The following is a 128,266-nucleotide window of genomic DNA, read 5'->3' as shown; positions in this document are numbered from 1 at the left end:
ACTTCTAGTTTGCAGTATTCAGAGCCAATTGGCAAGTCTCCGTTTCTTCAGGATTCTCACATTAAATATGGTTTCAAAGTAGACTGACTTAGGCAAGCAGCATATAGGTGAGATAACTAGATTGTTCTCGTTATCTTATCACTTTTTCCTGGAATTACATGTTTACTAATATCCCTGTGATGCCACCTTAATGAATCATATTCTGAATTCAACTTCTTTGTGGATAATTATCAAAAATAATTATGATATTATTAACATTCGCTAATCCGTGGACCTGCTGTGAAAATCACACATATTTGTGAAAATTCAAACACATTTTCATCTACTTATGGGCATCATATCTTTTTATTTTTACAAAAATTTCCATCAAAAATTCAGAAATAGCAGAAGTAAAACAAATGAATCACAAGTGATATGACATGAAATAAATCACACTCCCAGAATTTCTGTTTTCTCATAACTAATTAACTTACAAGATAATACTGAGGTGTTTAAGTATGATTTTATAAAGTTTTAAAATATTATATAAATTCAGAAGTGGTTATTAATATCTTGCATGAAGTGACTGTCTTTGATTTACTGACCATTTACTATCCTAACTATGTAATATGTAGAATGAATAGCTTCTTCCCCCCTTCACACAGTCACTTATCAGACACAGATCAAATATTTGATAAACATTTAGATGAAGTGATAAGTTTTTTCAGAAATGTTTTAAAAGGACAAGACACTTTCTGTCATCTTTTGAGGTTGTAGTCTAATAAGAGAAGAGACACACATATCAGTAAGTAGGTTAAATTCAGAGTAAATGGATAAATAGGAAGAGGAAATACTTGCTTGAAATGGGTGATTATAGTTAGCTTTATGGGAGAAATGAGAGCAAGACCAGAGGGCTAGGAAGGACTGCAGCAGGCATGCATACAAAGAACCTGAGCCTTGATTAAGACCTGAGCTTGCATAAAACCAACATGCAGAAAAGAGAGTATAGTATCATCTAAGGACATACTAGAAATTCTGCTTAAAGCTTAAGGCACCAGAAAGCAGTAGTATGAAATAAGACTCCATCTACAAACCAAGTTATAAGGACCAAGGAGCTTTCCAGTGCTCAAGCCTGTATTTATATGGATATGGATATTTCATAGATTTGGATCTTTGTTCTCCGTCAGACCAAATGTTCTCTCAAAGTGGCTGGTAATATCTCAGTTAAAAATAAGAAAGCACACAGACTTTTCTCCCTTAAAGATCAAAAGGACACCTTTGACCTTCTCAGGCACAAGTTTCAGCAAGCATTTATTGAGCACTAATTCTATACTAAGTCCAGAAGGCACCAAAAAGAACAAGACAAAGTTCCTGCCCTGAAGGAGCCACTTATATAGTGGAAGAAAATAATGCACAGGTGCAATAAAAAAAATCACAAAGAGGCAGTGACATCACTCTTCTGTATTACTAACCCATCTGGGAGGTTAGGGTAGGATTCACTAGGAGGTGATAGCTAGGCAGAGTTCTCTGTCAAGTGTCATGGGTGAGATAGATTTTCTTGATAGAAGAAGCTGCACCAGAAGAAACTTGGAGATGCCCTACACTTGCATTCAGTCGCATTTTAAAATGACTTAGTGAATGAAGTAGGAATAAGGCTAGAGAGGGTGGCAAGAACTATAATACAAAGGGCTGTAGGTCATGCAAAAGAAGTTTATCTCTTAACGTGATAGGGAGTATTTTAGATGGATAATATGGATCAGATTTGCTGGAGGAAACAGCCTGGGGCACTCCTAATGTGAAGATGCATACAGAGGCAGTGCAGGTAGTTAGGAGACTGCTGTTAATAGAGCATGTTCCTCCTAATTGTATGCCAAACTAAATAAGTGTTTCTGAAATGTGTAAACCGTCATGTAGCCTTCCAGCTCAAAAACCAGTTATGATTTATCTCAGCTTGTAGGGAAAAGACCACAATGAAACTATCTCATTCAGAACTCTGCATGTCCTGCCTCTGCTGATTTAATCTGCCATTTCTCAACCACAGACATAGCTGAGGGTTTTCATTTTCTGCTTTTTTTCCCCCTGATTTATACTTGTAACTACTTCTAAAGTGAGTTCCACATTAGAAGAATAATCTCAGAGACATAGATGGAAGAGTTATGCCTTTTCATTGAGTGCTTGCTTGACTTTGTCATATGGAACTCTTCACTTTTAAATTTTATTTTCCCAGTGAAAGTAAATTTGTAAGTTGTGTTTTATTATGATTATTTCTAAGGAAATTTTATGGTTGATATCTTTTCCACAATAAAAATAAATGGCCATATGACCCCTGCATTTTTTTTTTTTTTTTGGATCCATGGCAAGTTTTACCAAATACCTCTAATTAAGCTTAAGGTTTTGTATAAATCTTGTTAAGTATTTTCAAATAAGAGCCCTCATCATTTGGGAGTGAGTGATTGTGTATCTTTGAAGCTGTGAAGATATATATAGGTGTATATACATATATATGTATGTGTATATATAGATACACATACATAAATATATATGTAAAAAATGTCAACTTGTTTTAAAATGTTGATATGATAATTAGAGTGAAGTTTAATCTGATAAAACAGAAAGAGGAGGGCCTCCATGGCAGCACAAGGGGTTAAGACGCAACCTATGAAGCTATCCGCAGCCACTGTAGCACGAGTTTGATCCCCAGCCAGGGAGCTACCCACATGGCGCAGCAGACCTCTCCTGTCTTGCCCGATGCTCCCCTCAGCAGTGTATTTCAGTCAGTCTGCCTGTTCTGTTCTCTACTTTGTCTCTGGTGAATCTTCTCACCCCCACCAGCACACACACCTCTGGCCTGTACTCCGGTTCTTGTATGCATAAATAAATAAATCTTAAAAAAAAAAAAAAAAAACAGAAAGAGGAAATGGTGGTTTGTTGCTGTAATTTTTGTCTACATGAAAACTTACATATCTACTGCAAATGTTCTATTCTGATTTAGCACAGCTGGTAAGGCCAAGGTCACCCTTACCCAGTTTTCAGAGATATTTAATCTTCCACCATAGTACTTCATTTTAATAGTTTCCTAAGCAGTTCAGTTACTTCTGAAGCCTCTAATGAATGTCATCTCATGCTAATAATGAAATGTAATTTTTCAGGTTGTTTTTTGGCTCTCCTTCCATTTCCCCATTCCCCATTTTTTTCCCACTTTGATAATTTATTATTATAATGAATGGATTGCTTCAATGCTTCTGAATTTTTTCTTTTTCTTTAAAATTTCTTGTATATGAATGACATCTCCTTTCATTTCTGAAAGTAAGCAAACATCAGCATGGTACTATTTTCTGTTGAGACAACCATAGAACTTACCTAATTCAAAAAATTTTTAATTGGTCATGAACACTTTATCCTACATTTTTCTTCCTAATATCAAGTGTATTTACTTAAAATAGCTAATTTGAGATGATAGACTAGACTAAATAGTCTATTATTTCAAAAAACAAACAAGATAGTAGGTTCCACTTCATTAGGAAAGAAAATTGGTATCAATTTGAAGTATTCTGAGCTTTCTTCAGTTAGCTTCTTGGTGAAACTGGCAACAGTATCCAGGAACTTCCTTCTCCAAAAAACTCTTTTTCCCTCTTAACTACAGTGATATTTAAAGCCTTTGTCTCGTAAGTGTCATATATTAAAGACTGGACAGATTCTTTTTAAAGGGGAATAATGCAATGGGGGGGGCAGCTAAAACAGGTATTGGATATCCTTTGGTTTGGATTAAAATCTATGGGGAAGACAAACAACACAAATTGCAAGAAAAAGGAACAAGGTATCAATTAGATAACAGAAGAAACCTTGTGAAATCAAATAAAATGTGTTCATTTGGAGAATTAGAACAGTCTGTCTGAAATAGCTTGTAGGTTAACATAAATCCATGTAAAATAATGCTCTGAATTTTTAAGTATTCTCTAGTGAAGAGCTGATTTGCCTACTTTGAATTAATTTGAAAGCCAGATTATGCAAGAAATGAGAATTAAGACCTCTTCTCTGAAGTCAATGGAAGTGTAGCATTTGTATGTATACAAGCAATAACACACACTAGTTGATGACAATGTAGGCATTGTAAGACTGGGCAAGAGTTGACACTGCCTTCTAAGGTATCCTTTTCTCAAGATCCCCTTGAGTATTGAATCTGAACGACAATTTAATAGCAGTTTTTTGTCAGACTGATTGTGCAGCAAATGTTTTATTCAGTGTCCTTCTGAAAAATGCAGTGATGCTGTTGTTATCCCATCAACCTCACTGCACTGAACTTTTGTCTATAGTCAGTGGAGTACCTTGTAATCTTCCAAGTGTTAGCTGGTGGTTCTGAAAGCTAAAACTTAGTGGAATGACCCACTCCCATTAACTTGGCATATTCTGAGAAAAGCTTATCATCTTCTGACCTGTCTAACCCTGACTCATTTATTCTCTCTGCCTAGAATATTTTCTCCCTGCCTTTCTATTTTGCAGTCCTTACTCATTCCTCAAGGTTTAGTTTAAGCATTACCTTTACTTTTTCTATGAAAACTTTCCTTGTTGACCCCCTTGCTTCCTCCACCCAAAATAACCCAGCACATCTTCATCTTATGCTTCATTGTTGTTTTTTTTTTTTTTAATTTTAATTCCTGTTTTGGGATTGTGACTGTGAGATATATTTTGGCCTTACATCTCTGGTTCAGATGTCCATAGAGTGATGTAGATGTCATTCCCAGCTGACCATAAGGATGGGGTCTGCATCTGCCTGCTGTCTGTCCAGGGCTGAAGTTCAGCTGACCCTGGTTCCATCTTCTCTCTTCCTACCTCTTAGCTACTGGAGGGTTTTGTCCTTACAGAGCCAATACTTCCCTCCTCAACCCTCCCCACATCATTAGCAAGTTATATTTTCTGCAGCATTATTCCCTGCTTGATCTCATTTTATCACCCCAACTACATTTAGGTGATGAACAAGTTACGAAACATAAGCATAAGTAGCACTAGTTTTTAGCAGCATGCTGTCACTGGAACCCCTCTCTCTATTTTCTCTTACTGTGTTGTCATTATACTGCAACACAAATCCTCTCACACTACCATTCTTAAGTAACTGCTTTGAATGATTAGCATTTTTACTTTGTATGTATGTTATAGGAGGTAGTCTCACTCTGTCGTTTTTGTATATGACATCCAGTTTTTCCTGTATCATTTGTTGAAAAGACTCTTTTTTTAAAAAGCATGCAAGAACTGGGGTACAGGCCAGAGGTGCAGGGAGTGAGAGGATTCACCAGAGTCAGACTGGAAAACAGAACAGGCAGATTGACTGAAATACACTGGTGAGAGGAGCAGCGGGCAACACAGGAGAGGTCTGCTGTGCCATGTGAGCTCACTGGCCAAGGATCGAACTCATGCTGCAGTGGCTGCCGATAGCTTCATAGTGCTGAGACTTAACCCCTTGCACCACCAAGAGGGGCCCCTGAAAAGACTCTTCTTCCCCCAGATCAATTTTCTTAACATCCTTGTCAAAAAATCAATTGGCCATAAATGTGAGAGTTTACTTCTGGACCCCCAGTTCTCTTCTAATGATCTGTATTGATCTTTTGCCATGCAGGTAACACGCTATCTTAATTATTGTAGCTTTTTAGGACGTTTGAAAGCAGAATGAGACCTCCAACTTTGTTCTTGTTTCAAGAATTTTTTTTAGTTACCTGCTGATTTTTCAGGAGTACAGCAATTTTTAGAGTACAAAGAAAGACAAATATCAGCAGTAACTCTTTTACTATATAGATAATCTTTTAATAATGTCTACTTTTCAGGTGATAATCTGGGCAGATGGTGTCTGAATCAATGTGGGCTTTAACTTTTTTCTTGCGTTTAGAGACAAAATCAACTAAATGCCCCTCCTAGGTGCCTAATAGCTTCTAAAAATTTAGAATCAGTAATTTCTATATCCCTCCTTCTGTAATTGTGTGTGGAAGTAAAATATCAGAGAGGAGGGGAATTTCATGGTGAGTTGGTATTAATGAAGCTACCGTGTTGTACAATTAGCAGTAAGTTTTCGAATGAAAGGCTAAAATGTTTGTGAGTGCTATGATGAATGCATGAGCTTTGATGATCTTAAAACTTCAATAAATCCTTTTTCACTAACAATTGTTTACTTTTTGTGTTTGAAATTAGGCTCAATCAAACATTTTAAATTAGATTAAGTTTAATTGCCCAAAAACAATTTTAAAGACATTTATATACTGTAAAAGAGTCTCTCAGTACAAATGAAGCATATTTTCTATGACAGTGAGTGAGGTATTAAACCTGATTGGAATATATGGATATTTATATTTCTCATGAAATATAATAACATATAATTTTACCATATTTCTTGTAACAAGCATTCTTCCTTCTAGGTTCTCTGTAACCTACTAAAATATACAGTAGTTTTTTCTGCTGTTGTAATTTGAGAACATAACATGGTAGACCCATTGACATTCTGGGTACTGATGACATTTATGTCCTTAGAATAAAAGCAGAAAAATTACTATGAATTTATATGTACAGAAAGAGTAGAAAAAGCAAAGGTGCCTTTTTCCATGACCAGATGGTTTTTTAAAATAGCATGTGTATATGGTTTTCTTTATTACCTCTTTCTGGTAAGATAACTCAAGATCTCTAGGTTTCAACATCACTTAGTTACTTAATTTTATTAAAGTGTCTAGTTTAGAGTTTATGGTCATGTGATTAGTTGATAGATTTCTTACACCATTACTCTATATTTTCTGTTTATACTCTTGATGTGCATTAAACAATTTTTATGATTTAGTTATTTAAAACCTCATCATAGGGGGGCTGCAATTGTATGGGGAATATAACAATAAAATTTATAAAAAAAAAAATAAAAAAAAATAAAACCTCATCATAGGCAATTATTTATATTTAAAAATTTTTTCAAAAGACAATTACAAGCATTTTTCACATATGAAATCCAATGTGTTCTATCTGCTGTTACCTTGGAAAAGTAGCACAAATTCTTTTATTTCTACTTCGAAAACTTAGTCATTGGCACAGAAGAACTCACATTACGTATTTCAAATAGATGTCTTAATTACAATGTCCAAAACTATTTATTTTTCATGAATATGCTTCTACCTTCCCTTCAGAATGTATTCCTCTTCTTGGCTTTCTGATGTGTTAATGACTACTCTTCCCACCCTGGTGTTGCTTGTGGTCCTTCAAGTTCTTATTTCCTCTTGTCTGTTACCCTTAAACCCTACCCCCAGAGTGAGAGCAGCCTACCCATACATTACATTGGGATCCTCAGGCTGTCAGGGCTAGAGCAGCTGGGTGAAGGGTAGAGACTGCTAATCCAAGATCTGACCACCATCCTCTCTTTTTTGAGTTCTCACTCAGATCGAAAGCGAGAGAAGGAAGATGAAAGGAGGAAGAGCAGGCAGAGGGAGGGAAGTGAGGAAACACTTGGACTCTATGTAGTTGTGCCCCCCCGAGATCCTGTTCTGGCGTCCATCCAGGCTGTTATAAGGGTGTATCAGTTTCCTACTGCCCAAGCCTTCTGGCTCCCACATTGTGCAAAATAGAATCCAGTTGTGCAAAAACTTCATCCTTTCCATCATGTCTCACTATACTTAATTGAAATCTCACTTTTACTCTTCCTCCTTTTAAAAAGATTTTTTTGTCTCCTTTCCTGAATCAGAAGGGATTATGTATCTTCCAAAGATGGAGAGATCTGCATGTGGCTAGAGCTCATTGTTAAAACAAAATTTATATATTACTGTTCTTAAATGCCAGAGAGTGGGCAATGGGACTTTATTTCCTTGAAATGTTAAGTTTTTTTCTATTATTCACCAATTCCCCTCTTCGTTTTCTTGTGTACTGATGATTCCTCTCTGGTGGTCCCCATAGCAACACTGGGTCATGCTAATGAAACTGCAGCATCTTCAGCTCTCCCACAGAGCATGTCTGTTGAAATAGCCATGAAATACAATTGCATCTTTTATTTTCTTTCCTTAAAAGAAATGGATATTTTGGAATCTTTCCCATTAGGACTTCCTAAACTGTCTAACTAGAATTGAAGCTTCTAATTTAAAGAAGCTTTTTTGAAGGTGCTAAACCACAATTGGTATCCCACCTCCTCCTTCACATTCACACCCCGTGTTTGTATGACAGTGGTTCTCAAATCTGGTTCCCTAACAGTGTCAGCATCACCTGGGAACTTGTTTGAAATACAGATTCACATGCCACGCCCCAGACCTCCTGAATCAGCAACTTGAGATGAAACCCAATTTTCTGTGGTTGTGTTTTTTTATTTTAATTTAAAATGGGTGCATTTATTTTACAGTTATATGAATTTTGACCAATGTCTACACCTGTGTAACCACAAACACAACCAAGAGAAAGACCATTTTCTAGTACCCTAAAAGATTCCTTTGTGCCCCTTTCTAGTCAATCCGCACATCCTACTCCCACTGCTCTACCTTACATTACTATAGACTAGAATCGTTTGTCCTAGAATTTTGTAAAAATGGAAACACAGTACATGTACATTTTTGGCTTATTTTGCTACCCCTAATATGTTGGTGATTCATTCATGTTGTGTGTGGATCAGTATTCCTTTTTTTTTTTTTTTAAAGATTTATTTATTTATACAAGCACTGAGCACAGTCAGAAGTGCGGGAGGGTGAGAGAATTCACCAGAGCCAGAGCGGAGAGCAGAGCAGGCAGAAGGACTGAAGTACACTGCTGAGGGGAGCAGCGGGCAGCAGGAGAGTTCTGCGCGCCATGTGGGACCCTCCTCCTGTGGCCGGGGAGCAGCCGGGGATAGAACCCGGGCTGCAGAAGCTGCGGGCAGCTTCACAACCCAGCGCTCAACCGCTGCGCCACCGGGGAGGCCCTCCTTTATTTTTTTTAATCACGGGGTGCTATTCCATTATAATCACATACAACAATTGTTTGAACATACATGTTTTGACAAGTCTTCCAGTGTATTTGGATGTGCACTACAGTTTGAGAAACACTGATATACGGGATGGTGCTCTGATAAGCAACATCCCATCCTGCTTTGTGTGAGTTCTTGGATTCTGTTCATAGGATAGAAAATTATTTTCCTGTTGGTTTTTATGTCACCTGAATTTATTTACACTTGGAAATATTAGCAAAATGCTAATTTGTGTTAAAATATGACAGTGGAGCATGTCTGATTGATTTTAGTGACTGAAAAGAAATGTTGCCTAATCCTGATGTATCCATTCCTAACAAGTATAAAAAGGCAAATAATTGCCATTGAGTCTATTGAAACAGGTAATGACTCAGATTATAAAAGCATGTGAATGTTTTTCTGTTTATTATGTTTTGGTGTGTGGATGCTGGCTTGTATCCACATTTTTTAAAATGAGTATTTTAAATAGTATCTTTTCTGTTTGTAGTAAGCCATTCATTATCTCCTGAAATATATCAAAAGCATGCAGTAGCAGGGATCCTTTGGAGGCCATGATTAGAGAACAAAAAAATAGGAAGCAGATGTAATCAAGAATTGCAAAAAAAATTAAAAGGCAAGTTTAACCCGTCTTATAAAGTTTTAAAAGGTAGTAGGCCTGGGAACTTGAAGATCCAGGCAGAAATTTAGGCTGGAAAGAGATGGTCTAAAAGTTGAGTTATTTAAAATTGCAGGTCACCCCAAAAAGAGAATCATCTGTACACCAGGATATTGGAACAGAACGAAAGGAAGGTAGACTTGTTGGTGGTCAGGTCCTACCTGAAAGCCAGGCTGTCAAGCATTGTGAAAAATCAGCCAAAGTTCTGAATCCAGACACGTGAGATTCATCTGGTCTGCAGTCCACAGTTCGGTTAGTCCAGAGAAACAATAGAGCAGAGGAGTAGGCATGCAGATTCTGATTTCCCCAGTAAGCCTGGTTAGCACCTGACATTTACTCTTTCCTCTTGGTCATCACTGCCCTAGTTCAGACCCTTTCTCTATGCCTTCTGAACGCCTCTTCCTTCTTTATTGGGATCAGATCCCTAAATGCTAGTAATATTCATATTTTCCCAAATACTCTCTCTCAGCCTTTCGGACATATTGATTTAAAAATGCCCTTGGCTGCCCTGCCCTCCCTCTCTTTGCTCCTCTCATACGCTCATATTGGCCCTTAAGTCTGAGTTCAGTTTATTACCTAAGATTTTGATTGGCAGACTTAGGTGCTCTTTCTTACCCTTAATTTCCCCTATACCTCGCACATATCAATCTTTATAGCAAATGCCAAGTGTTGTAATTGCTTGTGTCTCTTGCCTGTGCTTGGGGAGCACAAGCCATATCTCTCTCTATTCCTTTCTCCTAACTTAGTACCTACCACACTGTAGATTTTCAATACATATTTTTTAAGTGAATGGATAAGAGGTTTTACATATTATAGATATGATAGATTATGGATTTTTTTAAATAATTCTGATTTTAAATATTTTGTCTTTTTCTTAAGCTATCAGTTACTTCAGCTTTTTCAGTGCCCCAAATTTATTTCCTAAATATTTTATATACAGATATAATAAAAATCCTTTAAAGTTAACATATATTAGGAATCTGGAAAGAAGAAGGCTATCTCTTCCTTTGGGGGAAGGATCTGTTAGCCATTTTAATAAAAATCTCTAGGAAAGTTTTTGCTCATTAGTGAAGTTTAAAAATAGGGGATGGGCCAGGATATTTCTGTGCTTGTTTAAGATATTAAATCTTGGACTGACTTATTCAGACTTTACAGAAAATCTCTTCTATTCTCTTCTCTCTTTGCATTTCCTGGCATTCAAAATTCAGAATAGAATTTTGGGGAAAATAGAATTTTGGGGAAAGAATTGGATGTTTTTTTTAATTCTACATTCTTTCCATGGAGTAATGAATTATAATACCCTTTAGTTTATTTGCCAACATCTCAGAAAATAATATGATGTTTTTTATGAGAACCATACAGATTTCTGGAGATCATTTGAGTAGTTAATTTTCAAAGGAATTACATATATCATTGACTATAGCATCATGTGCTGGTGACTGTCATACATAATCAACACATTTTGCCTGCTGATTTCAAATCAAAAATTCATAATTTTCCCCTTTTTTTGACTTACATCATTGTTCTTGTTCCCCATTCTTTATGTTCTTTCATTTATTAGTCAAACAAATATAGACCCAGCTTCTACTGTTTGCTGGGCAAAGAGCTGGCTGCTAGAACCAGAAGAATGTATGGATAAGCTTCCTGCCTTCATCAAGCTAAAAAACTAGTAGAGAAATGGACTTGTAGCAACATTTCATCTTTTTCCATATCATAATTTTTGATTTTAGATCTATGAGAACTGGTATAAAATGAATGTATATATCAATAGTAGAACCTAGGTTGTATACTCAGCGCCTACAAGGGATCTTTCATCTCACAGAAGAGATGAAAGAAGTAGAATGAAAAATGCAATTAGATGATCTCTAATAACATCAGATGTTAGACTTCATCTAAGAATTACCACTCGAATGAATGCTATCACAGGCTTGATTTGGAGTAATAGGGAATGGTGAGGACATAGCAGGTGGAAGCATACCAGCCCTGTGTGAGAAAGTAGTCACCTAGATCTAGATTGTTGATACTGGGGAATGGGCTCTCAGTGTTCTAAGAATATGGATTTTTTTTTAATGTCTACTCTTTCAATTTTAATAATGTTATCTGGTTGACATTAAAAGACTGTACATGTTTTGCATGAGGGTGACAATTTGTAGACTCTGAGAGACTGAGCTCCCTATGATGTTATTAAGTGTGTGAGTTTTAGCATCTGTTTTCTCTTTTTTCCCAATTATTCTTATTTTATATATTTTTACATCATTTTTCATTTTTGCACAATGTATGCATTTTCATCATGGTTATAGTCCCCATACAATTCCCACCCCCCTTGTTTTCATCCTACTCCCTCTTCCCACCCCTGTATTGTGTCTCTGGTTTATAGTTGCTTATTGATTTTGATTTTCACTTTGTTATAATCAGTTTTTCCTGGTCCCTGATTTAGGTTTTTTTAAATTCCTGCTATGAGTGAGACCACCGGTGTTTTTTTTCTTTCTTTCTGGCTTATTTTGCTGAGTATCATCCCTTCCAGTTCCATCCATGTTGCTGCAAATTGCATGAGTTTATCGTTTTTCATTGCTCAGTAATATTCCATTGTGTGCATGTACCACATCTTCTTGAGCCAGTCATCTATTTTTGGGCATTTGGGTTGTTTCCATAGCTTAGCTATTATAAATAGTGCTGCTATAAACATAGGGGTGCAGGTGCCCTTTTGAATAAATGTTTCCATGTCCTTTGGGTAAATACCCAAGAGTGGGATTGCTGGATCATATGGCAGCTCCATCTTTAGCAGGTTGAGGAATTTTCAGCTTTCCATAGTGGTTGGACCAGTTTGCACTCCCACCAGGAGTGCGGGAGAGTTCCTTTTCTCCACATCCTCTCCAAGATTTATTGTTGCTAGTTTTTTTTAATATGTTTAGCATCTATTTTAAATACAGGGGAGCTTTCTGTGCTTCTTACTCATTAGGATTGCCAGATTAAGTAAATGAAAATAAAGGATAAGGCCCAGTTAAATTTGAATTTCAGATACACAACTAATTTTTTTTTGGTTTTTGTTTTTGCACAGGATACACTTACACAATACCTGTAGTACCTTTTTTACCTGAAATTCAAATTTAACTGGGCATCCTGTGTTTTATCTGGCAACCCTGTACTTAGTATTGTGCTATTATTTTGGAGTTGTTTGCAAAATAAGTAGCCTATGAGTAAATGAAGTATTTAATCATTTTTCCACTTACTAATATGAATAATTAGTTTGAAATAATTAAACTTTAATTTTCATAAGTGATGGCTGTATGCCAAGCTAGATAAATCTTTAAATTGAAAGTCTAAAAAAAAAAAAATCTGGCAATGGGGAAATCTTATTTACTTATAATGTTCTAAACTCCCAATTTTGGCACAAAAAGTATTCTTTCTGTGGTTCAGATGGTCATTTCTATCTCTGTATGTGTTCCTATGCTACCGACTGGTCTTTGTGGCAGTAAATATGTGTGTGTGTGTGTGTGTGTGTGTGTGTGTGTGTTTATAAATGTCCTCATTTCCATTTTAGCACATTGATTAGTCAAAATCAAAGTTCTTTAGTGCTTTGTTTCAAATAGTATTCTCCCTGATGTCCCTGTCACTATTCAATTGTTTTTGTACTTTTTGAAATTCTCTTATTTTTCCTCCTCATATTAACCATCTGTATTAATGAGATAATAAACCAGGCTTGTTGCTAATGAATTGATTCATTCAACTGCTAGATTTAATTAGAAAGACATTTAACATGCCAACAGATGTTCTGATTTTGTTTCATTATCCCCAAATAAAATAAAATACAATGCGTTTCTATATTTCTGCATAAATTAAGATAAATCAAGATGGTACTCTACCTTGGGTGATTAAAGGCTAACTCATTTTGTTACCTGTGTTCTTCTCCTTCTTAAAACACTCACCTAACTCTAACTGCCTTAAGAGTAAAGTTCCAGGAATGAATCTCAAATCTCTAGAAAGGAAACTAAGCTGCTTATGCATCCCAAAGAGTTGGTGTTTTTTTGTTTTTTTAGTACCTTGATAGAAGGTGCATTTTCTAATTTAATAGCCACTAAAAAAAAATTACTGAAGAATGTATTTCCAAAGGCTCTCAAGTGAGTTTGTTTTTTCAATTGTTTGTTCATGGCTTCACTTGCAGAATCCAGAGGGCATTTTAATTTAAAAAAGAGAGAAATAAAAAGGCTAAATTTAGGGGTAAGGTTAATATTCAAAGGTTTTTAATTAGAAAAATTGGGAGGGAAAGTTTTATATGTGTGTACATACTTAAAAGTAATAGTTCAGACAAACTAAGCAGCCCTCATGTGGACCTGCAATCTCTAGCTTTTGCGTCCTAGAAATAAAATAAAATATGTCCCAGATACCAACTCAGTGGGTGATCTGAATTAAATAATACACAGATAATTAAACAAATTACGAATACATCAGGGGGGAAAGATGTTCTCAAAAAATGACCAGATGTGTAACTTCATCTATCCTGAGTAAATGTCAACCTCTATGGGCATATAATCTAGAGTAGCTAAAGATAAAAAGGAGGAAGAAGACAAAAGTAATTTCTTTCTCACTCCAGTTTAGCTTGTTTTGTTTTATTCCTTTTATTTATCAATGTTACATTTTTAAAAAATACAAATTACGGTATTAATTTCTCAAAGCATTGTTAATGCTTTAATTTTGCATTTAATGAATTTCTAAAATTCATTTAATCATTCTCTTGTTGGAAATTGGGTCCTTTTTTCTATCATTAAGTTAATAGTAGTAGATAATCTTGAATAAACACCTCAGTCTTGTTTTTATAGGGCAGTTTTTATAGGGAAAGGGTCAATTTAGTTACCAATTGAACTTTAATTTCAAAGTATAAGGAATGCATCATTTCTCTAAGACTAGGTAAGAAGAGGCTGTCTGGAGGGGAAGCGAGGCAGAGAGCAGAGGTGACGGAAACAGAAAGTTGTGCCTACTCTCAGCTAGGGCCTGAGCCATCTTCCCCAGCTTCAGCAAGAAGCAGTGATAGCTTAGAGCACATTGTTTTCATCTGCGGTTCACTTTTTACAAATTTGAGTTATTTTCTTTTAGGCTTAACAGTTTTTTCAGGAAATGGTAGAGTTATTGATGCCGTTCATATCCATTCACACAAAAAAAGTATATGAAAAGCAGATTTATCAATAGTATGTGGGTATAGGCCTAGATAACGCCTACTAACAATCTAAGTAGAACTTGCCTTAGTGGTTCTCCTACTTCTGGGTTTACTCAGAGACCTTAGGAAGATTCCAATCACCATAAAAGCTTCAGGTGCTAGGTAGCTTTAAAAATTTTATAAATGGACATTGAATTATTCTTTGAATTCTGTTCCAGGCTTCCCCTATACATACATAGGCTGTCTGTGTCATCAGTTTCCACCAAATATGCTGTTGTCCATATTTAGCTTGGGTGATTAGAATGAAGTTTCAGCTCTGTTGTTTTCCTTCAAAACTAGTAATAAAATACCTGGAGACTGACTGTGTCTCATTTCACCATTTTTAAAGTATATCTTATCTAACATCCAACAATTTGGATTTTTTGCCTATAAAAATGAAAGATGCAAAAGAAATTTGCTAAATCCCATAAATAGCAAATGGATGGAAATTCATATGCTTTACACTGTCTACTTTCTGGTTGTGTTTTTGATTTTCAGAAAAGAAAGATGATTGCTTCATTTAAGCTCATGTTGATAACCATTTGTATTTCTTCTGGGAGAACATAGTTAACTCTGTATTGAAGATGGAGACAAAATCACATTTTTTAGTGTTAACCTCTCCCCTAATTTATTTTTCATGCTTCTTTTGTGACTATTACCATATGTAACATTTTGCCCCAAATCTTTATATTCTTCATGGTCCCTGTAGAATTGTCTGGTTTTTTTTTGAGCTTCTTCATAATCTTCTCTCCATTAAAAAACACCAGTGCTCATTTGTTTAATCCGCTTGAATATCAAAGGCTCTAGTCATAGCTTTTGTGTCTGCTTGCTTTTACTTGAATATTCTGTAATAGAAAATTTAAAGCAAGGTGACCTGAACTACTCTTTATTTCAAGTAAAGTTATTGATAGTTATTTGGTTTTTAAATAACTTCCTTTGACTTACACCAAGACAATAAACATCTTAGAATTTGGTTTCATTTTTTAAGCACTGTGCTAAAAATTTAGACTATTATCCTCTATTTATTCTGTTCAGTGTCTTGTAGCATATGAGTACCAAGGGTGTGCTCATTTTCTTTAGAATTTGGTGTTCCCTAACTCATTACTTTATATTTCTCTACAATGAGTTCTGTACACTGCTCTCAGCCTGCCTGTATTTAATAGCTCTCCTCCTTCCTGCAATCTGCACTTCTGGTTTTGCAGCCTCAATAGATTTAATTTCCCTTCACGTTCTATCTTCCAAATTACTGGGACTTTTAAAAAGCAATAAAATAAAAAAGGATTTTTATTGGGCCGTGTATATATACTCTTACCCAAATTTATGAATCTTAAAATGGCCAACCTGCTGGCCAAGAATTTTCAGCTTTGTATTAAAGCTCAGAGAAAGCCAAGGGAGTGCATTGGAAAGGAGTATTGTCATTTTAGAGAGAATTTTGGACTTAAGTTTCCATGCAGATGATATTTTTGGTTTCAATTTTTTTAGAGATTATTTGTCTATTTTCCTTAACATTTTTATTTGTGAAAAAATAACTTTTTTTAAGATTGATTTATTTATGTATACAAGAACTGCGATACAGACCAGAGGTGTGGGGGTGAGAGGATCACCAGAGACAGAGCGGGGAACAGAACAGGAAGATTGACTGAAATATACTGCTGAGGGGAGCAGCAAGTGAGACAGGAGAGGTCTGCTGTGCCCTGTGGGTCAGCTCCTTGGCAGGAATTGAACTCATGCTGCAGTGGCTGTGAATAGCTCCATAGTGCTGTGTCTTAACCCCTTGCGCCACCAGCGAGGCCCCCTATTTTTATTTTTAATAAAATATGTTTATTTTCTGTTTTAAAACATAAAAGCTAATAAGCTAATTATATCTGTGAAGGTAATTTAATGACAGGAAAAATTTTTTCTTGGATTACCGTAGGGTTATTTCTCATAATGTTTCATAAACAATATAGAGGATTATGTATATTTTTAAATATATGTTGTCTTACTAATACAAAATATGCTGTTGTCCATATTTACAAAGCTTAGCATTTAAGAGGTTATAATGTTTTAAAAATATTTCAATTACATGAAAATTTTTTTAATGTCAGTATTTCATTTTTGACATTAGCTCAGAGTATCACACGTATGACTACCACGCCTTCTCCCACCCTCAGTTCTCTGGGAGTCGGTCAGTATTAGATGAATTTGCTCTTTTCGAAGACCTGCGTGAAGGGGCTAGGGGTTGGTGGGGTTTGAACCGCCCACCTGAGCTGCTGTCTCAGCAGGTGTCTGTTCCACAGGTAGGGGTGAGGCTGGGAGACACTGAGCAGGAGCTTCTGTAATTATTTTGGTGTTAGCTCAGTGTGGGGCATTCAGGACTTCTCAGCCAGCCAGAGAGACAGGAAGCCAGCACCCTGGCCACCTTCTGGTTTTCTGCTGCTCCTGAGGCTTCAAGCCCCACCTGCATCTTGGCCACCTTCCTCCTCCTGCCCCTCCATGCACTGGGTGGCAGGAGGGCGGGCTTGTCCCTGGACACAGGTGATGTGCATATAAAAGAGAACCAGCTTCTGCTGGTGGTAAGAATGGAGTGCTGTCCTGAGGACCAGGGCAGTGCACAGGTTTACTTTAAAATGTACAGATTCTTCTCATTAAGGTCATGATAGAGGTTTTTTTTTATTATTGAAAATAAGTTTATAATACAAAAGAAAATTTCAATTATAGGTGTCAGTACTCTTGCTTATAAAATTTGATGAATAATGCTGCTTAATTGGGATTTAGTTATTCACAATATCCATTTTAAAAAAAAAAACCTTAAAATTGCAAAGGAGCAATAATAAATTGCCATATACTGTATTTTAAAAATAACATTCCTATGGTCAAGAAAGGGGAGGGGAACCAAGGTCTTCATCATTACTGAAATGTTAAGATATTTGCTCAGGGAGAATATAATAATTCAGAGTTTGGGCTTTGGAGTCACACAGCTTGGAACTTCAATCCTCTGGATTTCTTACTAGCTGTGTAACACTGTATAACACTTTGGTCAAGGAAAAGGTAACTACTCAGTATCTGAAAGGAAAGGATTTGCTCTGCTGGGACAATGGAGGCCTATACTTGTAAGGAATAGTCTTTCTGAACAAAGCAAACTGCTAATTTTGTTTTGGGACTCATAATGGTCAGGAACTGGTAGACTCTCAGAAGCAGAAATTCAGGGAGCAGTAGACCTTTCGCTGTGGCAGCATCGTCACTGAGTGAAGCTGTTGCCAGTTAAGTGACTTTCAAACATGTGATGATGAAGTTGAGTTGTCACAGACTCAGTGGCATGAATTTGAAACTCTGATTCTTACTCAACAGTAACAAAGCTGCCTTCCTCGTAGCATGATCATGAAATCAGAGATTGTTTATGAATTTTTGCTAAGAAACCAGTCACCATCTTCATCAGTCTGGCTTTGAAGAGAATAAAGCCTCTAAACTATGAAAGCCCCAGTTTTTAGAGCATTACCTTATCACATCAGGGCAGTATAGCACCTCAGACTTGTCACACTTCTCTGTGTTATATAGTGCATGCTATTCATTTTCACTTATGTGTGCTTAATACACAGCTCTACGATGTCAGCATTTTATGTAGTGTTTATCTCACTTTTAAACACAAATTATTTGTTTCGTAGACCATTTCTGGGCTTGTGTGGGTTTGATTTTGTTTTGAAGCTTTTTTGAGCATCACAGATCTCTTTGAGAACCTGGAAAAAAATCTGAAATCTTCTGAGAGGTGTATATGTGCATATCTATTTTTGTATACAATTTCTTGAGTGCTCAAGAATCCTCAGACTTTGTGAAGGTTTAACCCCAATCTCAGACTTACCTCTATAAAAATCTTTACCTCTAGGGCCTCCCTGGGGGCGCAAGGGGTTAAGACACAAGCTCTGAAGCTGTCCGCAGCCTCTGCAACTCAAGTTCAATACCCATCCCCCCATCTCCCCTCCCCCCAGCCACGGAGCAACCCACATAGCACAGCAGACCTTTCCTGACTCTCCTGCTACTTTGGTCAATCTGCCTGTTCTGTTCCCTACTCTGTCTCTGGTAAATCCTCTCACCACCCCCTCCACACCTCTGGCCTGTACCCCAGCTCTTGTATGCATAAATAAATAAATCTTTTTTTAAAAAATCTTTACCTCTAGAAGCAAAGGTTTCATAGGGGTTATGCTAATAAATGTAAACCTTTAAGGCAGAAAATATAAGATGTATCTTGAAAGTTGAGGGTAAAGGTTGAATGGATTAGACAGGAAGGTACCAGGTCCTTGATACCACAGTGGTCTTTTCTAGACAGTGGCATAGGCCGGAACAGCAGGTTTTAAACCAGCCCCACCTAGGGATCCTATTCCAGACCTTACCCCCAGAATTTGATTAATCCAGCCTGGGGATTCTAGTCTTAGCCACTCTTAGAGGAAAACTCAATTTCTTTATAAAATCCACATATTATTAAGACAAAGCAGGTTTTCCCTGGCTTCATACATGTTAGATTTTAAAGAACTCATCCTTGAAGTTTTCTAATAATATTTTAATGGACCAAAAAGTGTATTTATCTTTTAATAAATAGGAATGGTCTCTTTGCTGTTCATAAGCTTTCTGTTCTTTATACTTTTTTGAGTAAGGGTTTGTTCACCCCAGTGGCTTTCACCTAGAAAATGGCATATGAATTTTCACAGATTATCAGAGCAGTATCCTCTTCTCCCACTGTCATAGTTTAGAACACAGCAGAAATGCCAGCTGGCAGTAAGATTCAGAATACCGCATCTTTCTACTCTGCAAGATTTTTTTTGACCACCACTGTATCCTTTAGTCTTAAGTATTGACTGTGTCTTAAGTGTAGTCTTAAATGTATTAACTGTGTTAAATGGAAGTGTCCCATTACCTTATTTTATACAACTAAAATAAGTCATTTTACATTCCCGTGTTTTATTTAGCTATTACACATTTTTAATAGTCAACATTCATTGGAAACCTGGTGTCTTTGGATGGTGATCTCATATCTTCAGTGTTGTTATATCATACATGTCCCTCATTATGTCTTAACTTTCAGATCTTACTTAAAATGATTATATCCTGTCAGAAAGTCTTACTTCTTAAATACGTTAATGCTGTATAGACTCAGAGCTAAGGATTAAAGACCTTGGGGAATAAAAAGAAAAAAGAGGAAGGGCAATGAACAACCCTATTAATAATTGCTGACATTTGATTAGCTTTGCTGAGTTCCCCCTGCCCCCTTACCTGCTTCTAAAATCCCCCTTTCCTGTTTTTGCATTCTTTTTTGTTAGGTAAAATCTGCTGACTGAAAGAGGACTAGGAGGTTTGAGGCACTAGACATTAAGAGGCTTAGAGGGAAACAGGGTTTTCTCTGCTGTTGACATCTCACTCCACAAAGGTTCTGAACCCACTACATGTTCAACATTGCAGTGGTGGCAACATGCCCCAGCAGAGACCTTCCCTCAGTGCTCCCATGGATGATTGAAATTCTCAAGCATTAGGAACTCAGCCTCTCCTTTCATAAGGAAAGCTAATAAGCATTTTTGTTAACTCAGACTCATGCAGTGATTCTGAATGGCTTGCCTTCCATTTCTGGAAAGTCAGAGGTAGTACATCATGACAATTTGACATGAGTGCAGATTTATCTATATGTTCCTTAAGGATTTGTAATGCATTGCTTTTTTGCATTTATGTGTTCTGTTTGTACAGAACTTTATCCCATGTAGGATCATATGGTGAACACTAGAACTTTGAATGACTGTATAACGCAAGAAGAATCGTTTATAAATCATTATTTCTGGATATATTTTTTTGCATGTCCCAAAATAAAATTCAAAGAGAAAAGATTTTCTGGAATCATATTAACTATATTTAGATCAAAGCAAAACATACCAAAACTGTGGATGGGTTATTGTTGTTTCATCAGCGCATATAATCTTTCCTTAGCTTTTTTTATTTACTCTCAATCTTTTTAAGATAATTACTTAACTATGTGAGTTTTATATAAATATATGGATAGGTTTATTGATTGCTACTTAGTAAGTTCAAATAAGCATTGACTTAATAAGCATTTTGTTTTAAACTAAATTTCTTGAGGGGGTTCTTCACTTTTAAGATTCTTTACATCTCTTCGATATCTCTACCATCTCTTTATTTTTAGTACTTAAATTTTTTAAGAGTACATTTAGGTTGACAACAAAATTGAGAGGGAGGTGCAGAGGTTTCCCATATATCCTCCACCCACACATGAATAGCCTCTTCCATTATCAGCATCATTCACCCAAATAGTACATTTTTTACCAAAGATAATCCTACAATGACACATCATAGTGACTGTAAATGCATAGGGTTTACTCTTGGTATGGTTACGTCTAATGAAGTTTAGTTTATACATTATTTCTTTCTTGTGCCTCTAGTGTTAGATCTATAAACATCATCAAGGTTTTCTACTATGTTATCTTCTAGGAGTTTTGTAATTTTGTGTATTACATTTTTGGTCTATAATCTATTTTGAGTTAATATTTTGTGAAGGATATAAGTCTGTATCTAATTTTATTTTATTTTATTTTTGCTTACAAATCTCCAGTTGTTCCAACACCATTTGTTGAAGGGATTATGTTTGTCAGTCAGGTGTTTTTTAAACACAAGAAGAAATGCCTTTGCTGCTTTTTTATCTCCATTCTCAGCTTCCTTGAATAGCCTAGTATATAATATGTGTGTGTTTGTATGATCCTTACTTCCTATAAAGAAGGACTTACCTAGAATTTTTAAGAGTTTTGTTAAACTTCTCTATATATTGCTTAGGTTTTCTTTAAATAATTAGCTTCCCCTTACTGCCTCAAGTGTTTATTTTACAGAGAAAAAAATGCATACAAACTAATACCACTTCTATGTTATGCTGACATTATTCTTATCAAATGTATATCAACAAACTCATTAAAAACATCAACGAAGTCTTTAATTTTTCACATTTGATAAAGTCCTTTCTCTTTTTAATTAGCTAAGTACCTACAAAATGTAAAATTTTATCTATCATAAAATAGTCCTTCTAAAATCTTTCAGAGGAAGTTGTTCCCAAATCCAGAAACCATTTTTTTCTCTTCCCCCATAAAATTTATCTTTTTACTTATCCTAAATTACAAAGGCATTCAATTGATTATATCAGGTTTTCCTTAAAGTAGTAGTTTGTGGCACTATATAAAATGTGCCCCAGTCACCACAGAGTAATTACACTGGTAGTATCTGTGGATAAGCTTGTTTCATAAATTCTCTTAGATTCATATGTACTGTCAGGTATGTAAACCGCTGCTTGAAAATAAAAATAAATGTGGATAAGCTTGTTTCATAAATTCTCTTAGATTCATATGTACTGTCAGGTATGTAAACCGCTGCTTGAAAATAAAAATAAATGTAGTCATTATGATGTCATTTTTAGGAAAGTTGCATCAAACATTCCAATGAAGCCAGTGCTAGTCAGAGTAACTGCTGGCAAAATCAGTGCTTGCTGTGTAAGTAATTTACAACATGTACCATTCATGTTAACTGACTTCCACCTACTTTAGAGATACAACATTTATATCACTTTTTGGGTTTATTTTTGTAATTGTGATGTAACACATAAGAAATTTAATACTATATCTGAAAGGCTAAGACTAAAGTCTGTGTGCACTTCCTTGTTCAACATGATTTCACTCCCCCATCCTTCATATTTAAGTCTAGTGATTTTTATGATTGGTCACATAATATGCAGGTTATATCATGGAGATGGAATTTATAATACTTAATTTCACTGAAGATACAAAAAAGTTTGTAGATAAGTTAGAAAATTACATATTTCTAAATATTCTGAAAACATGACTGAATCTCAAGTGTTTTGCAGTACTACTTTTAACTCTGTCCTTATAAAAGCAGCCCAAATTCTTGCAGCTCCAATAACTTAAGGAAGAGGATTTATCAAATGCCTCAAAGTCAGGCCAAATTATTTACTAGCACAGTCTGGAAATGAATCTACTGCTCTAAACTAAGGTATGTGTTTAGGATTCAGATCGACCCTGATGGGTGGTATAACTTATTCTGCATTCCCATTGCCACGTGTTCCTCATTTACTGGACTATCTTTATATGAAAAAAAATTTAAGCAAAAATTTAAGCAAAAATTTAAGATTTTAAAAAAATCTCTAAGTATAACATGCTTTGATTTCCTTAATAATATTTATTATCTTAGAATTCAATGTAATTTTTACTTCATCATTTATTAATTACCCAGTGACCCATTATACCAGTGCCCCCAGCACTAAATATCTGGCTGTTATTATAGTTGGACTTCTCTCAATCTTGGGCAAAGAAAATTTCCCTAAAAGCCACAGGAATTCCCTGAGATAAAACTTCCCTAGAAACTGAGTTAAAGGTGTAACTCTGTTGGTAAGTACCTTTGGTCCAATATTCATTCTTTCACTTCTCCATTCAGTTTGTCAAATTGAATTTATCAAATACCAACTATATTTCAGGCAATGTATAGACTACACTAGAGATAAGAAAATAAGGAAGACTTAGACCTTGATCTAGAGTTGTTCACAGACACCACAATAGCAGAGATACGCAAATAAATAATTATATACAACAGGTATTTGCTCTGTTGAGTATGGCTTGGGTCAGACCCACAGGAGGGCCTGGAGAAGAGCTGGGAAACAATAACACAGATACATCTCCTGAAATACCAGTCACTGCTGCCCTTGTCCACCAGCCATGACCAGAACATCTAACTTCTAAGCAGATCAGCTAAGCTTGTTTAAAACATTGTCCTTTCCTTTCACAAAACAAAAACTTACTTCTCCACATGTGTTCCTAGATTAGTAACTGGTACCCCCATTTGTACAGTCTCCCCACCTAGAAACCATGGAGGTTTCCTAATTTCTTTCTCCTTCACACACCATGGCCAACCAGTAACTGGGAATTGTTGTAGCCTCCTCTCTGTCCCTTCCTTCTCAGCACTGCTAATGTTGCTGCAAAACACAACATTACTTTATTTCACATAAATAAAGTTACTTTATTTCACATAAATAAAGTTACTTTATTTCACTAAAATAAAGACTTTTTACTTACCCTAAATTACAAAGGCATACAATTGATTATATCAGGTTTTCTAAAAATAGTAGTTTGTGGCATCATATAAAATATGCACCAGTCACCACAGAGTAAGCTTGTGCTTCACACAAGCCCTCCTATTTGGATATTTGCAATAAACTGTTCGTTTTACCCAACTTGAGACTTGCCTCATTCCAACACACTCTCCCCATATCAAATTAAAAATTGAAGTGACTCTATTTCCTGTAGGAAAAGGTCTGAACTCCTTAGTGTTATATTTATGTTGAGGGTGCTAATGTTTAAGCCAACCTGGTTGGATCCAAATCCTGGTTTTGCTGCTTACTAAGGTAGTTATTTAAGCTCTCAGACCAGTTTTAACCATAAAATTGGGAAAGAAATATAATCTGTGTCCTAAGGTTATTATGTGTTAAGACTGTGCATATAAAATGGTTAATGGGCCTCCCTGGTGGCTCAAGGGGTTAAGACGCAACCTATGAAGCTGTCCGCAGCCTCTGCAGCACAAGTTCGATCCCTAGCCAGTGAGCTACCAACATGGCGCAGCAGACCTCTCCTGATTCGCCCGCTGCTCCCCTCAGCAGTGTATTTCGGTCATTCCACCTGTTCTGCCCCACACTCTGTCTCTGATGAATCCTCTCACCCCCCACACTTCTGGCCTGTACCCCAGTTCTTGTATGCAAAAATAAATAAATCTTTATAAAAAATAATAAAATGGTTCATAATGTCTGGCACAAAATAAACACAATGGTGGTGGTAGTCACGGTGGGATAGTGTGAAGTAGTGTCCCAGGTAAGTATGGACAGGCAGGACTCGTGTTGCCTTCTAGGGACTGTCGTTGTATAAATGATAAATGCTGTTACAATTTTAACATGATGCTAAATGATCAGGGAGTCTGAGAAAAAACTATAAAATCTTGTTTTCAAATGTCTTATTAAAACTTTAGTTGTGGAGGGTAGAGGGTAACTCAAGTTCTAAAATACAACTTAGTACCTCCCAAACCACAAGCATGAAAATTGCAAAATATTCATGATTTTGTTCCTGTGTACCTTTACCGTAACCACAAGCAATTTGGTTATAGTATATGTAAACATTTAGGAATTCTCCTAGGAATAATTTGGAGAGAAACAAAAAGAAGGAACTAGACATTGACCAGACAAAAGGGAAGAGAAAGTAGGAAACTACAATAAAGTAGTAGAGTGCTTGCAGTAAAGCTTAGGAAAGAGGAAAGATGACGGAGATAAACAATGACTTGTGGAGGATAAGGGCTACTAAGATTTAAGAGTTGCTGGTGAAAGTAGAGTAAGGGCCCTATAGTGCAGGGCCGTACAGAATACATATAAATTCAAAGTGACCAGTAAATACATATAAATTCAAACCAGTGTTAAACACATATTAAAAAAGAAACAGTTGAGGAAATGCCTTTTAGCACCAAGCACAGAATATGTAGAATTTCAATTTAGGCTCCACATACTGTGTTTAGACCACTGCTAACACAGTGACTTTAGAACGAAAATTAATTGACTTTTCTCAATTCTGTCATCTCCAAGATGGGGATATAATAGTACTAACCACATAGAATAGGTAGGATTAATTGAGAAAGTAGCCTCAAGGACTTTGCTGATAATTTGTAAATAGCAAACAAGCACAATAGTAATGTGAGCTCTTCCTGTTGGTGGTAATTAAAACACTATGTTTGTTTTCTACAATATTTTACAAATATCTCAATTAAATTTGGGGAGAAGGGTGTAATACAGTGACTTGTTTTTTCCTACATGACAGTTAATGTTTGCTAATGTCTGTTATTTAGAATATTAGCTTTTGTTCTCCTATTCTAGCGAAAGGAAAATATTCTAGAGCTTCCTAAATGTGTTGCTTGTCTCTCTTTCTCCACTCTGTTTTTCACATGTGGATTAAGTTCCTACAGAATTTGATCTACAACTGAAGAATGTAATCTGCAGCTGAAAAACTAGAGAATTTCCTAACTCCTTACCAAATTTAATGAATACAATAATTGTTATAATGCTTGTATGTCTTAATTAGTCTCCCTATTGTCATGTATACCCTATTTCTGGTATTAAATAAGTTCATCTTTTCTGGTACAAAGTAATTTTATGGATCTAAACCAGCTTGATTTTCATACTTTAATACAACAGTATTATTATTAGTGCTGTGTTGGAGAACATCTCCTATGGGACCTCTCTCTCCAGCTCAGTTAGGTGACTCCCCAAACCCTGTGCTCCCACAAACTCTGTCATTTCTATCTCTTTCTTTTTAACTTATTTGTAACTTCAAATAAATTGTGAACACATTAGCCTTAATGGTAAGAATCATGTCATGCAATGTAGAACAGGACTTGGTGGATACTCAGATGATTTTTGTTAAGTCAATGAATGCTACCCCCTGTATCACTTATCCAATACTTAGACCGTGGTTAGTAGTACACAATAACTGGTCAAATGAATTAATCAGTTAAGAAGACCATTAAAAATAAGATAAAGTAGGTAAAAGTAAGATTAAAAATGTAACCCCAAAATTATAATTTTAAAAAAAGATATAAAATGTAACTGTAGAATTAATAGTAACCTAATTCCAAAGACTGTGGTTCTCTGTCTGGCTTCTTGCCCTTCCTCAGATGCCAAATGCCTTACCCTAGTTGCCTGCTTGCTAACGACTCAGTAGCCTTCATGAGTGACAGGTCTAGCCTTCTACCCTGGAAGACTGAAGAGGGCACCTGACACCAGTGACTGCTGTTTGGGGCTGAAGAGCTCTAGGCCTTAACTCTTAAGAGTACGATAGGTGATACTGGAAAAGTCGTAGTATACGCAGGAAACTTGTTTACCATGAATGTCTGTAATTGAGCTTTCATCTCTTCGTTCACAGGAACTTGACTTATGATACGTAATTACATAGTAAGCAAATAGTAGACATAAATCAACATTGAAAATTGCCACCTGGACCAACAGCACATGCTGTGTCAACCTAATGTGAGAGCTAGTTTCTTCTCGGCACATGACAAATAATCAGAGGCGAGTTTGCAGGTGCTGTAAGAAACAGCTTAAAAGACTATCCTGGCATCCATCGGTAGCCTCAATGTATACCACTAATTGCCCATAGTGTGATGATTCTAAGCCATGGGCTTGCTTGGACCTTAGAACCTTAACCCAGTGTGTTGCAGCCTTCCCCCTCCAAGTACCCCTAGAATTACTGCCATTGGCAGGTGTCCAAGAAGAAGGCTTGAACAGCTGCCTTGATAAATGGGTTTCCCCCATTCAGGCTTGCAAATGGGGAGTTTGAACTGCTTTGCAGTACTCCCTGCCTCTGGATTATAGAAGCTGCTTACAATGATAATCAAGTATCCTGCTCACTGGTACTGTGTATTTTTCGTTTTGGAGATATGTAAATATTTTTAGGGTCCTTTAATGAAAGGGATAAGAAATCTCTCTAAAGAGAGTTGGTTTCAGCTTTTCTCTTTTTTTCCTTTTCTTTTTGTCTCTCAGACAGTAGGGATTGTATCCTGGAGCCGCTTTCCCTGCCAGAAAGTCCAGGTGGCACCACCACTTTAGAAGGTTCTCCATCTGTGCCTTGTATTTTTTGTGAAGAACATTTTCCTATGACTGAACAGGACACACTTCTGAAGCACATGATTATTGAACATAAGATTGTTATAGCTGATGTCAAGTTGGTTGCTGATTTCCAAAGGTAAATTTTTGTTTGGTCCATAAAAGAATTCAATGTATTTATTCCTTAGAGGAATGGCATAACATATATAAAATTTTTTCCTGTACGGATTTAAAAATTCATGTTCTCCTTCAGACCTCTTCCTTGTCTTTTTTTTTTTTAATCTTTGCACTCATTTGCCTTCCTTATTGTATAAATTGTATCTGAGAATGTTACATAATGTTGTATTGCCTACATATTCAAGAACTGACCAACTTTCCAAAGAGCGGGTAATAGACCCTTTACCACAGTCCTTGGGATTGTTGGCATCCTGATCTCTCTCAGACTGATGTTCTTTTCATGTTTCAGACCTTACAACCTAGAGAGTCCTTCCACAAAATCCAGATACACTTGGTAAAAGGCCAACTAAAGGGCAGTTTGGGGGAATAGAGGTCCTCTTGGCATCTTTAAAACCAAAGGGTATTGTTCAAACTACTGTCAGCTTACCTGCTAAGATAAGGTTGAAAAACCAGGAGAAAAAATGAGTCATGCCATGAGCAGAGGGAGAATAAGAGTAGACTATTGCTAAGGTCAATGACTGAGGTACTGAGAGAAAGAGGATGAAGAAAATGAAGAGTGGATAGAGGTTGAGTGGTTGAGGAACTGCCAACACTGGAAATACAGAAACCTGACCTGTACAGCCAAGGTCCAAAGAGAGTTAGACTAGAACTTATAAGTGCCTGTCTTAAAATGATCCTTATCAACAGACAAATAATGGAGGCAATTATTTTTTCCCCAATTCACAATATATAGATGTAATTGACCAAGAGAAATGCCTTCTCTTAAGAAGTTACAGCGGAGTAGTTGTGTTCATGACATTATTAAGGGCACCTGCTAAGATCTGAGACATCTTTTATACCCAATTAATGGTAGCCAAAAATTAGTTTTCTGCAACTATAGCTTGAGTTTTCCATAGGCATTTATCATTCGTGAACTTTAACTTTTGAGAACATTTCAGTTAGCATTCCAAACTGCCGGAATAATTTTTTAAGTTGGAATCGCCAAAATAGTCATACAGATAATATCACCTATTCTCTAGTCCTTCATTCCCTTCCCAGCTACCTAGTACCAATAACTAAATGTTTGCTGTGTGCCTTCTTGGTGTGGGCCTTTACATTTACTCAGCATTGCTGAGTCAGTTTTGGTGCTGCCTAGTCAGGGGTAGAGGTAAAACAAAGTAGGGGAGGCCAGTTATATGAATGATGTATGCCAGCAACTGGTATAATAAAGTTTTATTTTCAGAGGAAGTGTTCTCTGCTTCTCATTCTCATGCATTATTGTGCGTGTGTTTTCTGGGAGAAAACACATATATGATATGTAATTATGTAGTCTTCATATATGACATGTAATTATATCTAGTCACGTCTATTGATTTTTGAACACTTAGTGGGCTACAGATCTTCAAATTCCTTTCTTAATCAAACCCATTGACAGGGTTATCAAATAGTTTCTCCCAGAGGTTAACTAGTAATTTGAAGTTTGAAGCCAAATTTTTTCTATCCATTGTCCTCCTACCTAAATTAATTTTCACTCTCAGGAAGTAAAAATGTGATAAATTCAAACTGACCAAGAATATACATGAATAAATTCTGTTGTTTTTCAATATCTTTTAATCTAATCACCTTTAGATCATACCCTCCTACTATTTAGGGAAACTAAAAATACTACTCCATAGCAATATAGTCATTGATGATTTGTGATCAGGATTAACTTGGAGATGGTTCCTTTCCTCAGTTCAAAAAAATGGTATGATGGAGAAGCGTGTGGAGGAGAAAGCGAGGATTCACTTGGTGTGAATTAATTCACTCAGAGTTTCTGTACAACTTGAATAATCTTATATGTACATATAAAACTTCTCAGAGAGTAAAGCTACTGCCAAGTACAATAAGTAATAAAGATGGTAAATAAAGATAAGAGATGGTCTTACCTTGTGCTTTTCAAGAAATAAGCTATAAGTTTTCATGTTAAATTTATTTGACATTTTCTTTATTGAAACAAAGTAACAATAAAACTCTCTGAGGCAGAGGGAATAAGATGAAAATAAAAGTCTTTCCTTTGAGTCATTTAACATAGTTATTTATACTGAATTGTTAGCTTTATTCAGTAATAAGATTTCCAGAAGATAAATGTTAACTCCTTAATTCTTCCCCTTTTCTATATTAAATCCCACTCGTTCAGTGCTACTTAATTAGCAATCATATCTCAAATCTTTATGCCTCTGTCAATAAGCACACTAGTTACAGTGGGAGGGTGGGCAGGCAAGATATTACTACAAGCACTTTTTGTGAGATAATTCTGTGAAGGGTGACTAAAGTTCTTTTTAAAAAAGTATTTGCTGGGGCCTCCCTGGTGATGCAAGGGGTTAAGCACTGCATTATGAAGCAATCCACAGCCTCTGCAGCATGAGTTCAATCCCCAGTCTGCCACATGGTGAGGCAGACCTCTCCTGTCTCCCCCGCTGCTCCCCTCAGCAGTGTATTTCGGTAGTCTGCCTGTTCTGTTCCCCATTCTGTCTCTGGTGGGTCCTCTCACCTCCTGCATCTTGGCCTGTACCCCAGCTCTTGTATGCATAAATAAATCTTTTTTAAAAAAAAAAAAGTATTTGCTAAAGACCTTTGTTGTTCTTTCCACCCAATATTCTTTCAGGAAAAGGACTCTGAAACAAAAACTTTGCCTTATATGACTGACCCATTAGCTACTTTTTCCTCCTTTTCTCAGGAGCTGCCTAATATCTCAGAGATGTAGCTAGAAATGGTATCTGCAGAATATGCTCTCCAAAATTCACACCAACTTTTCATGGAACAATAAATAACTTTTCATTAAGTGTAAAAACTGGTAGACTGTGGGCATAAAGCATTGTCTTCTCTCCCATGGTCCCTGAAAAACCTTCCCTAATATTTGAGGAAGGTAACTGAGGTTCTTCTAGACAAATCTTCCCATGATTATTAAGTCATTTGATATAAGTACTTGCTTCCCTTGTGCTACAACCTTGAAATAAACTCCCTTCCAAAATAAGTATGTGATGAGAATCCTTTTCTTCAAATATCCGTGACAATACCCAAACTTGGAAATCCTTGGAGACTAAGACCCATTAACTATTGGAATCAGGATCTTGTTACCTCTGTGGGAGCACTTCTTTGCACCTCTGGCCTCCTTAAGCAGTTCCAAAACAACAGCCCCCAACAACTGGTGTCAACTTTCAGTATTTGGGCAGTAAGTTAGGAGCACTTCAGATCAAGGGCCACTTTAGGTAATGCTTTTCAGAAAGGGGGCATATTCTGTAGCTCAGTTTTGTCTTCTCAAAATCATTCTCCTTTGTCCCTAAGAGGAAAAGGTGCTTCAAGTGCTGTTACAACTGTAATTTTAGGGGCTATTTCCCGTCCCTTTATTCTGCAGTTTTTGTGTAGAGTGGTTCTCACTTAACACTTAGAGGCACTGTGTTGTAGGAAACTAGTTTGGATTTAGAGCCAGAGAGACCAAGTTCAGATCCCAATTCTGACATTCTAACTGTGACCTTGGGTAGGTAAAGTCTTAGTAACCAGTAGCAGCTAATAATTGGCATCCTTATTATCATCATCACTCTGCTTATCTTCCACCACCTTAGCCACATGTATATGCCCACAGATGCTATTAATAAAACTATTTTGACCTGCTTAAAATGTTTAATGAAATGACATCATTATTGTTTCGTTGTTAGTCACCAGTTTTTCTCTGGAATAAACCTTATAATTTACTACTTTTTTTCTTTACTACTTTATCTAAATATTTACATTTTTCTTATAATAACTCCCATTGTTAAACACTCAGGACATTGACATGTATCATTCTATTTAAGTATCAAATGAGTCAACTGAGTTTCAAAAGGTTAAAAATGTTTAATTCACATTCATATGTCTGAATGCATAGTCCCCGTTCCTCTATTTAGTATTGCCTGCAGGATTGATGGAGGCAGTTATTAAAACATCAACTCTGAGCATTTAACCACAGTCTTAATTAAAAAAAAAATTTTCTAGCTCAAGATCCAAGCAGATAAGAGACTCTTGTTGTGTTGACTGGCTCTTCATTATAAAGTAAATTGATGACAGTTCAAGTAACAGTCTGGTCACTAGTTTCAACTCTGGCCTTACCTGCTTCGTGTTGTTTCACACCGATTACTAAATCTGAAAATTTTTCAAATACAAGCAGCCTGCATATCCAAGGAACTATCACTGCCTTCTAACAAATGTAGCCCCATAATGGGACCAATATTACGAAGGGCTGTCTGCTATTCTTGGTTTATCTGGAAGACATCAGATGGTCCTCAGAGGAGCTATGGACAGGAGTGACGAGAGCCCCTCGTTGTACTGGTAGCCATGCAGCCACTCTGGATTGAATTTGACTCTCCTGTTTTTTTCAGTTCAGTTATTTCAGCATCTGGTTGGTTGGTCATGGAAATTGGTCATAAAAATCTCCGTATTCCAATTTGGAAAGAACAGTCTATCTCCTATTTCTGACATCTCTAATAGAGGTTGTCCTATGTTCCTTCATCCCTGTCACCACTTTGTAATAGAAAATATGCTGATAAGATAATGAAAACAATGACTGGAAATATCATGTTCTCTTAATTCTTCTCTTGCTTTTGCTTTTTCCCTTTTTTCTTTTTCCTCCAGGGGAAATAAAAGCACCCGGCAGGAGAGGGGGGAGATGAAAAAAGGAAAATTAGAGTTTTGTAGGATACTGAGGATTGCAGGGTGCTGAAGCAATCCCAGAGTGGCCAAGGAAATGTTTCAGCCTTTTCCTCTTTTTGTGTGGATTTAATATGCACTGCCTTCTGCTTCTGATACTTCTAACGTGGACGCCTGCGAGCAAGCCATAGAAACATGATACATCATTTATGGTATTTATGATTTGAAGCTAAGCTAGAGCCTAAAATATGTCATTCTCAGATCTCTTTAAGACAAGGTCTATCACTGCTCTATAAGGATAGAGTTCTCCCTTTACTTACCAATCAATTGATAGTGTGTCTGTGTATAAGAAGAAAGGAAAACATATGGTTCTCTGGAATATAGAAAAACCAAACAAAGGATCAGACAAAGACAAATGTTAAAACTGACCCTTAAAAGCTGACCATAGATCTGAGGCACCCAGGAGGGAAGAAGGAATCAGGACAGTAGAAGGAGAAAAAACAGTGTGGGGGAGAGCACATTGGACTATGGTGGAGGACTCTCTCTGCTTTGGTGGTGGGAGAACTATGATTGACCACGCCTGAAGGGAGAAATCCTATACTATCAAAATATTAACAAGTGTGTAAAACAATGGTACTTGACTAAAATACATATATATTATAAAACCATATGGTTCTGTTTTTATACATTCTGCTCTTCTTTTCCTTTTATGTTCTATACTCAGCATTCTCATCCATTTAGATTTATTTTAGCTCATGTGACAGTTTTCTCTTTCTCTTAGACCTTCCTGCCAGCACATGTTTTTCCTAATATGTGTGTGCATGAATGCCCCTTCTGTAGTGGGCATTTTCTCAATCATGGGGTTGGGAAATTGTGAAGAACAAAAAGCAGGTAAGAATAAAAGGAGACAAAATACTGGAAGCTGGAGGCTACTAAAGGCAAATTCAGCAATCTTTAAATGCTCTTATCCCTCTTTAAAAGGTATAGTGGACTTACCATGTAAAACACAGCTAGGTGCTGCATCAGACCATTTAAATACCTAAACTCCTCTTTCTGTAAACTTCATCTGTACTTCAACTGTTTCACTAAGTCCCATCACTTCAACTATAGACAGCCTTTCTATTTCCTTTCTCTCCATGAAGGAAACCACAATCTCTCTTGTTACCATTTGATAAATGAAATTGCAATTGCCAATATAAATCTTGTTAGACAAATGAGAAGATGAGCAGCTTGTTGAATCCTATCATCTTACTCCCTCTTTCATCAACTATTGAGGCTTGAGTGGTATGCTCTGCTTTTAAATTTAGCCAATGTGCTTCTTTATAACTCTGCCTATTAGATACAAGAATTATAACCTTGGTGATTTTTCCAAAGGCTAAATTTGTCTCATTTCAGGCACAGTGTGGACATTCAGATAAAGAATTTAGACTGACTTCTCATTGCATTATTATTATGACTCCTATTCTTTTGATGTATAAGATAACCAACCAAGTTTCAATTTATTGGAAAAATGTATGATAAAGCTTATTTAATCGTTGTTGCATTTCAAATTCACATGAACTTAGATGTGATTTCAGAAAAACTTCATTATCACAAAGAAAATAATTCATTTTAGCTTTCCCATATGTCTGTTTATTAAATTTGGGAATAGTAAAGTTTAATCATTTCCATGCCTTTACAGGGTAATTTCATTTCATTAAATATTTATTATTTCTACAATTCTCTACTGCCTTTGTATTTACAAATTTTCTAGCAGTTCTCAGTCAACATTTGATTTGTTGCTTTGGAATGATAAAATGTTCTTATAAAATCCAATCATACTGAATAAAGGAATATATTGAGTCTTCTCACCATCTTTTCTTTTTTATTGTTCTAAGGTACATTTTATATTGGAGGAAAAGGTTCACTGAACAGCCCATTACCGATTTTTGTAGTGTGATAAGAATTAATTCCACAGCTCCTGTTGGTAAGTGAACATCTTGGCTACCATTCTTTCTATATAATCCAAAAATTGTAAGGAGTAGTCTGTCTTAAATTAGAAATCGCTCACTTTAATAATTTCTAAAGCTTAATTGCTGTGTTTATGTTATCTAACTTCAGTAAAACTGAAACAGACCCATGTAACAGAAGGGAGATCCTAATAGATATATGTGTAGACGTGTCTATAGATGATAGAGGATTGGTTGGTTGGTTGGTTAATTGGTAGGTAGGCCCATAGGTAGGTAGGTAGATAGCTAGAAGGATAGATACATATTTTTGCTGAAAGGACAAGAGTTCTTCTGGGAAAAAATGGTAGGTATTGTTTCTCATTTATTTTCCTAATCTCTCAACAGAAGAGCAAGACAATTATTTTTTGTTATGTGATGTTTTACCGGAAGATAGAGTACTTAGAGAAGAGCTTCAGAAACAGAGACTGGTAAGAATTATTTTAAAGGATGAACAATGTGTAGGAAATACATACATAATATTTTTTTTAAGTTTTTATTCTGGAAATTGTCAAACATACACAAAGAGGAAATAATACATAAAGATCTTAAAACATAGAAAAGCATACACTTGATTGAAGATTGAAGCATTTCATGTTAAAAATGCGGAGAGAATTTTTGGCTTTGTTTTGCTTCCTGGATTATCTAAAATAACAACAAAGCTTACACATTTTAGTATAATTTTAGCTGCCTGACACATGCTAGGGTTCAGCAGTCGTGGAAAAATGCCCCCAGCTAAATTGAGTTGAATTGATTAACTTATTTTCTCCTCTTCACTGGAATGTGCTATGCACTAGCACTTCTTTTATTCCCCTTTATGAATTAAGCATATAGTTTGATCAACAGAGTAGCCTTTCTCATTTTCATCCTTAACTAGAACAAAGCTAATTTGAAAACCTCAGCATCTTTAAAAAAAAGAGCATAGGGCCTCCCCGGTGGCATAGCAGGTTGAGCGCAGCACTGTGAGGCTGTCCGCACCCTCTGCAGTGCAGATTTGATTCCTGGACAGCCAGGGAGATATCCACATGGTGCGGCAGACCTCTCCTGCTCGCCCGCTGCTCCCCTCAGCGTTGCTTTCAGTCCATCTGCCTGTTCTGTTTCCCGCTCTGTCTCTGGTGAATGCTCTCACCCTCCCGCGCTTCTGGCCTGTACTCCAGTTCTTATATAAATAAATCTTTAAAAAATAAAAAGAGCATATATAAATGTGAAAATTTTCATATGTTGAAGAGTAATTTCTTAAAGTCATTAATTTTGTTTAAAAATATGCAGTTTCCCATTACTTTTGATTTAGCCTCAACTATTCTTTGAATTGATTTACTCTTCCCTTTGTGGTTTAAGTGTTCTTTTTATCTTCTGACATGGCTAGATAAGTTATGAGAAAGAACTGTCATTTCAATATTTCTGCTAAATCCTCAAGAGATTTAGGAGGAAAATAAATCCTATGTATACTACACCCATATGATTTGAGAAAATCCCCTGAAGCAAATTTTATTTTGTAAACATCCCAATGATTACTTCCTCCCACAGGGAGAGATAATATTGCTGAATACTGATTTATAAGTAAGAAAAATTCTGCTTTTCCTATAGCAGTAAGTCCAGTAAAGAATTGGCACTTCCTTTCTCTTTTTTTACCTACAGTGATTTCTTAGGAAAGCCCATAACAAGGATGATTTTTTTTTTTTTACTGTCATATTTTATGAATTTTGGTTCGGTGAACTCATTCATAATTTTTAATTTTAATTTCCATGAATTTTTTTCCATTCTTGTTCACAATGACCTTAATCAAAACCAGTCAGATTGTCATCATCCCTCCCAAAAATTTCTTTGTAAAATCTCAAACCTTACTACTTAACTACTGCTATTTCTCAGTAAACACAATCCTTGCTATATATCTGCATATAGACTTGAGTCCCCAGTGTTAACATGGAACCAAGGGGTTTCCAGGGACACCTAACTATTAAGGAGGGTTAAAGTAAGAGGTTTGTCTGGATGATCCTCCTTTGGAAGTTGGCAGTAAGGACAGATTATCTCATGTGTAATGAGTTCTGCAAATCAGTAGCAGGCATTTCCAGAATGAAGTCTACATGACCAAAGAAATAACTTCCAACAAAAGTCATAATATACCTTTTTCTTCTATTAAGTTAGTAAGATTTGAAAATAATGCTACTAAATAGTGGCATGAATGTTAGAAGACAGGAACTTTTTTCCAGCACTTGTAAGAATGTGGTGTACCATTCCTGAAAGGCATTTTGTCATCATGTATTGGAACTTGAAGATGTTGATGCTTTTGCTCCATATTCTCCCTCTAAGAACTCATCCTAGGAAAATCACGTAACCAGAGGATTATGAAATCAACTATTCTGCCAAGGTTTAGTTGTTTCTCCTTATTTTGTTATTAATGATACTTTATCAAACAATTCCTCTTCATTAGTTTTCATCTAGCTTCTGGAAATTGTAGTTTATACCAATTAAACTGCTTGGCGGTGGTTATATAATTGACTGTATTTTTGAGTAAACCCATCTCATTGTCAGGAGACTTTCAAATCCATGAGGGGGAACCTTCTAATGAGAGTACTACTGGGCTTTTGCTCTTCTGAGATCTGCATTAATGATTAATTGCATACATATCAGCCTTTGATATTTTGTCTCTCATTTGGAACTCTAAGTAAAGCATTTAAATACCTTTGTATATTTGTTCTTAGTTCAAAATGACTATAACTACTTTAAGGACAAGAATTATGTCTTATTTTTAAATATCCTTCAGTGGCATTTACTATACTACTACTGAGTTCGCATTGGTATTTTTCCAAACCCCACTTTCTAAAAGAAAAAAATTCGTATTTCTTCATAAGTGGCTGGAGACATAGAGACGTTAAGTGAGCCACTTACTGTGGCAGATTAAGACTAGAACCATATTTCTTTTACATTTCATAGGTTCCTTGACATTTGTGAGATTTGTGTTTTTCCCCACTTTTTTGACGGAACAGATTTTTTTATTGAATTTTTTCATCTGTATTCTGAGGAGAGCTTTAGAAATAGGAAAGATTTTTGAGGATTTTCATAGTTTATACCCCTTTTCTTTCCTTTAAGAAATTTCCCTTCTCATCATAAGACCTTAATTTCCTCTATTGGTTCTTTACCGTCTTTTTTTTACTAAATGGATGTATTTAAGTTTCCCAAGATTTTGTCCTCCAGCCAGTGTGTGCACTCTCACCACTACTACTGCTGTGCTGAAAATGTGATGCTCTGCAGAGTAGGCAGTCAGTTGAGTTCATCCACAGCTTATCCTTGGTTCATTGCTGAACCCCAGTTCTAACCTCCCCTATGTTAGACTTCTCATATTAAACTCAATCAACTTCTTGAGTTTAATATGCCTAAAACTGAACTGATTATTTTTTCTGTACCAAAACATGATTTTCTTGCTTTCGTTTTCTTACATGATGGTACCACCATTCTCCTGGTCACTCATTTTGGAAATTTCTGGAATGATATTTCACTCATTCCTTTTCCTCATCTCCTTACTTGAGTCATTTGTCAATTTCTGTTAGTTCCATCTGAGTCCCATAGCCACACCCTTCTTTGCAGTCCTCGTGGTTTTTACCTTTTCTGTGGACTCGCCTTTCAATCAATTTTAAAATATGCAACAGAACATTTTGTTCTCTTCTTCTAAAACCTGCAGTGGTCTTTATCACCTATATTTCTTTTTTTTCAATTTTTTTAAAATCTTTTGTCTTTTTTTAAAGATTTATTTATTTATTTATACAAGCACTAGTACAGTCAGAAGCACCGGAGGGTGAGAGAATTCACCAGAGACAGAGTGGGGAACAGAACAGGCAGTCTGATGAAGTACACTGCTGAGGGGAGGAGCGTGGCAGGAGAGGTCTGCACGCCATGTGGGACCATTGCTGGCAGCTGGGGATCGAACCGTTGCTGCAGAGGCTGTGGGCAGCTTCGCAGCCCAGCACTCAACCGCTGCACCACCAGGGAGGCCCTGTCACTTATATTTCTTTAAGGTTTTCTAGGCTAACACTGCTTTTCCGGGCCTTTCCCCATTCTTTCAGTTACCTAGTGTATAATTCATTCATTGATCCAATAAATACTTATACCAGACATTATTCTAAATGTTGCTGATATGGCAATTGATGAAATGAGCAACCACTCCCTGCCCTTTTAGAGATTACATGACAATGAAAATACTAGCCACATTCACTCAAGTTTGTTAAGTACTTTCAGGACTCAGCTTCATCAACTAGGAACGCCAGCCCCACCTTTCTACCTATGTTCATAATATGCCCCAGAAGACATTGCTCAACTGTCCCATTTTCCACAAAAGCTTCCCACGTGCTACCTGTTGGAATTAATAACCTCTACTAAGCTCTGTTAACACATTATTTTATTTGGCTTTTCAATTACAATTAGTTGTTTAAAAATCTGTCTTCCTTACTAAACGACCTCTTAAGGGTTGGAACTGTCATGTTCTTTTCTTTGTGTCGTCTCTGAGCCATGTACACAAAGCATTAATTTAAATTTAATCCTGAAGTAATGACTTGGTATTTCTATAAAAATGTGCAGTCAAATCACCCTGATCTAAACAAGAGATATAAAATAGCCAAGTCTGGCATTTTTAATCACTGGGTTACACTTTTCACTAAAGCATTAAAAAAATACTATTTTTTTGAGTTGCCTACAGCAGAAGATACACAGCATTCATAAGCTCTGTGTAGCAAGATGTAACTTTTAATTAAATTGGGAAGAGAGGAAACATTCATTTAAATGCATGGAAGTTGGTTTTATTTTTTAGTCACTTATAAACATCAGCCTGAGAGTCATTCATAAAAATTATAAATATTTTATTAAAAAATATTAATCTCTATAGCAATTTAATCCTCTGGAGAGAAACTGTTTTTTGTTTGTTTGCTTTTAATACTATTTCATATATCCCATTTCCCCTCATAATAAAAAACAGTAAAATGCAATTACTTATCTCCCACTAGGAAAATTTTTCTTCCTCATGCTGCTTCTCTTTATAGATTTTAAAGATTTTTAGTAAAGGATCAAATTATTTTTAATCAGTGACCTCAAAGTAAAAAGTCAATGTGCGTTCATACCTTTCTTGCATGATTCCTAACTTTGTAGCACAAGTTCTCGGATTGTATCTAGAGCAGCTTTCCCAAACGTGACATCTCCCTTTGAATATAACTTCATTATTAACAATGCAACAGAGATCATGTTAGCTGCAGTGGCCATAGAGTGATTTTAACACTCAGGTTACTATTTTAGAAAAGAACTCAAGGGCCTCCCTGGTGGCGCAGCGGTTGAACGCTGAGTTGCGAAGCTGCCCGCAGTCTCTGCAGCACCAGTTCGATCCCCGGCCACCGGGTGGGGGGTCCCACATGGCATGCAGACCTCTCCTGCCGCCCACTGCTCCCCTCAGCTGTGTATTTCGTCAGTCTGCCTGCTCTGCTCTCCCCTCTGGCTCTGGTGAATTCTCTCACCCTCCCGTGCTTCTGACTGTACCCAGTGCTTGTATAAATAAATAAATAAATCTTCAAAAAAAAAAAGAAAGAAAGAAAACAACTCAAAGCCCTCAAACAATACTAAATTGAATTCAAACATTTATCACTTTGAACTCCATAAGAACTTTAAATTTACATGGCATTTTTTATGTACATTGAGTCTGTGAGATCAATAAGGCAATATTATCTCTGTTTAGATAAAAAAGCAGGGTCACAGATTTAGGAGAAATGTACCAGGCCATGGTTATCTACTGTATTAAAGGGAGATAAGCAATTCAAACTCCTATTTCCAAACCCAAGCTCCATTCTCTTTCCAATTATTATAGGATCCTTTGTCAAATTTATCTTCTTTCTGCTAGAGTGAAACATTTTCTAGATTGACATTTGTTAGAATTCCTAAAAATAGGTGAGCAGGACATAATTATGTATGTAAATAAATAGTAGTGTTTTGTTTCCATTGCTCAAAATTTTTTCTAAGAAAATCAGTTCTTATCCTCTTAGTTCAGTGGTACATAGGGAGATCTTATTTGGGGGGCCTAAGCAGTTTATATTTTCTTTGAAAAATTGAAAATAGTGTGTTTTCAGAGCTTCTTCTATCTTTAGAGAAACATAGCTGCATCTGACCTTGAGTTTATCCAGGAAAATACATCCTCAGTCAGGTAATACTTAATCTATTATAAGATGCTCTTCTTTATGGTAAAAAAAAAAGGTTCTTTTGCAATCTACCTTTATCACCTTTCAGATTTTAAGTCTTCCACTTCCTACCTAGGCTAGATTCCCTTATATCTTTAATTTAATACAAATAGAATAGACTTTTCTTATTTATCATGTGCTTAACTCTTGCATATTTTTTTTTTTTGGTTCTGTACATCTACATTTCTTTTTTTCATTGAGAGTTATTCCATGTAAATGGTTACATTTATATATTTTTTCTCTACTAACTGATTTTCTTTACATATTCCGTCTATTCTGTTCTTTCCTAACTTTTCAAAAGCCACTTCAGTGAGACTCAAAGTAGGAGAAAAATACTATCTTTCTGTCCTGTGTACAAGCAGATGGTGGCTGCCTTTATCGTTGCAGCTTCCGAAAGGGTGGGAGGTACTGATGTCTTTCAAGAAGGTGAGATATTAGTCAGATCAAATCTCGTGAATTTGGGGGAGTAGATCATCATCCAGTTAAGAAATTTCTCTCTGACTTTTTTGTGTTACTTTCTTTCCTTAATTATTGGCATGTCTCCTGAAACTTGATCCTTTTTTGTGTTATTGGGTTAACTTGGTCCCTGTTTGTTTCCTTCCAGTTGAAAACCTAATCAACTGGGATGAAGTGGGAGTTGCAGGGTAAATGTGAGGCCAGGTAAAGCACCTGTGGGTGCCTAAGCTAGAAAACCTCAGAGTCCTGCCAATACCCGACTTATAAATCCCCAGCCAGTCAGTACCTTACCTGCTACCCCACCCTTATAATCAATCCCATAAAGCCAGGACCCTTTCCCCCTACATCAACCCAGAAGTGTGGCTCAGGGAGCGTATGTTACCCATCTACTTTTGTGTGATCCACAGTAAACCTTCCTTAACTGAAGCATGTAACTGACCTTATCATATTTGTGGGGGATTAATTGATGGAAGCAGAACAAAACCCCTTAAGAATTAGTAACATTTTCTCATGTATTTATTAAGATTCTTAATATTGTTACAAAGTTAACTTTCTATTATCTCTTATAAATGCTGACAAAAGTGGATTTTATTGATATTTTTAAAAAACTATCTTGAGTCATTGATAATCCTTCTTTTAATACAGTTATTGTTGCCTTTAAATGCAGAGGTGTATTTTTTAAGTATATTGTATGGGTATATTGCTAACATAAATTCAACTGCTCAATTCATCAGATTCTGGAAAAACAGATTATATTTTTAGGACTACCTAACATTTTTTTGATGCTTAAAAGGGAATTGTTTGAGAGAAAAGTAGCTTTGTCCTTACTCTGTCAGAAGACTTCTGAAATATTTAAGTTGCAGGCAGATTCTATTCTGAAAGTAGTTAAAGCTGTATATCAGTATCTGTTCACAAAATGTATTCATATTTTCATCTTAATGATAATCAAAACTAATGTTAAAATTAGTAGAAATTTCTGAGTTTTTCATGAGTTAATTTCCTTCTATTTAGTATTACATCAGATAGATTATAGGGTTTGATAGAAAATATAGGCCCTCAACACAACTGTAAGTGAGGTTAAAATGAAAATACTGTGCTTACTATCAAAAGATATAAGAAGTGTCAGAGAAAACAAGTTTATGTTATTTTTAATCCTGCCTTAGTTTGAAACTTTGAAGGTCATTTCAGTATTTTATAAAATGTTCACCCTTTCAATTAATGTAGTTGTAGTAATTAAAAAATCTCCAATACTTTCAAATTTATTTAGAATAAAACCCAGACTTCTTACCAAAATCTTAGGGGGCCCAGGACTTTCTTGCCCATACTTTGCTTGCTACATCCAGCCACACTGCCCACATCTCTATTCCTCAAACAGCAAGCTCTTTCCAGTGTCAGGGGCTTTGCATTTGGTGTTTGAACTGCTCGGAATGCTCTTCTCCAAATTCTCATGACATTCCTAAGAATATTGGAAGAGCTTTTAGAGAAGGTGATAGCTGTGGTGAACCTATAGAATGATGCTGCAAGCAAATAGTTTGGAAATGCTTCTTGAAGATTAAGACACTTGGACTCATTTGAACAGTTGGCCTAAGTGATATAGAAAAAATTTCCTTCTGTGGAAGATTAAGTTTAGGTGAGCTGTCATCTACAAAATGGACACGCAGAATTTATATTAGTGTTTCATTCATTGGAAAATCATTTCTCTGTGGGTAAGGAAAATTTAAACCTACTCTGAATTTGAGATTGTAGCAAAAAAGAAATGATAGGTGGCAGCATCTGGTGTAATACCAAATCTTTAATTAACCTTGGGAAAATTTTCATTCTGCCAAATGAATGGCGTTTATTTTAACCCATAGGAGTGCCCAGTTCATCAGTATTCACCAAAAATCAAACAAACTTAAAACCTATTATATTGATATTTTATATTATATTCATGCACTCCTGTGTGTGGTGGAAGGAATGAAGAAAGTGGACAACAAACTAATCTCCTGGTCCCTTTCTTTTTTATAGCCAATGATAGCTGATACATTATTCTCTGCCTACATGTGAATTCCTCAAAAGAAAGCCAGTCCAGAATCTCCAGTTCTTGTACTTACAGGCTATTGATGTTCACACTCTCAAAGAGAAAAGGCTCATCAGTGCTCCATATGTGTTAAGGGTTTTGCCATTTGGTAAGCAGTCTGGGTTCTGATACTGTAAACAACGAATTTTAAGAGAAGCTAGTACTTTGTGATTCATTTGTATCAGCAGTACAGACCTTTTTCTGTGTCTGACTAATGAAAATTGTAACTTTTATTTCCTTTGAAGCTTCTATTTTGTTGACTATCTACCCTTTCATTTTCACCCTGAACTTTTTATTGGTAGTTGAAAAAATTTAAGAAAATCCTAAATTCTAAACTGTTTTCAAGACTGATACATCTTCAAGGTTTCTTCCTCCTCTAAAATTACTGAATGCTTATGTTTTTATCCATTTTCTTAAGAGGATCTTTTGTAATCCCCACATGTGAGCAAAAAGAATTGATAGATGTGCTCTCAACCTTTGCTGGTCCCTGGATATAATAGAAAGAACAGAAGGACCAAGATGTGGTGTAGTCCATCTCCTCAGTCTGCCCATTCCCTGCTATTATCCCATGAGGTTGTGGCCACATCTACCCCATCTTTTAAAAAGACAAACCATCATTTAATAAATGTTAAGTATTTTAAATGTTTATTTTTTTAATATTTAAATTCTCCAACACCAAAATACATGCCTATAACTTTCTTGAGTGTCCTAAGGAAATGCACTGTAGAACTTGCCTTAAAAAGCTGCAAGTTAGGGTCTTCCAGACTTGTCTTTACATCCAGTTCTTGTATCACAAAGCACTAAGACACACTCAGAAAAGAACTTAGGAATAATATTTTATTTCTCACTATTCTGCCCCTCCCCTAGAAGTAGCAGATCTCTGCTTTATATCGCTGAAAAGAGAGAGAGAGAGTGAGAGAGAGAGAGAGAAAAGAGGCCCAAAATGGAGTCACACATCACCAAACTGGGATTTACTACCTAACCTAATTGCAGTTGCAGCCTCCCCCAGGGGTGAAAGTCTTAAACCAGTTAATCTGGAATTTCCTGGTCAGGTGCAATAACTTGCCTAATAAGCCCTTTTTGTCCCCATGGAGAGTGACCTTTCCAGAAACTTTATTGTTTCCCTATCTCACTCCTTCCTGTCTAAGAAAATCTTTTATTTTTTACAGCTCTTCAGAGCTTCTTTCTGTCACAAGAGATATTGCCTGATTCATGAATCATTGAATAAAGCCAGTAAGATATGTAAAATTTACTCCGTTGAATTTTGCTTTTTAACAGATTTGGTGTAGGATTTGGGTTCTTCCCCTACCAGTTTATTACTTTGCTTTGTGTGCTAAAGAATGATACCAAGAGAAGCAAAGGTCTTTAGGGTCTGGTCACAATCTAAGACCTTGTTCATATGAACATATGACTTTGCCCTACTCCCAGTCCTTCTGAGAACTTGGAAGAAACATGGGAAAGAACTGAAGCCTTTGTGTTTGGGCTCCCAGAAAATTAGCCTTTAAAAAACTCTTTAAAATTTCACCTATTGTTTTCCTACTTGCCTTTTCTCCCATGCTCTGCCAAAAGTGAAATAACTGACATGTCTGTCTTTGTCCTCAGGTTTATCACTTTTTAGTGTTCAGTTTGTCTGGTTGCCATGTGACCACTACTAACTAGTTGTCATAAATAAATTCTAAAACCTATTATTGTTCACTGACTATTCTTGGCTTTTTAGCTGAGTTATCAATGATAATTATATCAGTAAGCTACCACATTTATTTCCTGAAGTATACAATTTGGTTTTTTTTTTTTAAGATTTATTTATTTTTATACAAGAACTGGGGTACAGTCCAGAGGTGTGGGAGGGTAAGAGGATTCACCAGAGACAGAGAGGGGCACAGAACAGGCAGACTGACGAAATACACTGCTGAGGGGAGCAGCGGGCAAGACAGGAGAGGTCTGCTGAGCCATGTGGGACCCTCACTGGCTGGCCGGGATCAAACCGGTGCTGCAGTGGCTGCGGACAGCTTCACAGTGCAGCGCTCAACCACCTGGGGAGGCCCTGGTATACAATTTGCCAGAAGTTTATCTGTGGAAGATAGAGCAGCAAATTATGTCACTCATAGCCAGGCATTCATTGGATAATTCTCTGAAAATACCTGTCCAGTCAGGGTGAAGCATCTGGTGACACTTGACTTAAAATTTAATCTATTTTTAAAAGTGCAGTCATGAAAAAATGAAGTACAACTTTGAAGGCCACCATCGCTGTGCTGGTCCGCGGCAGCCAATAGTTGGTTTTGAAAAACTAAAATCGGGATTAGAAACTATTTTTAGGGAATTATTTTGTCTATAAACCTATTCTTTTGACTCACGTTTGGCAAAAAATTAAATGACTTCCATGCAAGCTCCAGACCATGTTTAGGAATATAGATTTTATAAGAGAGTATCAATCCAAATGTCTCTAATAAAACCTATATGTGAGCACTTAGAAAAGCGACATTCCAAGTTACTTGGCTGGAAGTTAAGATTATTACTAACCAATATTTGTAAAAACCACATTCAAGGAAGATTGGTTCAAGTTCACAGTTTTTTAGGATGGTCTTAAACTTTCAATCTCTAATCAGGAGGAAGTGATGTCCATATTGTATCACAACATTCCATAGCCCACCCCTCTTTGCTGTTTTTCCTGAGTTTGCAATGTGCTTTGGATTGTCAGCTTGTTTTGAGGGTCAGCATAGAAGCAGTCCATGTTCTTTGGTCTCTTTAACTTCAGTATATTTTCTATGATCTCACATGGTGTCCTAATTATCAATGACTTCTAGCTACCCCAACTTAAGACACAATTCAAAAGGCATATCCCTCCAAAAAACCTCTCTTCAAACACTAGCCACACATTTGGAGCTCTCTAGGTCACCGTCACTTCTGACCAACCTGTTACAAACCTATGCAGATTCAAGGGTTCCCACTAGCCCCTCAAGTTCATGCATTTGCTACAGTAATTCAGAGAACTCAGGAAAGCACTATACTTATGAATACTGAGAATCAGAGAAATATGCAGGGTAGGGTCTTGGAAAGTCTTTAAACACGAAGCTTTCATTGTCCCCTGCTGCCCTCTTGGCAAACAGATGTATGACAAAGTGCAATACAAAGTGTATTGCCAGCCAGGAAAGTTTACCTGATCTTTATTGTCCGGAGTTTTTCCTGAGACTTCAGTAAGTAGACTTGACTGAATCATTGGCCATGTAACTGAACTCAGTCTCCATTTTCCCTCTCTGATAGCATGTGAATCAACGCCCCAGCCCACTAATCAAATGATCAGTCTTTTTGACAGGCATTTCTCATCTTGAGTTACTCATTAGTATGAATTATCAGGTGCAGTCAGAGAACCCAGCCAGAATAACAAAGATACTCAAAAAATTCCAAGAGTTTAGAGGCTACCTCTCAGGAACAGGGACCAAAGAGCCAAATTCCTTATTATATAGAGCCCCTATCTGATCAGTTTCCCTTTTCTGAGAAAACTGATAACCAAAATGGAGGATCACTTTTAGGTTTGAATTAGTGTGCATGTACCTTTGTGTATGTATTGGAAGTGTAAATGAAATATTCCCAAATACTTAAGAGATTATTGGTGGTTTTGGAAATAGAAAACAAGGGAATAGGTTCTGTTGCCTTCCTATGGAGTCTTTGGGTCTCTACTCTAACTTTATTTACAGAAATCTATTGTTTTCTCTACTGAAGGAGTGCCCCTGGCTCCAAGACTTGAGAATTCCTAATGTGTTCTGCCATGCTGCTGCCTTTAGCTGCAATCTTAGGAGTGTGTTCTTCCTCTCTTATCCACTCTTTACAGCCATTTAGCCAGGAAGTTCTATTGTGTGTCCTATACATCGGTATCAAGAAGATGTTTTTGAGACCGGTATAAGCCTTGGTTTTAATTCCATATGTTTATATAAGCTATTTCCATTGGATTTGTCATTCTAAGCCTTAGTTTTTGTTTTACTTCCCTGTTTATGCTTACCTAAATTGATATTTTCTAAATGGCTTTTTCTTAAATTGACTTAATTTTTATAATTTTTGGCCTAACTCACATTTTCATTTTCTACCTATATGACAATCCCCTATGACTGTGTTGAGTACCATCTGTTATAGCTGCTGTTTCATTAATGTTCCCTCTGCTCTCAGCTTATGAATAAAGATGAAGACTATGCACTGACCCCTTTGCTACCATACTTGACATTTTAAACCAATTAGACAAACATACAGCTTGTTATTATGACTCTTTGCCTAATACTTAAGCTGATCTTTTATTGTTACAATTGTGGTTTTTGTCCAAGTCTCATTTTATAATGAAAATTTTATCTGTTGCTTTGAGAAGTTCAGTATATAACATCTGTGGCATTCTCTTCATCTCGCTATTCTATAAATTCATGAGTAAAATGTAGTCTATCTACCCAGCGTGAGATTTTTTTTTTAAAGAAAAATTAGACCAAAAAGCTCATGGGGCTTTGATTTGCACATCTTTGCAGTGCTTTTTATGGATTATCTCCTAATATTATATATTCATAAATGATTTCAAACATATGCTACAACTAATTATATCAGATTCCAAGCTTTATAAAAGAATAAAGAAAAGAAGGAAGTAGGAGAGAAGAAAGAGAAGAGAAAGAAAGAAAAAATATTTTTTTCCCAGTGTTTCCTTAACACTTTCTTTGTCAATAATGTCTGATGAACAGCTGTTAACATGTATGCTGCAAAAGAAAGAAGCACAGAACCAATAAAGCCAAGTCTTGTTTCCTGACATCATAGCACGTTGACAGCAGTGGGACTAAGGGTGTTGGAACATAGTGATGGTTCTCTTCTACTGAGAATCCTCCTAATCAAGGGATTTGAGAAAGTAGAGATCATAGAAAACAGAGCACCTCCATTTGACAGTTACTATGTACCCCTATTTGTGAGTCACAGTGGGGGCCTACAAAGATGAATAGAGCAGTTTTCTCATGCATATGTTATTATCTAATGGGTCCAATTTGAGTCGATTACATGAAAATAGTAGCATTAACAAGGTTCTCACACCATGTATTTTAGAAGACCATTAATCAAGTTTGGAAATACTCCCTTTTCACACATCAGAGCCTAAGCTCCAGGCTTCTGGTGAGTTATTTTTTGGCTTAAGATTTAGAGACAAACTATCTAACAACCAAATGAAAGTGTGAGCCTAGGGTGGTTTTGGTGGGAGCTGGAGAGGGGAGGAGCATTAAGAAGTGTTCTTGGGACAAAATTGAAGATTTTAAGTATTGCCTTGATGCATACTATTTTGGAATTTTTTTTAAGATTTATTTATTTATGCATACAAGAGCTAGAGTATTGGCCAGAGGTGGAGGGGATGAGAAGATTCACCAGAGACAGAGTGGGGAGGAGAACAGGCGGATCTACCAAAATACACTGCTGAAGGGAGCAGCGGGCAAGTCAGGAGAGGTCTGCTGCACCATGTGGGTTGTTCCCTGGCTGGCCAGGAATTGAACTCGTGCTGCAGTGGCTGCTGATAGCTTCATAGGTTGCATCTTAACCCTTGAGCCACCAGGGAGTCCCTATTTTGGAATTATTGTCAACTTTCTTAGATGTGATGATAATGCACTGTGGTTGGCCTTATTCTTGGAGAATCGTGCTGCACTCAGTATTTAGGAATGAAGTGTCATGATGTCTGCAACTTATTTTAGCAAAATAAAAGCTGGGTAGTACATAAATATATATGTTGTGATAATGTGTGTGTGTTTGTGTGGGTGAGGGTGTGTGTGCATGCATGTGTGTAGAGAGAAATTAACAAAAAGGTTAATAATTATTGCATATAGAATAGGACTGTTCCTTGTGCTGTTTTTTCAGCTTTTCTGCATTTGTGAAATTTTTTATAATAAAAATGGCAAGAAAAGAAAAGAAACAGTGAGAGATAGATGACTTAAAATAGCTTCCAGGTTTACTAATTCATTCACACATCATGACATGACTGTGTCAGCAATGCCAGCTTTTACAAGTAAAGAAGAACTTCCTAACTGAACTGTAGCTCAGAAATGGTTGCATGGCAGAAATGGAAATCAGATGGATCTTAAAGAACAAGTAAGATTTGTAAGAGTGAAAAGTTAAAGAGAAATAAAATTACCTCAAGGAAAGATAATATGTGGAACCTTTCTTGTTACAGAATGTTACCAAAATGTATTTAAAATTATTTGTATTGGAGAAAAACAGGGTAATTGTGCCTGAAAACAATATTTGAGAAAAGTTTGTCTAGAAGAAAAGAAAAGGTGAATATGATGGGAAAATTATTGAAATCATGAAACCCTTTAGGAGACGTCCTTTGGGAATCCCATAAGACATTAAAAACTGGACTCGAAGTGACAACATTGTGAATGAAGGAGAGAAGTAATATGAAAGATAGTTGAAGTGGAAAATTGATCAGAACATTATTGCAAATTTAACTGAGAATTGTAGAAAGGAACAAGTCAAAGATAACACCACATTTTTATTGTTGAAGAGAGTGAGGATGTACGACAATTAATGAAGACAAGAGGGAGAGATGGGGTAGGAAGGGATGATGAGACCATGTTGACTTTGAATTTCCTACACAGTTATCCAAATGGAATGTCATGTAGATTGTTAACAGTAGATCTAGACTTGGAGTTTTAATCAAGGACAGGAATGGAGAAATTTGAAATGTTGTCAGCATTAATGGACTCCCTTTGTGCCTCCCCCCTAATTTCTTCCCTTTTAAGCTGTGACATTTTTCATCAGTTAATTGGGCATTTATCAAAATAATATCATGTATCTGTTTCTACTTTACAGAAAGAAATTCTGGAACAACAGCAAAAAGAAAGAGATGATAACAATTTTCATGGCATTTGTATGTTTTGCAATGAGGAATTCCTCGGAAACAGGTTTGCCACTACACATGTCCTTAAATGTTTCTGTTTTTCAACTGAAAACTTACTGGTTTTCTATAACCATCCATAATGGTTATATGAGTTAAGTTCTATGGGATGCCTCAAGATGCTTTCATATATTGGCAGTACATTTTTTTCCTTTCAATATGAGTAACATCAAACATGTACTGTATTTGCTATAAGCAACTATATAGAAAAATAATTTTTTTTGCCAAAAATAAATTTATATTTAATATTGTAGGACTTTTTAAACCAGCTGACAGGCAAGATCATGTGCAGCAGACTACACAAATTCATCCTTCTATATTAACTTGTAAGCTCTAAACCTCATTTCTCAGTAGCAGTTTTTATTGTTTTACTCTTTAATATTAAAAATAATAAAGATCTAAGGGGGAAAAAAGTCTGAGGGATTGATCATTCTGTCACTAACCCCTTTGCTTGATAAATCACTATATCAAGGGCTGTTTGTGATGAATTTTCTCTTGTTACTTTCAAGATTCTGTCTTTGAATTTCAACAGCTTGTGGTTGGATGGATTTCTTTGATTCATTCTACTTTAAGTCTGTTGGGCTTCTTAGATGTTTTGGATTAATGTTTTTCATCAGATTTGGGGGGTTTGGGCCATGATTTTCTCAAATATTCTTTCTGCCCCTTTCTCTCCTCATGTTTTGATAATCCTGTATTATTCATATATGGATAGACATGGTGATCGCTGAGGCATTTATTTTTCCTCATTGTGTTTTTCTTCTGTTTCTCAGATTAGAGAATCTCAAATGACCAATCGTCTAGGTTCACTGGTCCTTTGTTCTCTCAGCTCCTAGTGAGTTTTTCATTTCAGCTATTGTACTTTTCCATTCCAGATTTTGGGGGTATTTTTCCCCTCTTTTTATATTTCTTTTTAGTGAGCTATCATTCTCATATTTTCTTTTGATTCTTTACACATAACCATGTGTAATGTCCTTTGTTCTTTGAACATATTCATATTAGCTGATCCAAAGTCTCTGCCCAACATTTTGGCTTCCCTGGGGACAATTTCTATTGACTTTTTTTCACATGAATGGCCTATATTTCTTGTTCCTTTGTTTGACAAATAATTTTTGTTGAAAACACATTCATAGTAACATAATGTGGTAACTCTAGAAATTATATTTGTCCCCCTCCCAGCGAGGGTTTTTATTGTTGCTGCTTGTATATTTAGTAACTTTCCTGAACTAATTCTCGGATATATTCTTAGGTATGTGTAGCTACTGAGTTGTCTTAGCTACTGAGTTGTCTTTTCAATGAGCTTAGTTCATCTAATGATAAGATAGAATTGAACTTAAATACCTGCAACTAATATATCTTCATGTCTGCCAAGATACTCTGTGTATAGGGTGAGACATACTTTCAACTGTCCATCAGTTTACAACTCTGCCCTAGCTTTCACTTCCAGGTTATGTAGAGTCTCAAGAGTCAGTCATTTTGAATAGGGTTTTCCCAGGTCCTTCCTGGGCATGCACACAGTCCAGCACATGTGTGTGTCTTCTAGATCCATGGGACTATGTTAGAGCATTTCAAATTCCCCTGTAGACATCTCATTCCCCAGATTTTGATTTTTTGGCAAGCATTTTGTTTAATACAACAATGAGTTTCTCAGTCAATTACAGTACTAAACCATATAGGTAAACCTTTATTTCTACAGTGTAAACAAGGGGAAATATTTAAGACGGGAAAGTACACTAAGTAGCTTCAATTTCCTAATGTATAACCCTACATTTCAGGTCATTAGGCTGCAGAGAGATTGAGAGCAGAACTAGTCTCTCATGAGTATATTCAGTGTGATTCTTAAAGCCACAAGACCTTGATGCAACATAGCCAGGTGGTAGGATGATGGAAACTTCCCAAACCACCCTTATCCTTGAGTCAGCTGCTATATCTGACCCTTTCCAGGCACAGTCTAGACTCTGGATCGTTATCCAGGAAATTCAGGGCAGATAGAACTTTGCTTAGCCACTCTAGGGAGAGCCTCCCCAGATCTAGAGGCACTGTATTCTCTATCCCAAGAGAGTCTTGAGGGCAGGGAAAAGTTTTTAACTTTCTGCCTAACACTGCCAAATACCCACTCTGCCCCCTTTAGGAGCCTCCCAGCTCCATCTCCACCTGGTACCCACTCACAGTCTGGGTCTCAGGCCTAAATCTCCTAGGGAAACCCACCTCTTCTCGAGACATAATGAATCAACAGAATTGTCATTGTATATCAAAGTTACCATAACTCTTGCAAGTTTCAGATGTGCTGTGGGAGTCAGGTCTCTGTCCAGTGATGAGTTGACTAAATGTCTGTGATCCCAGGTCATATTTCTCTTGGGCATTATCTCTTTTTCTTCCCCTTGGTAAATTGAAAAGAAGCAAAAAACCATTTTTTTAAGAACAGAAACCTGACTTACCTATAGAGAACAACCTTGGCCAGTGACACATAGTAGAACAAACTTGGACTCCCTTTGAAGGACTGATATGATTATATGTGTATTTACATATGATTACACATGTTGATTATATGTCTCCTTACATGCTTTATGTCTCTCTTTCATAGCCCAGTTGTGTGTTTCAGTGTTTGACACTAGCTTGTACTTCTAATTAGTATTATCATTGTACAAATGCTATTCCTGGCTTGATTTGCACCTCGATGATTTATAAATAATACAAATTGCTCAAATTTCTTCCTAGGTCAATTCTTTTGAACCATATGGCCAGAGACCATGCTTTCAACATTGGGTTGCCAGACAACATTGTAAACTGCAATGAATTTCTATGTACATTACAGAAAAGACTTGACAAGTAAGTACTTTTTAATGAAATATAATCCAAAATTATTTTAACCTGTTATGAATTTTTTAATTAATTTGATAGCCAGAAGTAATTAAAGAAATGGAATTTCCTCATTTCTCATGTTGAAGGAGTTCTCATTTTGTGTGACTGCTATTTTACCTAACTCATATTGCTTTATGATTTTTTTTTTAAATTCATTTATTTATGCATACAAGAACTGGGGTACATGCCGGAGGTGGGGGGGGCGGGGTGAAAGGATTCATCAGAGACAGAGTGGGGAACAGAACAGGCAGAATGACTGAAATACACTGCTGAGGGGAGGAGCGGAAGAGTTAGGAGAGGTCTGCTGTGCCATGTGGGTCACCTCCCTGGCCAGGGATCGAACTCATGCTGTAGTGGCTGTGGATAGCTTCATAGGTTGCATCTTAACCCCTCACACCACCAGGGAGGCCCTGCCTTTCATGAATTTTTAAATAAAACTTGTCTTATATATCAAACAATGTATGTCCTACATAAGAGACAGTATGCTCTATAGGATATAACGAATACACTCAATACTCAGCCTCAGAAATAAACATTATTAATTCCTTTGACTCTCCCAATATGTCCTTCCTCATTAGTATTTCCCCAGAAACCACTATTTTTAGTTTTGGACTTTATAATCCCTTTACTGTTCACTATCCTTTATCTACAAGTTTAGTAAATAGTCAAGTTGTATGTTATTCAGCTTTATGTGAAGTGTAACATACTATTTGCATTCTTTCACTGGTTAGTTTGTATTCACATTTTCTCCTAGGTCATATTCTGGCAATTTGGGGTATCTAGAGCTTTGCTTATAGAAATAAGAAAGGAAATTCTCTTCACCAAAATGACTTTCAAAAATCAGTCTACTTTTCTTATTATATTTAAATATAATTCTAAGGAATGTCATTTCTCAGCTCAAACTATCTGGAGCAGTAATACTTAAAAAAGAAGTATCAAGGAAATATCAAGTGATACAGATAATTATTAAAACTTCCAAATTCAGATTTTGGTATCAGCACCGTGTTTAAACAAGGTCCTTCACACTTTCATTAAATGATCCTTTATTTGTAAAATAAGACCAGATGTGCCTTCTACTAAGAGTATCAGTAATGAATATCCCTAATCAGCTTGTCACCCATACACTGTTTACAATAAAATAATGTAGTTTATTCCCCTGGCATAAGAAATAGTTGAAAGGTGTTTAATAGAGATGAAAAATTTGAAAATGAAGCAACCACTAAAAAGATTACACTTACTTGTGTGAGTCCAAAAAAGTGGAATTCTAGTGAATGTTGGCTAGAAGTTACAGGCAGTATCAACTCTTATGAAAAAGACTTTTTTTTTTAAATCTGTTTAAAACTAGTTGGTAATCACTACCCCATTAGGCTAGTCAGTGGAGATATTAGCGCAGAAGGTACATAAGAATAAGATAGTGGGCCTTCCTGGTGGCACAGGTGGTTGAACACCACACTGTGAAGCTGTCTGCAGCCTCTGCAGCATGGGTTCGATCCCGGTCAGCCAGGGAGAAACCCACATGGCACAGCAGGCCTCTCCCATCTCGCCCGCTGCTCCCCTCAGCAGTGTATTTCAGTCTGTCTGCCTCTTCTGTTCCCAGCTCTGTCTTTGGTGAATCCTCTCAACCTCCTGTGCATCTGGCCTGTACCCCAGTTCTTGCATAAATGAATAAATCTTTTAAAAAGAAAAAAAAGAAGTTAGTAATAACAGCTACTATTTATTGATCATTTCTGTGATAGAATTTTATTCATATATACATAATTGCACATCTATTCACATGTATAAGTTATATATGTATATGTGTAAGTTATTACTAAAATTCCTTTAAATATAGGTATTCTTTCATTTCGAGATCAGAAAATGAATGGTAACAGAACAAGTAACTTGACCAAGTCCACAGCTAACTCCTTGAGCTAGGAACCAAACCCTGCAAGGCAGCTCACAGAATATATCAAACCATGGACTAATTAATCATTATACTTAATGAAAGCCACCAATTTTAGTTATTATAATTTTTGTAGATGATATCTACATTTTCATTTTTAGAATAGATAATTTGATAAGTAAAGCACCAGGTTAATTTTTGGATATTAGCTGTCTTTGTCTTAATTTTAACTGAACAACCAGATTAGCCAACTACAAAATAAACCACAGCATGCATTCTATAAAGCCAAATGAATAAAATAAGAGGGATTATTTTTTTTAATTTTTATTTTCCCCATACAATTGCAACTCCCACCTTTCCCCAACACCCCCCCGCCCCCGCCATAGGGTGTCTCTGGTTCATAGTTTTTTGTTGATTTTGATTTTTCTTTCTTATTGTTTAAAATAAGAGGGATAATGAGAAAGATTTCAAAACTCACTTGAAGAGTCTATTATGACCTAAGATGAATAAATATAAGACTTAGGATAATAAAAGACTATTGTAGCAGCTTTCCAAGAGATATTTAATTTATCAGTGTTTATATATTTCTTTTAGCTTGCAGTGCTTATACTGTGAGAAGACCTTTCGGGACAAAAATACACTTAAGGATCACATGAGAAAAAAACAGCATCGTCGGATCAACCCTAAGAACAGAGACTATGACCGATTTTATGTCATCAATTACTTGGTAAGATTTTCTTTTCATCTTTTTATGGCCATCTAATATTTTTAAAGCAGTTAGTATGTAGGTTAAGATGTAATTGAGGGATACTTCCAATCAGTGAATAACTTTAAAATGATTGGTTTACAAAGCATAACTTGATTTGGTTTGTCTTTAATTTGCCAGATGTTCATATACTAAAAGTCTCTAGAACTCAAAGTGATCTTGACAAAAATTTAAAAAAAAAAACAAAAACAGAAAGTCTTTGCCTATCCCCCTCACTCTCTCTGACTTATTGTATTATCTTTTACCTTGAGGCCAAACACTTATATAGTATTCAAAAACGCTTGTTGAGCCCTGGATGTCCTACTTGCTAGATTATTCTTTAAAAAACAATCTCTTGGCTCTCTTCCTCCATCACCATTAAAAATAAATCCTCCCCTTCCTCACAAAAACTTTATCATTCTATTTAGCCAACCTATTTTTAATGGTAATCTTAAAGAAACTAAGTCAATTTGCTGGGCAAGAAGACTTTTATTTGTTTGGCTAATAGGATGGAATAAGGGTTTACTATGTCAAGAGTTTAAAATATATTGAAAACTCTCCTTGCACAGGAACTTCATTCCACCTGCTGGCCTCTGTAGATTACAGTCTCTTTTTATTAAGAAGAGGTATTCATTTGGAGGTAAATGTCACAAGGAGACATTTGGAAATTTAAGAGATAATTTTTCATTGACACAGCGACTGTGGAATACCAATGACCCTACCTCCAGTCTACAAGGAGGGAAACTACTTGTGTAAAGAGAGGGATTCAATAACTCTCCAGTGAGATTACATGTGAAGAGCTCTGTTTCTGTGTATTTTAAACAAATGAAAATTGTTTCTCCCTTAATATGAATGAATTAGAATCCAAACCCACTGACCACAGAAGGCTAATTGAATATAGTCAAACATTTTATCTATTGGGCAGAAATAAGCATCTCCTGGCTCGTTTTAGAAATTTCTGATGTAGGGTAGAATGTTTGTCTGTTCTAACTAATCCTTATAATGTTAAAATAAAATTCTCCTTGAGAAGCAAGTTTAACATGTGTCTGAAGATTGAGTCTGAGAGGTTGCCATGGTTTACTACAAATGTTTTACAACTAGCTAAAGGCAAAGGCAGCCTTTAAGCTCTTCAATCTTTCTTGAAATCACTCAGTCATTAATTCCTTGAGCAAATGCTGCTTCAGGGCCCAGCCCAATCCAATAGGGAAAGGGCTTCAGTGTTAACTCTAAGAAATATTCAACTACTGAAGAAAGCAATGGAAGCAATTTAACAGAACTTCCTTCTGGGGCTCTTAAGCTAATATTCAAGATCTGGGACTAGTGTAACATATATTGCTAGAGGAACATTATATAGCTCCTCTTTTAGAGGATACTTCAAATGGACTGCTCACAACTGGCATCATGTAGTATGACTGTCAAAACTGAAATCATCTCTGAGGGCTAGCTGTCTGTGAAGGCCAGCTGTCTCTAGATGAGAATGCTAGATTATACTGCCCACTGAGTGCCCGGATTTGATGTGGCATGAATCATGACTGGAAAGAAGTGTTCAAGAAAATTAAAAGCTTCAGTGACATATAATATGAAAATGATATCCTTTAGGATAATACTGATAGAAGTATTTTTTAACTAGCAGCATTTGAGTACTTGCCACATGCAAGGCATTTATATTAAATCATTTAATCTTAACCACGTACCTGTGACACAGATTTTAGCATTGTCCTGTTTTATAGGTTATGAGATTAAGGTCTGAGAAGTTGAGTAATTTTTCCAGCTTAGGGGCCTTCCTGGTGGCACAACGGGTTAAGCACCACACTATGAAGCAATCCACAGCCTCTGCAGCACGAGTTTGATCCCCGGCCAGCTAGGAAGCAACCCACATGGCACAGCAGACCTCTCTTGACTCGCCCACTGCTCCCTTCAGCAGTGTATTTCAGCCAGTCTGCCTGTTCTGTTCCCCACTCTGTCTCTGGTGAATCCTCTCACCCACTGCACCTCTGGCCCGTACCCCAGCTCTTGTATGCATAAATAAATAAATAAATCTTTTTTAAAAATTTTTTTTCCAGTTTACCTAATGTCTTACTTTCCTTCCTTTTTCCCTCAGGTTTACAGTTGAAATAATAATGATATCTGCATGTTAACTTTACATTGAGATTTTTGGTCAAGCAATAGTGATGAAATCATGTTGATCAATTCACTCTCTCTTGTCTAGTCTCTCATAACAAACCAGAAAAGAGCTGACTTTAACAGCTCCTTAAGGGCTCTAAGCTTGGCCTTCTTAGTTCTGTATGCTTTCATCCTGGGGCAAAAAGCCAACAACATTAAAAAATTTTTAAACCTGAAATGCGTGGTGGTGCCTTAGCATTTTGGAAATGATGTAAATTTATCTTTAGAAAGGATTGAAGAAGCTAATGAAGACTCTAAAGATGTATACGTGTCCTAAAGTAAAGAGTACCCACAAGAGGCATCACTCTTAGTAGCATTCTAGATTGTTGTAAATAAAGGGCTTAATAACATATAGAATGAGTGTATAAAAGACTTTCCAGATACTAATAGTGGGCAGTTAGAGAAAAATAGTGGGCAGTTAGAGGGCCAAAGGTTTCTCAGCGTTCTTTTAGTTGTCTTCTAGCCCCCGTTAATAAAAAATACTTCATGTGATGACTAGGTTCTGCAAGTTTACCTAAGCAATAAATAATAATGACACTGCATTAATTTTTTAAAGACAAAAAAAAATTTTAAATGATGAGTGAGACATTCACTTAATTTCTTTCTCTGAGGGAAAGGGCTGGCAGCAGTGCATGAATGTGGGCAAGAAATGAAAGAACTGTATTAGTCAATGTCTGGACATCCATTGCTCACATTCTCTTCCCCTCAGAAGCAATTTCATTGGCTTCATATATTCTACCAACCTTGAAATGCCTTCCGAGGACAAGATGCTGGTGGAACAGAAAGAAACCAGCAGGCAAACTGGTTGATTTAGTCACCTTGCAAAGAGTTTAAGAGTGTGGTAGGAGAAACACACCTGTAAGCAGTGTAATTTCAACACCTTGTCATGATTTCTACAAAGTTTTTATTTTGACCTTTCCTCCTATAGCAAATATATGCAGTAATTGACCTCTGTTTCAGAGAGAATCTCCAGCGGTGACGGAAGCATCCAGGGTATTCCTAACAGGGTGCACTCAAAGTGCATAAAAGCTGGGACAGCCAAGGGACAAAGACGTCCTTTTTGGCTATCCCCTCAGTTTTGAAATTGATAGGTTCCTTTTTCCTTTGGTGAGATAATTTCCATATTTAATATTTCAGTATCGGTTTTGAGTAACAACACATTTGAAAATACGCTAAAGGTCTTTGCATAGTCTAGATTATCCACTTCAAGTTTTGCTTTATTTTCACACAAACAGAAGGGCTCAGTGCAGTGATGGGGTGGCTAAGGTCCCAGGAGGTTCTTGTGCTCAGATTCCTCTACCTCAGAAGACAACAGCCTGCTGGCCATCATCAACACTTCAGCTGCATATTCCTAAGGTGCTAATGTTTCCACCTCTGAGTTTTCTAAAGGGAACTTATTTCTGCAGTGGTTTTACCATTCTTTGATTTAAACTTTTTTATTCTTAAAATATATAAAGCCATTTGTAGGCAAACTGTTTTTCAGAGTTTTGTTGTAGTTCACGTTAATGAAAGAATTTATATTTAAAAACTTCTCTTTCCCTATTTCTATTTTTTTGTGTAAGCATATGTAAGAATGTGTGTTTTGGGGCACAAGGATGCTGGGTCTTTTTTTTTTTCCATGTTTTTTTCCACCCTCTCATTGATCATAAACCATCTGATGCAGGGGTTTGTGGGGGCGTTCTGAACATCTTTACTGACATGCCTTCCAAAATTTGTTTTTCTTGCATGCTTTGCTTTCGTGATATGATTCATTAGCAAGCACTGTGTCTTAATTTGAGAGTTAGATGCTTTTTTTTCTCTGTGTCTTGAACCCTATGTCATATATTTAACAATACAAGGCAGAGGGCCCTAGGAAAATGTGGGCCACTGTCACATGTCCGTTACTTTTTTCCTGATATCGTAATAAACACAGAATTCCCTTTTCCTCTCAAGTGGCAAATGCTTAGTGCTGTATTGCCTAGATAAATCCCTACATGTTGCTCCTAAGTACTGAGAAAGTTGTAAATAATACTTTTGAGTTTGGAAGTTAGACACTGAAAGAAAGCTTTTGTCACTTTTGACTCAAAACATTTATTGATAAGCAACATCTGTCCATATCATTGAGAATGATAATATCACAAATGGCCCATCCTTTAGTAATATCTTACATCCAGAGAGGCCAAATAATGAATTAAAAATTTATTTCATCACCAGCTAACAAGTATCCTGTTGGCAATGTTGAGCACATTCTCAGGTCCATAATGAGGTTCCCATACTTCATGATCACTATGGGAAGGACATTATAGAGCCCAAATTAACTGTCTCCACTGACATTATGGTAAATCCTGCTTGTCTGAGTTTATACATCATTTAGCTGATAGATAATGACAGCTTCAAAAACGTCTCATTAAGTTGATGAGTGATAGATTTTTTTCCCCGTAAATCTTTTTTTTTTTTTAAGATTTATTTATTTATTTATTTATACAGGCACTGGGTACAGTCAGAAGTGCGGGAGGGTGAGAGAATTCACCAGAGCCAGAGAGCAGGGAACAGAACAGGCAGACTAATGAAGTACACTGCTGAGGGGAGCAACGGGCACGGCAGGAGAGGTCTGCGTGCCATGTGGGACCCTCGCCCGCGGCCAGGGATCAAACCGGAGCTGCAGAGGCTGTGGGCAGCTTCATAGCCCAGCGCTCAACCACTGCACCACTGGGGAGGCCCCCCTAAATCTTAATGGCACTCATAGTTCTTTGTTTTCAGTTAAATGGATACCTCCCTTGAGAAAAAAATGTTCACAAATGTTCACAAAAAAATGTTCACACAAAATTCACAAATGAATTTTGGATATGTTCTTCCAAAAGGTTATCTGCTTTTTTCCTTTTTTTGTAAATGACAAAAAAATTTTTGTGACATTGGTTTACAACTCTGTACATAAGTCAGAGGCATAGGATCACACCTCATCAGATTTATGTCAACACACCACACCTAACACCCACAGTTCTCCACCAGGGTCTACTGTGGCCCTTCTCACTTTGCTCTCCTCCCTCCTTTACCTCCTCTCCCTCAGGTAGTCTTTTTTTTTTTTTTTAATTTTAATTTTTATATTCCCCATACAATTACAACCCCCTTATTTTTACCCCAAGCCCTCCTTTCCCCGCCCCCCACCCCCCCATAGAGTGTCTCTTGTTCATAGTTATTTGTTGATTTTGATATTTTCTTTCTTATAGTTATTCTTTTTCCTGGTCCCTTATTTAAGTTTTCTAGATTCCTGCTATGAGTGAGACCATCCGGTATTTCTCTTTTTCTTTCTGGCTTATTTCGCTGAGCATGATCCCTTCCAGCGCCCAACTCAAAATGGATTAAAGAACTAGACATAAGACCTGAAACCATAAAATACACAGAAGGAAATATAGGCGAAACACTCCATGATATGCACATCAAAGACATCTTTACAGACACATCACCCAAAGCAGTGATAGTGAAGGCAAAGATAAACAGCTGGGACTACATCAAATTAAAGAGCTTCTGTACAGCAAAAGAGACAATAACAAAAACAAAGAGAAACCCCACCGACTGGGAGAACATTTTTGCACACAACACTAATGATAAAGGACTGATCACAAAAATCTGCAAAGAGCTGATGAGACTCAACAACAACAAAGAAAATAATCCAGTCAAAAAATGGGCAGAAGAGCTAAAAAGAAATTTCTCTGAAGAGGAAATGCAAATGGCCAACAGGCATATGAAAAAATGTTCAACATCACTTGTAATCAGGGAAATGCAAATCAAAACTACCATGTGATACCATCTTACACCAGTGAGAATGGCACATAGTAAAAAAACTAGCAACAACAAATGTTGGTGAGGTTGTGGAGAAAAAGGAACTCTCCTGCACTGTTGGTGGGAGTGCAAACTGGTCCAACCACTGTGGAGAGCTGTGTGGAGATTTCTTGACCTACTAAACATAGAGCTTCCATATGATCCAGCAATCCCTCAGGTAGTCTTAATTCTACAGTCAGATCGCTAGGGTTTGTTACAGGTTTGGTTTTGTCTGACTTTTGTTTCATTTCTCTGTATTTCACATGTAAGTGAAACCATCCAGTATTTGTCTTCTCCTCGTTTATTTCACTTAGCATTATATCCTCCAATTCCTCCATCCATGTTATCATAAATGGGAAAAGTTTATTTATTTATTTTTTTTTTTGGTAACTGAATAGTATTTCATTATACACACACACACCACATCTTCCTAATCCACTCATCTGCTCTTAGGCACTTAGGTTGTTTGCAGTTTCCATAACATAACTGTTTTAAGTGATGCTGCAATGAGCATAGGCATGCATAAATTTCTTCACATTAGTGTTTTTGCATTCTTCGGTAAGTGCTTAGGAATTGAATTGCTAGATCCTATGGTAGATCTATTTTTAATATTTTGAGAAATCTCCATATTGTTTTCCACAGAGGTTGGGCCTCTCTACATTTCCACCACTAGTGTATGAGGGCTCATTTTTCTCCACATTCTTCCCAGCACTTGTTTCTGGTCTTTTTAATATGGACCCTTTTCACTGGTGTGAAATGGTATCTCATTGTGTTGTTTTTTTAAAAAGATTTATTCATTTATGCTGGGGTACAGGCCAGAGGTCTGGGCGGTGAGAGGATTCACCAGAGACAGAGTGAGGAACAGAACAGGCAGATTGACCAAAGTACACTGCTGAGGGGAGCAACAGGCGAGTCAGGAGAGATCTGCTGCACCATGTGGGTTGCTCCTTGGCCGGCTAGGGGATCGGACTCGTGACGCAGAGGCTGCAGACACAGCTTCATAGGTTGCGTCTTAACCCCTTGCACCACCAGGAAGGCCCCTCATTGTGGTTTTGATGTTGGTAAATGTTAATGAAAAATTGCTCATTAAGTGCCTGTTGGCCATTAGTATGTATTTGAACAAATGTCTATTTAGCTCTTCTGCCCACTTTTTGATTGATTTATTTGTTTCCTTTTGTTGAGTTGTATGTTCTTTATGTATCTTGGGTGTCATTCCCTTTTCAGATATATTGTGTTCAAATATTTTCTTACATTTGGTAGGGTGTCTTGTTGCTATGCAGAAGCTTTTTAGTTTCATGTAGTTCCATTTTATATATATTTTTTTTTTTCCCCTTGCTGTTAGAGACAAATCCACAAAGACCACGATATCTGTATTTATAGCAGATCAGAGTGGGTCTAATGATAATCATAGTTTTGCTACTTAAAAAGCTGTCCATTAATATCCCTGCATCCTTCTTTAGTACTCTGTCTGCTTTTGCATTAGAAAGATTGAGTGAAGAGAGGAGAGGAAAGGAAGGACAAATGACTCAATAGAGAAAATAGAAGTGGGTGGGCCAAAAGAATCATTCCTGTTCATTACTCCATAAAGTTTCGCTGAAACTAAATTTGCCAGACATGATCCTGAAATAGTAGAACTTCTCCATAAACTGTTAAGAGGTAAAAGGAATTTGAGTAGATACTTCAGTACCTGCTATTGCCTGGTACCATGCTTACCTTACAAAAACCTTTTGAGGAGGATCTAGATTGGCACTGCCTACCTAACTCTGGAAATGTAACAATGAACAAAGGCCGTATCCTCACAGACATTCTGTGGGGATGGATAGCAAATAAGAAAACAGATAAGGGGAATGTTTTCAGATCATCAGTGCTATGAAGGAAAATAAAATATCATGGAATAAAAAGTAACTTGGAAAGGGATATTGTTTTGGGCAGATTAATTAGAAAAAGAATGGTTGCATCTAAGCAAAAACCAGAATATCTAAGGCATGCAGATATGTGAAGCAGCACTGTTTCACACAGATGAAGTGTAATAGAGTGGGGTGGGGGGGATTGGGACTGGGGGAGGAAGGGACGGGAGAGGACCTTGTAGTGTTCAAGGAACAGCAGAAAGACTAGTGTGGCCTCAGCAAACTGAGCAAAAGGAAAAGCTGTGAGACATAAGAGATGATGAGGGACCAGGGTAGACCCAAAAACCATGTCAGGGACAATGAAATTTGTACTAAATGTGATGCAAAGCCATTGGATGTGGCTGCTTTACAGATTTCAGTGTGACTGCTGTCTGGGAAACAGACTGTAAGGACCTCCAGTAGAAAACAGACTCCAGCTGGGAGGGTCTCTACCAAGGATATTTCTGGCTTTTGAGAAAAGATTCTCAAGAGATTCTAATGTGCATTCAGAGTTAGGAAATGCTGGTTTACATTCAAGAGAAAAGAATTTGATTTAAAACATCATGTTGCTTCTCCAAAAAGAAAAGCCTATTAAAAGCAAAAGCATTTTTGGATATGTCCTTTCTTATCACTGAAGTAACAATTTTAATATATCTTGTGTGAATTTTTTTAAAACCCTTGGGTTTCTTGATTTGGGGTTGTTTGTTTTTAATTTCTGTATTTGTTTTCTCTCTCCTTCACCAACCCCCTAATCCTTCTGTTATTCCTACACAGGAACTTGGAAAATCCTGGGAAGAAATTCAATTGGAAGATGATCGGGAGTTGCTCGATCAGCAGGAAGAGTAAGACCTATTATTGCTGCTAATTAAGTATAATGTTTTAAGAACAAGAAAACAGCTCTTTAGTTAGGTTTAAAATTATCATTCTGAAGAGATAGAATAAAAAGAAAGAAGGCCTTCTCTCTAAGCCATGAATCCTTACATGTACAAAAAACTCAAATTCAAAAATTGACATTGACATAAAAATCACAAAAGCAATTGTTATTCCATCTAAAGTGTCTTGTGATAAAGCTATTAATTGAACACACAGGTAATATAGAATTCAGAGAAAAATACAATCCCTAGTGCTTTGCTTAATAACTTGTTCCCCACACCTTGAAATGATGCCATCTTTGGACTCTGCATGTGGCTTTTCATTGTATGAGAGGATATAACTGAAGTTAACCTTCTGTTCATTCCATTGATGACTAACTTAAAACATTCATGACTACTTTTCTTGAAATTATAAATCTGAGAAGTATTCTTTTTAGTCTAAAAATTTCCCTGTTCTCCACTCTTCATTCAAAGCTGTTCGGACTTTTTTTTTTCTTCTGGTATTTTGATTTTTCTGGTATAGGAATGACAAGAAATTCACAATATGTACATGTACATATACATATATATATATATATATATATATATATATATATATATATATATATATGCAAGAAGGGGAGAAAACAGTAAAAAGGATCTTACATGCTTTCTGGAGTCTGTCTACCATCAGATTTAACAATTGCCCCATTTAAAATGATCAGTATTTCCTACATGAGAGATATATATATATATACAATTTGCCATTTTAAGATATACCATTTGTCATGCAGAAACATACTCCCAGTATCACACCTCACAGCATGTGTGCTTACTGGTTGTGGTTAATGAGAGAGCGCATCACATTTCCTGATATGTTTCCTTGCAAATTAAAACTAGTTGTCTCTGAAAGACATTGCACTGATTTTATGGTGAAAGAGCTGCTCAGAACAGGCAAATATGAGAAAATGAAGCAGCACCTGTTCACTGTTTATATTAATTTCATGGTGCTGCTTTGAATTTCAAAAACTGTATCAAAAAGTCATAATAGAATGTGACAATCTTTACAAAAATGTCAAGAGTTAAAAGAGATTGGCAGGGTTTCCTAGAGAAAAAAAAGTTAATACCAAGTCACTATGTAGTACACCCTCTTGATGAAGGCAATTGCCATACTTCCTATTTCATTTTTAACATAGTGACTGGTCTGATTGGGAAGAACACCCTGTCTCTGCTGTCTGCCTTTTTTGTGAAAAGCAAGAAGAAACAATGGAGAAATTATGTGTGCACATGGAGGTGAGATACTTTTTATTCATTTGAATTTTGTTTTGTTCTTTAAAGGGAAGCTGATACCTTTATTTTCTCAATCATTATGCCCTTCTTAAAAGTACTATAAACTAAACAGAGGTCCATGAAGGAGAACCAGAACTCAGAGTAATTTAGTTCATGCAATCAACTAGATGTACATGAGCTTTAGTGTTAAATTTTGCAGGCCATTGGTACCATCCCACTTTTAAGATGCTTATAAGACAATTGTAGTTTAGAATGTGGGACTTGCAACCACTGTTAACGATGCCCAGATAATGAACAGGCTCTTAGTCTTTTTCCTTTACTTCTGTGCTGATGAGTGAGGTGAGCAAGAAGAGAGAAATCTGGCATTCACAAAGCCCTTGGTGGGTATTAGGGGAGATGGAGGCAGAGGCAGTGTAGGGTTTGGTCTTGCAGCCCTTCTCCCCAGTCTGTGTGAGAGGTTACACACTCCCTATACCTCTGATCCTCATCTGGGTGGTAGAGGTATGGAAGGGGGAAGATCTAATGATGCATGACAATATTGCAGCTTGGGGGTACAGAAGTGATTATAATAGAAAAATGTTACTCGGTGTTTCTAATATGCTCTCCCTGCCAATAGTATAACTGACTCTTTTGTCCACCTTTCCTTCAATCTCATTCAGAAACAGTCTTCTTAGTTGAGTAAAATAAGAATCCAGAAAGTATTAAAAAGGTCGTGCTCATTTGCTCTCATGAAAGCAGAGAATCAGTGTCTCTAAAACAGATTACCAGCAGTATGTGTGTGTAGTTTCCACTGTTTACATTCAATTCATAATACCCTAAATCTTTGCACTGAAAAGAACATTAGTACCCCACCCCTGTGAAGGGATTCCCCTTGCAGCATCCTTGATTGGTGTCCTCAGCTTATGCTCAGTCGTGTTCAGTAGTAATTTGCGGTGGAATTCCTAACTGTCCTAACTGTGGACTACACGAGCTGCCTTTGCAAGTACTTAGATGGTCTTTATTCTCTGTAAGGCTTTTAAATTAATACATTTACTCAAATGGACAATTGCAATACTAGAACAGAAAAAAAAAGAAGTCTGAATTGTAAAACTCAAAAGAAATGTGATTTATGGGAAAATGTGAATGAGAGAAACTTGTACATTTAAACAGTATATGTGACAGTGTAAAATGAAAAGCAGAATTTATAAAATTACCTATCTGCTTATGGAAAAGGAGACCTATATCCCTAATTCTGGTCCAGACACACGATAGAGCAGGGCCACATCTTACCTAGGGCCTGAAGATACTTTAGTCAGACTGCAGAATGCATATAATAGATTATAAAAATTATGGATACAAGCTGTGAATAATTCAAATGTTTTAACTGATTTGACTTGTTTGGACTGTGTTAAGAGGCAATTGGATATAAAGGGAAGTAGTTAGATTTTGAAAACTTCGAAGACAGAAAATGATGAAATGAGATTTAATTTCTACAGTGTTCAAATTTCTGTGGAGTTTGTAACTTTAGCCTGAAGCATTAAATAATTTATATGTTCACAGATATATTCATTCCTCTTTTTAGGATGCACACGAATTTGATCTCCTCAAAATAAAGTCAGAACTTGGTAAGTTTGACTTGGCGGTGTTTTTCCATGCTGCGGTGTTCTTTACATACCACCCTGAAAGTGGTACTACGTTCTGCAGTTGCAATTGGGGAGCACACAGCCAAAATGCTTCTCTCCACAGATGGTCTTCACAGAGAGGCCCAAAACAGTAGCTTGTAATCATCTCGAACTGTAATATTCAAATATGTTTTTTTATTTCATAGTCTTTCCTCCTCTTGCTATATATACAAAAGCTTCAATTAAAATTCCAGTTAATGGCTAATATCTATTTTTAAGTGGTGGGAGCTTGAGGGAAAAGTGTGGGTTTTGACATCAGATGAGAGCCATTATCACAGCTCCAGCGCCCACTGTGTGACCTTGGGCCTCAGGTCAGCAGAATGGTAGCAGGAGGGGAGAATGTATGTAAAACACCTCTGCACAGCGTGGCAGTGTAGCTAGCTTATTTATTATAGATGCACTCAATTGCATCATTCTCTGTGTCATTATAATAGATTGGGTGCAGCAAGATGTAAAATACTGGCTTACTAATGGATCCAAGACAGTAAAAAGCTCACTTCCTACACCTCACCTCACTACACTTTGCTGCTTTTATAGACACGTATATGTATGTTTTGTACATAATTTGCTTAGTAGTCAACAGCATGGGCTCTGATGCCAACAGCCTGGTGTCAGAACCTGGCTCTTCCACTTACTAGTCATGCCACCTTGGGCAGTTTCCCAGTATTTAATGTGGATAATGTGGGTTTTGTGAGGATTAAAGGTATTAATACATGGAAGTTGATTAGAACTGTGCAAGCACAGATGCCCTATGTAAGTATTGGCTGTTATTATTTGGCATTCTCTCATTATGCATTTTAATTATACTACCTCTTTCAGGTTGGTTAATAAAGAAAATAGGCCATTATTTAAAAAAAATATTTAGCAGCACAAAAATGAATCTTATCAGTTATCTAATAATTCCATTAACTCTCGCTTTCAGAATTAAATTTCTATCAGCAAGTAAAGCTGGTCAATTTCATTCGAAGGCAGATTCACCAATGTAGATGTTATGGCTGCCATGTGAAGTTCAAATCCAAAAGAGACTTAAGGATTCACATGGAAGAAGCCAAACATACATCGCTGCTTCCTGAAAGACAGACTTGGGATCAGCCACAGTGAGTTCTACTCAACCAGACATCCTTTCTTTGCCCCATCTGCTTTATTTTGAACCTTTATTTGATTTGTCTAAAGCTTGAATAAAAAAGAAGTGCATATTTATCATAAAAAGTAAAAATCTTCAAAAACCTTATTTTTAAAGTAATACCCCTCTTATAAATGTTAACAACTATTTCAGATTTTGTGGTGCGGAGACAGATGTAATAGATATAAAAATATAGATTTTTTAATTAATGTTTCAACAAAATATTGTGAGCATCTATCCATATCCAGCACATATTTTTGCATTTTTAATGGCTGCCAAGTAGCCCAATGGTACAGATAAATCCTAATTTGTTAGATATTTAGGTTGTTTCTTATTTTCTGCTCTTACAAATGATGTAGTAACTATTCATTTGCCTTCAAATTTGCACACATATCTAATTGTTTCATTTAGATAAACTCCTAAAAATGAAATTGTTGTGTCAAGTATGCAACTGTTGGGGCTCTCAGTATTTCTTTCACATCTGAGCACTTTACAGAAATTTTGCAGGTGCTCAGTGGTATGTAAATGTGAAGTCTTGTCAGACTCCTAGGTATCCTTTGCCAGTCCAGCCTTAGCTGGACTGGTTCTCACATAGCTCTGGATAACCTCAGTTGAAGGAACCTCAAAAAGGCTAAAGTCTAATGGCCCAGAGATTCCTTAGAAAATCCCAGATTTGTGAGAGATCAAATCAGCCCTGTATTGACCTGATACCCTGTTCCTATAATTCTTTGTCCAGAAAAGGAACCAGAAAAAAACAGACTTAAAATTCAGTAGATGGCATGAGTTTATCTTTTTTGATTGCTGCACGGATGGAGCTGGAAGGGATCATGCTCAGGGAAATAAGCCAGAAAGAAAGAAAAAAAATACTAATTATAATAAAGTGAAAATCAAAATCAACAGGCAACTATAAACCAGACACACACGACAGGAGGGCGAGAAGGGAGCAGGATCAAAACAAGGGGGTAAGAATTTTACAGGGACGATAACCAAGATGTAAATGCATACATTGTACAAAAATGAAAAATGATGTAAGAAATATATAAAATAAACTTTAAAAATTCAGTAGATGTTTAAAATTTTGACCACCCAGAATGAAGAAACCAGTAATGATCAGGTTGGAAAACCAAACACGAGAGAAAACAATTATTTTATTTTTTTTAATATTTTATTTTATATAAATCTTACATCATTTTTCATCTTTGCACAATGTATGCATTTTCATTTTGGTTATATTCCCCATACAATTGCAACACCCCCCCCCCTTATTTTGACTCTAATCCTTCCTCTCCCCACTGCTCACTCCCCCCCAACCCTGTAGTGTCTCTCTGGTTTATAGTTGCTTGTTGATATTGATTTTTACTTTGTATTGATTAGTCTTTTTCCTAGTCTCTTATTTAGGTTTTCTAAATTCCTGCTATGAGTGAGACCATGCGGTATTTTTCTTTTTCTTTCTGACTTATTTCTCTGAGCATGATCCCTTCTAGCTCCATCCATGTTGCTGCAAACTGCATGTGTTTATCTTTTTTGATTGCCGAGTAATATTCCATGGTGTATATGTACCACATCTTCTTGATCCAGTCATCTATTTTTCAGCATTTGGGCTGTTTCCATAGCTTAGCTATTGTAAATAGTGCTGCTATAAACATAGGCGTGCAGGTGCCCTTTGGAATTAATGAAAACAATTATTTTAAAACAATAATTTTCATCAGGTATTTGAAGATTAGTGTATGAAAGAGTATCTGTATTTGAACACTGTAACTTATGAAGCAGAACTGGAGCGAGCCTATGAGAAAAAAATGAAAGGAATGTCATTTCATTAATGACCAACTAGGAAGGATACTAGAATTCACTAAAACTGATATTAGCCAATAGAGACCAAAATAAAAATAAAGCAGAAATCTCATTCCTTCTAGACTTTGCAAAATATTGTTGAAATTTTCAGTAAAGAAACCAGCAAAATTATGATAATGTGTACAATTCAGCTGCCTAGAAATTTTCTGGAAAATTTATTAGTTTGGTAATTCAGTATGTCTGTGATTGTTTTCAGGTATTATTTTCCAACCTATGAAAATGACACTCTCCTGTGTACCCTGTCTGATAGTGAAAGTGATCTGACAGCACAGGAACAAAATGGAAATATTGCCATCATCAGTGAAGACACATCTAAACTGTGTGCTTTGAAACAAAGCAGTATTTTGAATCGGTTGCTTCTACATGAGCGCTTAAAAAACTAGAAGGAACTGACACAGAACCAACTTGCCTCGCTTTTCTCCTATGAGGCAGACATGAATGAAGTATAGTTTAAATCTAAACATCAGCAAAGTCCTTGGTGCAGTGAACTTTTTCAAAAAATGAATGTTATTTTCAAAAAATTAAGTAGAAAAATAAAATGTGACTTTGTATTTTGACTCTAAAGTTTTATTATGAAATCATTGTACTTGAGCTCTTTTCATTATATTCATAATTATCTATAATAAGGACAATGCTCAAATCACAAGAAATGAAATGTTCAAATCATTCAGAAACCTAATTTTATCCAGTGGTTTCAGTCTCTTCCTACATACTTTTCCATCTAACAAATCACAAAATTTGACCTATAAGTGCCTTCTCTAGTACATGGTAAGCTATGCATGTAATGACCAAAAGTGGAACCACGGAAGAGAGGAAAAATTATTTGAGATCTATATAATGCACAGATTCAACCCCATTTCAGAGTAATCAAGATTGGCTGTATTCTCACGACTGCCTGGAGTTAGCAAACTCCCTGGAAATAGACATCAGGCCAGATAACTATTTCTTCTACAACGTATTTATCACTAACACATAAGCATCTTTTTAAAAAACATAACCTCAATACCATTATGACACCTAACAAAATTAACAATAACTTCTTAATATCCTATGTTTTCATTCTTCCTTAGTTGTCCCCAAAAATGTCTTTTTTGTAATTTTTATCGGCTGTAAGACAAGTATTGTATACTTCCTGATAAGACATAATAAGGAGGACAAAATATCACTTTTAGTAATGTATATAACTTGTATAATGTGAATATAATGAAGAAATATCATTCATACCCAAACTGAGAAACCCCTACTCTTCAGAAATCAAGACATAAAGACTGAAATATTGTTCCAGATTAAAGAAGACTAAAGAGAATTCAAAAATATCAAATGCTGGATTGAATCCTAGACCAAGGAAAAATTTTTTTCTTTTGCTATAAAAGAATTAGTTGAATAATTGACAGAAATTTTTTTTTTTTGTTTTTGTTTTTTTTTGGTGGGACCCTCGCCGGTGGCCGGGGAACGAACCCGCGCTGCAGAGGCTGCGGGCAGCCTCGCAGCCCAGCGCTCAACCGCAGTGCCACCAGGGGAGGCCCAATTGGCAGAATTTTAATAACTTCTGTTATTGGTGTTAGTTTCTGGGTTTTGATTGGTCTTAGTTTCTGGGTTTTGATAATTGTACTGCAGTTAGGTATGAGAATATCCTATCTTTAGAAAATGCACAATGAAGTGTTTAGGAGTCATGAAAATTTGTTTGCAACTTACTCTGAAGAAACTTACATGGCTATAGGGAGAGAAAATGATAAAGCCAATGTTATAAGATGTTAGTATTTGAAGCATCAAGGTGAAGGGTATGTGAGAATTCTTAATACTGTGGCAACTTTTCTGTAATTCTAAAATTGTTTCAAAATAAAAAGATTTTTAAGATGACTTTTTGCAATTGGTTTGTTTAAATCAGATTTCGAATGAGATCCATATATTGCATGTGGTTCCTGTGGTCCTTAAAAATCTAAAAATTTATAATAGTTCATGCTCCCTCTTTGTAAAATGACACTTATTTGTTAAAGAAGCTGGGTGGTTTGGATGCCTCTTAGAGTCATTTAACATGTTCTACAATCACCTACTTTTCATGCAAATGACAGACCTAGAAGCTCCTTTAAATTTATGGTCAAAGAAATTTTTACAAGAATAATTCACAAGAGCTACTATGTGGTTCCTGTTGCATCACATCAGGCACATATTTCTTGTGCCACTTTTAGGGATGTGAGACGGATTCATGTATTCAGATATTGTCAATCTGCTGCATCAATATAGTTTCCCATCAGTATTTCATCTAACCATTTTCATAGCCATTGGTCATTGTTACCTATATCTATTTTTTAGGGCTTACCAAATGATTTCCTTATGCGATCACTTCTTTACAAGTGGATTCTTTATACAACCTGTGTACTGGAGTCCTGGACTGTTCTAGTTTTCAGTTGTGAAAGACAGTATGTAGGTGGTGCCCAAGACCAATCTTGAAGTGATAATTCCTGTCCAGAGTCTCAGCAGTAATCTCCAATCACAGGATCCAAAGTCAACTAGATTTGTCAACTATGTAAACTCTCATCGTAGCTTTAGATTTCTAAGCCTCTGTTTGTACAGTCTTACAAGGCCTTTCTTGAAAATCAAGCAAAGAAACGGGGGCCCATTTGTAATGAAAAATGCCTAAGTTAAAGACAATTAAGTTAAAATTTTTTTAAAACTTAAGATTAAGTTGTCTAGAATTCTCTGTCACTAGGAAACAGATTTGTTGGGGAAATCAAGGAATGTTTGGAGTATTTTCTAGAATTTGCTTCAGTCTTTGAACTAAAGCAATGAAAGGAAAGAATAGACTTTTTAAAACAACTTTATGAAGGAGAAAGAGGGTGGCTGGGTATACACCTTTGCAAGGAGAATTTATGATCTTGTTTTCAGGTAGATAGGGCAGAGAACTCATATCTGTTTTTTCTCAATTGCCTTCAGCTCCAAAGTAATCTTTAGACTAGAATGGCATATTTTGGAGAGGCATATCCTGATCTCCTACAGTCTCATATGTCACCCTGAGGGAAGATCTGTTGATTCTTCCCACAGGAATGGTAAAACATCTTGTCAACATTCACTTCTTGAGGGAAATTCCTCCCAGTCGAGTTTAACTTCATAGATCAAGGAATTCAGATAACTTACACAGATGGCCTAGCATCCTGGTGTAGCTGAAATCAAGACTCACTGAGTTTCTGTTATGGAAGTTCCAGCTTTCTGGGAGTATCATTTGTCTTGATAACTACTTGAAGATCTTGGTATTGATTTTTCTTTTGTTAAATTTTGTTAGTGTTAAGTGTTTTGATGATATACTTTAAAAAGACATAAACCAGAAATTTGGTGTTCAACGTCTGAGAAGGCCCTCACACAAAGATGGAGGAGGCTGTAATGCTAAAGGATCCTGATAGTGACTGCTACAACTATAGAGGTTATAGTAACACAAAAGAGAAGGTGTCCTGTAAAGCTTAGCAGTCCCCTGCACATTGTTTAAAGTACATATCATCTCACTTGACACTTTAAAGAATGTTGTGAAATATCTGGACAGGAATATGTATCGTCATCAAGGGTAAAGAAAGGATCAGAGAAACAAGATCAGAGGGATAGGCGACTAAGAGAAAAAAGCACAACAAAATCATATATGACAAAATAATATATGGGAAATTTAAATGAGAAAAAATCAAGTCCTGAACTTTTTTAATGAATGGAGGAATGCCTTTTATTTTTTTGCAAAATCAAACTTGAAAGAACAAGAATGAATTTTTAATATAAGTGCTTAGCTAAATTTGCATACAGAATTAACATATCAGTCCACTTATATAAAAGATTATCAAATTGTATCTATTATTTGCTTATTCTACAAAAGTAGCCATCCTATATTCTTTAAGATTAATTCAACTATTTCAATGAGGTTTAGATGATGAATAGCAGGAGGAATAAACCAGGAACTGAAGTTCAACTTTTATGTCTTATAATTGATATTTTGAAAAGCTAAACCATGTTCAATTCCTGATGACAGCAATTTGCAAGATTGAATGGCATTGCAGGCATGTTAATTCAAAGTGAAAGCATTCAGCTAAATTAATGTTAATTTCGCAATGTTCTAAAATTCAAGTGAAGCTGTGTCCTTTCTCACTTATAAAATTAGAGTACAAAAAAAAGATTTTTGAGGATATTCTCAGCTGATTTGGATGCAGAATGAGCAGTAAATAAACTCTTATAAAGTGAGATATTGTGATTTTGGTGTTTTCATCATTTGGAAAACATTAAAAGAGCAAAAGAATGCATTAGAGTATACTGTAAAAACTAAAAAAGAAGGGCCTCCCCAATGGCACAGCAGGTTGAGCACTGCTCTGTGAAGCTGTCTGCAGCCTCTGCAGCATGGGTCCAATTCCCGGCGGGCCAGGGAGAAACCCACATGACACAGCCGACCTCTCCTGCCTCACCTGCTGCTCCCCTCAGCATTATCTTTGGTCCATCTACCTGTTCTGTTCCCCGCTCTGTCTCTGGTGAATTCTCTCACCCTCCAGCATCTCTGACCTGTACCCTAGTTCTTATATAAGTAAATCTTTAAAAAACTAAAAAAGAAAATTTAAGGGGGTGTAGACAGTGAAAAACAGGAATGATTAATCTCTTAGTCTCATAAGAGGGCGCCCATTCCAACGTTTCCATCATTGTCTACACAGATAAAGTCCAAAGCTTGGCATTTGAGACTTTCATAGTCTCGACACCCAGACTACCTCCCACATCAGCCAATCCATCAGTAAGTCTAGCCAATTGTCTTCAAAGTACTTCTAAGCCTCTACCATCACTGAGCTACTGCAATTGTCTCCTAAATAGCCTCCTTCTTCCTTGCTGACCCCGCCTATCCTCATAGCAGCTAGGATGATCTTCAAAAATCTTTTCGATGCTATAATGAATTTTCCCTGTTTATTTATTTATCATTCACTTCCCCTTTCTTCCTGTGCTAATAGCTTCCAATTTGTTTGGAGAGGAGACTGGGGAACCATTCTATCCTCACTAAAAACAGCCTTGCCATTTGAGATTGACTCCAGCCTCACCTTATGGGTAAGGATTGGGGAAACTGACAAATAAGAACTTTCCGGAGAGATTGGGTTATGCAATCCCTGCTCCCTGTGACAAGCTGATCCAGTCAGAATGAACATAAGAGTCTGAAATGGCTTAGGGAAGGAGATTCTCCCTTTCCTTGTGAAAAAGAAACTAGCCCAGGGACTCTCAGAGCAAAGTCAAGAGAATTTCTGAGAAATGAAGTCAGAGCCCTCACCTCAAGGAAGTCCTCCCCTGGACTTATTGTTGAGTCAAGTCATATACCCTCTTTATTTGTGTAAGCCCTTTAAGTGGGGTTTTCTATTACAAGCAGTGAAGCTTCCTGACAAATAGACAAGGTTTCCCATTGAACATGGCATCAGCTCTAGACTTCCTACATGACTCACAGATCCCTCACGAATGGCCCCAGCTATATCCCCAAACTTGTCCCCCTGTGTAGGTTGATAATGGTCCACAGGTGGATCCCTTTCTGGACATTGGATTTGGCCAAAAGGAGCTTCGTTGTACAAATTATGGAAACTCTGCAAGAAATGCAACCAGAAGGAGGGAGTGAAGAACAGAGAAGGCAATCTAAGAGTTTTTATTGGAGTTAGCAACACAGTCATTGACAACTTTAGCAGGAGTTCAAATAAAGGGGCAAGATCTGGATTAGAGGGGATGGAAGCCCCAGGGAGGCCAGGAGGGCTGAGTCTTGAAGAAGGAGTGGAAGTAGGGCAATGGAAGACCTTCCAGGCAGGGAAAAGGTAGGAGCCAGAGAATACAGGTTGGTGATGTCATCAGTTTAAATGGAGGTTAAGGGGAATGTGGGAGGGGTAGGCAGTACCCAGCCTTACTGTCTTAAGTGGTGGCCTGTAACGTTTAAGCAGAATTAGCACCAGGCTGTCTCCATACCGGGGTTTGAGTTTGTTGGGTTCAGGTTACTAATCTCTAGTGGGAACTAGATATTTTATCTCCAGGATATAAATCTGAGCATCCCCACCAGGGGCTGTTTTGACCATGGTTCCGTGGAGTCCATGTTTATGAATGTAAACATGATACATTTTCTGAAGTGTTAAACAAGTTTAATTCCTTAATCAATTTCCTGTTCTGTCTTATAACCTTGTCTCTAATAACTTTTACTTATTTATTTTGATTTTGTTAGAATTATTTTCAAATAATTTTTCTGCTTTGTGTAAATCATACAGTAAGTACTTCATACATCTATGAAACTATCCATTGTAAGTTCTGACATTGTTAATTTTCTTTTGTGATCATTTTTTTAATCAAATACAATTTCCCTAGACAACCATTTACAAATCTACATTTTATCAAGACAACTTGATCCTTTTTTTAAATCTCCAACAAAATGTACAGTGTGATATGTTAACTATTACCAGTTCATTTGAGGAGATGCTTCCTGTTAATAAAATTCATTATGACTACAAAAAAATTTCTCGATAAAAATACATTGTCAAGTTTTGAGGAATTGGATCTGTGTTCTTTTTGGATGCACCAGGCGGAGGCAGACCGCAAGACACGTTCTAAGTAGTCCTGTTGCAACTGGATAAACACAAACCACAGTGAAACTCAAGTGTCTTGTTTCAGCAATGAAATTCCAAAGCTCTAAGAAAGTGTTCTTTTTTGCCTCTCTGAGCCCCTACCTTACAATCAATGAATGGTTTCAGTTCTCAGAGACTGGATTATCAATTTACAAGCTACCTTTCATCTTTGCACACTACTCTTTTACTCAGACAGTGACAACATACTTATTTTAAATCCCCCCTGAAGCCAATGACAATATTAACCATAGTTTTTAAATGACTGGGTTAGTGAAATTCTTTCTTTCCACAGCATGGTATTACCCCAGCCACCGCAATAACCCAGGATGTTATTAAAACAAGCTCTTACGGTGGTACACAGTAAGCAGACTTATGATTCGATTGATCCTTGTTAGAGAGTCCTCTATTTTTAGCATTTGGAACCTACAAAAATGGCAACTTCAGTACTAGAGACTGAAGTGGTGTAGGCAGACTGTAGTCCCCACAGGAGGTGTGCCCTCTCCCCAAGGGCGCACCGCTCCACTCAAGCCATTTTCCCTAAGCAGCCCCTGCCAATTGCTATGGCAGAAACCCACGTCCATGTGGCCAAAACTACTATTATTCAAAAAAAATCAGAAATCTACATTTCCTTCTTTTTTTTAAAGATGTATTTATGCAAACATGCATTCAAGAACTGGGGTGTAGGCCAGAGGTGTGGGGGGTGAGAGGACTGACCAGAAACAGAGTGGGGAGCAGAACAGGCAGACTGACTGAAATACACTGCTGAGGGGAGCAGCGGGCAAGACAGGAGGGGTCTGCTGCACCATGTGGGTTAGCTCCCTGGCTGGGGATCAAACTCATGCCACAGTGGCTGGCAATAGCTTGATGGCACTGAGACTTTAACCCCTGTGCCACTAGGGAAGCTCCAGAAATCTCTATTTTCATATGAAATTCCTGATTTTTAACTTTTGCCTGAGCGCTAATTCCAGTTTATGATTCTTGGTAGAGATGACATGATAAAATAAGACAAGTTCACATTTATTGATTAGAGATCAGTGTTTGCACAAGAGGGTTGGAGTACATACACTAGGGGGTACTTTCTAATTTTGTGTATATTTGTGATTTATATAATACATTAGAACAATAGCATCTATGTATTAAATTTAAAGATTAATTTATAAAATATAGGTATAGTTTGGAAAGAGAATGCAAAGAAAATTAATTTAGAACATTGTACAACAAAGATTTGATTTTTAAAAATTCAGGTTTGGGTGGAAACCAACTCAACAGTAAATCTCAATGCCATGGTCCCTTTAGCACATGGTGAAGACTATGGACATTTTTGCAAATAATATTTTTCAAAAATAAAATTAACTACAACAGAAACTCAATATGTTAAATGAAGTTATAAATGTAAAAAGTGTGACCCAGTAATCTACATGCATATTTATTAATGCATTCAATGAGATCCAGTTGTGGGTCCAGGAACTATTGAATTGGTAATGAGTGTAAATGATATTTTGAGGTGCCTGTAACAGCTGAATGTGATATGAATACATCTGTGGTTTCTATCATCAAGAGTATTCCATGATTTGTTGCCTACATTTATAGTAGAAGGAAATACTGAATTTTAATTTACGGTTAGTGAAAATAAAATCTTTTACCTTGTTCCTAGAATCATCTGCTTTGATTTGTGGAGTATCTTGAGTTGGGATTGGCCCAGGACTCAGGACAGGGCCTGGTCAACTAGATTATTCCCTTGGAAAGATTGCAGTTGACCTGGAAACACCCACTCTGATTGCTCTGACAATCAAATCAGGATTGTGGGCTAGGACGGTGGAAGCTCTGAGAGAGATTGCCAGGCTAGGGCCAGGAATGAGGCTTACACCTAATTCATGTTGGTGTCACCAGCAACTCCCCCAGGGGTTCCCACATGGTAGGAGCTCAAGACAGGGTGCCTAAAATTCACTGTCCTTCTGCAAATTACACGTAATATTAGTCAGAGCCATCCTTCAGGAAATGTGATTAGAGACGTTCATGGGAATAAAGACTTAAAAACTTTTTTATTAAGGAAAATTTCAAATATATTCATAAGTAAAGAGTATATTGAGTGCCCATGTCTGTGATTTTTATATAGATGAAATCAAGTTAAAAAGAACATCAAAGGGGAGCTTTGAAGAGGAAAAGAATTTGACAAAGAATAGATGAGGAAGGATGTGATAAGAGGGGCCAGGTAGGACAAAGACTCTTTACAAGTGAATGACAAGGTGGTGAAGGGGGCAGCTCTCCTTCCTCTGAGAGCATTTCTGATGCCTCCCACTGGATTTAGGAATAAATCAATCATAACTGGTCCTTGGGGTGCTGTGGCCATGGCATCCTTGTTTCTCTGAGCACAGATCTAAAATAATGGAGCACCTCTAAGACTAGACTTGAAGTCTCTGATTGAAAGTGGCTAATTAGCAGCTCTCCACCACCTCAGATGACACCTTCCACCCCCAAATGGAGGGCCTTTTTTCTAACTCACAGCAGTCATATTTACTTTAAAACTTGATAAGAAAATTAACAGAACATTTTGGAACTTTCTTTATGGATGGAAGAATGTCCCACCCCAACATTTTCTTTGCAGCCTGGTATATTATTTCAGACCCTAAATGGTGAACAAAGCCTTTTGAACATTGTTCAACAATAAGAGGTCTGACAGCCTCTGTGGTGTGCTGTGAGCTGTTGCTAAGGGCACCGCATTTGTGTGCCAGCTGGGAGCGGCTCGCCTTCTCTTCCAGTGGGCTGGGCACTTGAAGTCAAAATAGCTGAGTGGGTTCTCTCTCTACCACTTCCGAGCTGCACGCCCTGGGGAGCCACTTAGGCTTCCAAGCCTCAGCTATTCATCTCAATGAGGTTGGTGTGGGGTTTAGAGGAATGTAAAAGGCCCAGCCCAATGGCTAGCATGTAATAAGGACTCAGTCATCTGTTATTTTTGTTGTTTCCACACTCTTTGGTACCAGTGAGCCGAGGGGCTGCGGGCCTGCAAACCGGGCATTTGGAAGAATATAGGAAAGGTTCCACCTTGTTATTACTTAATTTTTACAGGAATGTCTCCATTAGAAAGTCACTCTTTGGATTAATCACTTTTTTAAAAAAAGATTTATTTATTTATGCATACAAGAGCTGGGGTGCAGGCCAGAGATGCAGGAGGATGAGAAGATTCACCAGAGACAGAGTGGGGAACAGAACAGGCAGACTGACTGAAATACACTGCTGAGGGGAGCAGCAGGCGAGACAGGAGAGGTCTGCTTCGCCGTGTGGGTTGCTCTCTGGCCGGCCAGGGATCGAACTCATGCTGCAGAGGCTGCGCATTGCTTCATAATGTGGTGCTTTAACCCCTTGCGCCACCAGGGAGGCCTGGATTAATCACTTTTTAAAAACACAAATAAATCTTGGGAGCATTCTTTATTAATGTATTAGCACTCCTGTGCTAAGGAAGAGAGAGAGGAGGGGCTTTGTAGTCAGCGAATCAGGTGGTTCTCTACTAGGTGGGAGTGAACTCTGTAGGTCCACCTTTATTTTTTATTTTTTGTTAAAGATTTATTTATTTATGCATACAAGAACTGGGGTGTAGGCCAGAGGTGTGGGGGTGAGAGGATTCACCAGAGACAGAGTGGAGAGCAGAAGAGGCAGATGTACTGAAATACACTGCTGAGGGGAGCAGCGGGCGAGGCAGGAAAGGTCTGGCGCACCATGTGGGTTTAGCTGTGTGACCTGAGGAGAAAGAGTGCTTTGGAGAAGCACTAAAATGAGAAAACCTGGAGCATTTACAGTTCAGGAAGAAAGGTGGTGAGAGAGGGGGAGACAAGGAACTGTGAAGAGCTACTGTGCGTGGTTGACATAATCCTTGATCCAGGCTGGGTTCTCTAACAGCAGACGCTAAAACGGAGTTTGGGTAGCGAAATGTTTTGTAGTGACCACACCTGGGCAGGGAAGTGGCTAGAAGCCAAGGCACAACAGGCCTGCTAACGTTCAGGCAAGCAGATGCGGGGCTTTGGAGCAAGTACTGACCCAGACGCCCACAGGCTGACTCTGCTGATCCCGTAGCTGGAGGCGGTCGCTGACTGTGCCTGCATTTTATTTTTTTTTTATTTTTTATTTTTTATTTATGCAATAGCTGGGGCATTTTAAACAGGGGCGTGAGGCATGTCTCCACCTTATTCCTTTCCAGCAGGGCCCTAGCCACATTTCTGAAGCCATTTTCACCGCATTCCTCTTGTTCAATAGGCCTCTCTTCCTCAAGTGAGAGCTTGATGAGGGAGGGGAGTGACCAAACTGCTCTTCATTGTCTCTCTCCTTCACTGTCCAGTCTGAGTTCCCCTCCCCCACCCACCCTCAGCTGCCATTTCTGCTGGCCTGAGCAGCCTACCCCATGCCAGTGACCCAGGCGTGTGTTTGTGACAGCTGCCTCTTTGCCATGCACGTAAGATGATGATAATGATGCGGGTTTTGGAGTGCTGGGTCCTTGGGTTCACTCTGGGAAAGGTTTCACCAGAACTCCCGTCTCGGTGGCACAGGGCGAGTTTCTCCACCCGGCAGAGATGGTAGTTATATTTAAAGGGCAGTTTTAGGGCCTCCCTGGTGGCACAGGAGGTTGAGCCCAGCACTGTGAAGTTGTCCACAGCCTCTGCAGCGCCAGTTTGATCCCCGCCGCCTGCAGAGCAACCCACATGGTGTGGCAGACCTCTCCTGTCTCGTCTGCTGCTCCCCTCGTGAGTGTATTTCAGTCAGTCTGCCTGTTCTGTTCCCCGCTCTGTCTCTGGTGAATCCTCTCAGTGCCCCCTCCACTCACCTCTGGCCTGTACCCCAGTTCTTGCATAAATAAAATAAAAATAAATCTTTAAAAAATAAATAAAGACAAGGTTTATTAGGAAAAGGGATGGAAAAGTAGAAGACACTTGCATAGACACCATTGGACAGGAAGAGCTGCCCCAAAAGGGACAGGTTTGCTGAGAGAGGCCTGCAGCATTGCAGGCAGGCACCCTTGAGGAGAGCTGCCTCTGCTGAGGGAGGTTAGTGAAGAGAAGTCCTGGCATGGTACAGGTCATGGGCAGGCAGGAGGCTGCTGCCCTGCAAAGGAGAAAGTTGGTGAAAAGAAGCACCTGCATAGTCACAGGTGGGCAGTGGGAGTGCTGCGCCGAGCCTGTGCAGAGACTGCATTGATCTAGTCCTTTTCTCTTTGGGAGGGGTCACTTCTCCATGGAGTGGCCTGTTTGTTGCTGATTTTGAGTAACAGGCAAAACTAGAAAGGGACCAGAGAGTCCAGGCTGGGTCCAATCTCCATATCTTTACCTTCAGGTCTCCACTCCCTGTAGCATCTGATCCTGCTTGGGTCTTATGCCTTATGATAAGGCACTGGTGCCTAAGGGTCTGACCTCTACAGCTGGGTTAATGGTCATGTTATTTTCCTCCACCCCCACCTCCTTGTGTGAGTCAGGTGTTAGTCTTGTGAAGCCTCCTTTCCAATTTTTTTCACTCTTGTCCTCCAGCAATAACACCTGGTTTTGAGAAAAGAAAAAAGTTTATTACAGATTGACCAGCAAGGAGGCAAGAAGGAAAACAAATTTGTCTCCACATGTAGGTAGGGGAAGGGATTTCTATAGGTAGGAAAGTAAGGGAAGAAAGGGGAATAAGAAAACCCAGGAGTTAGACTTGACATAGCTTTCAAGATTACCTTTGGGTTAAAAAACAGAGTAAGCACAAGAGTGAATGAGACCACAGAGCAATTGGCACCCTCATATATTGTTGACGGTGTTATGGCAGAATCCATCAGGGAAGCAGGCATTGCTAGAGAGTAGGAAATCTCTTTATTTATAGACTGTGAGCTTTAAACCACATGGCCCAGGGAAATCGCTCTCCAAAGTCTGAGCCACGAGCAACTAGGTTACAGAGTATTTATTTATTTTTTTTTAGATTTATTTATTTGTGCATACAAGAACTGGGGTACAGGCCAGAGGTGTGAGTGGGGGGTGAGAGGATTCACCAGAGACAGAATGGGGAACAGAACAGGCAGAATGACTGAAATACTCTGCTGAGGGGAGCAACGGGCAAGACAGAAGAGGTCTGCTGTGCCATGTGGGTAACTCCCTGGCCAGCAGGGGGATCGAACTCAACAAAAGTAAGGAGTACTGTCATCTGGGAATGTATGAATCAGGGTGCGTGTGGCCTTGGCTTATCAGTTGTTCCCTAAAACTTTCAGTTTATAGGCTGTGTCCCAACTTCAGCTAATCAGTAGGTCACCCTGACATTTTCCACTTCAATGGAAATGTAAAATGGTATTGCTGCTTTAGAAAATAACATAGCAGGGCCTTCCCGGTGGCGCAGCGGTTGAGCACTGGGTTGCAAAGCTGCCCACAGCCTCTGCAGCACCGGTTCGATCCCCGGTGACTGCCCACTGCTCCCCTCAGCAGTGTATTTCGTCAGTCTGCCTGTTCTGTTCCCCGCTCTGGCTCTGGTGAATTCTCTCACCCTCCCGCGCTTCTGACTGTACCCAGTGCTTATATAAATAAATAAATAAATCTTAAAAAAAAAAAAAAAGGAAATAACCTAGCAGGTCTTGGAAAGGTAAGACACAGAGTTACCAAATAACCCAGCAATTTTACCCCTAGTGATATATGCAAGAGAAATTAAATCATGTCCACACAAAAACTTGTGCATGCATGTTTATAGCAACATTATTAATAATAGCCAAAAAGTGAAAATAACCCAAATGTCAGCAATTAATACATAAACAAAATGTGATTTATTCATGCAGTAAAATATTATTTGACAATACTACAATGTGAATAAACATGCTGCCACATGGATGAACATTGAAAATATTATGCTAAGTAAAATAAGCCAGACATAAAAGACAAATTGTATGATTCTACTTATATGAACTGTCTAGACTAGGGACTCTATAGAAACAGAAAGGAGATTTGTGGTTTCCAGGAGCTGGGGAAAGGACAAATGGGAAGGGCTACTAATGGTTAGAGAGGTTCTTTTTGGGATGATGAAAATGTTCTAAAAATCATTATGGTAGTCATTCAGTTCTTTGAATAATTAAAATCCACTGAATTGTATACTTTGTATGGGTAAATAATATGGTATATGAATTCTCAATAAAGCTGTTAGAATAATAAAGGATTTCAAGCAAAAAAAAAAGATTGCTTTTTATTATAGAGTATACATGTTCTATTACTTTCTAGGTTGGGATTTCTAAGATTTCTCTTCCAATATTTGGAATTTCTTTTAGGTAAACTAGTAATTTGAGCAAACATTGTGGAGAGGTTAATGGTGCCTGAGAGATGTTTGTGGCTGTGGCATTGGCAGTAGAACTTCCCATGGATATGAGGAAACTTTCCTGTTTATTGTAGCCAAGAAATGTGCAGCTTCCTAATACCACAGATGCATGAGCTAATCCACCCACATGGCCAGCCAGCCAGCCGACCAGCCACCCAACCAACCACCTACCACCCATCCACCCATTCATCCATCCATCCATCCATCCATCCATCCATCCATCCATCCATTCAGTTAACACTCACCAGTATCTACTGTGTGTTAGATTCTGTGTAATTACTGGAAAACAACAATCACTGTCCCTATCTTTAAGGGTAGAGAATATAGTGGTGCAATGATCAAATAAAAAGATGATTGCAGCACAATACAATTCATGTGCTTGGAGAGGTGAGCATAGAGGTTATGGATGAATATAGGTCCAACTTTTGTAAGTCAATTCTGTCAGTGCTTGCCTCATCCAATCATTTTTAAATGTAGATGATCTTCAGTTTTCTTTCTTCTTCTTGCCCCCTAGGAGCCATTTTTGCCGTACGCAGTTAATTTTAAAAGATATCCCTTTAGTGAGTAATCAGAGTATCTTACTCTTATTCCATATAAAGTGTTTTTTTAAAGATTTATTTATTTAGGCAAGAATTAGGGTACAGGCCAGATGAGCGGGAGGGTGAGAGGATTCACCAGAGACAGAGTGGGGAACAGAACAGGCAGACTAATGAAAAACACTGCTGAGGGGAACAGCAGGTGAGACAGCAGAGGTCTGCCACACCATGTGGGTTTCTCCCTGGCCGGCCGGGATCGAACCCACGCTGAAGAGGCTGCAGACAGCTTCATAGCAAGGCTCTTAACGGCCTGCAACACCAGGGAGACCCACTATATAAAGTGTTTTAATAAAGTACTCTTGGGATATTATAATTTTGTATCAGATTCTTGATGCTATATTCTAAATACATAACCATACTGTCAAGGTCACAGTCATGTGCAAGTTCTAGGGGCACTGTAGCAAGAAGCTCAAATTCATTGAAATAATTGGATTAATTGACTTCTGAGACTTGGGATTTTTCTCTCCCTAGTAACTCTCTTTAGAGAAAGTTTTATTGCCTACCCCTATGTATCTGTCTCCATCTGTCTTTAATGGCTTGTTCATGTTTGCCTGTGTGCTTTTAGCAGTTCTGGGAAATGGTTTGCCATTCTTCTTAGGTTCTGCTTTGCTTCAAGATACTTTGAAAAAAGAGTGGTTTGTTGCTGACTGCATTATGTTGACCACATCCTCACCTGTGTCAATTTAGAGTTCCCTTTTTAACCACATTTTCAATCTCTGTAAAACAGTTGTGTTTCTAAGTATTATAGATTTTTTTTATAATTCATTTTATTTTGACTTAGTCCCAATTTATTTCTTTTAATTTTTTTAAAAGGTCTTTTTTTTTTTTAAGATTGGTTTATTTCTGATTACAAGAACTGGGGTACAGGCCAGCTCTCCAGTCTCAGTGGCACAGGGCGAGTTTCTCCACCCAGCGGAGACGGTACTTGTATTTAAAGAGCAGGTTTAGGACCTCCCTGGTGACGCAAGGGGTTAAGCACCGCACTATGAAGCAATCTGCAGCCTCTGCAGCATGAGTTCGATCTCCGGCCAGCCAGGGAGCAACCCACATGGCGCAGCAGAGCTCTCCTGTCTTGCCTGCTGCTCCCCTCAGCAGTGTATTTCGTCGGTCTGCCTGTTCTGCTCCCCGCTCTGTCTCTGGTGAATCCTCTCACCCTCTTGTGCATCTGGCCTGTACCCCAGTTCTTGTATAAAAATAAATTTAAAAATCTTAAAAAAAAAAATGAAGAGTGAGACACAAAAGAATGTGGGTGTCCTTAACACTTGAAAGTGATTGATATGCTAAGTTGTATGTTATGTATACTTTACCAGTTCAAAAACAAATTCTTAAAAAGAAAAAGTGAGGCAGATCTATGTATCCTAGTCTGTAGTGAATATCAAGAAGTTAAAGGGGGAGAAAAGGGAGGACACTAAGTAAAGCAAACTTCCTGTTTCATTGTTTAGGCGATTGTGTGTGTGTGTCTAATGTGAACTGTACACCAAACATATTTCTATGTAGGGAATTATATGTGCACAGAAAAAAGTCTAGACGATATTTATCAAATTGTTATCTGACTGCTGGGATTGGAGGGATCAGAGAGTAAGGATTTTTTTACCTCATACCCTTTTGTAATTTTTAGGGAAAAAAATTGCAATGAAAGGGCATCATTACTGTGGGAATCAAACAGGCAGAGATGAAAGGCACCCAAGTACCCATCACAATATCCCACCCGCCTGTTTTTTTCAGCAATTTGTGTCCTTGATCCTCTACTGCTTTACCCGAGGGACAAGGGCCGTTATCCAATGACTCAGTCTGCACTGCTCATCAGAAGTCCTTAGTGAATCCCTCCAGTCTCTCTCCATCTTATTAACAACACAAAAGATTACTACAATTGATCAGAGGACAACCTTTGGCACTCTTTTGTCCTTCCTAAACACAGTCATGGGACAGGAGCCCTGTGGTTGTATGTTTGTTAAGAACGGACCATTTTCCTCATACCTAACATTCCAGGTTGGTTTTGCTAACATTTATTCATCACACTCAACTTGTGCCTGCAGTCAAAAGAAAAAAGTTTGAATAATTCTAATTATTAATGAAAATGAATAAAATTACTGCAGTATGGTATCTATACATTAGTATAAATGTCACTTGTAAAGCATATCTGGAGAAAAGATCATGTTAAGATTATTGTTCTAAGACGTGATCCCTAGGATTTTATGTATCAGATTTTCTCTGCTCTTTCTTCTTCTTTCTCTCTTGCAAAGTTTTTGCTAATTGACATTATATTATTTGTTTCATCCTGTAAAGTTTGATTGTGTCATGGATCAAACCTCCTTTATCTTGTTTCTCCACCATATAAACCCAACCTCATGGCTCAGTAAGGCTGCTTGTGCTCCAGTCATCTTACCTGTGTTCCAGCCAACATGACATTTTCCAGATGTTGCATATAACACACATATTTCTCATTGGCCAGAATTTAGACATATGACCATATCCATAGGTGAGTTACTGAGAAATAGCTTTGTTTCAGATTGCCTGCATATATACTGCTTAAAATGAGTACAATATTGGAAATTGGAAGTGGAGACATCACAGTGATCATCACCAAGTTTCATAACCAATTTCTGTTTCATTCAAATGTTTCCTTCCCTCTGGTTTTGATAACTCCTTGCTGGCTATTGCTCTGTTTTAATATATTTCCACACACACCGTTATCTGCTAACCCAGAGCACTATGAATCATCACATGATGTTAAGAATCCAAATATACTGCTAGTGCAGTTTAGAAGCATTCCTTAAACCAAATCAGCTGGTTCACAAATCTTACATTAAAGTCAAAAGGGCCTGGAGAGTACATCTAGAACAGGAATGCAACAGCGACAGACCAAGGCACATAGTTCAGTAAAGTACAGCCTCGATACAAAAGTCTGCCTCTTCCAGCTAGTTCTGATTTTCTGTGATTTAAAAATAGTGTAGATTTTTGATTCATGGACACACTTTACACTCTGCTGTAGGCAGATGTGAATGTGCACATGTTACCCCTGGCTACACATCAATTTCTACATAGGAATAAACTACCCATTGCTTCTTTTTCTAGGAGGCATACGATGCTGTGGTGAATGGGGCCATAAATTTCTGCAGGAGATGAAAATTCCACAGTAGGCACTCATTACTGTGTCATTGGACTGCCTTTTCCCATAACAAATATGGTCAATTTTGTTTATGGGGCTGGTAGGGAAGGTAGTGCTTGGCTCAAAGAATTTGGCTCATTAAGCCAAAGTAAAGCAACCAAATTTTTTTTCTTAAGCAATGTGAAATAGAAACAGTTTCAAAGTCCAGCCAAGAGTAGGTTGGAAAGGCAGTAGGATAGTAGGATTTTCCTCATTATGATGAATCTATTTACTTCTTATGCAGGCATTTCATGGCTTACGGGATCAATAACTGCTCTGTTTGTGGCAAATTGTCCTTGAATCCTAGAGTTAGCAAACCCTGTCCTAGATACATATAGCATGGTAAAACAGGCTTTTAATAAAAATAATAACTAGCACCCAAGGATTTGTGTTAGAAAGTGTGAATGACGGCCTCCCTGGTGGCACAGCAGTTGAGCACTGGGTTGCGAAGCTGCCCGCAGCCTCTGCGGCGCCGGTTCGATGCCCGTCTGCTCCCCGGCCACTGGAGGAGGGTCCCGCATGGTGCGCAGACCTCCCCTGCCACCGGTTGCTCCCCTCAGCAGTGTACTTCGGTCCTTCTGCCTGCTCTGCTCCCCACTCTGTCTCTGGTGGATTCTCTCACCCTCCTGCGCTTCTGACTGTACCCAGTGCTTGTATAAATAAATAAATAAATAAATCTTTAAAAAAAAAAAGTGTGAATGACAAATAATATAAACTTAAAACTGTACCACCAGTGTAATTTTAATCATCATCTTCTTTGTCTCATGGCTCCAGCACAGAAGGTATTATTTAGCCAGCAGGAGTTATTGTATTAGTCTGAGGTAATTATTAGGTCTCAGGGACCCTAGGTTTTTAATCCCAAAGGTGCTATCTCAGCCAGATGGCCGCAGGGTTGGTGTAGCTCTGTTCAGTGGGAGAATCAGTGAGTCATGGTGTAAATCTACCCATTTGTGTGGGTAGAAATATGTTTAACTCAACCTAGCAGCAGTAATTAAAGATAACTCCTCTAGAACACTTTTAAAAGAACCCAATAGTTGTCTAAGATTGTAAAATGGTGACAGGACTTGGATAATGGAAGTGTTAGTTAGGTCCTGATAAACTTTAACCTCTGTACCACATGCTATTTGGTGACAATAGTTGGTATATCATGGTGTCAAATAATTACAGATTTTGAATCTGTGTAATAGCTTTGAATCTGTATAATAGCTTTTGACTTGTCCACTGACCTATGAACATACCAGAGTGCACAGTGTAGTAAGTAGAATTACTTCCCCCTATGTCATATAAGGAGAGTTTTTGGAATTTCTTGGTGAAGATGTTTAAACTGCTGAAAAGTAACCATGTTAGTTGTTTACTGAGCACAGCTTTGTTGGGTGCTTCTGGTTCAAGTGCTGTCAGGAGGCTGCCATCAAGCTATTGCCTGGGGCTGCGATCTGCTCAACCAGTGTTAATGTGGGACAGGCTCTGAAGTTCACCTTCGTGGGCATTGACAGCTCTCAATCATGTGTCAATTGGATTTTTCTATGGGTTTGCCTGGTGACATGGCAACTGACTGTCCATAAAAAGAGAGAGAGAGAGAGAGAAAGAGAGAGAGAGAGAGAGAAAGAGAGAGAGAGAGATGCCAGTCTTTTCATAATTTAATCTCAAAAGTAACACCACTTCTGCCATATTCTATTTATTAGAGGTAAACTAATAGGTCCAGTCCAGAGAAATGGAAAGGAGTTCACAAAGGCATGAATAACACACCATGGAGCTCACCAGGGTTTGTCATAGAGGCTCCCTATGAAAATGCATTGGAGTTTCTTATTTCTGAAATAATTGTTTGGCAGATGCCCTTGATTTTAGTAAACTATTTTGCTTTTACATAGTAACTATTAAATATTTATTCATGAAATGAGGCTCTGTGAGATTAAGAATATAATCTCTTAGAAAGTGCTTGATATCATATCAAGTTTTATGGTCTATTTGCAGGTTCTGAGCCTGTAAAATCTGCATACTTTTTTTATAGGCTCAATACATTCCATCAATAAATTAGAAAATTCAGTTTTGTATCTCCCAAATTTTTTTTTTAACTAAAGAACAGAAAGTAAAATTTACATGGTGAGAATTTTGTTCATTGTATGTTTGGTATGATTGTTTTAAATGTTATACATCTTAAAACATAAGACACATGAACATTTATGTGTGCTCCTGTGTGTGTGTGTGTGTGTGTGTTTTTAAACTCCTGATCACTAGGGGTTTCTATCAATTAGCAGAAAATATGCAATAATAAAGCCAACCAGTATCATTTTCTTTTTGCCTCAAGAAATCCATTTAATATTTTTTTAAAGATTTATTTTTTATTTAGACAATAGCTGGGGTACAGGTCAGAGGTGCAGGAGGATGAGAGGATTCACCAGAGACAGAATGGGGGGCAGAACAGGCAGACTGACCGAAAGCACTGCTGAGGGGAGTAGCGTGTGAGCCAGGAGAGGTCTGCTGCACCATGTGGGAATCTCCCTGGCCGGCCAGGAATCAAACCCATGCTGCAGAGCCTGCAGGCAGCTTCACAGCGCAGTCAGTGTTCAACCCACTTCGCAACTGGGGAGGCCCCCCGTTTAATATTATTTTAAGTGTAGTTTCTTGGCAATGAATTGTCTCTGCTTTTGTTTCGATATTTTCTTTGAGTAAGGCATTCTAGTTTGAATAGTCTTTGCTTTCAGTACTTTAAAGATACTGTTCCAATCTCTCCTGGCCTGCCTGATGTCTGACGAGAAGTTTGTTTTATCTTTTTCCTCTGTACATAATATTTCACAAATGGTGAATGTTTGAGTGTGGTTTTCTTCATGCATATTCTGTGTGGGGTTTGTTGATATTCTTGGATCTCTTTATAGTTTTTTTTATCAGATTTGAAAAAAATTGCCATAATATCGTCAGATATCTTTCTTTTGGGACTTTAATTCATATATGTTGAATTCTTAATATTGCTGACAGTCACTGATGTGCTGTGTGGGTTATTTTTTTTCTCTCTCTGCTTCATGGTTTTCTATTGCTGTGCAGCAAATTACTATACACTTTGAAACAAAATAACACCTATTCATTTATTTATAAATAATGGTAATAATAGTTTTTATTTTTTTAATCAAGTACCATTGTTTTACATCCTTGTTAATATTTGACAATATAGGAACTCTCCCATCAGTGTGGTCACCATAGCTCTCCCACCACCAAAGTACCCATAATCCTCCCCCATAGTCCATTGCACTCTACCCCCAACTCCTCTTCCTGTTCTCATCCCTCCTCCTCCCCTCTGGATGTCTTACAGCTCATCAGCTTTTAAGGGTTGGTTTTAATATTTGTCTTTGTCTGATCCCTTGTTTTTTGTTTCTCTATATTCCACATACAAATAACACCATCTGGTATTTATCTTTCTTCTTCTGACTGATTTCACTTAGCATCAACCCTTCCTGCTCCATCCACAATGTCCCATGTTATCTTTTTTGATCACTGAGCAGGCGCCCACTGATAAATACCCATTTATTAACTCACAGTTCTGTAGTTTGTAGTCTCGTGCAACATGGCTGGATCGACTTAAATTCTTCACAAGGCTGAGATCAGAGTGTTGGTCAGGGGTGAGGGTCATATCTGAGGCTCATTATCCTTTTCCAAGCCTAATTACTGACAGAATTCATTTCCTTGGGACTTACAGAATTGAGTTCCCCATTTTCTTCCTTACTGTAGAAGCCCCTTCCACTGTCAATGATGGGGCTTACAATACCCCTTTAGCTTTTGTCCCTCACCTCTCTGTGATCAGCGAGAGCAATGCTCTGCTTTGAAATGACTCATGGGACTAGGTGAGCCCACCTGGATGGCCTCTATTTTTCAACATATATTGTGTCATATAACATGATATAATCACTAGAATGAAATCTATCATATTCACGATCCTGCAGATGATGTGAGATGTATACACCTGGCCCAAGAAACCTTCAGGGAACATCTTAGAATTCAGTCTACCATAGATAGTAAATATAAAATAGTACCTTAAAAACTTTTAGAATAAAGAATGATCTTCATTTTAGGTCTCATTAAACTGTGATTGATTAGTCCACCTTGCAAATTTCAAATATATGCTAAACATTAAGGTATAGTTGCTTTAGGGCCTCCTGGTGGTGCAAGGGGTTAATACACTATGAAACTATTCACAGCCATTGCAGCACAAGTTCGATCCCCAGCTAGGGAGCAACCCACATGGCTCAGCAGACCTCTTCTGACTTGCCTGCTGCTCCCCACAGCAGTGTATTTCAGTAGATCTGCCTGTTCTGTTCCCCATTCTGTCTCTGGTGAATCCTCTCACCCACACACACACACGCACCCCTCTGGCCTGCACCCCGGTTCTTGTATGCATAAATAAATAAATCTTTTTTTTTAAAAAAAGGTATAGTTGCTTTTTACTTCTTCAGTAGAGAGTTCAAACAGGAAGAGGATTCATAGAGGTTTTTGAAAGACAGTGGAAAAATGTTAAGGAGAACATGAAAAAAGATACCATGTTAGGGAAATTGTTGGCTTGACTGGATTGTTTGATTCAGCAAGTATTCCTTCAACAAACATTTTGCCAAGTACTTTTATCCTGGCCTTCCCACCGGCTGAAGCCAGCCAAGGAGCAGGTGCAGCCAAGTACTGTGGAAGCTTTCCATGGCCTGGTGCTCCCCTTGTGTTCGGGAACTGCTCTGACTGCCTCCCTCTTTTAGCCCTTTGGACGCCCATTTTAAGTGTCAACGTCATCCTTAGATCCAGGAAAGATGATCTCCTGTCTTGGACCTATGCATTAGACACCCATATTTCACAAACACAAGAGACAAATGTATTAAGAACGCATAAGGTCTTCTGTCACAGAGACCCAGAGTTTGGCTCTGGTGTAGTATAACCTGTGTGTTACACATCTACTCTTAGGCCTACTACTGTTCCCAACCTAGAGATGTTGATTCAGTTCTTTTGCCCAAAGTCCTTTTAAACAATGGGTAAATCCCAAAGGACACAGAAACATCAATTCCAAAGAACACCTGCACCCCTATGTTTATAGCAGCACTGTTTACAATAGCTAAGCTTTGGAAACAACCCAAATGCCCAAAAATAGATGACTGGATCAAGAAGATGTGGTCCATATATACCATGGACTATTACTCAGCATTCAAAAAAGATAAACACATGCAATTTGCAGCAACATGGATGGCGCTGGAAGGGATCATGCTCAGCGAAATAAGCCAAAAAGAAAAAGAAAAATACCGGATGGTCTCACTCATAGCAGGAATCTAGAAAACTTAAATAAGGGACCAGGAAAATGAATAACTATAAGAAAGTGAAAATCAAAATCAACAAAAAACTATGAACCAGAGACACTTTTAGGGGGGCGGGGGCGGGAGGGGAGGGATTGGGGTCAGAATGGGGGGGCTGCAATTGTATGGGGAATATAACAATAAAATTCATTATTAAAAAAAAAAAAAAAACCAAAAAAAAAAAAAAACAAAAACAATGGGTAATGGCATCTGGATGTCCTGAAGGTTTGTGTTTTTTGCCATAGTAGACCTAACAGGCAGACACTACTTTGGTTTGAGGATTTAAGTAACAGAAATATTTAGTTAAGACAAGACCAATTAACTGTCAAATGCCTCCTCTCAGATAACATGAATGCAGTAAATTCTTGCACAATGAAATAGCATTTCTCAGTAATGCCAAGAATACATGCTCTTGCCTCTGTGTTCTACTCTGTGGCTCCAACACAGAGTGTTCATAACAATTTCATATGGTGGCCAAGGCATTGCAAAATTTATTCATATTACTTTAAATGTGCTTATATATTTGTGTATATATATATATATATATGTGGGCCTACATGTTAATATAAATAAAATGCAGTGCCAATTCTTTGTGCTTTCAACTAAATGGATAGAATGCTAGACTATTGTGCCATTTTGAGTTTTCTGGGAAGCAAAGGCCAAGACAGAGTTAGAGGGCCTCTTTGGTGGCCTAAGGGTTAAGTCTCAGCATTATCACCACTAGGACCTGAGTTTGATAGATTGGCCAGGGAGCTAACCTACGTATAGCGCCACAGACATCTCCGTCTCACCTGCCGCTGCTCCCCTTAGCAGTGCATTTCAGTAAATCTGCCTGTTCTGCTCCCCACTGTGTCTCTGACTCAGTGAATCCTCTCACTCACACCCCAACCCACACCTCTGGTCTATGCCCCAGTACTTCTAGGCAAAAAAAAAAAAAAAAAAGAGAGAGAGAGACAGCATTAAAGTGCAAGATCTTTTTGGAGAAATGTTTGTGAAAAATGAAGGCAAGAGGGAGCAGGTGTGGACAGAAAGAAACTTAAGACCACAATGAAGGCCTGATATTCATCAAAGAGAGGGAATAAAAGGAGCCTCAGACTGCAAAACAACACAGAAAGCCTTGGCCAGCACAGTTGGGAATTCCCATGTAATCCTTGCCAGTAGGGGGGTCTGTTTTGAACAGAAATGGCTAACTCCTGTCCTTGTTTGCTGCCTCAAACTGAGAGCTTCCTGGGGAGAGCAGAGGCTCAACTTGAATATGAGGCAGACCCTGAAGGCACTGTAGCTAGAAACCATAGAAAACTGCACACTCCTGGCTTTTGCTCTCTTTGAATATAGGATATGGGGTTATTTTCATGATTGGGAAAAATTGTGAATGCTTCCATCTTGCTAAAAAATTAATGAGATTTGGGCCTCCCTGGTGGCACAATGAGTTAAGCACCACACTATGAAGCAATCCGCAGCCTCTGCAGCAAGAGTTTGATCCCCGGCTGGCCAGGGAGCAACCCACATGGTGCAGCAGACCTCTCCTATCTCGCCTGCTGCTCCCCTCAGCAGTGTACTTCAGTCAATCTGCCTGTTCTGTTCCCCACTCCGTCTCTGGTGAATCCTCTCACCCTCCTGCATCTCTGGCCTGTACCCCAGCTCTTGTATGCATAAATAAATATTTTTTAAAATGAGATTTACTAATAGCATCAAAAAATGAAATCAGGGGCCTCCCCGGTGGCGCAGCGGTTGAGCGCTGGGTTGCGAAGCTGCCCGTGGCCGGTTCGATCCCCGGCTGCTCCCTGGCCACCAGAGGAGGGTCCACATGGCGCGCAGACCTCTCCTGCCGCCCGCTGCTCCCCTCAGCAGTGTACTTCGGTCCTTCTGCCTGCTCTGCTCCCCACTCTGGCTCTAATGAATTCTCTCATCCTCCCGCGCTTCTGCCTGTACCCAGTGCTTGTATAAATAAATAAATAAATCTTAAAAAAAGAAAAAAATATGTTAAAAAAAATGAAATCAAACATCACTTTACCTAATTTTGATTTAAATTGATAATCATGCTATCACATGGATGAACCATGAGTGTATTAAACTAAATAAAATAAAAAGATAACGAAAAGGTAACTATTGAATGATTTCATTTACATAAGATATCTAAAGTGCCAGATTCTTAGAAACAGAAAGTAGAATAGTGGTTTCCGGGGACTGGGGGACAGGGAGAAGGGGAGTTGAAATGTTTAGAGTTTCAGTGTTGCAAGATAAAAAATTTATAAAGATCTCAGTCCTCCCTGGTGCCACAAGGGGTTAAGTCTCAGCACTAAGAAGCTCTCCACAGCCACTGCAGCACAAGTTCCATCCCCTTGGCCCCTGGAACTGACCCACATGGCACATCAGACCTCTCCTGTCTTACCCACTGCTCTGCTCAGCAGTGTATTTCAGTCAATCAGCCTGTTCTGTTCCCCACTCTGTCTCTGGTAAATCCTCTAACCCCCTCACCCACCACCCCCTACCCCCGCCTCTGGCCTAGACCCCAGCTCTTGTATGCATAAATAAATGAAATAAATCTTTTTTAAAAAAAGTTCTTAAGATCTGTCACATATCAAGGTGTATATAGGTAACAATGCTGGGCTGGTTATTTAAGAATAGGATGGAAAATTTTATGTTTCTGATTACAATAAAAAATAATTTGGCAACCATTCACTGTGATTAGAATTTTGCCTTTTCATTTAGTAGAACATTTTGAAACAAGAATAAAAAAATAATTTTTATTTTTACTCTGGCCCTAGGCCCCACAAATACTAAGGCCTGCCAACTTCCACTTCTCTGCCACTTCTAAGTCAAAGTTTGACTTCTCCACCCTAATTGTAGCAATCTGAAGTAACATCTGGCCAGTGTCTTATGTCCACTTTGTTATTTCAAATATCTGATTCTTATCTGTAACTCTTTAAAACAGTGTCAGAAGCTCTACCCCTAGCCCAAGCTCCGTCAAACCGATAGAAGGAGAGTATAAAGTAGGAGGAATAATGTCTCAGGGAGCCAGAGAGGAAACTGGTATAATATTTGGTATAGAGTTGCCAAGATTGAAACTGGTAAAGACTGGGCATTGAATTCCTGTTCAGAGGAAATGAGAACTAATATACCTGGACCTCTCCTTTGTCTTAAAGGAAAAATATCACATAATTGACCGACTCTTTTTTTTTTTTTTAAGATTTATTTATTTATTTATACAAGCACTGGGTACAGTCAGAAGTGCGGGAGGGTGAGAGAATTCACCAGAGCCAGAGCGGGGAGCAGAGCAGGCAGAAGGACCGAAGTACACTGCTGAGGGGAGCAGCGGGCGGCAGGAAAGGTCTGCGCGCCATGTGGACCCTCCTCTGGTGGCCAGGGAGCAGCCGGGGATCGAACCAGTGCTGCAGAGGCTGCGGGCAGCTTCGCAAGCCAGCGCTCAACCGCTGCGCCACCGGGGAGGCCCTCACTGACCCACTCTTAAGACGCAGTTTTAGTTACGTTTTAAGATATCAGCCAGAACAGTGCATGCTCAGAGACAAGAACTAGAAAGCTTGAACTGATTCTCAAGACTTTCATTAAATCAGATCCACCTAGCTCTCATGCTATTTTGAAAATGCTAAATGCTTGGTGTAGGTCTTTGGGGAATTTTAGAATTGGATATAGCAGAGCGAATTGGTTGTGTCTAGAAAGTGTTGTTACTGGGAGCGCTGAATTATATTATTATGTGAATGAATACAAATATCAGGCTAGTCTGGGCAGCATCCAGATGGTAGCACTTATAAGCTGGTTGACTTTGGAATGGTTACTTAACCTCTCTGTGCCTTGAATTCCTCATTCACAGCAAGGAGAGATAATGATAGTTCTTTTCTCATTATTGTACTGTGATGATCAAATGAGATTATGCATATGAATAAAATACTAGAACAGGACCTGGCACATACCAAGCATTCAATATTATTCATAATTATTGTTTCTTTATCCTGGTGTATTTGCTTCCTTCCATGGGTTGTTTACACTGTAAAACTCAGCTGACTGCCTTGCAAATGTGCTCCTTGGGAGAGTGTTGCAAGGATCAGTTTAAATTCATCACTGCTACAAATTGCTAAAATAAAACAGCTCAAAGATCTTTGTGAGAATGGTGGTGTGTTACCCTTGCCCCCCAAGTTGAGTATTACATTGGAGTGGACAGTCTGTTTCAAATTGCTGCTGTAAATCTACTGTGCAGGTTTTGAAGTGATTCTTCTAAAGGGCATGAAAGGAGTTTATTTTTCATGCTTCCTTTTGAAATATGCCGCAGATGCTATGAAAAATGAGGACAAGAAGTGGGAGGCAAGAGTTCTTAGATGAATGTGAGATTTAAGATAAAACTTGCCAAAAAGTTTTGGTCCTGTTTTCTTGTATTTCAAAATTATGTCTTATAGGGCTCAATAGCAACATCCTGGTATTGGTTGAGGATCTGATGAGAAAGCAAATGATTCCATCTTGCACCCCAGGGCCTCCTCTGATCCACCATTTACTTCCAAAGACTAAGGAGCTATGGGACCAGAAACCAGACATCCCTTTGAAATTCCAGAGTCATGATATCAATAGGGAAGATTAATATTGGGGGGCTGTGAAAAGAACTTGAAATCCTTAAAATCAAATTCTATTTGACCTGTTTATATTTGCTAAGATTTCTTTCTTTCTTCCTTCCTGTTCAACTTCACTCCACATTGGAAGCTAGAAAGCCTCCCATTCTCCTCCTGGCCACACTACACCTCAGGAAATAATTCTGAATGTTTTTCTTCCTTGAGATGCAGACCGAGAGGAGCAGGGCTTCAGATAGGAAATGGCATTCCTTGCCTGCTTCTCAGTCCATTTTTGAGCTCCAGTTCCAGATCCTCTTAATCACACTTTGACACCATTTCGAAGGTCTCCAGAAGCAAATGGCCTACCTCTTTTGGTCTTTGGGGTAGCCATCTCTCCACAAAGGCAGCTAGGAGTCTTTAAGACAAAACCAGTCACCCTCTTACACTCTCACAGTGGCTGATTCTATTGTGAGGCCCATGTAATGAGACCCTGTTCCCCCGAGACAGGCCACAGCTTTCAAAATGGACTCCTAATGTCTCTTTCAGATGCAATATCCTAGGTTGCTTCAGCTTCTGTTACCAGGAAACCCCAATGTGAAATGGGTCAGGACATCCTCTCCCCCCAACACTTCCTTGTTATCAGCACTGTGAATTGCCTTCTTTTCCTGTTTATAAACCTTGTATTACATTTGGGCCACGCCCCTGCAAGGGAGGTTACTGGAATGAAATATTTGACTCCACAGGTGGTAGTGGACCAAGGAGGTAAGTGATAGCTGGTGAAGCAGATCATTTCTACTTAGGAAGCTTCTTCAAAGAAACCTGGACTATCTCGGTAAATACTTTTCTCTGCTCTTAGAATGTATCCAAACTGTCATTCAGTCTCACCTGCTTTGATGTTTCAGGAGAACTTGATGTCACCCTGCTCTTATCTCTGACTTTAATTAAATGCTTTTCCTCCTCACCTCAGATCTTACCTAAGAATTCAAACATGCCCAGGCTGCATAGCAATCTCCTGAGGGCTAGTAGACTTTGCTCATCTATTGTTAACAGCCATTGAAACTTATGTAACCAACTTATGGAAAGAGCTGCCTCAAACTACACTGTTAGATTTTCTTTTCTCATTCTGTGGACATAGTGGGCAATTGCCATTTGTTTCTGGTCTCTTTTAATTATTATCTTCAGGTATTAAAAACATCTTGTCCTGAGTAAGTCAAAATCTTACCTCATATGCCCAGCATCTAATATGCTCAGCCCAGGCCTGATCTGCTCTCCCACAGAGTGCCAGTGGGGAGGGTCTATCTTCCTTCCCTATTCCTCACCTCTGTCTCCTCTAGAATGTAGTAACAGGAGAGGATGGCAGGAAAAGAACATCCTCCTCTTAACTCAGCTGGTGCTGTTTGCAGTTCTCTCCTAACTATCAAATGCCCTTTGTTGTGGGGCCTGTCAGATGCTGGGCTTTCTCTTCAGAGGCATTTCTGACACCTGCACCTGCCACCCCATGAGGGGCCTTCAAATGACATTATTTTCTGTTCAAAGTACTGTACTTCCTGTCTGATTTTCTGTGAACCATTCTCAGTCCTATTCCAGAGCCCTCCCCTGGATTCTCCTCATCCCAGCGGGCATCTCTTAGGCTTCCTATGAATATGACCACCGTGTGATGGCGAGCTGTCATGATTTGATCCACCAAAACAGGCACTCTTGTCGACCATCACAGAAGCACTGCTTGCTACCACTATCTTCTCTTTTTTCCCTCTGGCAGTTCAGCCAGACCATCATTGTACACCCTTCCAGGAGAGAATCACGTACCAATGTCTATGTTATTGACATGTGTCAAGCTTCTTCCTTGACTCTGGCCTTGTGACAGTCCCTTCACTAGCCTCTCTTTTCCCCTAAAACATTTCATTTAAAGTGACAGCTCCTTCAGTCAAGTTCTCTCTTACAGTTCCCTTGGTAGTATTTATTCGTGAGCTGTACTCTTAATTTTTTTGTACATTTTTGCATGTATGCTAAACTTCAATAAAGAAGTTTATTTAAATATTAATTATTAATTTTGCATTTGCAGGTATACTTTGCTTAGCTAAGACCCCTGACATGTTTAAGAGTAAAAGGGAGCTTCTTGACTTACAGGAGGACCTAACATAGGGCTCCTTTAAAACAGCAGTAATCTTGGGCCTCCCCGGTGGCACAGCGGTTGAACACTGGGTTTCAAAGCTGCAGGCAGCCTCTGCAGCGCAACCTCTGCAGCACAGCCTCTGCAGAGCCGGTTCAATCCCCAGCCCCTGGGCTGTACTTCGTCGATCTGCCTGTTCTGTTCCCTGCTCTGGCTCTGGTGAATTCTCTCACCCTCCCATGCTTCTGACTGTACCCAGTGCATGTATAATAAATAAATAAATCTTTACAAAAAAAAAAAAAACAGTAATCTTAGGAGGTTTATTTGCAGTCACCATTAACCAAAATAATGAGGCAAGTCTGTGTACCCTGGAGAGTATAACAGAGGAATTAGAGGTTTTCAAGGGCTGCTAGCTACATGTGAAAGGACCCCAACAGCTAAGAGGCTTGTATCTTTATAATGAGAATAACTGGGTATTTGTTTCTCTGTTTTGTAAATTTAGACACATAGAAGGGGCTTTTAAAAATGAAAATATACATGAATTCTTTTGGTGAAATTTAGAGGAGTGAATTGGACTAACAAGCAGGTTAAGTGATTGAAAGGCAAGCAGTTCATCATCTCAAATATATATATGTTTGTCTTACTGCTTAAAGACTATCTTTAGAATAGTGATAAATGCCTTAGACCTTTTGTATCTTGGCTTTCATTAATCACTGTCCCAGTGAACATTCCTCACTCCAAGAAAAACAAAACCTTCCTTTTTGAGAGATTGTTCTGTATTTCTAGGTAACAGCAATTGTCTTAGTAATTGTACTGTAAACCTTCTAGGCCCCCCCCCCCAACCAGCCACCCAAGGTCTTGTCGGGTACCAACGGTTGTATCATACTTTGGTTGAATATCCCTCCCTGCCTTAACCTAGAGCCACTTTTTAATCTCATTGGATGACCTTGAAAGTCAAACCATGTTCCTATTGTCTTTGGATGTTACCTTTTAAAGTGGGAAAGAATATTAGAGAAGGTGACCTTCTACTACAGCTCTTCATGGTTTAACATGAGGCAGAACAGCTGTGTTCTGTGAAATAAGCAACTTTCTCAAACAAGACCCTTATTCATCATTAAGATTTTCACAGGGAGGGAAAAATCACAACTTAAAGATAAAAATAGGTTCACCAAATTTGCAGACCACTCATTTTATCATGTCATATTATTGTATACTTTCTTGTGTAGAAAGACACAGTGGAATGGCTTTTAGAGGAGAATGTAAGAATTCGCTCTAGGTTCAAGATTTTCTGCTGAGTTACAAAAAACAATTTCAATCACAAGGCAGATCTCTCATAATCCAGGAAGGGTGACTTGATTGTTTGAAATGCACAGCTACTTTATGAACAGTAGTTTTGACATTTTATAAACACACAATTAAAACCTCTGTCTAAAGTCTTATGCTAAATTCTTGAGGCGATAGAAGCTCAGAATGAACTGTGTCATATATTTCACAAAGAAGAAATTAATTTGACAACTCCGCCCCCAGGAGGGTGTAAGCAGTGCGGTGCTGCACTCTGTTGGGCTGCTGCAGAAACATCCAGAATGCATTTTGTTTGTCTGCCAAGAAAGTCTTCCTGAGGAAATGTCTCCAGTCACTTCCCCTTGGGATAATCTGGCAGCCTATTCAACACAGACACTCTTCTTGCAACTGGACAAGTGAAACACAATAAACTAAGCAATGGAGGGCAAAACTAAATATGTTAAAACTCCTTTGGTGGATGATATGGTCTGTGTCCACCCAAAATTGATATGTTGTTGCCCTAATCCCCAATGTGATGTTATCTGGAGGTGGGTCGGTGTTTGGCAGGTAATTATGTCAGGAGAGTGCAAGCTTTGGGAGTGGGATCAGTACCTTTATAAATGCAATGTTTTTTCTGCTTTTCTGGAAATGATTACTTGATTTTTATCCTTAATTCTGTTAATGTGGTGTATCATATTTATTGATTTGCATTTGCTGAACCATCATTCCCACCCAGGGATAAATCTCACTTGATTATGGTAGATTATTCTTTTAATGTGCTGTTGAATTTGGTTTTCTAGTATATTGATGGTGAATTTTGCATTCATCTGGCACTTTGATTTTGCTTCCAGAACTGTAAGGAATAAATTGTCAAGTAACCTAGCCTGTGTTATTTTGTTATAGCCTCTCAAACCAAGACAGTGGAGTTTTAACAAAGAAATGAAGTAAAGTAAGCAAAAAATAGAAAAAGCAAGTTTTGCTCACAAATTCAAAAACCAACCTGGATTTGTTCTGGTTTAAAAAAAATCCAGGCAATCATAAACAAGAGTTCAAATATAAAGTCTAGGTATAGATTGAAATAGCATGGACATAAGAAGGAAATCACATGTGAAGTTTCCCCCATAGGTTTCCTGGGAAACTGGTTTCCCACAAATGAAAAAGAATCATACCAGCCAGATAATGCTTTTCATTACAACACTTTTAAAATGAAATGATAGATATTTTAAATTTATATTAGAGCAGAATGTCTGCACTTGGAGATTTGGATAACAGAGTTCCCTTTGGGAACTGGCATTAACACTCTAAGCTTTCAGGATTTCATTAAATTAGGAAAATGTGCAAATTGGGGAAGAAAACACAAACTTAAAAAAATCAATTTATTTGAAAATATATAGGCTCTGTGTGTGTGTGTGTGTGTGTGTGTGTGTGTGTGTGCTGGCTTTTTTTCCCTCTATTAAGGATAGGTTTTGCTGAATCAGATTCCATGCTAGGGTACTCTCCTGCTGGTTAAGTGGTAATGTGATGGATGCCTGGCATTAGGACAGTATAACACAATTTGGTCTAAATGAGGCTTGTGTCTTTGACTTTATCACTATTTTCTATTCAAGTCATTATAAATTATACTTAAATGGTAGTTTTTCTCTTAGATCTGAAGATTCCTAGAAATGTAGAATGGTATTGAAAATAGTATCTTAGAAATATGCTTTATCTCCTAATTTAAGCACTGAGAATCAGATGTCCTGGGTCATAATCTATGGTTTCCCACTTGCCCCAACTATTTTCATGTTGAGTCTTAGTCTTTGGTTCTTAGCTATCAAAACTTACTTGACTCTTCCCCTCCACTACTAATTGCTGTGAGTTAGTAGTGAATCAATTACCAATACATGAATTTCTACCTCATAAAGGATCAGAAGGAGCACTAGAGAAAGCTATGGAACTTGGTGTGCAAAGAATTCAGGCTACCTCAGGTTAGCTAACTTCAGTTTGACAAGACAAAAAATAGTACTGATCATCTACTCCATTCAGAGTTGTTTCTTATATGTAATATCTCAGTGCCAGAGTTAGGTTTAAATCTGACCATTATTTTGATCAAGCAGAGAAGACTGTCCCAGATTATTTGTGAGAGCACTTGGAAGAAAAGTTTGATTCATAACTAAATAATCATCACCCTTCATGTTGGAGCAGGTGTCTGCTAGGCAGTAGTGAGGCCAGCCCTAGGATGTGAACCAGATTGAGCTAAACCAGGAGATGGAGTCTTGTTCCCCTGGTTGGGGAAGCATGTAATCAGGCTCCCTGATAAGAGCAAAAGCTGCAGAATAAAGTTATAGTTGCTTACTCATCCCGTCCTGTAAATGGAGCTGTTGGGTGAGGCTGGGCTGCCTGGAACCTGGCAGACTTCTTGTTAACTGTCGGGTGGTAATTCTGTGTAATAAAATGCCACTAAGCTGCTGGCTACACCTGGAAGAGTCCAGCTCTGAACTTTTTGTTCCCTATGGTTTTAGCCTCTGTGGTTGAATTTATGGTTACTTACAGCTGATTGCATTTCAGCTGCTACAGATGGTCTAAGTCTGGGTAGGAGGAAGTACTTTTTCACACCATTGCCTGGAGCAGTATTAGAACTGTGCATCCTGGGGCCTCCTTGGTGGGGCAAGGGGTTAAGACTCAACCTGTGAAGCTATCCGCAGCCACTGCAGCACAAGTTGGATCCCTGTCCAGGGAGGTGACCCACGTGGCGAAGCAGACCTCTCCTGACTCGCCTGCTGCTCCCATCAGCAGTGCATTTCAGTCAGTCTGCCTGTTCTATTCCCCGCTCTGTCTCTGGTGAATCCTCTCACCCCCCACATCTCTGGCCTGTACCCCAGCTCTTGTATGAATAAATAAATAAATTTAAAAAAAAACCCCGTCCATCCTACCATGTATTAATTCTCTAAATTGCTACTTAGATTATGCAGCAAACTAAGGCTGAAGGATAATTGTTCAGTAAGACCTGGGTGTATGTAAAAGCAGCTTGTATTTCCAACCTGAAGCTGACTGCTAAATGTATGATTTCTTTTTTTTTTTTTAATTAATTAATTTTTTTTTATAAATTTTATTGTTATATTCCCCATACAATTGCAGCCCCCCATTCTGACCCCAATCCCTCCCCTCCCGCCCCCGCCCCCCTAAAAGTGTCTCTGGTTCATAGTTTTTTGTTGATTTTGATTTTCACTTTCTTATAGTTATTCATTTTCCTGGTCCCTTATTTAAGTTTTCTAGATTCCTGCTATGAGTGAGACCATCCGGTATTTTTCTTTTTCTTTTTGGCTTATTTCGCTGAGCATGATCCCTTCCAGCGCCATCCATGTTGCTGCAAATTGCATGTGTTTATCTTTTTTGAATGCTGAGTAATATTCCATGGTATATATGTACCACATCTTCTTGATCCAGTCATCTATTTTTGGGCATTTGGGTTGTTTCCAAAGCTTAGCTATTGTAAACAGTGCTGCTAAAAATATGGAACGCTTCACGAATTTGCGTGTCATCCTTGCGCAGGGGCCATGCTAATCTTCTCTGTGTCGTTCCAATTTTTAGTATATGTGCTGCCGAAGCAAGCACTAAATGTATGATTTCAAGGACACCAAAATCCTTTGCCCAGAATACTAAAATGAAATAAAAATAATTTCTTATTACCTGCTTTCGGGTCTGAAATTCTATAGCTCGAGATTAATTTTCTTAGGTTCTTCAAGTGTCCTTTCTTAAATTATGTTTCAGTATTTTTTTAAGTGGAAACTAGCATCATATACTGTTATCAGTTCATGTGTTAACTCATATGGAGAACTGTAAAGATGGGGTCAAAAATGAATAGAATCTTAAATCTGTGTGTTCGTACAGATCTTAACATCACCTTTATTTTGCAGATGGAAAGAAGTGTAGACCAGAGAAGTTCAGTTGTTTAGCCAGATAATGTCCACATTAGATCCAGAATCTAGGTTACCAGAGTCTGGTCTGGCAGATTTTATTTTGCAGCCCCCAAATTGAGTGTGGGAACAGCATATTTTAAACACATGGAGAAAACTTGCTGTAGTTTCTCTACCTAGGTTTGGGTCTTTGGGCTTGAAGCTTCATTTGAATAGTAAGTATTATTATTATTATTATTATTATTATTATTACTATTATTTGCAACAGAAGGAATGCATGGCATTAGAAATGGAATTAGTGGATATGAGAGGGAGCAAGCACATGGCCTCTGGCCTCAGGATTTTGCTGAGGTCGACACCTTCTCACGCCCTCTATTTGAAATAGAGAGAGTTCCTCCTCTCTCCCTTCCAGATCTTTTCTTTCTTATTTGCTAGACTAAATACATGTTTGTTTTTAATAAGCAATTCCTTGAACATTTTGACATTTGTTAATCCATTAACAAATGCTTTCTTTAAAGAAGCCTATTTCTAAGATTTTACCTTTATTAAATATTCAGAGATTTTATTTCTGTGGAATAAAATAAAAGTTAGGTTAAGTTATATAGGCATATCCCTGTACTTTTGTCATGTATTTAAGGATCTAGAATGTAAAGCATTTGCCATTGAAAGAAATTCTGGCTTTTTGTTAAAAAGCTAGAGTTCATTGCAATGTAATCACTCTCTCCTCTAGACAAGCTGTTTTAACTATATTCTTTCATAATAGCCCTGTTTGTAATTGTTTTTGCTATTTCTGCAGACACCTATACAGTCCTATTCCCAACATCCCTGAGACCATAAATCTTGGAATGGTTTCTGTGTTCTTTTGCCCTCTGCTGGCTAAATTGAGACCTTCCTAAAAAATGTCAATCAGATATCTTATGGTCACCAACATACACATCTTCTGTCCTGCTTATTTTTAGATCCATGGGCAAAGCCTCTTAGAATCTTTATGCAAGAGATAAAAATAGACATTAGTCACCTTCCTTATCCTTGGGGGATGCATTCCAGAACCTCCAGTGAATGCCTGAAACTGTGGATATTATCAACCCCTATATAAACTATGCTTTTTCCCAGATAATATACATGTGATAAAGTTTAACTTATAAATTAAGCTGAGTAAGGTATTAAAAACAACCAATAATAAAATATAGCAATTATAATAACATAACAAAAGTTATGTGAATATGATCTCCCTCTCTCCAATATGTTATTGTATAAATATGTACTATTTTCATACTCTGGCTTACAATGATAACTGAAACTGCAAAAAGCAAAACCCCAGATGAGGGGAAGTATTATAGCTTTAGACCCTCAGTTGTCATGGAGATATCCACAATCTGATGGCTCAAGCTCAAGATGTGTCCACTCCTAAGCTTCTTTTGTATTTATCCTTTGCATCCTATAACTAACAATTTATACTATATTAAATTGTCCCTAATGCATAGTTCAGTAAATATGCAGGTTTAACCACAGGTTGTCATTAAGTCTTAGTAATTGCTTAGGGTTTGTTTTGTTTTGCCAGTGAGACTGTCAATTCTCTAGACCTTCAGCCCCATCAACTGGATTTAAAAGAGGTCTTAGTCATGGAAACTAAGTTCCCACATGTTCCCTAGACCTTCAGAGTGATGAGGGGGACCTTGTGCTTGGTCACCCTGGTATTGCTAGCCATCTTTCAGTTCATGTGCAATGCTCAAGATGGAGCACAAATACTTGAGTAAGGTCGCCCTTCCCCTGGTGGGCCCAGTGGAGGAGAGTGAATCAGCTCAGATCTGGATTCCTCCACTGGCCTGCTGGGTAGGGGGTGTGAGCTCATGAAATGATGTTATTGATATTTAGATTTTGCTACCACCACCAGAAACCACTGTACTCTCCTCTCTTCCATGACATTCTCACAAGTCTGTGTTCAGTGGTTCACTCTGGAGTGACTGCTGCTCTTGGATTTCTGCTCTCCAGTTTTTCATCTAAATTGGCATCTCCCTGGTACTGACTTGGGGTTTGATTGGGGAGGGGGTATCTAGTATTCCCTATCTTTTAATGTTGAAGTCTCTCTCTCTCTCTCTCTCAATCTTTTTTTTTTCCAGCAGGAGGGTGTTGGAGATACTTGAATTTGTGTGGTTGGCATTATCCTATGGGGAAAATGTAGGAGTTCTCTTTGGATTTCTTCTGAGCTTTTTCTTTTGCGTCGTTTTCACAGTGAGATTGAAAACAAGGCAACCAGTTGAATGAGAATGAGAAGGAGAAGCTGGAGAGCTGAGTAGTTGTCTGGGGGAGGGGGAGGCTGAAAACTGGGGAGAGGGACTGTCTAGGAGCATGCAGGCGCCCCTTCAGGCTTGTAGTCATTCATCTAAACACCAGTCAGCAAGATCATGGGCTTTTCTCCAGCCAAGTTCAGCCGCATCCTGCTGTGGTTTCACCAATGAGTATGAAGAAATATGCAAAACAGATAGGAGGAAAACTTGAAAGCATTCCTATGGAACTCGAAAGAAAATGTGTCATATTCTTGTATTACACAAGGCAGTATCTGGGAAATGCCATTTCATGCCAAGCTAACAACACATATTTACTATGATCACAATTTAAGGTAAAATTATGTTATCACCAAATAAATGTGGCCTTTTTTTCCCTGGAGCCCAAAAAGATGATTCTAATGTTCATAAGAGAATAGGACAAGAATATTCAGGAAAACCCTGAAAAAAAGAGGTGCAATGGACAAGAGATATGAACATGCTGTTCAAAGAAGGAAAAAAATTAAAAAGAAAATGGCCCTTAAATATCTGAAAAGTTACTCAATCTTGCTTGTTAAGAGAAAATAAGTTTAAAAGAACTTTAAAATGTACTGTTCATCTATATGATTGACACAACTGAAGAAGCTTCTAATACCCTCTGTTGGTGAAACTGTGAAGACTCAGGTGCTGTCATAATACTTGGGAGGGCAGAATGGAGCAGCCTGTGGAATTAACTAATAAAGCTACATTTGCATCGACCTGATGATTTAATCATTCTACTTTTAAGAATCTCTAGAAATTGGGCCTCCCCTGGGGACGCAGCTGTTGAACACTGGGCTGCGAGGCTGCCCGCAGCCTCTGTAGCACCGGTTCGTTCCCCAGCCACTGGCGAGTGTCCCACCAAAAAATAAATAAATAAATAAAATAAAAATTGTTTAAAAAAAAAAGAATCTCTAGAAATTAAAAAAGCATGTGCAGTGTTATTTATTGTGATATTTATAATATCAAAAGATTATAAACAATCCAAATAGTCATCAGTAGAGGGCTTGTTACATAAAATAATCTAAGAAACAGAGCAGTTGTTAAAAAAAACTAGTTTTTTTTACACAGCAGAAGTATTTTTTATTTTTATTTATTTATTTTCATTTTATATATTTTTACATCATTTTTTATTTTTGCACACTGTATGCATTTTCATCTTCATTATAGTCCCCATACAATTCCCACCCCCTTGTTTTGATCCTACTCCCTCCTCCCCACCCTATAGTGTGTCTCTGGTTTATAGTTGCTTATTGATTTTGATTTTTACTTTATTATAATTAGTCTTTTTCCTGGTCCCTTATTTAGGTTTTCTAAATTCCTGCTATGAGTGAGACCATTCAGTATTTTTCTTCTTCTTATTTCGCTGAGCATGATCCCTTCCAGCTCCATCCATGTTGCTGCAAGTTGCATGTGTTTATCTTTTTTGATTGCTGAGTAATAATCCATTGTGTATATGTACCACATCTCCTTGATCCAGTCATCTATTTTTGAGCTTTTGGGTTGTTTCCATAGCTTAGCTATTGTAATTAGTGCTGCTATAAACATAGAGGTGCAGGTGCTCTTTTGAATTAATGTTTCTGTGTCCTTTGGGTAAATAACTAGGAGTCAAATTGCTGGATCATATGGAAGCTCCATCTTTAGCAGGCTGAGGAATCTCCACAGAGCTTTCCATAGTGATTGGACCAGTCTGCACTCCCTCCAGCAGTGCAGGAGAATTCCTTTTTCTCCACATCCTCGCCAACATTTGTTATTGTAGTTTAAAAAAAAACAAACAAACTACTTTTTAAAATTGAGATTCATGGCCTCCCCGGTGGTGCAAGGGGTTAAGATGCAACCTATGAAGCTGTCCACAGCCACTGCAGCATGAGTTCAATCCCTGGCCAGGGAGCAATCCACATGGTGCAGCAGACCTCTCCTGCCTCTCCCGCTGCTTCCCTCAGCAGTGTATTTCAGTCAGTCTGCCTGTTCTGTTCCCCACTCCGTCTCTGGTGAATCTTCTCACCCCCCACACCTCTGGCCTGTACCCCAGTTCATGCATGCATAAATAAATAAATCTTTCAAAAATAAAAATAAAATAAAATTGATATTCAAAACAATAAAAGATATGTAAGAGAAAGGATAAAATATGAATGTTTGTTTATTTTTGCCACAAATAATGCCTTAGATAGGTTAAAAATCAGCAAAAATAGTTTCCTACAAGGGGCAGGAAATGGACCGAGGAGCTAGAGATATAGGTAATATTCACTAAATCTAGTAAACAATGTAAATGTTTTATAAATTTAAAAAACAGGTATGAAATAAAATGGAAAAGGAAAATAAAAGGAAACCCTCATATTGAAAATAAATTCAAATGAGTATCAGATTGAGGGACCAAATGCCTCTTTTCATGCTGACCCTCCACCGGGGAACTTCCCCAGTAAAATCGGATTTTCACACCCAAACCACGGGAGGCTGTGGAATTTATACAACTTACTTTGATTATGTCTATTGTCTCTTGTACTTCTTTTTCTCCTTTTCCCACGCAGCTCCACAGTTCAGGGGTCTTGATTTGTTTTGCTCATGAATGTATCCAAATAGTTCACACAATGTCTGGCACATAGTAGGTACTCTAAAAATGTCTGTTGAATGAAGAAAACTCTTTGTGAGCAAGGAAGTCATTCATTATACATATTTTAATACCCCAAATAAAGCTACTAGAGGGTCAGCACGGGGATGCCTAGTATGTATTTGTATCCTAGTCCAGATATTTTTAGCAGAATTCTAACTACTTACCTGTCCTCACTGTCATTTAATCATGTCTGGCCAATAGCTCTGGACCCTGCTGCAATTGGCAGTTCCTGGCAGCAAGAAATTGCCCAGGTTTGTGCTGTGTTGAATGTGGCCCAAAGGGCCAAAGATTTACTCTCCTTCCTCTGTTAGCGTACTTCCAGTAGAGCTGCTTTGTGCTCTCTCTCCATTCCTTTTAGTCAACTTACAATGACAGCCTGTGATACTTTGCATTCATGGAGAAATGAATCTTTCTTTAAAAATGACTATTGGGCCTCCCTGGTGGTGCAAGGGGTTAAGTCTCAGCACTATGAGGCTATCCTCAGCTACTGCAGCATGCATTCTATCCCCAGCCAGGGAGCGAACCCACGAGGTGCAGCAGACTTCTCCTGTCTCGTCTGCTGCTCCCCTCAGCAGTGTATTTCAGTCAATCCACCTGTTCTGCTCCCCACTCTGTCTCTGGTGAATCCTCCCACCCCTGAACTTCTGGCCTAAACCCCAGTTCTTCTATGCAAAAATAAAATCTTTTAAAAAATAAAATAAAAATGACTATTTACAGATGAAGAAATTTCTTTCAATGGGGTCTGTCTGATGTAATAATCAACCGATAGCTCTGTCACTAAGAACAGCATAACTTCCAACATCCCTTTTGCATTTCGTTCTCTCCATAAATTCACTGAAAGGCTCTAGTTGATATTCCACTTCCTAAAAAGTCTTGCCTGGGGAACGACATGTGGATTTGAATCCTTGCTTGGAAAAATTATTCACTTTCCTGACACTGGGTTTCCACAATTTTAGCAACACCTCTCTTTCTAAGTTATTACGAATACCAGCCAATGTGTATGTGACGCAAGAGTCAGTTCTTTGCTGAAGGGAGCCATTAATAAAAATAGGCTTACTATTCCTACTAAAAATTGTAGAAAAAAGAGATTGGAAGGAAATATACCCAAATGTGGAAGTTATTGCTATGGGGTGCTGAGATTACTGTGCTTTTCATCTTGGTGATTTAAAGTTTCCTGGATAGTTCCTATCTTGTAAAATGATTACACAGTAGTTTTTACAATGAGAAGTATTGATAAAAAAGTTTGCATAATGCTTAATTGTTAAAAAAAATTCTCCCTGCTCCTTCCATGATTCTGTCCTGTGTGCCAATAATAATGCATAACAAAAATCTAACTACATCAGCTGAGTCCATTCACCTCATAACAACCCACACCCAGGGCCTGAAAAAACTAAACCAGCCTGCAAATAAATAGGAATAATTAAAACTGGGAACTTGATCTTTAGCACAAATATTGAAGTCAGACCTTTAGCAACCTGGCAAAGCTTTTAAGGTGTTGGCCAAGAAACAATATTGAGACCAGGAAATGGCTCAGCAGAAGTGCTCTCTGTGAACCAGAGACAGCAGAGTGGGGTGCATATCTCTGGCCAAGAGCAGCACCCTCTCTCTCTCTGTGGTAAAGGCACCCCCTGGCATCTTCTGCAGAGGGAGCAGCCAGGCATGAAGCATTTGCCCAGGCTTAGCCACCCCTTGGCCATCAGTGTGGAGCGCTGTCACAGCCAGGTTGTGCGTGCCTGCCGGAATGGCTATATTTGCATCACCTGGGCAGGGGTGTTTCTGGAAGATTGGTACCTAGAGGGAAGGAAGTGGCAGAGTTGGTGGTTTCAGCTCTTCAAACCTGGCAGCCACTCTCAGCTCCTGTCACTTGCAGAGCCGTGCTCAGGGTTGCAAGAGAAGTGAGAACAGAGGAGGCATGTGTGACCACTCGGTCCTCATGTGTGAAACTTCTAGCCACTTCTTATTTCACAAGTGAGGAAAAAGGAAGTGGGGGCTTAAAGAGTTCATGGGACTGGTGGCAGCAGGCTTGAGACTTCAAAGGGCAAGTATTTTTGGCCAATATTGATACTCTGGTGAGCAAAGATGGTGAAATGCATTTCCCGTGTGGCTTCATTTATAGTGTTGACCAGCTCTATACCTCCAGACATCTGCAAACTGCGGCAGAGCTCTGCAAACGGAAAAAGTAGAACCAGCCACTCACCTCACAGTCCCAGAGCATATAGCTGGGGTCAATTAGTCACCAAAATTGATATTTTTTATGGGGTGAATTTATAACAGAGGATTGATGGCAGGCCATCTAAATACCTCTGACATTGCCCTCAGATTGCACAGATAAAATGAGGACATTAATAAAGTAGTTGCCCCCATCTATCTTTTGGAAAACATGTAATGTTTTCCCTTAGCTTCGTCTTCATCCATTTACACAGTGAGCGGCTCTTTTATTTGCATCCCCCTCCCTCTCATTTGACTCTTTTAGAAGAACCTGAGCAGGTTCCCATGAAGAACGTTAGCACCTTTATCTGCTCAGGGGATCCCCTGAATTGCAGGTGGAAATTCACAGGTGTCAGTAAAAACACCTGCCCACTTGGCTGCAGCTCAAGAGCTGAGGTCAAGAGGCTGGTACCCAGAGAAGGAAAATAACCGGCTGGACCAGTGGGAGAGAAATGAGAGCATGAATAGGCCTAAGACAAAGAAAAGGTCAGCTGCAAGTGGGTCAGGAGATCAGAGTGGATGAGCAGGCCCTGGAATGCTCCCTGGGAGGCCTGCCAGGGAGGATTTCGGTTCCCCACACTCTGTGGGCAGGGATGACTCAGCATTTCATATTATGATCAAGGCCAACTCCAGAGGCCCTAGCAAGGCTGACTGCTGTTAAAAGCCCTTCTGGCCCCTGGCTCATTCTAATTCTCTATAGTAAAGGTTGTTCCAGAAAGGATGTGTAATTCATCTAAGAATTTAATGCTCTTTTATTACTTTTATTAACTTGGGCCAGCAGCCCAAACTGGTCAGGCTTTGGACTGATGCCAGCAGCTTTATCCAATCCCACTGTCACATACTATTAAGTAAACTTTGCTGGTGATCCCCAGGTGCTGACATTGCGTGGAGAGCTTTACATATGTGAAGAGCTTTACAACGACAAAAATTTGAATTCTCAGAAGCAGGCCACAAGGTAGGTGCTATCATCTTTGTTTGCAGGTGAGAAAACTGAAGTTTACATGTTAATCCAGTGGCTCAAGGACTGAGAATCTAATTCAAACTTAAGAATCCATGCTTTTAACCTGTGCCTGCTATTGCCCGACAATAGATTAGAAATGGCTTATTGAGCTTAAACAGAAACCACAAGGTGATCATATGCAGGAAAAAATTAAAAGCAAATGGTGGGGGAGAATGCCATTGGGTGGGAAGGATGGGGAAGGAAGCATTTGCTGCTGGTAGAAAATAAGGTAGCTACAACTATTCACCCTTTATGGTCATGTGAGTCTTTCCTAGAGACCTGTTTATTTCCTAATATCTCTGCAAGCTGGACGTGTTTTGCTATCGCTCTTTTCCACTTAGGCAATCCATGGATTTATTATCTAGATCTGCATTCTTGGGACCACCAGGGAATAGGGGTGTATTCATGAGCCTGAACAGGCATGTAACACTGTTGCCTCGACTTGTGCTGTTCTAATCTTTTTATCTTTGCTACTAGCAGCTTAGCATTTACCCTAATAAACTATTTTTTTAAAGCTTTATTTATGCATACAAGAACTGGGGTATAAGCCAGAGGTGTGGGGGGGTGAGAGGATTCACCAGAGACAGAGTGGGGAGCAGAACAGGCAGAACTATGGAAACACACTGCTGAGAGGAGTAGCAGGTGATACAGGTGAGGTTTGCTGCACCATGTGGGTCACCTCCCTGGCTGGGGATTGAACTTGTGCTGCAGTGGCTGCGGACAACTTCATAGGCTGTGTCTTAGCCCCTTGCGCCACTGGGGAGGCCCAATAAACTTTATTTTTTGTTTTAAAAATACTATGCATTCACTGTAGAAACCCTGTAATAATTACAAAGAAGACACAATTTGTGCCGATTCTCCTATTTTCTCATTTTTGACAGCCTATGCCCAATTGCCACCTTTTCCCCCTTCTCACTTACAATCCTGGGCATGGCCCAGAACTAAGTCTTCTGCTCTCTTGTCACTCTATACTGTCACAGAGAGTGACTCATATAGTGACTGATTAAGTCATTAATTTATCCATTCACTCAAACATCTAGTGTGGACCTGTGTTCTGCTAGGTGCATGAGATACACAGAGAAGACATCCTTTGGGATTCCTCCCTATGAGGAGATGACAGTCCAGAGAAGAGAGAGAAAGGCAGACATAAACAAATCCTTCCAACCTACTGTGCCGAGTGCCTTGCCAGAGCTCTGCATGTGCAATTACAGCAGAGGGCACCTAAAGTGTGTAGATGGTAGAGGGGTAGGTTGTTGAAGACCTCCAGGAGAAGGTGAATATGGGAAAAGGAAGTGAAAAGAAGGAGGGATGAAGACAAAGGAAGGCGATTTCAAACTAAGAGGACCTCCAGGAGCCAAAAGTCTGGTTGTGAAAAATTTCAAGGACTTTTTAAGAAACTACAATTTGGTGCTGCTGCAATGAAGACAGGAGCTGAGGGTAGAGAGGTACAAAAGGGTGAGGAGGTGGAAGCTTAGTTTGTCATGCTATGGAGACTTGGGGATCACTACTGAGGAGGATTACATGAAGGGTACTCAAAAGATATGTGAAATTGTAGATATACCTTTTAGAGTATTCTAGGTAGTTGAGTGGAGGATAATTTCCTGGGAGATAAACAAGAGTGGAAACAGGGGACCAGTTTGGAAGCTGTTGTAGAGGCATAAAGAATGAAGAGTTGAACTTGAGAAATATTTAGGGGGATGTTGGGATGATACTTAGTGATTGAAGAGGAAACAAGGAGAAGGATCAAAGACAAATCCTGGGTCTCTAACTTGGCTGGCTGAGTAGATGTGAGTGACAGTATTTGTGGCTTCAGCTATCACCATGAACTTGCTGACTGTGAAGGTAAGGGAGCTCAGCTTTCAGCCTCCTTCCTTACATGGACCCATTCTAAGACTCTGGGAGTGGCTCTAGTAACTTGTATTCTTAAATCTGTGTTCTTTCTTTTCTTTTTTTTTTTAAAGATTTATTTATTTATACAAGAACTGGGCTACAGGCCAGATGTGCGGGAGGGTGAGAGGATTCACCAGAAACAGAGCGGGGAACAGAACAGGCAGGCTGATGGAATACACTGCTGAGGGGAGCAGCGGGCGAGACAGGAGAGGTCTGCTTCACCATGTGGGCACCTCCATGGCTTCCCAGAAATTGAACCCACGCTGTAGAGGCTGAGGAAAGCTTCACAGTGTGGCACTCAACTGCCTGCACCACCAGCGAGGCCCAATCTGTGTTCTTTCTTAAAGAGGGCTTGCATCTCTTTAATCAGGTAGTAGTTTCAACACATAAATCCAAATCCACTCCTGCCCACCCCCTTTCAACTCATTCTTCTGATTACCACTAGATGAATCTTCCTAAAAACATCATTGACAGTGTGTCAATTCTTCCTCAAAAGCTACCATCAGTGACCTTTTATCAACATGACAATTTTGGGATTGCCCTTCACTTCTCTCTCAAATTACCTCCTAACAAATATTTATAGTTTGAAAAAAAAAAAAAAACTTTTCCAAAGAGCTGGGGCATCATTTACAATTGTTCAAAGTTGTTGGTCTTTTAGGATCTACCTGCTAGTAGAGCTGCTTTAGTAACAGCTGTTGAACTTTTCAATTACTCTGTTGAACTTTCTTTTTTACCACCTATTTTCTCACTTTGTTTTTTTCCACTTGTGGTTTTTCTACATTACTTTCTAATCTCAGATATCAACATACATTGGTAACTAAGTTTTCAGAAGGTCTCCTACCTACAGAGAGCACCAGGCATCAGCAAACATCACTCTTTACTGTGGCTATGAGGTTACATCTGGTTTGTAATTCACTTTACCGTTCTGATTTGGATAATGTTAAGTCAAAAGTGATTTGTGTTCTACAGTGTTCCTAATGGGCTATAAACCATTTAACATTAGTTATTCAATAGTTCCAATATCTGTGATATAGCATGCTGTCGTCTCCTGTCATCTGTATCATGGAACTGTCTTGGACCAATCTCTCATCTAAAAGAAGAGTTGTCTTCATTGTTGTTCACTGCATTGTTGCCTGATAAATTACTTCTGAGGATTTTTGTGCTATCTGAGCAGCTGCTACACTGTGTATGAAAAATCTAATTTCACTTCCTAAGCTTTTTTCCCATAATATCCCTTCTGCTTCAGTAGATTCTCACTCAGACACACTAAAATGGGACTCATAATATCAATTTATTATCTCAGCAGTTTCAATAAACAAGGCAGTCTCACCATGTTTTTTTTTTTTTCTTTAAGGATCAGGCAGCCCTAACATCTTTCTTATAAAAGCACGTATTATATGGCTTCATGCTACAAAAATTACAAGTTGGTTAAATTTTCCCCTGCCAGTCTCAGTTTTTCTTGTAAGAGGATCTCCTATTATGACAAAAAGTTTTTACAGAAAGGAAATAAAGGGACTCCCTGGTGGCACAAGGGGTTAAGCACCGCACTATGAAGTAATCCCACAGCCTCTATAGCACAAGTTCGATCCCCAGCCAGCCAGGGAGCAGCCCACATGGCGCAACAGGCCTCTCCTGACTCGCCTACTGCTCCCCTCAGCAGTGTATTTAGGTCAATCTGCCTATTCTGTTCCCCACTCTGTCTCTGGTGAATCCTCTCACCCCCTGCATCTCTGGCCTATACCCCAGCTCTTGTATGCAAATAAATAAATCTCTAAAAAAATATATAAGGAAATAAAGAGAGAATGTTACTATTAGAAGATAATCCTAGCCACAGAGCACCATGTGGGTGTTTCTGGATTTTTCGCATCAGATCTTCCTCATCTCCCTTCTTCTTACCTTCTTCAGAATTCTTCAAACCTTCCACCTTTCTGTTACATGTTGGCAAATACAAATCAGTGGTATGGTAAATTTGGCAGCACCCACAGGCTCCTAAGGACTTCTCTCGGATAAAAGGGACTTGGGTTTGCCCACCATAATCCAGCGTTATGAGCCAGGTGGAGTGAAATATTATAACCCTAAGCAATAAACACATGCAACCTGGGGAATGTGGAGGATTTGGAAACCCAATTCTTCATTGGGAAAATGCCATTTTCTATATTGCAACTCTCTTCTCATCTTTGTGGTGCTTTGAGGAATATAGGAGTGGGTCTATATCTGAATATGGAGTAAAGCAGGCAGGGAAGCCTGGCAGCAACCTGGGGAAGGTAGTCAGGGGGTGGAGAGGGGTGACCTGCTGAGAGCTGAGCAGCTGCTTGGCTCCAAGTTGCTGACTGTGTGAGCAGATGCATCAGCAGATCAGCAGTTCTTAGAGAGCCTTTGGAGTACCTGGAAGAAGGGCCTGGTGAAAGATAAACTTCCTTTTTTCTCCCATACATGAGCTCTTATCCATGTTGCTCTTGGAAGACTAGAGAACTCTAACTCCTTCAACTTATTTTGGTCAACCCAGAAATAAGCACTGGTATGAGCTCTTAACTAGGAGTAGGGGCTGATTCCCCACCTCTCTGCCAACTATCTTTTATGCCACTTCTGATCTTTTTTTTTTTTTTAAATAAGATTCATTTATTTTCTACATACAAGAATTGGGGTACAGGCCAGAGGTGTGGGGGGTGAGAGGATTCACCAGAGACAGAGTGGGGAACAGAACAGGCAGAATGACTGAAATACACTGCTGAGGGGAGCAGCGGGCGAGACAGGAGAGGTCTGCTGCGCCATGTAGGTAGCTCCCTGGCCAGAGATAGAACTTGTGCTGCAATGGCTGTGGATAACTTCATAGGTTACATCTTAACCCCTTGCGCCACCAGGGAGGCCCCACTTCTGATCCTTCTACTTGGAGTTGCCCAAGTGGTAGAGGGAACACTAGAGGGTATTTTATATAAATGGGCCAGGAAGATGTAAAAAATTATATATTATCTGTTTGTAGCTTGGCACCCCTAGAAGCAGCCCCCACACTTGTGCAGGCTCGTTAACAAAACAGGGGATAATCCTGGCATCCTACTTCATACCTATCAGCATTGTGTTTGCAAGCTAACTGATTACAGAGGTCTCCCAAAGGTCTATGGGGCTGGAGGGACTGTCCCTTAGCATTCGCTCAGCTCAATATTTGACATAATCCTTGAGACAACTCAAGTGTCTGTCCTTTCTTCCTCTATCTGCTCTCATCCTCTTCTCCTTCCCACCTTTTCTCCGCTCTTTCTCCTAACTTTCTTTCATTCTTGACCCTGGGAAATTTCCTGCTCACTATATTTCAAGCAGTATTGCTGCTGCTCTGTTTCCTGTGTTCCCTCTGTGGTCTGAAGTCAGTTTCCATTGTGGATGCCTTGGAAGTTGTTGAGAAAGCTAGGCCTGGAGGTTACTGTTTAGATCTTCTTGCCTAGAAATTATCATATGAAGACATAAAATACTGCTTTATATATCTTATTATATATTTTGTGTTGTTTTAAAAGATTTATTTATTTATCTGCATAGAAGAAGGGGGGTATAGGCCAGAGGTACTGGAGATGAAAGGATTCACCAGAGACGGAGTGGGGAGTAGAACAAGTGGACCTACTGAAATATACTGCTGAGTGGAGCAGCAGGCAGCACAGGCGAGGTCTGCTGTGCCATGTGGGTCAGCTCCCTGGCTGGAGATCAAACTCAGGCCATTGTGGTGATAGTGCTGAGATTTCACACCTAGGCTATTAGGGAGGCCCCTATTATATATTTTGAATTATATAATTTCAATTTCAATTGATAAATGTGTGACAACAAAATTCAAATAGATAATTCAGGAGAAGAACTCTGACTTTTTTCTTCCTCTTTGACCAATAGTATGACTATTATGGCTTGTGGAGTCTATTTTCCAATCTACCTAGGAGAATAGGAATGGAACACATCAGTTTAGAATGTCTTATGTGAGCTCACTTAGCCAGGGTGCAGGTGAGGTATAATCACTTATCTTTAGACTCACAGCTGGGATTTACATTCTTCCCACCCCTCATATCTAGATAGCCCTCCTTACCCTCATGAGTTATGATGGGAAGATAGTATCAAGGACAGTAAGAAATTCCCTTGTCTTGACCTGCATAATCTGTGTGTATTTATGGCTAAGGTCATATAGATTATCTCCTTCTGCCTAAAAGGGTGGGAGTAGAAAGGTCATGGTTATGGTAGCAGTACTAGAAATAAAGAGGGGGGAGGGGTTAGCAAGAATCTATCTGGTCACTGATCTATTTGCATCTCCTTTCCAAGGAAATTTCAGTATTCCTCACAAGCAAGCACTTCCATGTTCTGTCTAAGACATATATTTGTTCATACATATTTTATCCATTTTGGTGTCTTCTATATCCCAAGTGCTCAATAAATATTTACTAAATGAGTGATTCTTGTTGCCTTACATAGCAGGTCTGAGAACAATTTAATAAGAGAGGGTATTAGTCACCAGGCCAGCCATTTAGCCTTATCCTCTTGTCTATTCCTATAATTATGTAATAAATATATGGGTCTGAATGTTCATAGGTTTTTTTTTTTAATACCCCTTTTCTTCATGTCTATTTGTTTTGACAATCAGAAATCAGTTATCATGGCCTATAACGTACCAGGCAGTATAACTGTGACTAGCACTTTATATGCTACTCAATCCTCACACTAGAGCTGCAAGGAATTCTCTTCATTATATATGAAGAGAACTCCATTCAGCAACTGCTAAGAGCTAAGGACACAAGGAGAAAGAGACAGACAAGATGTTCATGGTGCTTAGGAGCTAAGGCTCACAGAAGTAACATAGGGAACACACTAAGTTTGAATCAACCTGATTCCAAAACTCGTGCTGCCTCCAAAAAATAGTGATAGTTGGGCCTCCCTGGTGGCGCAGCAGTTGAGCGCTGGGTTGCGAAGCTGCCCGCGGCCTCTGAGGCGCCGGTTCGATCCCCGGCTGCTCCCCGGCCACCAGAGGAGGGTCCCACATGGCGCGCAGACCTCTCCTGCCGCCCGCTGCTCCCCTCAGCAGTGTACTTCGGTCCTTCTGCCTGCTCTGCTCCCCACTCTGGCTCTGGTGAATTCTCTCACCCTCCAGCGCTTCTGACTGTACCCAGTGCATGTATAAACAAAAACAAACAAACAAACAAACAAACAAATAAATAAATAAAAAAAAATAGTGATAGTTACAAAATACTGCTATGTGTCAATCCTTTACGGTTTTGCTCATTTTTATTATTTTTTAAAGATTTATTTATTTATGCATATAAGAACTGGGGCATGGGCCAGAAGTGCGGGGGTGAGATGATTCACCAGAGACAGAGTGCGGAACAGAACAGGCAGACTGACCGAAATACACTGGCAGCGGGCGAGACCTCCCTGGCTGGGGATTGAACTCATGATGCAGTGGCTGAGAATAGCTTCATAGTACTGTGTCTTAACCCCTTGTGCCACCAGGGAGGCCCCAGTTGTGCTCATTTTTAAACCTTCAAGTCAAACCCAGGTGTTGTGGCCTTATCCCCATTTTACAAGTGAAGCAATGGGACTCTGAGCAATTACTAACTTACTCATGATCATAGAGCTAATAGCTAAGATGGCCACGATCTGGAGGCCACTTGGCCTAACTCACGCTGCTTCCACTTGGCCCTGCTGCCCACGAGGCAGAGGAGACAGAGGTCTGCAGTCCCACAGGAGCTTGCAGGTCAGCAGGAGAGAAGTAAAACACAATTATTACAGTACAAAGCAGAAGAGAATGAGACCACAAGGAGAGTATAAATACATACTTTGGGGTTGAGGAGGGATTAGTTTAATAATTATTATTGGTATTACACTTGGTAGTGTACAATAATTAGGTAACATTTAACAGAATTTTCCTCAAATAGTACTTAAAACAGGATAAAGGAAAGCGTTCAATTTGATAAATCCACAGGGTATCCTCTTTTAAGTATGAAATGACCTATTATTCTGAATGAAACATAACAAATAGAATGTAGTATTATTTCACTTAATTATTTCCCTTAAATACCTTCATTACACAAATGTATCGAGGAATGATTGGGTGTAGCACTGCAAGAAACATTCCAATTTCAGAGATGTTCAGTTGTTTAAAAAAGTGTCTATTAGGATCAATTAAGCATACTTAAAAATATTATTATCTCTTTGCCTCTAGTCAAGGTATTTTCAGGCGAATTGAATGAAATACACTGCTGAGGGGAGCAGCGGGCAAAAGAGGAGAGGTCTGCTGTGCCATGTGAGTCAGCTTCCTGGCCAGGGAGGGCTGTCATGGTGGTAGCAGCTTAGATTTAATCCATAGGCCACCAGGTAGGCCCTATTTTCACCTGTGGTGTGCTATGTGCAGTTGTACAGTCTATATATTACACAATGTACCCAGCTGGGGGGGTGAGGAGGAACTGAGATCCAGACTGCATTCCCCACTGCAAGCATTGCTCCCCATAGTGGGACTACCTCCCTCCTACGGGGAAGGGCATCTTAGTGTCTTTTTAAATACTGTGGAAGTTAGAAAAGATTCTCTATGGTGAGCAATGATCCTTAGTCCCACAGCAAGAACGACAGTGGAGTTGCCAGGGGTGAAGTGTACTGAATAGGACCACATGTTTTGTATGTCTACTACATACTTGAAAACACTATTGATTAAATTGTAAATTAAACGTATGATTAACTCAATAATTGATAACTAATATTGTAAAATCTGTTAATGAAAATTTATTTTGATTCTATATTATTACAAAATGACATATTGAGGTAAAATTAAATAAATTCAGCTCTTAGCTACATATTTTCTCATATGATTTCAGGATTTCCACATGCCATTTAAATCCCATTTTGGACTTCAGAGTTTCATATTGTACAGGATAATTTAAAAAGAATTTAACACAACAAATATGACCATCTGGGCAAAATTTAATACTTTTCCCTGTAGCTAGACCCTTAAAAGCTTCCTTGCAGTTTGGTACATATAGGAGTCTGTATGACCTGGGTACTGAATAGTCCATTTTAAAATTGTTCAGTTCTTTCTGAATCACCCTGTATCATTTAACAACTTCCTCTGAAAGGTTTGAAATGCCAACATGGCACTCCTAGTTTGGGGTGCTATTATGCTATGAATATGAAATTTTTATGGCTCATTTGCAAGGTGCTTTGGTAGGTTAGATTATGGTGAACAGAGTATATATATAAATCCTTTATTGGATGACAATTTTACCTGATATTTCAACACATCATGTTGACATGGCCTCCTTAGTACCACACTACCATGAGATCACAGCCACCATATAGCCTCCCACAGATACAGTGTCTTTCAAATTTCAGAGTTGTCATAGTGACATGAAATTATGAGAAATCGTATCACAGGAAGTGAAGTTTCCCAGGACAATGAGTCATTATAAAAGCAGAGAAAACCTCTAAATGGTTTCCTCATTAGACCGGCCAGTGTGTGACTGTAGAACATGAATTTGACAACGTGGTTATCATCACTAACCAGCGGCCGTCTTCCACTTCACTGACTATGTCATGAAGATGTCATGTTCAGTGTTTATTTTTTTGATCTAATGTCATTTTTAAGAAATATTTCACTGGAGAGTTTGCTGAAAGGAGACTGGCTTGGGATTTTTACCCTGAGACAGATGAAACTTGATGCAGATGACAGGGGTGAGGATATTCTAATGCACTAGTTGAAAGTGCCACATGGTCTGACTGCATCTATATACATGAACTTCATCAGTCAATGCAAATTAGAGTTGACTTTAACAGTAACATATTTATCTGGTTAATTTAATAATAGCTCTTTCTAAAGTTTTCATTGGCTTCTTAATATAAACATTCTTGTCAATGTATCATTCACTTTAAATTGTTTAATTTTATTCTTATCAATATTTTTCTTCTTTGAAGGTATCAGTGGTGATTGACTAAAGTAGACCCTATTTCCTTAAAATTTTTCCTTAGCAAAAAATCGGAATATTTGTTCAAAGAAGAATGAATGCAAGCAATGCAGTATGAGATCACCAGGGCAGTTGGGATGAAAGTGACTGCAGGGAGGTTGGTCTGGTAGGGATACTAACTAGCAACAATTCAGAGAGTGACAGTTACCCTTGCATTCCTTACACAGAGATGATCTAACATATTTGTTGACATTTTATTCATTTAATAAATATTGTCTGAGTGCCTCATCTGCGGCAACCACGGAGTTGGGTAGTTGGGATCAAAAATGAGTAACACAGAGCTTGTGTGTATTGTTTTATGGCTGAGTGCTTCATAGTAGAGGCAAAGGATAGTGTGGGAGAGGTATCAGTTCTAGCGATAGAGCAGCCATGAAACCTGGCAATGTAGATTTATCATTTCATTCTATATTGCAATATAATACCAAGGAAACTTTTATTATGCATTTACCTGTGTTTCTAGGCTGGGTGGCCAACCTATATAAAGGTTAGGAAAAACTTGAAAGGAAAAGATATTTGATTTTAGCCCTGAATATCAGAGAAGTTCAGGAAGTTTGGGGAAAGAGCTTTAAAATACATCTTTGGTTCAAGGAAATATCTGTTTGTGATATTGCTTAGTTGTGGGGTAGAAGATGAAGTGGGGTAGAAGAGTAGGAGCCGGAATTCAGAGGTTTTGTTAACCATGCTAAAGAATTTGGATTTTATACTAAAGGCAAAAAAGGTAATGTCAGGCAGTAACATGGTCATTCCATTCAAAAAAGTGTTTTTGGACTATCTACTGCTTTTCAGGCCAGTGCTAGGTGCTGAGGCACAAAAATGAATTAGACGCAAAGAACTAAATGTCTAGTAAAACAAACAAAAAACCAAGTTAATACAATGGAAGTCATAGATTTTCTATCATGATAATGTTATTATTACATTTACTTGGTATGTACCATATGCTAGGTATATGCTAAATGCTAACATGAATGGTTTTATTTAATTCTCCCAATAACCCTAAGAAGCTTGATTAATGTTCTTTATAGAAGAGGAAACTGAAGCACAGAGATTTGGTAACTTGCCCCTGGTAAGCAGTGCAGCTGGGTTCAAATCTTAACGATCTGACTCTAGAAAATGCACTTCTTACCCATAAGGACTATGCTACTTTCCCATAATGAAAATCTCTCTAGAGGACCAGAGGTCACTCTTGGTGAGGATGGTTCCTTCTTCAGGAGCAGAAGTAGAGTTTGGAAAGTCATCATGGAGAATGTGATAGGATTTGCCTAAAGAAAGACCACTCTGACAGCTAGGAGCTGGGCAAGATTAGAAATGGAATGAATGAGGAGGTTAAGTAATAGTTGGTAGCAGCAATGAGAATGAGAGAAGAGAGTCCAGAGATATTTTAGATATGAGATGGTTTAGCATGCTGGATGAGTTAGGTTTCTGACTTGGTGGATAGTAGAACCATTAATCATAATTCATCAGGGCCTCTCTGGTGGCACAGGGGTTAAACACAGCAGTGTGAAGCTATCTGCATCCTGCCAGGTAGCTACCCAAGTGGCACAGCAGACCTCTCCTGTCTCGCCCGCTGCTCCCGTCAGTAGTGTATTTCAGTCATTCGTCCTGTTCTGTTCCCCACTCTGTCTCTGGTGAATCTTCTCCCCCTGCACCTCTGGCCTATACCCCAGTTCTTGTATGCATAAATAAATACATCTTTAAAAGCAATAAAATTCATCAAACACATGAGAAAAATGTAGGAGCAGGATGGGGTAGAGAAGATAATTTGTTAAGTTGATAGGACGTAAATGTCAATGAAAGTTAGTGATTGTTATATAAGGGCTGGAGAGTTTAGGGGAAATATCAAAGCTAGAGATAACATTGAATATTATCTTTTTTTTTAAGATTTATTTATATTTATTTATTTATACAAGCACTGGGCACAGTCAGAAGCATGGGAGGGTGAGAGAATTCACCAGAGCCAGAGCGGGGAACAGAACAGGCAGAATGACGAAATACACTGCTGAGGGGAGCAGCGAGCGGCAGGAGATGTCTGCACTCCACGTGGGACCCTCCTTCAGTGGCCAGGGAGCAGCCAGGGATCGAACCAGCGCTGCAGAGGCTGCGGGCAGCTTTGCAACCCAGCGCTCAACTGCTGCGCCACCAGGGAGGCCCTGGATATTATCTTTGATGATTTGAAAATTAATTCATTAGTTAACTCATTGTCTCTAAGAGTCAGATTATAACTATTGATTTCATCCCCAAAACTGGGTCATATATAACAAATGGATAATACCATAAGAAAGCAAATAGTGAAGCTAGCAAAATTATTACTTCATTTTAAAGAAAACATGTAGGCAGGTATTCTAACTTACAGAGCAGTGAAAATGGTATGCTGTATATACTTTTTTGGGGAAAATACTTGGATAATGGTGGATTAAGATAGAAGAGGTAGAATTTAAAACAAGAATAGGGAAAGAACATTTCTAAACATTGCATTAAGCACAAGAGCCCAAAAGTATAAATGTTGTCGGGTTAACTTCCTATTTTGAGAGTTCCTTGATCAGCCTGGCGTTTCTAAAATTACATTCAAAGAAACAGAACTAGGAGACAAAGACAAATTTGTTTCAATGGATGCATGAATGGAAATAATTTGAGACTAGGAAATAACTCCTTCACAAAAAAGACTAGGCTATGTAAATCAAGCCAACAAATAAACAACCTACAAAGAACTAGCAGTGCTGACCTATATATTTAGATTCAAATTAACCCTATTACCATGTGAGAGTACATTGTATTCCCTTTTATTCTTTGAAATGCAGAGAAGGCACCATTGCTCATCCTTTGGGGCAGTGCTGGTTCAGAAGAAAAACTACCATTCATGAATCATCAATTTTAGTATAATGAAAGTTAGTCACCTGGGATAGAAAAATTTATTTCCTCTCCTTAAAAGATGTTTCAGTGAAGAAAATTCTAATGCCATTAAGAATAAGAACAACAAATGACCCTATTAAGACCATTAAGGGAAATAAAGACTCTTAATTAAATATGCCAAAGATGGAGAAAGAGCAGGAGACTGGAAGAAAAGCCCATAAAACACTCATGAATAATACAAGTGGGAGTGGAGGAAAGGAAATTCTCCAAATAGTTTTCACAGGGTGTCCTTGGACAGAATTCTCTGGAGGCGGCATGAAGTGGGCAGTGGCACTATGTTGGTACATTCTATGTACAAAACAGCAGATGACAGGAATGAGGATTTAAAAGACATTTTCTTTCATGGACTATATGGGACTTTTAAAGCTTATAGGGGAGAAGAGGGGAGATTATTTCCATTCAGTTCCTTCCAAACACATCCAAGAATGTTAGAAATTGCCAAATGCTACCGTCATTTTAAAGGGATCATTAGCTATAATAGTATTGTTTGGGAAACTTGAAGCTTCCCAAAAGGAGAAATTGTCACAGAAATCTTCAGTTACAATTGGCTTAAATATTAAGGGCCTTTATTATCTCATGAGTGATCCAGAGGTGGTAGAGGTGCCAATTGGTAATTCAGTGGCTCAAAATCTGACCCAGGTTCTTTCATCCCTCTTTTGCCATTTTGGTTGTTGGCGATGTGTTTTCTTTATTAGTCCTGATGGTCACATCCAGAGAAAGAGAAAGACTATCTCTTCTTTTGTATTTCTCTTGGAAAAGAAAAATTTTCTTCAAAATTCCTCAATTCTTACATCTTGTTGGGTAGAACTGTGTGGTGTGTCCACACAGTTCTAAACCCAATATTGCTAAGAGTGTTACAGGGCCACCCCAAGGTGAAATGGGTTGGCCTGACTCTGGGTCTTCACCTGTGTGCTCAAAAGGGACTTATGAGACTCAACCACAGGTACAAACAAACAAACAAAAAAGGTAATAAAGGATTTATTTACAAAAAGGGGAAATGAAGAAATGAATAATTCAGGGAGAAAGAGAGATAAATTGGTGAATGTGTCCTACCAGTTCTGCTGAACCCCAATAGCATGCTGAAAGCCAGTGAAAAACCAATGCCCCCCCCTGCCCCGCCCCGCCCCGCAAACCTATATGTCTGGTTATATACCAAGCCTGGCTGCATAACTCCATCCTCAGTTCCCAGCAATCCTCCCTTCGGTGGTGGTGACATTATGGGATGTAGTCCTTGTGTAACAGGGTGGTTCCCAGGAAAGGGGGATGTTCCAGGTTTCCTGCCCAACCCAAAAGGCGGGTGGAGCTGAGCAGAGAGAGAAGAAGCTGGAGAGAAGACACTTGGTGTATTGGATCTCTTTCGTCTGGGGTAGGGGTGGAGTCCATAGACCTATTTGTGGAGTTTGTTCAGGACATCTTTTCCCCCCCAACAAGAGGAATTAGTCATGGGGTCAGCCATCATCAAATCTTGGGGCTGAGTGTAAGTCCCATCTTTCCTGATGCACATGGTCAAAGAAGGTTTGAAGTTAGGCCAAATTGGGACTCTGTGAATGAAGAAGGGGGATCAGTTGTATTTGGGGTAGGCAATCAATGGTATCTGTTATCAATTAATTATAAGAGTCTTTCTTGAATGGAAATATTTACTAAATGTATCTTAGTGGTAAAATATTCAGTCTTTTGGCAATGTATTCAGTGGCCAATTTTCTGTCTTATTTTTAATAAGATGATTAAAATAAATTCTAGAGCTATTTAATGGAAATATTTCAATGTGATAAAGCTAGTATGGTCAGTTCCATTTGGCTTAGTTTTTTAAAGTATCTTTTCAGAATTCTTTTGGCTGGTTTGGTTCACAATAAATATTGCTGCTGATGAATGAAATTTGGCAGCTCACTCATCCTTCATAATTTAGAAAAATGTTAACATGCTTCCAGAGTGGTAGAGAATCTGTTCCTACTTCCTACTGCTTTTCATCTGAGAGTAAGATAGGCTTTGCAAGTCCCATTTGCAGCTGCTTGGATAGCTTCCAAGGTCTCCAGGAGATAATAGACTCAAGAAAACAGGGAAGTCCCAAAAAGAATGATCCAGTTATTCTGGTTTGTAAAAAATAGTAACTGACTAGTCCTAATTTAGGCAGAAAGAAAGGATTTCTTCAAAAAAAGTTCAAGGAAGTTGTTGAAGCCCCTCAGTTGCTGGGCAGTTCCAGCTCTCATCTTTGCTTCTCTCTACACTTCTGTTTTATTCTTTTCTCTCTACAAACTAGCTTTCTTGTTTCTTCGTGTCTGGGGTGGGCAGATGATAACCACTTTGTATTCCTTGATTTATCTTCTCTGCTCAAAGTCCTGCCTCTGGATGTCGCCTGGTTCTAATTCTTAATTCCCAGAAGAGAAATCTCACTTGTAAGTGAGAAGACTGATTCAGATTAAGTGTCTTACATAAGGTCAACCATCTGGTAAGTGGTCAAGATGGCATACTGATTCATTTAGATCTGTATAGATCTAAAATCTGGTGGCCTTCTAACAAAGTAAGTGACTGCCTATGAGATTTTTAGGAGACATGTTGATACCTTGTCAACTTGGTCTAGCTTGTCCTTGTAGGTAAGCGACTTTGGAG

The 128,266-nt window shown here is 38.3% G+C and overlaps 1 protein-coding gene across 1 annotated transcript; it reads left to right on the top strand.

Moving 5' to 3' along the window:
* Positions 1-9,654: 9,654 nt before the first annotated feature.
* ZNF277 (zinc finger protein 277) lies at positions 9,655-70,350 on the top strand (the record flags this gene model as incomplete). Its single annotated transcript, XM_084259801.1, has 13 exons — positions 9,655-9,797; positions 16,877-16,989; positions 27,368-27,569; positions 34,129-34,217; positions 34,585-34,667; positions 49,774-49,865; positions 52,574-52,684; positions 55,194-55,326; positions 63,966-64,033; positions 65,239-65,335; positions 66,894-66,936; positions 67,916-68,090; positions 70,164-70,350. Coding segments are annotated over 13 exons (1,536 nt in total), but the record flags the coding sequence as incomplete, so codon positions are not given.
* Positions 70,351-128,266: the final 57,916 nt, after the last annotated feature.

The sequence above is a fragment of the Talpa europaea genome (assembly GCF_964194135.1).
Source record: "Talpa europaea genome assembly, contig: HAP1_SCAFFOLD_127, whole genome shotgun sequence".
Classification (NCBI taxonomy): domain Eukaryota; kingdom Metazoa; phylum Chordata; class Mammalia; order Eulipotyphla; family Talpidae; genus Talpa; species Talpa europaea.
Note: the sequence above shows the minus strand (reverse complement) of the source record. Positions and strands in the feature narration are given on the sequence as shown.